At 32.1% G+C, this 144,179-nt stretch overlaps 2 protein-coding genes, 2 long non-coding RNA genes and 1 other non-coding gene across 10 annotated transcripts in view; 3 read left to right on the forward strand and 2 right to left on the reverse strand.

The window, feature by feature from the left end:
- The first annotated feature begins 24,221 nt into the window (after positions 1–24,221).
- RpL18A (ribosomal protein L18A) lies at positions 24,222–49,246 on the forward strand. Its single transcript, XM_076475045.1, has 5 exons — positions 24,222–24,344; positions 36,175–36,353; positions 39,219–39,348; positions 48,111–48,220; positions 49,077–49,246. Exons 2-5 carry the CDS (start codon positions 36,243–36,245, stop codon positions 49,167–49,169), a joined length of 444 nt encoding a protein of 147 aa, XP_076331160.1. The 5' UTR covers positions 24,222–24,344; positions 36,175–36,242; the 3' UTR covers positions 49,170–49,246.
- Positions 48,283–48,417, forward strand: LOC143241164 (small nucleolar RNA SNORA68). The gene has a single exon (XR_013022227.1). It is a non-coding gene; the product is annotated as a small nucleolar RNA SNORA68 (small nucleolar RNA).
- A 230-nt stretch (positions 49,247–49,476) lies between the features above and the next one.
- On the reverse strand, positions 49,477–114,229 carry LOC143236658 (lysine-specific demethylase 5A-like). 5 transcript variants are annotated; one of them, XM_076475043.1, is made up of 35 exons: positions 113,956–114,229; positions 108,456–108,533; positions 107,777–107,836; positions 106,799–106,861; positions 103,746–103,922; positions 101,359–101,511; positions 100,883–100,973; positions 94,641–94,717; positions 92,283–92,441; positions 89,627–89,746; positions 88,827–88,982; positions 88,328–88,420; positions 87,468–87,556; positions 86,437–86,599; positions 83,981–84,100; positions 82,631–82,825; positions 82,041–82,155; positions 79,553–79,619; positions 79,143–79,267; positions 78,401–78,551; positions 77,508–77,625; positions 76,461–76,607; positions 75,509–75,717; positions 74,455–74,593; positions 71,470–71,649; positions 69,940–70,092; positions 69,221–69,392; positions 65,682–65,917; positions 64,394–64,631; positions 63,645–63,757; positions 60,700–60,835; positions 58,641–58,867; positions 57,784–57,879; positions 56,740–57,223; positions 49,477–51,075 (listed from the first exon to the last, which is right to left on the reverse strand). In XM_076475043.1, the coding sequence occupies exons 1-35, from the start codon at positions 114,094–114,096 to the stop codon at positions 50,675–50,677; spliced, it is 5,442 nt and encodes a 1,813-aa protein (XP_076331158.1). In that variant the 5' UTR covers positions 114,097–114,229; the 3' UTR covers positions 49,477–50,674. The 5 variants fall into 5 exon arrangements, with proteins under 5 accessions (XP_076331158.1, XP_076331156.1, XP_076331159.1 ...); XM_076475041.1 differs by having other exon boundaries at positions 60,700–60,850; XM_076475044.1 differs by having other exon boundaries at positions 60,700–60,850; positions 76,479–76,607; positions 94,641–94,713; positions 100,879–100,973.
- Positions 114,230–126,971: 12,742 nt separating this feature from the next.
- On the forward strand, positions 126,972–127,706 carry LOC143238038 (uncharacterized). The gene is made up of 2 exons (XR_013020387.1): positions 126,972–127,114; positions 127,197–127,706. It is a non-coding gene; the product is annotated as an uncharacterized LOC143238038 (long non-coding RNA).
- LOC143238037 (uncharacterized) overlaps positions 127,682–144,179 on the reverse strand; it is a 17,611-nt gene continuing 1,113 nt past the window's right edge. For both annotated transcript variants that reach the window (XR_013020386.1, XR_013020385.1), the window contains exons 2-3: positions 138,980–139,121; positions 127,682–127,820 (exon numbers count right to left, since the gene is read on the reverse strand). This is a non-coding gene — a long non-coding RNA (uncharacterized LOC143238037). The remainder of the gene's footprint in view (positions 127,821–138,979; positions 139,122–144,179) is intronic.

Below are 144,179 nucleotides of genomic sequence, written 5' to 3' on the forward strand. Positions count from 1 at the left end.
ATGGAGCTGCTTGAACTCAGAAGACTTCGGCACCAGCTTAGTGACAGATAAAGTAAGCTCTCCCAAGTCCATTGTGTTGACAAGCAATGTTCATTTATCAAGATACTTAATTACGGTGAATATTAAACTGGTTCTGGTAGTTCAATGATCTGTTATCTATTCAAATCTTTCACTGAAAAGAAAATACTGGGCACACTGGTCCTCATAATATTGGCATTCCTTCATGAAGCATACAAAAAGATACCTAAGACGAAGTAAGCAACAAAGAATGGAAAACTACTAGTTAGTTGAAGAAAGAAATGGTCAGAAGGTCAATAACATGATTTTTAGTCAAATGACTAAAGTAAATGTAAGGTTAGATTAATTTCAATTGATCAGAAGTTGGGCCACATGTTTAGGTTGCAAAAACAGTCATAACTGCTCAGTTATATATTACTTTCACTAAAATTACTTTCAGAGGGAAGTGTTAAATATTACCTTGGTCAAGCAACATTTCTACGAGAATATTGTGTGCAGAAAATGTGCCCCTAAAACCCGTGAGCTTCTCAATCTCCCAGGCTTCATTGAATCTCTGCTCCACTAATATCTATAGCTATGTTGTCTTCTGTTATTTCTGCTATACAACATCCAACGAAGCCTACCTTTCAACCTAGCTGCATTCCTTTCACTACAGTCTACTTATCACTTCAAGAGAGCTTCAGTTTAATAGGAAAGGAAGTAGATCGAGATTCAAAATGCTGCTTCCATAGGGACCGTTGTTCCAATTAAAAGTTTAACACCATCTAGTTTTTTTTTATGAAAGTTACAACTTTTTATCACACAACACCTGTGTTCAAAAGCTTTGAGCACTGTTTTAATTTCATTATCATTGTTTTTAATATTCAGTAATTCTTCTCCGATTATACTATCACTGGAAAATTCTCTGTTATTGTGAATATCTCAGCATTAAACCCTTCACTAAAGCAAGTTTACAGGAAGTAGAACGGCTATTTACATTTCCCACTTCATAATGCATCTCAGTTTTATGGAAACAGACAATGGTACTGCTAACTTGAAGAGGTTGGCTGCAAACCATTGATAATACTATGAAGCGCCAATAAAACTGCAAAACTTTTGCTCGACCAGTCTCCAGCCACTGATATCTCAGCTGAATCTTAGTAATTCCATCTATACTTATTATATGACCAAGAAACTTCACTTTTTGGAGCAAGAAACACATTTTATTGGTTTCAGAGTGAAGCCTGCCTTTTGTTTTATCCATTGGAAAAACAGTCTTACATTCTAAACTGCAGACTCAAATTATGACCAAATACCAGATATCATTCATGTGTACCCGGAATATTATCTTTCATTCCAATCCCATTAGCCTCTAATCAGTAGTGAGCATATTACACATGCCAAGTAGCATAATGTAAAACTCATACAAGCCATTTCTTATGCTAGAAGCAGTTTTAGATTTCCTTACGTCATCCAGTTTGACTTGTCAATATCTAGATGTCAGATCTAGAGTATTGTAAGAACTTGTGAATGCATTTACATACAAATAAGTGAATTACTTATTTCTATTACAAATTACTATGAACAAATAAGTTCATAGTAAAGGAAATGCATCAATACAAGATGTCACATTTATCCATCAGAATTCAACATAGAATCTTCACATAGCTTCCTTCTTCCTGACAATCCCTAATAAAGACAACCAAACACTTTCCATAAACTGTATAATCCCGTTCTTCAAAATCCATTGTATCTCAATGATGGCTATGCCCATAGTCTTCCAGTAAAAGCAGGTTATTTGATCAGACATGTGTTGTCTGTACCTTAATGTTAGTAGGCTATTGTTGTTTCTACATAATTGATCCTTTGGCCCCACAAATACACTGGTATATTCAATTAACAAGTAACTGGATTGTTTGGTCTAGGTTATTTATATAACCACCAGCAATTGATGGTTGGACATGGTACATTAACTGTAACCCTAGTGTTATAGTTTACCTTGGTTACTTCCATGTTTCACTATGTGGATGCCTATTACAATGGTTGGATAGCCAAACACTCATAATTACAATACACTTCTGGGACTTCATTTCTTCTCAGGCAAACAACTTCCCGAGCTGACGCTACTTTTTTCTGGACAGGAAACAGTTTATTTAATTTGTGGGTTCTATAGTCATGTTACACATCACTGATGCATTAGACTTCATGTCCAGTAAAGCACAGGACACCATTTGTGTTTATGCAGGTACTGTGATTCATTCTATTACATATATCCGTAGAGTCCATCGTTCCTATGTTCAGTCTAGGCAACACTGGACAATTCTTCCACAAAATGCATGCTCACCAGTTGCACAGGCAAAACTGACTGATAATTTCTGCAGTACATCCATCTGGAATATGACAATGTCAACTAGAGATATGCCTATCATCTCTAGTATATCTATCACTATTCCCCAGAAAAAGTTGGTATCCACTGGTTGGAGCAGTGTTTTTACATAAAGGGCCTGACATACCACGAGATCTATCAATGTTGTGACCACTTTTGTATCAAGCAGAAACCTTACCTCTTGTACTTGTAACTGAAATGGTTGGGCTGCCCATGAACTCTTTCGGCACAGACTGTTTACCAAGATCTCCAACTCAGTGGTGAGGCCCAAGTTTAATAGAGTTTTAGCACCAGCATTTGTTACTTGCTGTTGGTTTTTGTTAACCTGCTAGTCATTGGTCTTGTCTACTCTGCTGCTTCACATAGTATGGGCATTGTTCTTTCTTCTACACCTGTTGAACCATCAATTAAAACCAATAACCTTTCTCTTTTGTTGTTTGGCAAGGTATTGTAATTCCCTCAAAAATAACTCAACATACCACAACCAAAATATATGCTTTATTTCTCTTGTCCAGATCATTGGCCTAGACTTTGACCAATAGAGGATGGGGATAGCTCTGTCTATTTGCTCTAAACGTGTATAGTTACATTGTAGGGAAAGGATGTATGGTGGCTGGTTAATAATTAGTATGGCTCTAGTTCAGCATCGCAGGTTAAGTCACAACATATAAAGCTGCATGCTTCATCCACTTAGTATCATGCAATCATGGAAAGAACTTCCTTAAAGGTGAAGACTTCTATGACACCTAAGTAATGTATCATTGTTTTGTCTGAAAGTCCTTCGTTAAACTAATCCACCAAAGTATCTTTTTAGTCTATAGAGGCCACTGCAAGGCATGCCTTACTAAGCAGACTGTACAGATGGATTGTTGGATTTTCCTGTGTGTAAAACTATTAGCACAGTTCATCCACAACTCTATCCCAGTCTTCCATTCACACCTCGCTTATTTGCCTTGTAGAATCTGGGATCGGTTGTTGAGCTACCAACACCTAAGACCAATCATTCTTTCTTAGGGAATCGTTTAGGTATTCTTTTATTGCACTTTTGAACATCAGAGATAAAATCTGCCTTGTTTCACTCACAGAGACCATAGCTGGTTCCCAAGATATTAATTGCTGGACCTCAAAACCCTTCTGTCTTTCAATGAGATATGCTTTGTTATTAAAAAGAAAGTTCCAGTAGCAACAGTGATTACATGCGAAAACAAAGAAGCTTTCTAGTCATTACAAATTAATGCTCTTGAGAGAGAAAGTGAATTTGGTGGTTTGGGTTGTTAATTAATACTATTTAACACGTGAATGAGATTTACCTAAAAACCTTTATAATGCAATTTCTACTTGAAAGTGGTATAAACTGTAAATACATTACCGTGAACATCTACAGCATTAAGTGCAATCAAAGTTTCATTTGGCTTATTTTGAATAGCTGTAAGATGTAAAACTGTATCTTTCAAATGCAGTGCAGAACGATATCTCACGGTTATTCAGTGAACTAGTAAAATGTAATAGCCTGGGACGTCAGAGTCTGAAGTTCTAAACATTCCTCAAAATAATTCTACCTGGTCCTTATCAGGTTTAAATGTTTCACTCCAGGAATACGTGTTTATTCCATTTTATCCAGTACAGATGTGAAATTTTTAAAGAAAGGCACAACTGCAGATATGTATGTGCAAATATGTGTAAAATTATACAGAAACCTTTTGAAAACAAAAGATTTTAGTCATCATTTTTGAAATGTATATAATCCTTATATTAGTCCAGATTTACACACAAATAACCTGACATGAGATTACATTTTACTACTGATTAAAAGATAAAGTGTTTTTCAACTGAGATAATAATATTCATCACACTTCGTTTGGATAGATTATTTTATTCATTCACATGTTCGAGGAACCTATCTCTTATTTCAGACGTCATAAGAATTTCCCATAATATTTTAAAATAGGCTAAAAATATCAAGATAGTTGGAGGTTCCATTTAGTAGATTGAAGCAAAGAAGAAACTCCGGCAAAATGAAAACATAAATTATGGTGTTAGGGTAAAAGTAAAGAAATGTACGTTTGATGACAAGGTAAAATAAAAACGTCGTAAAATTCTAATAGGCCTCATATTTTGGTTATTCTAGTCAACCCATAGACTCTCCTAAATTGTAAGAATCGAATAAACAACATAGTTTTTGGACCCTTGTGGATGTAGTGAAGTACTGTGTATACTGCATGTGCATTTATCGAGTCTGTGTTTTGTTGCTATAAATTGTATTAATCTGGTCAAGAACTTATAGATTCGAAACAAAGGTTTTTACACATCTCCTTTGAATTTATCAATTATAAGATAAATTGTTTAGTTTATTAAAACAACGGGTCTTCCTTTCTAACAAGGTAAATTAGACAGTGTTAAAGTAAAAAAAAACATAAGTTAAAAACGTTATACATTCCAGTAACTTCTTAATTTTTTGCGTATTTCTTTAATATTTTTACTAATAATTGATTTTGGAGATCCAAACTCCATTTAAGGTTTTTGTTATCATGGTTTACAAGACTATCCTAAGCCTAAATTCTTATATCTGTAGATCGAAGATGTAATACATGTTTCCACCAATTTAGTTAAAATGTAAAATATTTATACGTTTTTTCTTCGTATTTTACGTGTGATTTTGTGTGATTCGACATCATTCCATAATAATATAGTCGAAATATTCAGATATTTCCTTGTTTCTTTCACTTTTAATTTTACTTAGAATAAGGGTTGTGAGACTTCTAAACGTATATCTCTATTCACTAAGAGCGCAGATAGCCCTTGAGTTGCTTTGCGTAAAATTCATAAACAAACCATTCACTAAGTTTACCTTAAACAGTTAAGCTGCACACGTGTAGCTTAGTAGAGTGTAATGTTTTCTCTACAATTTAAGTGTCAGCGTTCGGAACTTTATTGATGAATACAAGTAAGGTTTTGGATTTCAGATGGGATATATTGAGGTATTAATTTGAGTTGTTACTTTAACTTAACAGTGGTGTTTCGTAACCGTTTTTCTTTTCACTTAGTTTACAAGAGAAACTACATACACAGACAAAAGTTCTTTGTTTATTAAAATCTTGATTAGTTTTTGTAAGTCACACATACACACACATTAACTACTTGTCCACTATCTATCTATCTATCTATATATACATATATTTTTTTTTGCAACTGAAAATTTATCATTAAAAATTTATGTGAACCTGTGTCCCATCTCTTTTTTCACGATCCATCCATTTCAACTTCAGGGAAAATACTTTTCAAACATTGAGATCTCCTGTTATTAGAGCACCTAGCTTCTCTATTCTGCTGACTATCCGAGAAAAACCACACGTGTAATCAATCCCATTTATTAAAACAATTCGTTAACCTAAATGAATACAGCATTTATTCAATATAAAATGCACTATATTAGCTTTAAGCTTAAATTAACTGTTTGTTTTTCGTAAACAGGATTTAAATATGAACGTTCAAATAATATGGGGAAACAAGTTATTTACACCCAATTTCCCTCTCAGAAAATAAGCACATTTATATATACGATCTCATTCGTCAAGACATGTAAGAAATTGGGCTAACATCTACTAAATCATATTTATCACATAACATTTCTTTTATTTATATATTTCGCACTAGATCTAATGATATTTAACATAAGTTCACTCTTGATCTAATGATATTCAACATGCGAGAAATTGGTTGAAATATTTACAATATATTACGACTTCTTCGTGTATGCCCGGCATCAAGGATAGGCAATATAGATGGCTATCAGTAGCACCAATTTCTCGGAAATTTCCAGCCTAATTAAATTTATGTCTAAGCCATCAGTTAAGCTATTGCCAAACCTGATTCATGACTCGTCTTTAATTGTATTTTAAAAATTACAGTACATAAAATGCCGATAAAAACCAAATAAAATGACCAATATTCGTGGTTTAGAAAGCAAAGTGGTTGTAGAATGTTCATAATTTCATTTCTATCGACATTATTTGATTAGTACGATCGTAATTGGTAGAAACCATTCGTCCTGAGTTTCAGTCATGATGGAAAACTACAGATTTATTACTTGTACATCACACTTGAACGCGTGTGGTAAGTACTTTAATTACTGTTCGGCGAATTGCATGAATGTTCTTTTATTTGATCATATATGTGGCGCTTAGTACTTTCCAAATATGTCAAATAGCATTTATATTGATGAGCCATGTATATATATGATGCTTGTAACGTCAGCACTTTGTCTTTAATCTTAAACTGGTTCTTCAGTTATTATTTAGATTTAAGTGCTGTTTTCTATTTAACCTGAGGATATTGAATCTTTAATATATCTTTCACAAGTTTTTTTCTAAGCGCAACCAATATATTTTTTTCGAATAGTTTTTACTAAAGTAATGTTATGTGTACCTCTTGTCTAGTACCACTGTAAGGGATCTATTAGATGATATAAACTTTTGCCTAATTTTTGGCATGGTTAGCCAATCTTAAATACCCTACTGGTTCTTACAGTGGAGGAATATAATGGTTAATGTTTCTCGAAGTGGTTAACTCATTACTGGATTAATGCATAGTTCATTTAGGGCCTTGGCCATACAGGGACCCCTCCGGCCACCCAAACAAAAACAAAATTATGGTTCGTTAAGGATTTTTGATGACGACGAAACATGTAGAGCGTATGACATTGTTCCAAGTCTCACAGTATTTTATCTTTATACAGTAAAATTATTGAAAAAATAATTTTTATTGTATTTTGAGACCAAGGTTAGTCTCATTTTAAATTTATTGTGAAGTATTTTGTTTGTTTGTTTCGGATTTCGCGCAAAGCTACACGAAGTGTATCTACACTAGCCTTTCCTAATTTAGCAGTGTAAGACTAGAGGGAAGGCAACTACGAGGTCTGTTAAAAAAATACGCAGACTGACGTCATAAAACAAAATGTACTTTATTTAGAAGTTACAGGTCTGAGACCCCTTCAAAGTACTCACCTCCCCAACGCACACACTTATCCCAACGGTGTTTCCACTTGTTGAAACAGTCCTGGTACGCTTCTTTTGTAATGTTCTCCAGCTCCTTCATCGCATTTGCCTTAATCTCGGGAATCGTCTTAAATCTTCTTCCTTTCAAGGGTCTTTTGAGTTTGGGGAACAAGAAAAAATCGCAAGGAGCAAGGTCAGGTGAGTAGAGGGGTGGGGAAGAACAATGATCGAGTGTTTGGCCAAAAACTCACGAGTTCTGAGGGCTGAATTTCGCAGCAACGCGGTGCATCTTCAATTTTTCGGTCAAAATCTCGTAACAAGATTCAACTGATATCCCACACTCTTCAGCAAGCTCCCTGACAGTCAGACGTCGATTTGCCCGCACCAGGATGTTGATTTTGTCGACGTGTGGGTCGTCAGTTGACGTGGAAGGACGTCCAGGACGCTCATCATCTTCAATGGACTGTCGACCATCCTTAAAATGTTCATGCCATTTGAAACATGCCGTACGCTTCATAGCAACATCACCGTAAGCCGTGTTAAGCATAGCAAAAGTTTCAGTCGCAGATTTTCCAAGTTTAACACAAAATTTCACAGCAAGTCGTTGCTCCTTCGGGTCATTCATTCTGAAATCCGCCAAACGAAAAAATCGCACTTCACTTAAAACCGCGTAGCTAATACACAAATGAAGATATCTGCAATCGGGAAATGGTGTCGTAATCAGCTGATCTGTGTGAATCTAGCTACACCAAGCGGATTCCCCTGGAGCCAACTGGAGCCGCGCAATTCAAACAGTTTGCGTATTTTTTTAACAGCCCTCGTAGTCATCACCACCCACTGCCAGCTCTTAGGGTTACTTGTTTACCAATGAATAGTGGGATTGACCGTAACTTTATAACGTCCCCATCCCTAAAAGGGTTAGTATGTGTGGTGTGACGGGGATTCAAACCCGCGACCCTCGAATTACCAGTCTAGTGCCTTAACCACCTGCGACGACTCTACGTCGTATAAAAGATAAATATGAAATGCTATTTTTATACATTTCTGATTCGAAATAAGAAGAAGAAATGTGAAAATCGTAGTAACTTGCACTTAAGTGTGATCTTAAAAGCTATTACCGATAGATTTTGTTTGTTTGTAGCTTCACTTTCAAGAGCAAATTTCTTGCAATGAGAGATTTCAAACAGTGTAGCTTCCACTGGTTTTAAAGATTGTACTGTCTTTGTGCGTTTGGATTGCTGAAGCGAGGAACATTTCATTTCTATACCAAACACCTGAACAAAGACATCGTTTCGAAACCTATTCACTCTATACACGTGAAGCCTGACAAACTTCCAAGCTAATTTCACCTTCAAATTGAAACGTGTCAGAAAGCTCACACCAATAGTGCAAGTGATTAAACCGAAGTCTATTTTTAAAGCGTGCAAAAACTAATAGTATATATATATACATATATATTGCTTAAAACCACCTTTAATGACAGATGTTTCTCAAATGTTCCCTCGTAATGATTAAATGTCTACTACACTTGACCCCAAACCCCCATTGGGTGTCTTGCAAAATCAGAGCAGAAGACCTTGATCGATATCATACTGAAACTCTGAAAATTCCAGCGCCTATAGGCTCGAGCCCTGAAGCTTTTAGTCACCTAGCGGTGCCTCCGCTTATTAATATTAAGCGGTAGTGCTTTTTTCTTTTGTCGTATTCTAAGCTGACAGTTTTCCCTTTTAAATCATCAAACAATATTCAATAATACGTCTACGATAACTGATAAAAATTGATTAACTATTGATAATTGTTAATTCCGTTCCTACACTGGATAACTATATGTAGAAATTGTTTATATAAAATAAATAAATGACAACACAAAGCTATAACCCCTTAGCCGATTTACCTCCATATGCGTTACCCTTGATCTAAAGATAAGTGCATTGAATTTTGTACTTAGAAAAATATAAAAAAAATGTTGTTTATTATTGTGTATGTGTTTTCTTGTAGCAAAGCCACATCGGACTATCTGCTGAGTCTACCGATGGGAATCGAGCCCCTGATCTTAGCGTTGTAAATCCGAAGACTTACCGCTGCATCAGCAGGGGACTGTTTATTACTACGCACAAAACTACACAAAGGGATATCTGTGCTCTGCCCACCAAGGGTATCGAAACGCAGTTTTAAGCAGTATAAGTTCTCATACGTACCACCAGGAGACTGAAAGACGTTGTCTTAACAAACTAAGATGACATCTTAATAACGATAGTTCTTCCGGGAGTGAATACTGCTCGTATATGCGTGATTTGAACTGGGAAATGTAAAACGTATCATGTCTGGTAGTGATTAAACTTATTTGTTATTGGTGTTTTCATCTGATTGTCATGACCTTATTATTATTTATGGTGTTTCTGGTGATTGTCGAGTTATAATCACTGATGAGAATAATTTGGCCCACCTTATAATGTTAATCTAAAATACATGTCCAGGTAGGTTAAGGCGTTCGACTCGTCACCTGAGGGTCGCGGGTTCGAATCCCCGTCACACCAAACATGTTCGCCCTTTCAGCCGTGGGGGCGTTATAATGTCACGATCAATCCCACTATTCGTTAGTAAAAGAGTAGCCCAAGAGTTAACGGTGGGAGGTGATGACTAGTTGCCTTACCTCTAGTCTTACACAGCTAAATTAGGGACGGCTAGCGCAAATAACCTTCGTGTAGCTTTGCGCGAAGTTGAAAAACAAAACATATCATCGTGTCTTTTTGTTTTCTGCTACTACTGCGCATGATTCAATTTCTGTTGATATTTACTTTCAGCGCATCCCAGTGGTACATTGGTAAGTCTGTGGACTTATACCACTATAAACCGGGTTTCGATACCCGTGGTGGGCAGAGCGCAGATTGCCCACTGTGTAGCTTTATGCTTAATACAAAACAATTGCTTTTAGTGTATTTCGTAGTTCGTCGTTGAACTGTTCTCAAGTAAAGTAAAGGTACAGGGTAGTTTATATGGAGACTTTTAATCAGAGTATAATGACACCACTTTTAAGACAACTATATCCTCACGGTGACCTTTAAATTAACCCACTTTAACTTAAAACGTGAAATCAATGGGTGATATTAAAATACGTCATTTCAAAATTCGTATTTTGAATCCTCATATGCGATCAACTCATAATATTTCTTATCGGACCTGTCCGCCCCTGAAGAAAATAGGTCCACCTTTCGAAAGCGCTCGGATTATATGGGTTTTATTTCATTTCTATCAAGACTTTCTAAACCTACGTGTTTTTCTAGCATCACAAATCTTATCAGACCTGTTCATAACTTTCTTTAGAGTCAGAGGAATGGGGCTGCTGAAGCCCTCACTTGAGCCCCAGAAGCAATTATCTGGTGGGGCTAATGGGATCATTCTGGTTGGTCTGTCAGTCTACTTAGTCTATTTCGTTTCGTTTTAATGAAAATTAGGCACAAGGGACAATAAGGATATTTTCCAGCTAAAAATAATTAGATTTCGAAACATTGCATTGAACATTTCCTAATTTATTGCAAATGGCACGGTCAGTTTTTCAGTGAGTTATCTGATTCTTTGAAATTATTACACCATGTATTCTGGGATGAAACTGATCCAGAGGCAGTAATATACAAACTGGGAAAATAACTAATATTATTTTAACCATGCGGCTTTGAGTTGAACAGCAGCTGACAATTCCAGGGATGTCACTGAAAGGCGGTGACCCCACATGTAGAGGCCGTCTGCCTCGCAGGAAGTAGAAGAGTTCGTTTACTGAGGTTACCAGCGGCCTTCTGGCTGTATATTGTCCTATTGATTCCCCATCTTTTGCCTTTCCTAGATGGCGTATAGACCTTTAAGCTCTTGGAAATACGATATTGTTGCACACGTTACATTGTTGCTGTCTTTGAACAGTGATGTTTCATATTTTTCGCCGACGTCAAATTATTAATTACGATATGTAATATTAAAAACAACCTATTAATATATTAAAAACAGAACATATTACGTTCATCATTAAGCTTTATAATAAAGCTTTAAAATATTTCACATCACTTACAAACTAAACATTTCGACATTTATTGCCGTAATTTTACAGATCTTTATATTGAAGAAAATTAACTGGCTTTTTCGAAAACAGGATGCTCTAATATCACGTTACTTCACACGATGGCACGTGTTTACCCTACACGGTTCAGCGAATTATGACTAAGAAGTCGAGAACGCGTTCAGCAAAGGATGGTCGTTACCTTCGAAACGTGCAATGGACGAACAGGATAAAGCTTCATAAAAAATACACGTGCGTCGTTCCACGGTTCGCGCTAAGATATTAGCAAGTTGTCAAAAGTGAGAGTGTGAAGTACTATTGTTTTATATTTACGCTTGTTGGCAGTAACAATGTTTTAAGATATATGATTTCAGTGACAATGTTTTAAGATATATGATTTCAGTAAGCAAAGCTATATTTAGCACGTGTATAAAGTATTGGATTATCTATTTCTGAGTTTTATTTATTCCGATTATTAAATATTAGAAACTGAATTTTTTTTTTAATTTACACAAGTTTTTATCGGTTGCACGTGGTGAAACGTTTACCTATTTTATGTTTCACAAGGTTTGCCTGACATCATCAGATGAGCTACTAGATACCTAATGATGCCAGGTAAGCTTCGTGAAACGTCGGGAATGAAATATAGTGTTTTTGTTACACGTTTTTTTTTTATATTTATCTCAGAATACTAATTCTCTTTTTATCCAAACCGCAGTGAAGGTAAATAATAATAATAATTTGAAGTTAAAATAATTATTAACATTCGTAGGTCATAAATCAAAATAACACCATATTTGTAAACGATTAATAATGGAAAGTTGACTATAAATAAAAAATTACAAGATACCAGATGTTCATTTTTTAGTTCTTGTTTAAAACTGATTAAGGCTTAGCTTCTGTAGTTAGCATAATTAGACTGTGAATCCGTTGGTTCTTGATTCGTGTCCTATTGCCACAAAGACACATACACAAGCATTATTCGTACTTTGGTAACGAGTAAATCTCGCTATTCAGTTAGACAAGGAGCAGTCAAGTCGGTTGGACTGCCTGTCAGACAAGGAGCAGCCCAGTCGGTTGGACTGCCTGTCAGACAAGGAGCAGCCAAGTCGGTTGGACTGCCTGTCAGACAAGGAGCAGCCCAAGTCGGTTGGATTGCCTGTCACACAAGGAGCAGCCAAGTTGGTCGGACTGCCTTCTCACGCTGGTGTCTAGCCTTGCAGTTGATAATGAAGCACGGCTACGAGCAAATAATTTGTGTGGGTATGTGTGTAGCTCTGCGCGATAATTCCGAATACGAAAATAAAATCCACGTTTACACGTTACCAGAGATTGAAAAGAAAAAAATTTGTAAAAAAAACCTGATCATTAAATGTTTTCTTTAGACGTAAACGTTCCTATACCTGGTAAAAATGTAACACAAAACTAAAGAAATATATTTAGAGCATCTTAATAAAGTGGCAGCTATTCATGAAACTTTTTTTTTTTAGAACGTTGTCTGTTAAGAACTAACTAGTGTGTTATTACACGTAAAAGGTACCGAAAATACTCGACGACTGTCTGTTTCAGACTTTTTCACAAAGTTACACAAGGGCTATTTACGCATAGCTGTTTTCAAATTTTGAACTGATAGGCTAGGTGTAAAACATGGTTAAACACACCGGCTTCCAACTTTTATTGATTGATTGAATATTATTCGATTCTTACATTTATAGCACACCCACAGCTCCAAGGTGTGAAACGTGTTTTGTGGCCATGATATACGAACCGTAAACCTTAAGTCGAAATCGAAGGAACTGGGTAAAAAAAAATACACTTTTTTTTTTTTAAATACACCAGTTTAAAACATAAATTAGTTATTCCCAGTGGCATAGCGATATGTCTGTGGACTTAGAACTCTAGAAACCAGGTTTCGATGGATAAAACACAGACAGCCCATTATGTAGCTTTGCGCTCAACTATAAACAAACATAAGTTAACCACGTATCGACGATTCATTTCTTCGTGAGTGCTGACTGACACAACGGATTCATCACGGCTCCTGTAGGTAACACTGTCTCATCATAGTTGTTTTTAACAAGACATTCTTGATTCTGACTCACAAGTTGTTGCCCTTTATGATGAAATCGTGTGCTACAAGTGGTCTTTTTTGGATTTGGGGTGGGGACAGAAGGGAGTCTAACGTTATTAAACACAAAACAAATAGGCTTCTTTTTGTCTTTAAGAAGTTCATGTTTATTCTTTTTAATTATTAGAAGAGCCGAAATTATCTCAGTATCTCTTTACACAGCTTCGCGGTGGTCTGACGTTGTGTCAAACTACCATTAAAGCCACCCCCTAAGTCTCGGCTCCTTAGAATTAAAGTTTAAATTGGTAGCTGAATACGAATCCCACATATATACTCATAGGCCTAATGGCTCGACATGGCAAGGTGGTTAAGGCACTCGTCTTGTAATCCAAGGGTCGCGGTTTCAAATCTCCGTCACACCAAACATACCCACCCTTTCAGCCGTGGTGGTGTTATAATGTGACGGTCAATCCCACTATTCGTTGGTAAAAGAGTAGCCCAAAAGTTGGCGGTGGATGGTGATGACTAGTTGCCTTCACTCTTAGACTGCTAAATTAGGGACGGCTAGCGCAGATAGCCCTCGTGTAGCTTTGCGCGAAATTCAAAACAAACCATAGGCCTAGTGGCCCTACTGCACCTAATCGTGTTAACCTCAGGTACTGATGTGTCATACACCCTAGTTTAACTGTAAAATACAATTAAATAAAAAAACAACGTAATTTTGTATTCGTACTGGAGTCTGGTATGCAATAACTCTGAAAAAAAAAACGTAACGAGAAATGTTAAAGTATTCTAGCACACTTTTAGTTTCACCCGTTAAACGCCTACAAAAAAAAGTGCGTCTCAGTATAAGCCTATTTCACCTGGACATCTGTGTATTTTGATCTAATACATTTCATCTCCGCTATTCCTCCAAACATCTTTGAAATCCAACTATCGTATTTATCCGCTGTTACTAGATTTTTCTCTCCTGATTGCCTTCTTGTGATTGATTTAAATAACAGGTATGTGACAACTATGACGCAATATACATGGAAAATATATGGTTTAAGAATTTACAGTTTGTTTTTTCTCTCAAATTCGAGATGTGGGAGTCCATGTGTCACTACAGTGCATGCTCTCTATCTAATTATTACAGACCTATCTGACAAGTATATTATAAATTTCAAGCTCTCTTATTCTTGCCAGAATGACAAGTAAATTCTGTATTTACTCGAGTGAAGTATCAGAGACACATTAATCCTAGTTATTGAATTTTCCAATATGTTGGACCAGCGTGTGTTTGGCTATGGTTTCAAGGGTGTGTAATATTTCCCAAACACAGGATTAATGCCGTTCAAGACAGAACATCTCTCGATTACATCTTGTTCATCTGGAAGTTGTGAACGTGATATTAATATTGTAGTTACTTTATGATGTCGACATATTCCACAGTTTGCACAGAAAACTACCTAAACGCTTTTGCATTTGTTCGGGTGTAGCACGCTTAACGATCACAACTTCGACAATGGTTCAATTTGTTTTATATTGTTTTTTGTCGTTGTTGGGTTTGTTTTTTTTTTCACTCAACTTGAAACTCAGTCAAGTTGCCAAAGACGGGGTTCTTTTTCCTTTATTGAATCTGCTGTTATTTGCGGGTTTTCGCATCTGATACTTGGCGGGAAATCGGTTTCACCGGAAAAAATACGCACTACGTAACTTTAACCGAAAGAAATATAATAAATGTTAAAATGATTTTTTTGCATATAGTTTATAAAGGAAACTGTTTTCACTTTTAAAAATACAGTGTCAAGAAAGAAATTCCAAATCGTAAGATTGTATACAAATAGTAAGTTTACCTTTGTCTAAGACCTTTCTAGTGCAGTATCCAATCTATATAAAAGCCAATGTGTGTCACGTCACGCTTGAGTTCTCGAAACAGCAAGAGTAATAAAAGCCAAAATGCATTCATTCAGATAGAATAGTTCGGTTACTCTCTGCCCATTACGATTCTAGTATGAGTATTTATCTATCTATCTCTCTGGTGTTTGGGTATATATATTTTATATACCCAGGAGGGTCAGGTACACCAGACCTCTTCCTCCGGCGTATGAGTATTGGTTTGGTTTCGTTTATTTTGAATTTCGCGCAGAGCTACACGAGAGCTGTCTGCGCTAGCCGTTCCTAATTTAACGGTGTAAGACTACAGGGAAGGCAGCTAGTCATCATCACCCATCGCCAACTCTTGGGCTACTCTTTTACCAACGAATAGTGGGATTGACCGTAACTTATAATGCCCCCACGGCTGAAAGGACGAGCATGTTTGGTGTGTGTGTTTCTTGAAACCTTGTAAGTGTAACAAACGTTTGTGTGGGATCACCTAGCGTAGAAACAATTAAATAAAATTTATCATGAAAGTAAAAATATCGATTCAATTTTAAACTTAAATCATTTCTAAATTAAGTTATTTTCTGTTACATCGTCAACGTTTTTGATAAAAAACAAACCCTTTTAATCAATAGAGAATATAATTTGAGAAAGCAATAAATATTTTCCAAGTTTTGTTGTCTATTTTGTACTTTCAGTTCATAGAGTAAGGTATTCGACTCGTATTCCAAGAGTCGCGGATTCGAATCTCCGTCACATCAAACATGCTCACCCTTTCAGCCGTGGGAGCGTAATACTGTGACGGTCAATCCCATTATTTGTTGGTAAAAGAGTAGAACAAGAGTTGACGGTGGGTGATGATAACTAGCTGCCTTCCTTCTAGACTTACACTGCTAAATTAGGGACGGCTAGTGCAGATAGCCCTCGTGTAGCTTTGCGCGAATTTCATAAACAAACAAACAAACAACAAAAAAGTTACACTTTTGTTGCTAAGCAACATGACATAAAAGACACTGCTGGCAAATAGTGTTACCAAAATGCGCTGGTTTTTCTATATAATAGAAGTTGTTAACCTAACTGATTTTTATCAATAATTATTATTCTAGGAATACGCCACGAATTCATTTCACGAATGATCTTAATTGTGATTGGCTTACAAAGGAATTTATCAACGTTTGATTGTCTCGGCTGCAAGTTTTTGCTTCTTTATTGGTCAAGATTGATTTCGCAAAATTTATTTATTTCAATTAGCTATGAAATGTGAGGTTAGGGTTCACTATAGGGTGACATCGGCAGAACTTGACCGCCATTAGTGACGGGCTGTACGGTGGTAACTATTAATGAGCACTAAAGCCACATATAATAATTGTTTGTTCAATAGCAGCGAAACTAGTGTGTGTTACAATAAAGACCAGTAGTTTTTGTTGTTGTTTCTTGTTTATTAACACTTAATAGTATGCAAATAATCTTATCTGTAACTAACGTAACAGTGATGACTTGTTAAGTGTTTGATATTTTTACACCATGCGTTATCTAGTAAGCTTGTCAGGGGATATTTTCATCTCTTCGTAATTGCCGTGGTGTTCGAACCGTGCAATTGCTTTCAATTGTACCTGGAGTTTTAATTAATTGTAATCACAGGCAGAAACAGCTGAAATGCTGATAAAATAATGCCACTTTGATTATAACAAGCTATAACCATACTTACGTGGTGTTGTAGTGTACGTGTTCTAATTTGATTTCAAACAATTTTGAGCCAGCCTCTTCATTTCTCAGTTCAACCAAAGCTATTCATGTTTAGTCAACAGTCTCTATGAATTTCTTGTTACTGTGATTTGGAAACTTACTCATTGGTTAGGTTCTTGTATCTAAGATTATGACAGTGTTTTTTTTTCGAAATAAGTGTCCAAAGCAATTCACAATTTAGTAAATGAAATGATTTGTTAAGTTCGACTCTGTTTATAAATAACAACAACAGCAACAATGAAAAGTTTGCAGGATATTTTATATAAAACAAATAATGTGCTGTATTTCACATTTTGTGGTATATTCAGCCAACTGTCTCAGAGTACACTATGTTTCATTTATCTCAGAATGACTGGTGCAGAGTCTATTTTCGACTACATGTATTTATGTATATCGGAAACTGTAATCAAACAACATATTTGCGTATGTAACCAGCTTGCTCTTTTGATGTCTGTTTGTATATACAAGCCTGAGAAAAATAAAATGTAACACAATGTGCCCAACAAGCGCTGCGCCACCGATTATAAAAAATGACCTCGTTGTAAATAGTTACTAGTTAAACTTGGCTTTAAAATTATTGTCATAGCAGTCATAAAATATTTCTCTTTTAATTATTATGCCCCCAAATGTAAGTCTTTAGACCGAGTAGAATAGCTTTGTGCGTTATTAGAAACAAATTAACAATTACGCTTTCGTATATTCCCAAATTTTGTGCTAAAAAAGGAATGGTTTCCTACAAGCTGAGTCGGCAGAATTTGCATCTTGATGAACAAATTACATGCATTACTGGTGACTTGTGACTGTATAATCCAATCATCTCGAAAAGAATCCACTCGTCTATAAAAAGACACACAATAAACATGTCACGCCTATAATTCTGGGTATACTGAAAATAATAATATCTATATAAGGAATTACATCTTGACTTTGTGCTTCTGATACAAAACTACGTTTCGAGGCTTAAGCTCAATGGAAGCAGCAAGTTCCAAGTGTGTGTACGTTTTGACGTGGTGAACCCGCAGCTTTAAAACCATGCTGAATGTTTACTTCTCAAATAAACAATGACATCATCGTTTCTTTGTTCGCTTGGTTTATTCTTATTTGATGATTAACTACTGTTTAAGTTTTTGTTGTTTTGTTTTAAATCGGTTTGGATTTAAACGTCCATGTTCTGAACATCACAAATTTGTCAACTTTTCCACGTGTTTGCGGAATTAGTGTTAATTAAAATACAGTTGTTGTAGGCGAAGATTATCGTTTTCTAACACTATATAGTTATTTAGCTGAATCAGGGTGTTTTTTTTTATAGCTCTTTGTAAAACAAATAAAAATACCTCTCCCCCGGCTTGGCCAGGTGGTTAAGGCACTCGACTCGTAATCCAAAGGTTGCTGGTTCAAATCCCCATAACACCAAACATGTTAATCCCTTCAGCCGTGGGGACATTATAAATTACGGTCAATCCCACTATTCGTTAGTAAGAGAGTAGCCCAAGAGTTGGTGGTGGGTGGTGATGATTAGATACCTTCCCTCTAGTCTTACACTGCAAAATTAAAAACAGATGGCCTTTGTGTGAGCTTTGCGCGAAATGCAAACCAAACCCCCACACTGGTTTAAGTCTGATATTCCTCGTGCTGTATAATCTACAGGAAATGTTAAATATGCCAAACATTACTACAAAGTTGTGTGAAGTTATTTATACTTTAACTATATTTACATAGTTCCTATCTATTGACTATTTTCAGGCCTAGTTTTATTACATTAAACTAAAGCCTGTATATATTGTTATGGAGTTCAAACTCTGTACCTAAAAAAACAACAAGTATTTTTTGATACAAGTGAAAAATAATTCACAAATTTTAATCTTTTTCTTTTCTGTTTAAAGTTATTTGTTCGTAACGAGTTTTCTCTTCTTGTTGTGTTTTTCACCCAAAGTGCTCGAACTTCAAAGTAAGAGTTGTAATAATTTTTAATAGTTCAGTTTATTTATATCAACTAAAAAACTACCATACGAAGTACAGTCATCAATGTTATGATTGGAAACAGCTTGGACGTGACATTATTTATTGTAGATGTCAGTTTTTACATTTGATTGTTCACATTGTTACTCAAGTAATGGTCCAATGAGCACCCCTGAAAGTTTTCTTCCCAATATTTATACACGTTATTTTATTGTCTTTTTTCCCCTGTATCTTTGACTTTCGCATGTACGTTACTTCTTAGTTTGTCTTCCAGTTATTTTTTAGTTCTACCTTCAATTTATTTTTAATCTTCGTCAGAAAAAGCTGGTACAACCCAAAGTTTCAGCTGACACCTAGGCCTTTTGAGGCGTATCTTTTCTTGGATTGAAACAGTGCACAGAGAATTTCTAAAAAAATGTTTCATCATGTGTATAAATAGTCTACAATAACCACATTAAAAAGAACAACAAACATATATAAAAGCACCAAAGATATTATTCGACATTAATTTGTTTGTCTTGGCTCATTAAACAGTAGCTCTAAGTCGACTGGTTATTGTGAATTATTTTGGGTGACTTTGATTCAGTTTCTAGGTGCAGCATCTTTTTGAAATTTATGGATAAGGTTGTCTAGTTAAAAATGAATGAAAATATATATATATATATATAGTTCCAGGCTGTGTTTCACATCAAATAATTTTTAGAAATGTGTATTATTGTTTAGCCAGAAGGATGTTAAACGCAACGTGAAGGGCGTGGTCTTAATAACTGGAATTGTCTCCATAGTTTAGGAAGCAATTTTTATGACCCATATATAAAAAAAACAAACGAGTTAGACTAGACGCAAGAGGGAGCTGTTGAGTTAGCGAGTTTGTTATTCAGTTAACAAGTGCGTGATTTGTCTGCTACTGTCAGTCAGTGCTCTCTTTCATAGATCAGTACAAGAAGTTTTGTCACTGCTGTGAGAATGGTCTTCGGTTTAAAATTCAGGATTAACAAGCAGCGGCCAAACAGATTTCAAATCTGGAAGACGGATTACAATTTAAAATGGTTAAATGTTGTCTCTGGAATATTTTTAAAAAATCAACATTATTACTTGTAACTTTCGAAATCGATGAATCTATATTTATGTGAAGGTTTCTTAACTATTTCTGTTTACTAGTTCCAGCTTTCGATTTTTTTAATTGGATGGAGGGATGATATATAATTCGATTACATACAAAATAAATCTAAAATTAGGTTAATGGATGGAAGTAACTTTGGAGTCAGCTTCAGGTAATATGGCTCCTTACTTCACCCCACCCTTTTAATTACCGGTCCTACTGTATGCAGTAAACACTTGGAATCAATCACTATCATTTATTTGGCACCTCATATAGAACTAAAACACAAATATTGTTTGTTTTTTTGCATTCCCTAACGATAGTTCGGAATTGCTGACCAACATGTCCTTTGCGTTTAACAAATAGTTTATTTATGATTTAACATTATCTTAACAAACATTATATTTTATTTTGTAATAGCTTACTAGTTTGAATATGATGATGAAATAGAATTGAGATAAGTGAAATATTACAATATACATAAACAAAAGTGAATACTGAATAGCTCCGGTGTAATCTTAAATCGATTACGAGATGGAGCCAGTAGCTAAATATTTGTACTTGAAAAAATATATATATCAGATCTCTTCTGTGAGCTGCTATGCCGCGGCTAAAAATCCAGTATGGGGTAATGATATAAGCTCATTATACAAATACTCCCGAGCTATATTTTTTAACTTTTCGTGAAACTAAGTGCTATTCTTAAAATTACAAATAACCTTTATCCCTATAAATAATTTAATTTGTTTTGTTTGTACGTATATTCAAGTAAAGTTACTCAAGAGTTACCTATTTTAGCCGTCCCTAATATTGAGCAAAAAAGACTAGAGGAAAAGCAACCAGCTAATAAAACACTTGGGATATTCTTGTTCGGCCAGATCGTAGGATCTTACAGTCACCATTATAACATATCCACTGTTACAAAGTGAAGAACGATATTTTTCTGTCTGTGTTAATGGTAAGAGTTAGGCCAAAGAGGTTTTGCAAGGTTAAGATAGGGGTCTGAGTTGGCCTTTCTAAAATTGTTATATCAATTCTTTGAAGGTGGTCATATTCGACAGGCAGCATTATTCTACTATAACACACATACCTTGGGTTGCTCGTTGAAAACCTCCATTACGGCTTTCGAAACACATCCATTAAACATTTATATATACGGGCATTTAGCTAGGCAGAATTTTAATCAAAGGTTCCATTATGAGGCATTTCACACGCCATGACAGCCCTTCGCAGTCAGCACAGCATATAGTTGGATTTTGCATCTGCTTTCCTACAAATCTTTGTAAGCCTATTAAGTTCAAATTGGTTTTCATTACTTCAACTAGACTTCACAAATAATTGTAAAGTTCCAATTTCAACGGGTTTAAGCTAAGCAGGTCGTTATTGAAACCCCTTTAGTGATAATATAAGATCTGCGAATTCCAGGCTTTCTAAAACACCAACACTCATGGATATAACTCTGCACAAACATTATAACTGATCGCATATAATAAATTAAGACCACAATGAACTTAAAGACAACTACGGACACTTTGTTTTTCATAATCCTTACAACTGATTGTTATACCACTCAAGTCCGATAACTCGACATGTATACAAGTACTGTGCTCGTTTCCTGTTTATTATTTTTATTTATTTGCCTAAAAACGTTCATGAACATGTAATTTCTCCTCTCTCAAATACACTCAATTCATTAAGTGTTGGTGTCCCCTGGCGTCTCAATGGTAAGTTTGAGAGCTTATAACGTTAGAATTCGTTGTTCAATATCCCCGCAGTGGACACAGCAAGTAGAATTTATTGTGTAGCTTTGTGCTGATATGACAAAAAACAACATTTGTCACTTTGGAACATAAACATTGACCCTTCTAATTTACAGCCCCTGTCTACTGTGTTAATGAGTTCTAGGGCATACTGTGTGAACAGTGTCACACGTTTAAAAAGTGTACCAGTACATTTATAAGAGCGGGTTATGTCCACTTGGTTCATATCGAAAATTTGAGTTATATGTGGTAAGGAACAAATCGGTTTGAGTCTTTGATACGAAAAAAGGAAAATAAGTTCAAATAATGTATTTATGTTTTAATATCTGAGATTATTTTTGAGTAATCAAGGCATGTTTCGAAGAGGTATATTTGAAGATAATATTCCACTGAATATAAGTTAGTAAAATGTTATGAAAAGATGTATATAAAAGTAGTCATTTTTTTAAATCTGGAAACGTGTTCGAAATATATTGTTAAAACTGATAAAATAATCAAATTTCCCTTGTAATACAAATGTTAACATAACTTTAATATTGTAGCTAAGTTTAAAAGTGAAATTTTGGTGCTCATATTGGCTACTAACAATGCCAACGATTGATATTTGATAGGTACAACCTTATTTTTAAGTACATAGTTTATTCTTTTAGCACTCCTAGTGTAGCAACGGTAAGCTTAAGGGCTTGTAACGCTTAAATTCTGGGTTTGATTACTGCGACAGGTACAGCACAGATAATCTAGTGTACACCTTTGTGCTTAACAACGGACTCATGATTTCAACTACATTTTATTTTTATTATAATTAAGTCCTAAGTATTTACAATAATATTCAATAGATGGCAGGGCAATCTTCAATTATGGGTACTAATATGTGGCATATACTAGAACTGCGTTTCATTACTTCGGTTCAAAAATTTACACTTTATGTTTCCTCTTGGAGCTAAACTAGAACTTTTCAAGTGTGTAATAAGAATGATACTTCGTCAGCGGTCTTTGGTTAGGCATACTGATTATTTACTGCAGCTTACAGTTTTTTATTCGAACTAAGATACAGTTTTTTATCAAAAGTTTAATGAACTTACAAGTATCGACACGATAATACTTACATAGATGAAATAGGACGCAACATAAAACAAATATTATGATTAATGAACTTAACAATCCCATATCGCACTCTTATTACGAACATAGCACAACGAATCAACATCCAATTAACATTAACAATTTTAAAACATTATGCAATAAGAACAAAATCAATAGAAAAAAAGTACTAGAAGCATTACTCATTACTGAACTAAAACCTAATTCAAATTAAACCACAAGTGTCACCATTTAGATTTTCTAAACTGAAACAAAATTATTCCGCAATATTTCACACAGTAGACGAAAGTTACTTGATGATGGCCACACCAGTGTTACAAACGTTGTAATAGAGTAAAAATAAATAAATAAACAATACACTCACAGACTATATCTATGGGCTTTTATTTAAGTTTGATTTTAACTTAAAACCTTTTCATCATACAGTTAAAACAAAACAAAGTCTTGATTATAATTGCTTAAGTAGTTACGAAATGTTATTTATATACACCTGCGCTTTGTCCACTGCAAGCAATCGAGCTTAAATTTTAGCATTGTAAATGTATTGAACTTACATACATAAAACGCGACTGTATAAGAAAATGATGACATATACAAAGATAACTCAGAAAGTCAAAGACATTTATTTATAATTGCTTAAGTAGTTACGAAATGTTATTTATATACACCTGCGCTTTGTCCACTGCAAGCAATCGAGCTTAAATTTTAGCATTGTAAATGTATTGAACTTACATACATAAAACGCGACTGTATAAGAAAATGATGACATATACAAAGATAACTCAGAAAGTCAAAGACATTTATTTTACATGTTAATATATATATGTATATTTTGCGAAATTTCGCTGCTTAACAAAACATAAGATAATAAAGAATATTCTCCTTGATACATTGTTGTATATGATTCAAATGATAATCGTCATATAAGTTTTTGCTCTTTAATATAACAACTAAATTTCATATTTTCAAATATTTAAAATGTGTATATAAATTATTTTAATAATAATATTAACATTAACTATGTTATAGAAAACTCTTAAATTGGCCATTTTTGACAACTTATATGGATAAAAAATAAATTTAGGTAGCAAGTGTCTTATATATTTATAAATGTACTTGTTATAATGCTATTTAAAATTCACGTTGAAAGTTGATTTTAAATATCGCTTAAATTTTTTTACTGAGGTAATTTACGTTTATTTGAAGACTTGGTAATATGTTGATCGCCCTCTTTTCCTTGCAGAAAAGTATTAATTATCACGTGATAAGGATTTCTTTCTCTTGATTCTAGCGGCCATCATGAAGGCGAGAGGGACGGTAAGAGCTTAAGTAGAAAAAATAGTTTAATCCATATTATCAACGTTATAATATAATTATTGCCATTTTATGATATTTAGTTTTATAAGTGAATTGTAAATGGATGGTCTTGTTATATAAAAGTTTTAAAATACTACGTATTTTTGTTTGCATGTTGTTACTTTGCAGATAGGGGCATGTCGTACCATGTGGCAGTACTAGGCCTAACCGTAATATGATGTGCATGTAACAATAGGTTAAGAAAATACGTAACTTTCCGAAGATGTATATATTGTAGATGTTTAATGCTAATAAGTGGATTAATACATACAATATTTGACACAAATACTGTAAATACGATTTTGAATTGAAATTATCATTTGTTCCACATTTTGTCATTATATTTTTATTTAAAACAGAAAACCTGCAACCCTAATAGTGTAGACTTAGTTCTTTATCATGCCATTTGTGTTGCTTTTTCAGGTTTTGTTAGTTTGCAATTGCATATTTCTTCACAGAGTTAAAACATATTTCGGTTAGAATATTTGGGTATTTTTTAAGTAATGAGGAAATACGCTGATGTGTTTTTGTAGTTAAAGTCAGTTTCATAATGAATACATACAAAAAATGAAGATCCTATCAGACACAAACTAAAACCAATACACACAAATCCAACAAAGACACATGAAACACAACTAAAGAAAATACTAGTAAAAATGAAAGAAACAAATAATTTCAAAATACTATTCCTACCTATGCAAAACTGACTTTTGCATACTACAAGTATACGGCATCCCTAAACCTCATAAACCAGATTGTCCATTACGACCAATAATGTCCACGTATGAATTGTTTAATTATAAATACATAGCATGGGCATTCTCCAAATATGTAACATCAGCCAGCTCATTCATCAAAGACTTTTAATTTCAAGTCAAGTCTTAATCAACTTAATCATAAAGCCTTAATGGCCATTTTTGATGTTATATCTCTCTTTACAGAAGTTCCAACCGCTGAAGCCTGCAAGATACCCTTAGAACTATATATCCGAGACCCTAACTCATCTATAGACATTCCCAGCAACCAATTAGTAACCCTCATAGAACTCACTACAATGAAGACAAACTTCACATTCAACAACCACAACTATATACAAACAAATGGCCTAAGCATGGGCAACCTGGTATCACCAGTTCTAGCCAATATTTTTGACACAAGTTGAAACACAAGCAATTAACACAGCATTACATCCATCACTATATTGTTACAGATATGTAGACAACACAATTGCAGGATTCACATTTACAGAACACGCTTAATTTTTTCAATTACATTAACTCTATACATCTCAACATGTGAACAAGAAAGCAATCAAATATCATTTCTTAACCTCAAAATTACAAGAACCAACACACAATTTAAAACAGAAATCCACCGAAAAATCAGCCATACTGGACTATACATTTTTTGGGACTCAGCACATGAAACAAAACAAAAACAACACACTAAGAAACTAAATAAACACAGCCATAAAACTATGCTCACCAGATAAAATTAACAATGAATTAGACAAAATAAAACAATACTTCATCAACATTAAGTTTCCTCCACAAACCGTAGAAAACATTATACACACACACCTAGACAAAAAGCAAAATCAACCAACAAAAGTAAATATATCCCACGAATTAAATCACAAAACCATATACTGCTGCATACCATATATTCCCGACATCAGCAGAAAAATAACCAACATTTGGCAAAAGCTATTAATAAAATGACATTCCAGTTAATACCAAATTTATTCAAAAACGAGGCACAAAAGTAAAATCTATACTATGTAAAAACTACACTGACAAACACCACACCAACATTATTTACAAAATACAATGTGATAACTGCCACGACTTCTATATTGGAGAAACAAGTAGAAAAATGGAAACCAGATTCAAAGAACATAAGTCACCTTTACACGTTTTCAAACACTGCAAATCAAATAAACACAACGTAACCATAGAAAACACTCAAATACTAAATAAAGAAACAAACATAAACAAATACAAAATTAAAGAAGCCTTACTTATACAACAACTCAAGCCCAAAATAAACCAATACAAAGGAACACCTTTATACCTATATTAATAAATATAATCCAGCATCTAAGCATTCTCTACGTTCCTATACTTAATTACACAACCCCCTTCAAACATGTGGTCAGCCATCAGTCAGTTACCTCTTTCTTTCTTTGTGAACCAGAATATTACTGAAGAAGGTCAAAACGTTGTTCGTTCCTCTACATACAAAATTTTCTCAACCCAGACGATCCATTATTAAATACATAAAAGTCAGTTTAAAAGTAATGTTTGCTTTGGAATTGTGGACTTTAAGATTATTAGTGTTATTACTGTATGCTTAATTCTAACTGCAAATATAAGCAGTGTTGAATGATCACTCACGTATACTAAATTATGTTCTAATTTGTTTAGCAAATTATTAAATTGGTTTGAATGTGGTAAAGTTTTGTAATTGAGTTCATATGATAATGTTCAGGCATGCATTATATAATTAATTGAAAAATTCACTAATTGTCTAACTTCAAATATGCATATTCTACATTCTAGTTTATTATAAGGAATAAAGTACTGATTTCATAAAAAAAATTAAACACTGTTTGTCCTTTAGATGTTAATTGTTTGATCTTTTCCAGTCAGTTTTCATTGGATGTGACAGTTTGTTTGAGGCCGTGTTTAAAACTGTTTGCTGTAACCTAACCAAATGTCTGAGATTGGATCTGACTGAGAGATTGTTTTAATGTTATTATCTGGGAAATTATTTTTGCCAATTTCTGTTGATGTTGTGACCCATGTAATAAAATTTGGTGACTTCATTTTTTTTTATTGCTTTATTATGGCTAGAATTTCTCTGAAATTTCCCTAGTTCTAGTCCATTGATGATGTGGGAAAAATCACCTGATTACCAATCTTACCTTCAATGGTGCTTGTCCTATTATGTGCCATCCCTGGGAACTTTTGTCCTAACCTAAAAAAGAACTTTGTAGGGTAGAATTTACTATTAATGTCAACTGAACACAGATTTTCAGTATGTCTTAAAAATGTTATGACAGATTGGGGAAAAGGATCAAACAAAATTATTTTGATTGGAAACTTATCCACAGGGAGAGAGATACTTGTAGATATACTTAGCAAATAGAATGAAAAAAACTTGTTAGCAGTAGTCAGTTGAGTGAATTCAGTCAAGGTCAATGTTGACCAGCAATGGGTGTTGTAAAGAAATATGAAAATTTTCTAATCTTCATAGATTAAATGTTAGTTGTAATTGTATTCATGGTTTAATGATTTCTGTTAAAAGTAACAATGGAACTAGTGATATTTCAGAAATGTTTTTGCCAACCAATTTGGAAAAAAAAATTACCTATCTACATTTTAAATAAATTCAGGGTCACAGTAAACAAAAAACAAAGTCTAGCCTGAGTGAGTAATAGTAATAGTCCTAATTGCCCATATTTTCTACTTTTAAACTTGTATTTTATTGTTGTATTATTGTAATCTTAAAATTACATATGATCTTGAGCTTCAGTAAGATTATCTTTTGTCATTTCCTTAACAGAAAATAAGTTAACAACCTTAATCTATTTTATAATGTAATTCCCATAAATCATTCTGCTGTTTCTTCTCTGAATCATTTCCATAAATTGATGGTCTGTTTCTCCAGGGTCCTGTTACTTCAAAGGCTTTATAGTCTGAAGTTGCAAGTTTTGTTTGGCTTTTTTTTAACCAGTTAAAATGATAAATTGGTTATTTGGTTAAACTTGTAAAATACTGACAGATACCTTCAGGATAGGACCTAAAAAGCTGAAATTTCTCTTGTATTGGGTATTTATCATTTTCTCAATGTTATTTTTTATGGGTTTATATTGTTAGCTGTAGACCCTGTATATCTATGCATTAAGATTGGATTTGGAGACCTTGCTCTTCTGAGATAATGGATGTTAAAGAAACTTATTTCTATAGTGCTGTGACAATGAATGTTGTATCCCTGACTCAAACATTTTGAAAGCTTACAGTTAAATTATATTGACACCAATCCAATGAGCTATACATTACAGTATTCATTCAAATATTTCTATTACTTGTATTTAAAATGAGAGCAAGCTGTTAGGGGCAGTTGGTCCCCTTAGTCCCTGCCAAAATGTACCCTTGACATTCTTCATTTGAGATTACATTATTCTGTCATGAACATTAATTTGGTTATTCATTCAGTATTGACTAATATTTTGAAAACCAAAGATACGCGACTATCTGGACTTTGGAATATTAAGTGGTCACCAAAATTACAATAACTTTTCAATAAGACCCAGTAATGTGTACAATACAACAAAGTGGGGCCTAACTAGTAATTATTATGGAGAGGTAATTACTGTTTATTTGTAACCAAGTACTAGCTTCCTTTGCTGGGTTTTCAACTACTTTTTGAAAACAGAGTCTAGGTCATGAATTTTGAAGTCCAGTTGAACATTCAGGTACTTGGATTACACTACTGAATGCTAATACATTTTTATGACATTTCAAACAAGGATATTTAGATGTGACATCTGTTTCCTGTTTTGTTTATCTGTGTGAGGTTTTAAGCAAAATTAAAAACGTTTATTGAATGAACTACTGAATTATTTTGGTTAGGCATGTGGGATCAAAATATGGATGTTTCTGGCACTTCAACACACTAAATATTTGGCTTCTGAAGGGAAATTTTGGGCATGTAACATGTTGGAACATCCACTAATGGAAATACTGCTTACTGTCTCAGTAGTTTCTCATTACTTCAGGCACATACACTAATTAGAGAATGACAACTATGCCTAACTTGGAATTTGGTTGCTTTTGAGGTTATCATTTTATACCTTTAATTGTTCATACAGAATGTTTTTTTTTTTTCCTTTCTAAAAACTGACTAAAAAGATCAGGTCTTGTAGTAACTAATCAGTTTTGGTTTGCTTTTACATCACTTATATTTGTCAAGAAGTTCATCTGAGGTTAAGTTTTAATATGAGAAAACAAAAGATGGCAGCATTCCCAGTAGCTTATCAATATGAGGTTATGTCTACTTCCACACACACAAAGTGAAATACCAATTCAACTATTAAGTCTAATCCTGTAACCCTAAATCAAACATAAATCAGAGAAAACAAATATAAACCAACTAGTTTTAACTAATCATTGTCAGATATTGCAATTTTCACATTTTCTCTTATTACGTCAAAGTTTCAAATTGTTGAGAACAAATATTTCTGAAGTAATTTACAAGATTATTATCAGTCTTTAGATCTGAGTTCAGTAAAACAAGTGTATTAATAAAGCTGTTTGTTTTGGTTAACATTGTTATAATAAGGAAACTAGAACTGTACACATAAGTGGTGCAACATAAAATTAAATTGGATTTACTTACTAGAAAATTGGATATTTTAACTTTAAAGAAATTAGTGCCTGGTTTTATACAATGTTACTTATTTTATCAATACGTTAAAATGTTAAGCATGATCTTATAAAAATCCAAATATTTTTACTCAGTCACAACATTTCTTTACAGAATATTGGATAATTGACATTGAACAGTTCTAGAACATTAAATTTGAGTGCTTAAAGTAATTAAGAATAGAAAGAATAGTAGAGTAATAACTTCATATCAGAATTTCATAGGCTTAGGAATTCAGTAAACTGTCAAGATGAAAATATAACCTTTCATTTTATCTATTCTGGAAATTAAGTGTACCCTTAGTTTTAAAGCTGTAGTGGTATTTTTGTAGCTAAACAAAATTAAAAATAAGGCTGTATATTATCATATGCCATGTTTAGTTATTGGTTTACAGACTAAAGAGCAAGTCATAATTTTGAAACCAAATTTAGTATTAAATTTAAGTCCTAAAATATGAACTTTTTAACACTCGTACGAAAAGTGGGGCCTAATAGGCCCCAGAGCAACTTGTAAGGTTATTAATATTAGGCTAATAATTTTGTATTTAAATGAAATTGCCATTAACTGACCCTATCCCTTTATATTTTAAGGAGCAATAATATTTTGACTTTTCAGACATTTGCGAAATAATATTTAAAAAAATTTTCTGAAACATCCACTAAGGGTATTTTGGGGCCTATTAGACCCCAGATCAAAAAACATAAAAATGACTATTTATTTCCTAAATAATTCTAGAACAGTCCTGGGCAACCGAAAAAAGCAAATTATAGTAAAAATATATTAATTTTACAACTTCTTTTCAAAAGATGGATATTTAGGATAATAACTCTACTCCAACAATAATTTTAGACGGTCCTGATTATTGCCTAGTTTGCCCACGCCTGTTCTAGAACATTCTAGAAACTTTACAGAAGTATTTAGAATAATCTAGAATATTCTTGAAGCTTCTAGAATATTCTAGAAGAATCCACAAATCCTATATATATATAGGAGCTGAAATCTTCAAACCATGTCAAAAATGATATCTCTTGATGAAGCTGTACATTTACTGACAAAACCATCCGACGATGAAAGTGAACATGATAATGTCGAAGACTACTATGAAAGTTGTGATGATGATCCTTCTGAAGCCGAAAATGATGAAGAAAGTAATCAAGATCTTACTACGATGCCAGTGAACGAACTTTTGTCCAAAGATAAGAATTTTAGTTATTCAACAACACCTTCAAGGATCAACAGGAGAACTGCAGCTCTCAATATATTCAATGGGAACCCAGGCATTACAAGGCAAGCTGCTCCAAGAGTCTCTACACCATTCGAAACATTCAAAATTTTCATTTCTGATAATATGATGGAACAGATCATTCACTCAACAAACACCGTCATGAAAGAACCAATTTTTGAAGAAGACCTCTGGAAATGGATCGCAGCTAATCTTTTCCTTGGAATAAGCAAATCCAAAAATGCATCGATAGACAAAATGTTTTCAACCGAATTCGGTTTGCCATTTTTGCGAAAACTGATTACACAAGACAAATTAAAAAAAATGTGCTCAAAATCAGATTTGACATCCACTCAAAGAAATAGAGAAATCAAAGATGCCGCCATCTCTGAGTCTGGAATTTTTCATTGAAAATTGCAAAACAGTTACAACCAAGCGAATACCTGACAGTGGATGAACAACTATGTAACTTCAAAGGAAGAGTTGGCTTCAGAACATACATTCCGACAAAGCCAGGCAAATACGGAATAAAGATTTGGTGCCTAACAGATGCAAAGACAATTTACCTCCTCAACGCTGAAATTTATACTGGAAAGGTTGGAAATACGACAGAAACAAATCAAGGAGAAAGAATAGTCAGAGAACTGAGTCAGACATTTCTTGGAAAAGGAAGGACAATAACGACAGATAATTTCTTCACAACAATGACACTTGCCAAGTACCTACGAACAAAAATAACAGGACTTGTTGGAACCATATGGAAATCAAGAACCTTTCTGCCTCCTGAAATAAATACAAAATCTAGAGAGTTATCACCAAAGTTTTTCTACCATGACAACATCACTCTTCTCAGGCACTCAGACAAACCAGGAAAATATGTGCTACTACTGAGTTCTCAGCATCAGTCTGGTGAAGTAGAAGAGAATGGAAAGCCCAAAATCGTCAATCTTTACAATGCAACGAAGGCAGGTGTTGACACTCTCGATCAACTGGTGAGATATTATACAACAAAGAGGCGATCAAAGCACTGGTCAGTCTGCATATTCTATAACATTCTAGATCTTGGTGTGTACAATGCTTTCGTTCTATACTCGACAAAACATCCAGAATTTCTTCATCAACATAAATCAAGAGCCACAAGAGAATTTATATGGCAATTGGTGCTTGAAATCAAAGAAATTTACTGCAAAAATAATGACAAAACAACCTCATGTGAACTGCCTGCAAAGAGGGCAAAAAGAGGACGATGCCATTTGTGTGGCAGATCAAAAGATAGACAGTCGAAAATTGTTTGCTCAAATTGTAAAAAAAATGTTTGTCAGAGCCATTCTAAAGTTGTTTGTAATGAATGTTGCTAAATCACTGTGTTTCTATTGGAAAAATATATGGGGCCTGATAGGCTCCAAAATCACTTTAGTGGATATAAATATTTTTTTTGTAGGAGTGTTAAGTAAATTTTGTTTTATTTTAGACTTCATTGTCATGTGGTTAAGAAGAAACTATAATGTTTGTGATGGATTTAGTCATTTGTTCATACCAGTATTTAAAATTACTTTCATTCTGATAACTTAGTGTATTCTTTGTTGTATTTAATGCATATTTCTGTATGTTTAATAAGATTAATAAGCTCCCTAGAAGACTGGATTAAATAATTGTAGTAAAGTTTTTTTTTATTTTCTGTTAAGTTTAATTATTCTTTAGTGGCAAAATTTTGAGAAATATCAGGTGCTAAGTTTGCACTATCCCTTAACTCAACAATTTGGGGAATATTTGTTGAGCTAGAAAAATGTGCATAAAATAAATGTACAGCCTGTCGCCTTCCTTCTGTTTATATGGTTGGAAGTGAACTCAGATTGTTACAGAATTAAGTATGCAGTTAAAGATTTGTTTATTTGTGCAGTGTTTTATGAATAATTAACCAGCAGAAATAAACAACTGATTTCCTGAATATTTAAGAGTTTACAAAGTTACATTTTAAAGTGTATTTTGAACATATCAGGAGTGTGTGAATTGGTAATTTGTTTACTAATGTGATTGTATAGCAATCATTCATTGAATAAAAATGTGAAAGAATTTGATTGAATTTGTCAAAGTTTTTGTAATAAATGTGCATTAGAACCTGAAGTATGGGGCTTTTGAATGACCAAACTTACACAAACAAGCAAGGGACTTGTCTCCCTTCTCTTTTATAGTATAAGCTACCAAGAAACGTTCCTCTTGTTTCATATTAAAAACCAGAATTCATTTAAATACTAGTTAGAGGCTTAACTTGTTTCTGTTTTCTTTCATAGTAAAAACTAATTTCTGCAACTATTAGCAAGATGTAGCTTGTGTGCTCTATAAAGTAGCAACAGACTTGGCATGTCCCCTTTTCTCTTCCAGTAAAAATTGATATATGAACTAGAAAAATAATTACCTACCCCTATTTTTCTTTCATAGTAGAATAAATGCAGCTGGGGTTTGCTTTTATTACTGTGCTGTTCACAGTAGCTGTATATGTAGAATGTTCATTTTGACTATCAGATGTGGTTAGTATCAACACCCATAAGTTAATATGGTTTAAAAAATACCCTAGTTTAAAATAGGCCAGCTATAATAAATTTTTTTAAAAGACTTTTAGCTTAACCTTTTTGCAATAGTCTCAGAATAATATACACAAGTTTGTCTACACATTTGCATTATAACATTTGATAAAGCATGTGTATTTTCACAAAATGTGGTAAACTTTTAGTGAAGATTACAATTTTTATACACAAAAAATCAGATTTTTTAATGAAATGTTTTTCAGAAGATTTTTGTGAAAGTAGCATGTCTGTTTCATTATTGTTTCAAGTGTGATGTGTCAAATGAATCTAAAGTACTAAAAGAACAGCCATTGAAGGTGGTATTAAGTAAAACTGATGCAGTTAATCTTTAATAACCAAATAGAATCTAGAAACCACTTAATACACAGAAATCAGATTTTTCATTGATATAACCACTATTTCTTGATGTGACTTTGAATCTATCATTGACAGGGCTGGTCAGTTTTTGACTATCATCTCTATTAATATCTCTGAAGATATTACAGCATTCCAGAGATAATTGTTTAATGTCAATTGCCATCCACCAGAATAAATTGCATGTTTCATGGTATTCCAAAGTTTCTCTGTGGAGTTAAAATATGGAGAGGAGGCTGGCCATTCTTTAAGCAAACTGTTTTTAAAGCCTAACTTGGAAAGATAACCCAGTGTACCATGAGCAGTATGAAATGATGCATTACTTGCTTAAAAATGGCCTTTATTAAAGAGTTGTCAAGGTTCTAAGTTGTGCTCCAGAAGTCATTTTTATACCAACGTGTATGTTAACTGAGCCCACAAGATCATTACCAATGGTGCCAACCCAAAACAATTTTTTTTTTCTCCTTGCTTATGTCTCATATCATAACTTTATCATTTTCGAGCCTTTTGCTTGTCCACACAACCTGGTGATCAGTAGTTGCATGACTCTAACCTGTGAACAAAACTTCATGAAAAATGTTTTTTTTAGATACTAGTGAGGCAGTAGAAATGAGAATTTATACTTGGGCTCCCAATGATGGTTGAATTGCAGGCTTAATATTTTGCAACATTCTGATGGACTCTACATCCTAATGATTTTGGAACATCTGGAGCTTCCTAGTTGCTTGCTTAATTCTGGAGAGTTGGCATCTTCAAATCACAGGAACTTTTCCTTCATCAGGTCTTGTCCACTTGGCATTGGAATCATTTAGGCACAACTGAATAATTCTGTGGTCTCAATCAGTTTCTTTTCATTTAGCAAGACTGTATACTATTTTTCTTTTTACCCACAGTTGGATAAGTATCTAAAACAAAGAAAACTTTAAATTTTTCTCTACTAGTCACAGGTCAAGCAAAGTCCATGTCATCGAGTTTGTTGACTTGCATTCAATATTTTAGTGAATTACTATTTTATGAATTTATATCAACAAATTTGGAATTAAATTGTAGATTATAAATCAAACTTTAATATTTTGAGTTAAATTCTTAATTCATATAGGTTTTGGTGAGTTGTATGTTAATGTATCACTGTTTAAAATTGATGTCAAAATACTAAGTTTATACTTTTGTACCAAGTAGGAACTCCATCTTTTATTTTGCTGAGACATGGCTCACGTACAGCAGCCCTGTTCACTTTCTATTTTTGAAAATGGTCTCTTATATAAACTTCAGTATATATGTGAATAACCAATCAACAGTGTAGAATGTCTCCAGAATGGTTTCTTCAGCCATTTTAATCTTTGAAAAACCTATCTCGTTCTTTTGGTCCAAGTGTTCTAGGAGGTAGGTTGTCTTTAGTATGCTCTAAGTTTCATATTTTTTAAAATCTAAATAATTCTGACTTACTAAGCTTAATAAATGAAAGACTAAACATTTGTATTTTTGTTATAATGTAGCATGAAAAAATTTATATTGTATTTTTTATGATGGTTACAAGGTTGTTTAATTGATAAACTCCACAGTTATAGTATTGAAAATAACAATATAGACTTACTGAAAACAAATGTTTGAAATGTATTTAGGATGTTATTAGATTACACAAATAAGGGATTTTTGGGATGAAAAGTAGTTTTTTAATCATAACATGAAATTTACACTGACTTGTCACAAAATACTTTTCACAAACAAATGTTTAGTCAAAATATTTCATTAAAAATCTTATGTTTTGTATAGAAAATACTTGTAATATGCACTGAAAGTCTACCAAATTTTGTGAATATACAGATGCTGTATCAAAAGTTGTGCAAATATTTAACCCATGCAAATGTGTGGACAAACTTGTGTATGTAATACCAAGCCTTTTGTGAAAGGGTTATTCAAATTTCCATGAATTTTCTCCCTTGAAATGGTTATTCTATAGAGAAACTTGCAAAAGATACAATTATAACTAATATATTTACAGATTTAAAAGAAAAATTGTCATTTTAAGTGTGAGCTCATTTTTGGTAATAATTTGTTAAACCTAAGTTCTAACCAATCACAAATTTAAATCTGAAAAAATCTAGCATTTACTTCAGCTACAATTCAAGGGTAAAATATTATTTATTCAATTAACCCAAGTATATACTCATAATTAAGTGTCAAGTTTTACTGTTCCTAGCTTAAAGAATACAAAATTATCGGGCGAGGATCCCATCAGAAAAGGATCAGAACCCACCACTCTACCGGATGAGAATTTTTGCACCTGACAAGGTTACAGCCAAGTCTCGATTTTGGTATTTCACTAGTAAGCTGAAAAAATTAAAGAAAATGAATGGAGAGATAGTTGCCATATCTGAGGTATTTTAACATTTATTATTATTATTATAATACCTTTGTACATTTAACATAAGGTTGCATTTTTACAAGGTTTTCAAATATGTATCGATGATCCCTGCAGAATTAGTGAAGTTGGTTTAATCATTTGTATCTTGTAACTTTTGCTAGTCCCCTCTGTTAATGTTTTAAACATATATTGATGCCATCCATTATATTGTTTCTTGGAATGTTCTGTGCAAAAACGTATCATTATAATGTATTTCTTTTCATTGGTGTTTTGTTTTTAAAAATCTTCAATGTTATGATATTACAGTTTGAGAAGTGTTGGTAAATTTTAGATTTGATATTAGAGGGCCTTGCTGAAAATATAGCATTCATCTCGATATACACACAGGCATTTGTTTAGCTCATAATCCATGCAAAACTGAGGTCTTTTTGACAAAATGGTACTTGTGGTTTGTTCATACCAGAAGGCAACAAACTACTGTACATAACATAATTACACTTTTTTCCTTCAAAGACACTATTGAAGATAAGTCAGAGATTGCATAAAATGAACTTAGGTGGAGAATGTAAAATTAATTTAGTAAAGCTATATTTTCATATAAGACAGTCTGTCATTTAAAAATGTGGAGGAAGGTTTGCAGCAGAGGGCATTTTATCATTATTTTCCTATAGATATCAAAAAAATAAATTGTTCTGTACTAGAATCTTCCAATGTACATCTGTATTTGTCTAAGAAATATTTGTTGCTAACAGAAGTAAAAACCCCAAAATGAAATAGTACATCTGTAAAAGACGTATATTGCACATTTAATAGAAATGAGTTGGGATTATATGTATGAACGTTCAGGGCTCAAAATTAATGCTAACAAAAAAGTAAATTTCTGATTTGGAGTTGTTTTTCCAGTAAAACATTGGAAGCTCTAGAAATTGGTAGTACACATTTCTAATGTAAGATTCATATATTATTACAGTTAAGTATCAATACACCCTTGATGCATGCATTTCAGTCATTTATTTTGAAAGATTCTGAGAACAGGATGTTACCATGAGTCTGATTAACAGGCTTGTTCCATTTTCCTGTACTGTATGGTTTTGGTTTTGTAATCTTCTTTCAAACTATGTGGAATACTGAGGATGATTGTTGGGAAATGAAAACAGTGAAAATACAGGTAGAAATTGAGTGGTTGCTCAAGCAATCAGCAATGGGCCAGCCAACTAGACTTGCACTATACAGTCCCTGCAGTATAATTTTGCCAGCAGTGCAGTGATAAATACTGTTTGAATGGTTGCTCATTCGAGGTAATAATGAAATAGAAGTTGTAAACTGCAGATGCTTTTACAAACATTCTTCTTAATTTGATTAAAACAGATATTAGACCACTTGGTTCCTAACATTTCGTGAGCTTCTTGGCATTGAAATCACAACTTTTAATAATTTCTTTCAGTACAAGGCAGCCATCAACAGTGGGGATACTCTAGACTTTGATCCAAATACTTGTAGCCTCGGTACATTAATTTCTGAAAATTAAAAATATAATTATAACAAGTACAATATAGATTTCTATTAACATTTCATATGTGAAATAATGAGTAAAATGTAATTGCACAGCAAAATGTTAGTAGTAGTCCCAAATTTGCTGTTGGGGGTTGTGTTGGATAACTAGCAACCATTTCCTAGTACCTTCTAAAGATTTGAGGCCTGACATTGAAAACATTGAAATAAAATTTGTAAACACATTATGCCACCTTATGTTGTTGAGATTCATACTAAGAGGGTTTAAATTAAGAATGTATGATCCTATTAATCCTTGGTGGTGGTAACAGTGATGAACTGACTAATAAAAGTCTTAGTTGATCTTGTCATTGTCATGAACAAAAGGTGCATGTTTGTAGAAGAAAGTGTAACATTTTGACAGTAATTTATAGCATTGCAAAACTATCTTCTGAAAAAGAAACTTGTATTTTAAATATATTGATTTCACTTGCCTTTCAGAAAGAAAGGAAACTGTTTAAATTTTATTGTTCAATGTCTTACATTTGCAGCACAAACAAGTTTGAAAATTGAATAAGCTGTACATGTTTGGAGAAATAAAATCCAGAATTTCTATATTTTTGATGTAATGTAACTGTCAACTTCTAGACCTTGGTGAATACAAAATTAAACAAAAAACATTGATTACACAAGGTATCTTTTTAAGTGTAAAGTAAGTCTGATGTTTAAATCTGGTGATGTCAGATGACAATAGTGTGAATTAATGTCCACTGTTTTCTGTATTTGTATTCAAAATAATATAAATGTAAATTGATTTCATAAGTTAAAGTACTAATTCTTCCCAACATATTAATAGAAGCAAATAGTAGATAATAAAGCCTGATCTCGTTCCAGTAGGCACATAAATTGTTCATTGGCTAATTTCTCCCTTTGGTTTATAGTAAGCATTATTTGTTCCCAGCTTGTATCTGACAACATTGTTTTATGTGTATGAAGTGTGAGCAGGTTTGGCCAATATTCTAATTCTATGTGGAAAAACTTATCACAAAATCTTCCCTATGTTCCTCGCTTCCATGACATTTTGTACTTTTGCTTGTTTGAAATATTTGGTAGTACTTAGAGGATCCAGGCAATGAATTTTATTAATCATTCTTCAGTGGTTTGACTTGTATCCACATCTCTTTCAACAAGAACAACTGTATGAAACATTACCTCAATAGTTTTGGCTTTAGCAACACTGAGAAATGAAAATTGTCAAAGGATAAAAAAGTGGAATTTATGTTCATCTCAATTCATTGTTATTAAAAGAAAAGTAATAAACATGTTTTCTTAGTTGCAAACTCTCATAATTAGATTTTAAATCAAAAGGTTTTAATATCTTTCAACAGGTTTATGACAAAACTCCAACAAAGGTCAAGAACTTTGGAATTTGGTTGCGCTATAACTCACGAAGTGGGATCCACAACATGTACCGGGAGTACAGAGACTTGACTGTTGCTAGTGCAGTCACCCAGTGCTGTAAGCATTTTGTTATAAAAACATTCTAGCATAAAAGACTTCTTGACAGACAAACAAAAGATTGTTAATGTGGTAAAATATCTGTTTAGTGTAATATTATTTTATTGTACAACAAGATATATTAGATCTGACATTTTAATTTATCAAAATTTTTTTCTTGTTGTGGCTCTTTTTGTATTGACTATCCTATATTAAACTTGAAATATAGTGAACATATTCTTCCGTTCCAAATTTGATTCTTGTGTCCTCTATTATTAAGTAACCTGTACCTTGGTCTCCCCACTGGTTTTAGATGCATTCTGCGTAATGCTAAAGGTGTAAAAGTTAAGGTTCCTTAAGGTGAATATATTTGATTAGTTGAAATATATTTTTTAAGATTTGATTTTTGTCATTTTTAAATTCAAAATTTAGTACCAATTTTTAAAGCTAATTCATTAGCTTCTAATACTTTTGAATTACCCAATACTGTTGAATTATAAAATTGTTACTACAAACACAAGGTAAATTATTTACTTCCAAAGGATTAGATAGATTCTTTAGTGAAATTTTCATAATTAAAAAGGAAAGGTGCAATAAGTTTTATATTTAAAAGTGACTGTAGGATGTAATAATTTTAAAGGAAAAATACTTTGAACACTAGGGTATGATAAATCTTTTTTTTTTTTTTTTCTAAAATCTACTACAGAATAAGATTTTTCTTTTGTGAGAAGTTATTTGGAAAATTTTTGCATTTTATTTAAATTTTATTAGATCAATTAAATCTTCAATGAATATTAAAATCCAAAGATAACACATACATTGAAAAACATCTAATTTTTGTATTCTTTAACTCATAACTTAGTTGTATGAATTTTATTAAATTATCAGATTTATCAAAATCAGTGTCTTGGTTTTACAAAACATTTCAAAATTGGGCTATTTACTATTGGTTTTACATTTCCTCTGTTTTTAGGCTTAAAAGTACAGGTTTGAATATGAAAGTTTTATACAGATATTTCACTTAACATTTCAGCATTTATATATAATATTCCTGATTTTAGTATGCAGGTATAAAGGGATCTCAAAATAATGTTCTCTCGATGTTAGTAACTTTGTTAAACATTATGTAAAAAAGTTCTGTTGTAGGTTAATCATAAGAGGTAAAGGTTTAGAAGCCTGTCTTGCTTATTTAAGTCCACATATACTACAAGTTAAAATTAATAATTAACTATCCATTTTATAAGGTGGTATATCTTGTCGTACACTTAAAACATCTATAGCAACCAGACAAGTTAAACTTCTAGAACTGTTGCAAGTAAACTTAAACAAATAGCTAGCTAGACTATTAGTCAGCAGGCAACAAAGAAGAAATTATAAGTGGAGAAGCAAAATAAGGATGAAATCAGTGCCTTTAAATCATTTTGCTTGATAGATGGGATATTTCTAACACTTTTTTGGGTTCTATTACCACAATTTGTAATCCATTATGATTATAGATGAGCAATCAGAAGTGGAAATGCATTAAATGATTATTGATAATTTATTGTCTAATAGGACTGATATTTCACTTATTAGAAATAATTGTAATTATTAATTGAGCTATGTATAATCTATTAAATATCAGGTATTTAAATTAAATGTAATAAAGCAGAAATTAATACTGGGAGCTCAGCTTTGATATTACTACTCCATAGGATTTCACTGTAATTTTTCAGATATATCTTTAATCCTTTCTACATTATACAAAGGCCGTGTCCTTGTGTTTGTTGAATTGTATTTAACATTTTTTTGGAAGCCTTATTTTATGTCAGTAGGTTTGGTATCAAGCTGAAGATTATATTTCATATTTTAGTATTATACATTACTCAGTTTAATTTTAAAAGTAAATATCACAAACACATTCAAGCATCAATTTTTGTGTTAAGTGGTATTCTTAATGCATTATTGATTCAAATTACCAATATTGGTAAGCTAGAATATAAAATAAGAACATTCTATCTTATATTTGTTGAGATATCACTCGTGTACTGACAATTTGCATTTATTTCCAAATTTTTTATGGTGCTTGAGATTTAAGGTTGTCAAAGTGACCTAAACCAGTTTGTGAAAATAAGTTTGTTTTTAAGAAACATTTGATAAAACTATTTAAACATTATATGGACTTTGCATGTGAAACTTAAGACTTTCTCATGTATTAAATTATTTTTAATCTTAAAATGAAAACATGAAAATTACTTTGCATGCTGGATTGGTAACATGTGAAAAGAAAAACACAATAAAACCATTATTTAAACCTTAAGACTTGATAATAAGAATAATATAAAAATGACTTTGTATGAAGGCATTGTAATGTTTACTGATAATTTGGCAAATTTTGTAAACATAAAATTAATTTAAGTTTTCATGCTATAACCATGTGCATAATGGTTTGAGATCCCAGAGATTGAGATCTTGCTTAAACAGTTAACATTCTCCAACACTGAGACAATTTTTAAGTTCAGGGTCCTGAAAAACACTTAATTTGATTTAGTTTTGTTTTCATACTTGTCCCCTCGGTGTGGTGGTGAGGGGACCTCCCAGGGAAGGTTCTGTTCTATCTGGTTACCTTCTCTGGGATCTAAACATCCACTCACGTGTTTGCCATGCGTGGCGACCCATGAAGGGGAGGAGAGGATCCTGGTGGTTGAGGGGTCCAACCCTAACACACCACTTTGGCCTCGAATTCCTGTAGACGGGCGGCCTTTGGGTGACTCCCTTGGGTCAATCGGCTGGTCCACTTGGGCTAGAGTCAACCAAGTACCAGTGTTGGAAGTTCTCAACGGGTGTTGTGGACATTGTACCTGATGCTGGTGTTTGGGTCACGAAACCCTAGCGTTGCTGCATTGTTCTTGCATGACTTTGTAGTGCGTCCCCTTGTAGGGCTCCATGGTGGGTGGGGTCAGTGGGTACCGAAATTTTTTCCTTTTCCTATGGATCCTCTAAAAAATTTAAATAAAATTGTAAAAAACAGTCAATGGGTAAGCGATCACGTCTTGAATACTCAGAACAGCAATCTTCAACATCAGTAACACACATACCTCATTTTCTTATATTACATTCTCTTCGAAAACCTTTAGGGCAAATGTCCCCTTTTTTTTTATTCAGAAGGGACTAGAGGGCTGGCTCTCAAGTCAGTAAAGAAACTTTGATCTGGAGACATTTTGGTTGAAACATCCACAACCCACCACAGTGAACTCCTCTTGAATTCAAAGGCAATTGGGGATATACCTATTGAGGTTACACCCCATGCTACCTTGAATTCTTCACGAGGAGTTATTGTTGAAAGGATTTGAAGAACGCTCCCCAGTCAGAGATTCTCAAGGAGCTGGTCTCTCCACTCGCAAAGATGGAGTTACATTGCCAACAAATACCCTTGTTTTAACATTTACTTCACCACGCACCTGCCACCATCAAGGCAGGTTATCTCATTTGCAGGGTTCGGCCATACATACCAAACCCTCTTCGATGTTTCCAATGTCAGAGATTCGGCCACTCAAAGACATCTTGTCGTGGTTCCCTGACATGTGCTCGTTGTGGAGGCAAGGACCACAGTGCCTATGACTATGACATGAACCCACATTGCGTAAACTGCAATGGTTCTCACCCTCTTACTTTCATTCTTGCCCAAAATGGTTGGAGGAAAAGAGGTGCAGCGTTTGAAAACGACACATAACATTAGTTATCCTGAGGCTCGAAATTGCTGTCCACAACTCCATCTCGGACCTATGCTGCTGCACTTCATTCCACAACTACAGTGGGAGTGCAGACAGATCTCTCTGTGCCTCCAAGAAAATCGTTTTCAAAACAAATGAAAGGCCTTTTGACCTCCGTGGTTAAAAAGGTTGATGAATCGACTTCTACACCCATCTCTGTTCCTCCCATACCTTCCAACAAACCTCAAGATCCACGTCCTTCAGTTTCAAATACAGGCATTTCTTCTGATACATCTTTTCTCCCACCACAAGAGACAAAACAATTATTCATTATGCCCCTCAGTCACTGGATTCCCTTCCAATAACAAAAACCTGCCCACCCGACCCAGAGCAGGATCCATGGAGGTTGATAGACCTCATCCGACTAAAGACAGTAAAGAAAAAAGACGTGGTCGTAAACCGAAGGGTTCTCCAGCCACTTCACCTACCCGTTCTTAAAAATGGCCACCTTGATACAATGGAACTGTCGAGGTTTACGTTCTAATCTGGATTATATCAAAACATTGATTGCTTCCTACCATCCTGTTTGTCTTTCTTTACAAGAAACATTTCTCAAATCTGCTGATACAGTCTCCAATCGGCAGTTTTCTCTGTACAGAAATGACAGGTTGTGTGATGGTCGAGTACATGGAGGGGTGGCACTGTTGGTTGATCAACACGTGCCCACCCTGTTTTTGTCACTCAACACACCCTTGGAGGCTGTAGCCATCCGTGTTTCCTTGGGTCATACCATCACTGTTTGTTCTCTGTACCTGTCCCCTGGAAAGACATATGATCAATCAGATCTTGATGCTCTCGTTGAACAGTTGCCATCTCCATTTCTAATCCTAGGGGATTTTAATGGACATCATCTCCTCTGGGGGAAGTGCTATTATTGATGGGAGGGGCTGATCTGTAGAGCAGATGCTCTCTGATCACAATCTTTCTCTTTTCAATACTGGTTCTTCCACTTACTTTCATGCACCTAGTCAGTCCTTTACTGCTATTGATCTCTCAGTTTGCTCCCCTTCATTATTCTCCCATTTTTCATGGAGGGTTGACAGTAATCCACTAGGCAGTGATCATTTTCCAATCCTTTTGAGAGAGACTGGACGTGGTCGATGCCACCCTATCTGCGTGCCCCCTGTGGAAGCTGGATCAGGCAGACTGGTCCATTTTCACTGCTCTCGCAGAACTAGATCCTGCCATCGTAAATCAGTCATCAATAGACGACTGTGTAGCAGCGGTAACTGACTGTATTACACATGCAGCTGCTCAGTGTATTCCTAAAACCTCGACATGTTTTCCACGATATCCTCGTCCGTGGTGGAATCCTGCTTGCCACTTAGCACGGAAGGCTCAAAAGCGTGCCTGGGATACTTTCAGAGATATCCCACACTTTCAAACCGGTTGCTTTCCAACGGGCCGTGCACATGCTAGGTGGGTAAGACGTCAAAGCCAGAAGGAATCTTGGATTAAGTTCACAACCAGCATATCTTCTACCACCAGTTCCAAGATCATATGGGACAGGATTCGAAAGGTTAATGGGCACTACAATTCTGTCCCTCTCTCGATCTTACTCTCTGATGGTCAGGAGGTGACTGATGTTCGGAACATCGCTAACACTCCAGGTGAAAGCTTTTGCCGGGTATCTAGCACTTCTGCTTGTTCCTCCACCTTTTTGGCCATCAAGACTCGAACAGAGTGTTCACCTCTGTCTTTTTGACTATAATTGTCTCTTTACACTGGTGGAACTAAAAATGGCCCTTCATCGGTCTGCCAGTACGTCTGTTGGACCTAATGATATTCATTATGACATGCTGGACCATCTATCTCCTGCTTCTCTTGATGTCCTTCTGATTGTTTTCAACCGGATCTGGCAGGAGAATGTTTTTCCTGATGCCTGGTGCCAGGCTATTATTTATCTTTCTCTAAGCCATGGAAAGATCCCAAGATTCCTTCAAACTACTGTCCAATTACTTTGACGAGCTGTCTCTGTAAGACATTAGAAAGGATGGTTAATGCTCGTCTTGTTTGGTTCCTCGAATCAAACAACCTCCTCTCGTCCACCCAGTGTGGGTTCCGTCGACAGCACTCCACCACAGACAACCTAATTCGTCTTGAAACATCAATCAAAGATGCCTTTCTCAAATGACAACATTTTGTATCAATATTCTTTGACATTGAGAAGGTTTATGATAAAACATGGAGGTATGGCTTTTGTGAGACATATGGGTTACGTGGCCATTTACCAATGTTAAAAAATTTTTAATGGACAGGAGATTCCAAGTTCGTGTGGGTTTGACACTTTCCCGTTCTTTTGCACAGGAACTTGGGGTCCCTGAAGGCTGTGTATTGAGTGTCACACTCTTCAGTATAAAGATAAATGCCATCACTGAACAACTCCCTCTCACTGTTGTGAATGGGCTGTATGTCGAGGACTTTCACATCTCATGTCAGTCGTCAAACATGAGATATATTGAGCGGCAACTACAAACCGCCCTCAATTGTGTATGGAAGTGGACTCTGACAAACGGCTTTAATTTCTCTCTCTCCAAAACTGTATGCATGCACTTTTGCCGTCGACGGGGTATTCATCCTGATCCTGAACTTCATATTGGTGAAGTTTTGCTGCCAGTGGTCCAGGAGACCAAGTTCTTGGGGCTTATCTTTGATCATAAACTGACCTTTATACCACACTTAAAGCAGCTTCGGGTCAAATGCACAAGAGCACTGAACATCCTCCGTGTTCTCTCTTCTACCAGTTGGGGCAGATCGCTGTTCAATGTTAAAGGTATATCGTGCTCTTATTAGATCGAACTCGATTATGGATCAATGGTCTATGGCTCTGCCAGACCCTCGCCTTAAAGATGCTGGACCCCATTCATCATCAAGGACTTTGACTCTGCACTGGAGGTTTCCGTACCTCTCCAGTTCAAAGCTTATAAGTTGAATCTCATGAACCTTCTCTACACCTTCGCCGTTTGCAACTATCTTTACAATATACTTCGAAACTTCATTCCTTACCAAAGCATCCCACCTGGAAATGTGTTTTCCTTCCTCGGTGGGCAGTACTTTTTCAGAACAGACGATCTGTCATTGCTCCGTTTGGCCTTCGCACCCGGGCGCAATTTGATGAATTGGGTCTATCCTTGGATAACATTGCAGATTCCACAGGTTGGCCCATCCCACCATGGCTTATTACAGCCCCCAAATGTGACCTTTTCTTTCAGTCACCTCATTCAGTTCCCATTTATAAAGGCAGATACCAGGGCATGTTGGTATTTGCTTCTGTGTTCACTGCTGGATATCTCTTGCCCTGGATCATATTGCAGCTGAGCAGTACTCCAACTTGTAGACTGAAGTTCTATAGCTGGAAAATATCCTGCTTGCAGCACCATCACAGTTTTCTGGATACCAGGCCCTGGAACGATGCCTATTCACTCCCTATGCCTATTCATACATGGACTATGGTGTTGTCTTCAAGGCTCGGCTCCGTGCCAGCTGGCAGTCCACTTGGAGTGAGCAACGCGACAACAAACTTTTTCAAATCAAACCCAAAATTGGACTTTGGCCATCTAGCTTCCGTAAAGTTCGGAAGGAGGAAGTTGTTCTCACTAGGCTACGCATTGGTCACAGTTTTTTAACTCATCATTTTCTTTTATCTGGAACTGATGCACCAATGTATAGTTTGTGTAACACTCAAATCACTATCAGCCACGTTTTACTTTCTTGCCATCGTTACAATTCTCAACGAGGGCAATATTTTAAACATTTTTCCCAAGGTCAGTCTGTAACATTGGACAGAGTTATTGGTGATGGTTACTCTGTCCACCTTGATAATGTTTTTAATTTTTAATGGCCATTAATTTTTTAATCTCATTTAAGTGTTGCATATTTATTCATTACACCTTTTAATTGTGGTTCCTTTTTTACAGTTTTAATCTCTCTCATTCAATTTGACATTGGACTATGGTCAGAACATTAAATAACTCGACACCAGGACTGGAAAGGCCAACTTCAGGTGACTAACGCTACTGTTTGAACTACTCGTTAGTCGTCCTGGCGAAGTTGTTATTATAATTTTGCTGCATATCATTTCACACTTTTACTACTTAACTTTTAGTACTGGCCATATTGACTCGTAACCCGAACCCGGACTGGAAAGACCAATCAGGTGACACGGTGGTTTTTTACCTGTTAGTCTTCCTGGCGGGTTATGATCATTACCATTCTGCTACAGGTAGTCCTTTACAACTTTGTTGACTGGATGTCAACATTGGTTTTGTTTTTACCTTCATTTACTTTTACAAATTTTACTCCATTTACTTTACTTTTACCTTTTTACTGGACATTTGGCTTCATTGTACTGCTATGTATCTTTTAAAACTTCTATTCTTTTATTTTGATACTGACACATAACCCGGAACCAGGACTGGAAAGACCAACTTCAGGTGACTGACAGTGGTTCTTGAACTTACCTGTTAGTCTTCCTGGCAGGTTATGATCATTACCATTATTGTAGAGAAAGTCCTTTACAACTTCTTATACTCTACCTTCTATCTTAACATTGTAGACTAGGTGTCAACATTGGTTTTATACTTTTTTGTTTTACCTTCATTTCCATTTATGTCTATTACATTTATTTTTATTTTTTTTTACATTTTTACCAAATGTCTGGTGCAGATAGCCTCGCTGCTTTGTGCCATAAAACACTAAATCAATCAATTTCATACTTGTGTGATGCACAAATCTATGAATTCTTTACAAATTTTGGCAGCTTTTGACTGTTTTCACAAATTTCTAACCTCTTGTCCTTTTAATTGGATAAAGGTAAATTGTTAAAATGTTTGTTTTTTATGCTACAGTATAGTATTCCCTAAGATTTGTTGTTTTCATTCTCCTATACTGACAAGTTTTGTTCAACGATGTTAATTTAAATTACAAATATTTTATTCTTACCAACACTTTTAATTCTGTACATCACAATCCACTTAAGACAGAACCACCTATGGTACACCAGGTGTTAATCATTTCCGTGTTTTGTAACAGACAGAGATATGGGAGCCAGACATCGGGCTCAAGCATGCACCATCCAGATTATCCGTGTTGAAGAACTCCCGGCTTCTAAGTGTAGGAGACCACACATGAAACAGTTTCATGTAAGTTTGAATATTCAGGCTTTCAAGTATTTGTGCATAAGTTTGTAACTGTACTGGTATTTCTTGCACTCTCCTGTAAACCCATCAGTTTAACTATAGCAGTTGGGTCAGAAATGTGTGCAAAAAGAGAAGACCAGCCTGTCGCCTTCCTTCCATTTCAACTGTATGGTTGGAAGTGAACTCAGATTGGTACAGATTAATGTAGTTTAAAGCATATGTTGCTCTGCTAATATTCTTAATAGTTTTGGCTGCTTAAAAGCATAAACTACTGTTGGAATGGGACTACTCATTAATTACAACTTACAGGTTGAAATTAGAAAATCTAGTGCCTTAAGTAGAGAAATTTAAGTGTAAACAGTAAGATTGGAGCAGGATTCAAAGTTCATTTTCGTAGTGCTGTATACTGGACAGATCCTTACCCGTACCATTACTTTAAACTTTTGTATTACAAGAAACACCATTTGCCATAGAGTTATAAAATGGGTTCTGTGAAAAATAATTTGCCTAACAATGTGCATTGTGGGTTTTAATCTGTTCATGCAAACAATTATAAACAAGGTTTATGTAATAAATATAAACAATTTTCATTTTAATCTCGAATCAAAAACTAAAGTATTCTCATTGTCTTTTGTGTAAAACTGAAATATACTTATATGTCCCTCTCATCTTGTAAGGGTTTATTTAATATTACATGTTGCACAAAGTTTTATATTCTTTAACCCCATATATATAACAGGGAAGGTGTTAAGAATACATACTTCTAATTTGTAAACTACTTGAGTAAAGGTTTTAAAGTAATTTGAGTAAACTTACTTTTTACACGTGGAAATTACTACAATTGATTTTCTTATTACAGGACAGCAAAATAAAATTTCCACTACCCTCAAGAATAAATCGGAAATTTCACAAACCTCGTTTCACAACTGTTCGACCAGATGTTAAGTTTTAAAAGTACATTCAGAATTATGCTGGAACTAGGATTGTAAACGATAGTTCAGACAAATAAATGTAATTTGTCACCCCACATTAAATGTTTGTCTTTGGAGGGGGTCATGTGAAGTCTTTAATATTCAAATCTAATTGTTGTGACAGTAAAGTAAATTTATTACCAGTTCATGTGGTTTTATAACCTCTCACCTAGTTCTCCAAGATTTTGACATGTAGGTTATTGTAATGGTGTTTATATCTTCTTCTGTAAAATAAAATGGTAACTAAAGTTGTAGAATGTGTGTAACAGCACAACAAAAAAACTACAGTAATCAAGAAAAACGTTTATTGTTTCAAAAACTGACACACACAAAAGGAACTAACCATTAATTCTGCATAATTTATATACCTACAATGAAAGGTAAGAAAACACTCAAAAACTATATTAAAATTTCTCTTCCCTAGTGGGTTTGTGCTCTTAAAACCTTGCAATAGAAACCAAAGGGGTAACCACAGTGATATGAAAATATACAAAATGCTAAACATAGAATTTAAAGAAACTGTACACTTCAAGCTAAAGTTCTATAAACTTTCAATCAGTGGAATTATTTTAAATTCTTTAAACTGATATGAAAATATTTATCCAGCTGTCAGCTCATAACCTTAAATTTAGAAATGAATATATAAAACGTTAAAAACTCCACATTCTGTAAATTTGGAACAGCAACACCCCCCCCCCATCTGGTGCTGTAGTGATTTGTGGGGATACCGTAAATTTAGATCCACATAGATAATCAGAATTTAACATTTGATAGTTTATGCCAAATGAAGAACAAATTCTATTTTGCTTTGCAAATCCCGTATTCATGGTTAACACTAAAAAGTAACAATTGTTGTTTAAAGAATCCAAACCAGATAAACTGTATTGTACCATAATTCCAGACATGTTAAATACTTCTTTCACTCTTTCTGCAACAGATGTGCAAATATATTTGATAATGGGGAGGAGGTCAGGTTTAAAACCTCCATCATAAGCCTTAACCCACAAACTAAAATCGAGAACCCTGGAAAGTTAAATACCCTTTCTGACAGATACACATCGTAAGTAATAAAATAAGTTGTACTAAATTATTCTTCACTTTAAGAGTTTTTGGAAGAATAAATATTAGTAGATGCAAATATCAGAAATCTTAGTTACAAAGTTACTCTTGTTTGTTTTAAACAAATGTAAACTATTACCATTCTAGTGTTTGATGACCAACTGTTTCCTGAAGACAAAAATAGCAAATTGTAGTAACAAATGACTAATCTAGAATCATTGCTTCAAACCACATCCTATGATGAGTGTTAAAACATTCATCATTCTACAAAATATACAAGACTTCATTATTGGGTCTGCTTCCCCCACGATGAATTCACAGACATACACGTGAAATAAAAACCACATTGGATGATCTGACAATCTATTTACCCCATCATTACATAAATCTAAACTCCAGTTTAGCCACAAACTAGTTATAGTGAAATCTACCCATCAACAACAGCAAATACAGATAGTGTCATTGATGAACATTCAAGACCAGGCTCAATAACATTGGATGCACTCCGAGGTGGAGACAGGACCCCATTTACTGTTAATTGTTTAGTATCCTCACTCACTATGGGACACGAACTACTGTTTGACTCTTCTACAATTTCCTCTTCAAAGGTCAGTAAGTCTGTAGACTGGCTGGCATAATCACTGTCTGAAACATCTGCTTTGATGATAGTGGGTGCCACTACCATTGCTTCTCTGGCAGACATCTCAACACAACCAGGGCAAATGTAATCCTCTGTTTCACTGACATCCTTCAACTCCAAACCCATACAGTACAAATGAAACCATTCCTCACAGCCTCCATCACATTGAACCCAATTAACTGCTTCTCCTGAAATGAGCATATGTGAATATAGTATTAAATAATTGCTTATGGAAAGAAAATTCCTCGTTATCAACACAGCAAGTTGTGCATAAACGTTACACTTTTATCACTTAATTTTCAAGGGTATTCATAACCTCTACTGTGTTGGAGCTGTTAACTAGCATGATGAATACTGCATCACAATTCACTTTTAAATTATCAACTACCATAGGTATTCATAGCTATTTACAGGTTCAATATTCTTTTATTTCTTGCAAACAAGATGCATCATGATTCTGCAATATCTATTTAATTTTCAACTAACAACGTATATGCATGTTTTTGTATAACATAAAACTCCATTTACAAGGGAAATAATTAGAAATCAACGTCCATAAACAGACTGAAGGAACTAGTATTGCTTAGAATATTAATCTTTACCACAAGTACTAACAAACTGCATAACCAGTTAATATTTTGGTTACTAAGCCTTACATTGTATGGACAACTCAAATGTTAGTTTTGTTCATAAATTTCAAACTAGTGTTTACCACTGTTTAAGTATATGACATCTAGATGAGTTATAATGAGTAAGTCATTTAATTTTCTTTTTAACATTGATAGAGTATGAAACAAACGCCAACTGAACATACTGTACTATAAACTGAGGCTTGTTGTGAGAAGGAAAACTTGTAAATTCTGAACATTATTATGCTAGTGTTTTTGAGATTTATATAGGAAAACATTTTGTTTTAGATCAAATCACCATTGAGCTTTCTGCTGTGTCCACCACGAGGAATCAAACCTTCAGTGTATTTTAAGTTCATACACTAGCTGTCGCACTAGGGGATACAAGAATGTTAGCATTTTAATTACTTGAAAAAAAAATTTTGGATAGATCTTAGCTCTTGAGGTTATGCTATTCTGATTTAGAGACTTGCATGCCATCATTCTTTTGAAACTCCCACCTAATTTGCACTACTGCAGCAGGATGTGGCATCCACCAATAACCATGCAAACATACACTGCCTTACATGAATGCTTCTTCTATAAGTGTATGCAAAAATCTTCATCATGCATGCCATTGTTCCGCTGAAACGCAGTTTTCAAACGGCCAACGATCACCCACGAGATTTGTGTAAATTCGAGGAGAAAATATGAGCGATTTGGGGGCTGGGTAGGTGGTTTGTGAGAAGAAATCGTATTTTTCAATGTTTATTGCAGAAAAAAAAAAAAAAATCTGACCGCCATCGTGGAGGCAGTCTCGTGGTCTGGTATCGTGTGCATACCAGACGATAAAATATTCTCTACGCTCCAAAGAAACAACAGCGATTGAAATGTTTAAAAGGAAAGATGTTCATTTTGATCCTGTAGACAAGAGAACGTGTAAGGGCATTAGATCAGCAGCTTCAAAGTATACCTCAAAGCTGAGGGAGAATCAGAAGAAAAGGGCAGAAAGGCTTGAGGCCTATGGTTCTGTGAAATCTGGCCCAGCCACCTTGGGTAAAGAAAAAAGTCCAGAAAGCTGCAGAGGCACAGAGAGCTGCCCATTCAGAGAAGGAGAGAAAAAAAGCTTGGAAGAGAGCACTGGAAACCCTTGTCTCGAAAAAGAGGAAAGTAGCCAAGATTGATTAAAGGAAATTAAGTGATTTGAAATTTGACTGTAATTTATGCAGCAGAGCAGAAGTTGATATCAGTGACTGAAAAACATTTTATTATTATCTGCAGCATACAGTGCCAGTGGTTTATTTTAAAGCATATCATTAATTTTATTTTGAAGCAATGTCAAAGCTTTCCTTGATTTGCTGTTTCAGTTTGTATTGTGAAAGAATGAAAAATATACTGATATTGAGGTACCAGTAATTTACTGACAAGATTGTATAGATGAACAAGTTTTACTGTAGGTAGTCATGTAGAGTAATTTTAAGTAATTTGAAATTTTAATGGAATACATGCAGCAGAGCAGTAGTTGTTGATGTCAGTGACTGAACAAAATTTAATTTCTGAGGCATATCACTGATATCAGTAGTTTAATATTGAACCATATGTGAAAGAATGGAAAATTCACTGACATTAAGGTACCAGTAGTATAATGACAAGATCGCATAGGTCAACAATTTGAACTGTAGGTAGTCATGATTAGTCAAAAGAGTAATTTTATGTGATTTGAAAATTGTATGGAATATATGCAGCAGAGAAGTAGTTATTGGGAATGACTAAAACATTTAATTGACAGCATACCAGTAGTTGATGATGTTATTGATGACAAAAAGGATAATAATGAAATGATTTGTATTTGAAATATTTACTGAGTTATTTTGGCTTTATTAACTCATATTACTAATATGAGGAGGAGAGGGGAGGAGGATGTACTATTTCCCCAAGTGAAGAACAGAGATAGGCAAGAAGCTTGAAGGTGTTGTATGGACAGGTGGAATTGTAGCATTACCATCCAACAGCTTGCACACAGTATGTGTAGTAAGTTTGGGACATATTCAAAATGTACATTATGCTAACCCCCTTGCCCATCAGTTTGGTTGAAGGATATAGATAAAAAGTATATATGTAAAGCTCCTCAACTGTTACACTAGTTCTGGAAGGTTGGAACGGCAGTAGACACAAAGGCACTTAAGAAAACATCACTTAACTATCAGATTTTGTGGACCCCATTCTAGCTAAGGGAGTAGGATTAATGAACTCTGCAAGAGTTGTTAAGGGAGAAAGAGAAAGTAGGTGAAATGCATCTGAAATCCACTGGCGATTGTGATATATCCAGCCACGTTTTAAGTGGTCCATACTACACTTCACAGTGCAGAGAAACTACAATTCAAATACAATTGGTGAAGATTCTCCATCGTCTGCCATCCCACTGCCTGGGAGCTGGTAAGTTGGTAAGGGCCACAAAGGGTGAGAATTTGTACAAGGGAAACCCATTATTCCTTCAGTTCAGAAAGATCTAGTACTGGAGATAATACAAAAGGTAACCACACAATCATATTTTTAAAAGCTAGCAAGGGCTATTCAAAAGTGGATAGAAGCTAGCTTTTTCCATAATAGTCCAGGGAATGGGTACAGTCTGAATCAGGCTGGAAAGAGTTGCATGTAAGTGCCATGAGTATAATCTTACATAACACCCCATCTTACAGTGGGCAATGATTGAACCAGGGCAGGATGGGCTGATGGCTTCCATGATCCTGACCGAGTGCAGAATTTGTGAGAAAACAGTAGCTGCTTTTTGGGATTCATTGCACTCATTACACGTGTATGGTAAACTGACACCAAATTGTGGAGATAATTTAATGTCAGATGCATGATTGTCCACATGTCAGTCCAGAAAAAAATAAAATAAAAATGGAGAAGCCAAAGAGTGGAGACGTGAGAGATCCTAAAAGCATCCATCATCAGAGGGGCAAATATATAAGAGGGATGAGCTAGTGGTTTCAATTCAAAATGGGGTAAGGAGAGAGGACCCAAGTAGAGGTTGTGTCCAATTATGAAAGGGCAGTGAGAAGAATGAGGATGAGTGTGTCAACATTCTGATAGGACAACAGATGGAAGAAAAGGAATGACTACTTTCCCCTGCCATGGAATGTGTGGTAAGGACACACGAATGTGTAGAACATCTACACATACACAATAAACTAGCTGAAAGCATCATCTACCACATGTACACTTTGGAGTAAGGAATTATGATTACACATGACGATACAATGAAATGGAAGTAAATATTAACTTCCAACTGCACATTTGGGATAAGCAGCTATTTCTAAACATTAACTTTTATGTATCAGGAAAAGATAAATTAATATGACATTCTAAGTGGGAATGTACTATGTGGTAAGGAATAATGAACAAAGACTAAGCACTATCTTCCATGTGATGAAGTGAGTAATAAGAATTAAAAACTAGAACTAAGCATTACCTTCCATGTGGAAATATTAAGTCATAAGCCAGAATAAAGTATTAATGATGATGCATTACAAGTGAAAAAGCAACTATCTATAAATATTAGTGCTATGTTTACATAGCAAGGAATAAGTACATATGACAACCTTCAGTTTAAGTGTACGTGACAGATAGATGAACTACGACTAAATACAATATACTAACAAATAATGACTAGTCTGAACAATATATTTTATGTGGGCATGTTACAGTGTAATAAATGATGTACAAACATAAAAGCCTTCTGAATTTACATGTTCATGAAGAACATACTATGTCTAAACAATAATATTGATGCAGGACCTTGTAAAGTAGGAAAGACCAGAAGAAAATTGAAACCCACAGTAAATGCCAGGTGTAGAAGTAACAGGAGAGAAGAAAAAAAAAAACAATGGGTAGATGTCATACACAAAGCTAGAAATCAAGAGATATTCAGTAGGTAGAGAAATACTGGGTGAAAAAGCCATTCCATTTCACCCTCCTCCACTTCAGCTTTAAAATCTATTAAGGGAAATGAGAGGGTCAAGATGGGATCATGGACTCCACCACAATGTGAAAAAATTTATGTTACTCTTTCCCTTACAGTATCTTTAATACATTATGGTCATCAAAATCTCAACAGACAAGAAATTCCTAAACAGTGGGTAACTGAATGATACTTGTAATCACGTCATTAAAAACCGACTTCCCATAAATCTGAATTCATACTAAAAGGTTGAAAAGACAGAAATATTTGCTTCAAGTCTCAGAAATCTACCCATCCAAGCACAATTCTGTAGATGAAAAGAACAATGGGTTTCACTAGTGAGGGAGAACTTATGCAAGGATGGATGTCACTCTGACTGGTAGAGGATTTTGCTGTACTATCACATATTTTAAGTGGAAGTCAAGACTGGTGGCAGAATAAAAAATATCTAATCTGTGCATGAGGATGCGTCACTGTGTCAAAATTTGTCATTCAATATATTGATTAACATTCAAAGATAAAATAAATGTGACAAGCGAGAAAACCCCAATATACATGGAACACTTACAAAAATATTCTACATTATAAAAGACTTCAGTTGAAGATGCTGGCATTTTTATCAATTATATTGCCGTACCATTAAACCATATTACCACCATGCATAAATATTATACAGTTCACTGGCCACACAAACAATATTCTTTAAACAATGGAACTTTCAAATATATCCTTTATAACAAAAAAAAAAATATTATTAGAGAAATTAACATTAACCATAGAATTATCCCACATCTACACACACTATTTTGAGCCAGCAGTTACAAATCTGTGATATGTAGATCTGTCAAGATTTATATTTTTAAAAAAATGCAGGTAGTCCATAAACAAAAAATGTTTAGGAATTAAAGAGTTTTTTAAATTATGTAAGAAGTTGCTAGTGAGTTCACTACTTTTTTGGTTACAAGATCCATAACACAACATCCAAGTCTCACACAAAAATCACAAACAAAAATACTAATTACTACAGGAGTTTCTCATGTATCTCACACAGAATATTAATGACATTTTGTTTTGGTACTAATGAGTATTGAAATGAGCAAAGACAAAACAACACACTAAGTTGCAACATTTGGATCCCACTTAAAGTGGGTATGTAAATACAAAGGTAATTTCTGGGTTAAGGACTTATATGAGTGCCAAAATGCAAACATGTGGCATGCATCTCCAAAAAGCAACAATCCATTTAATATTAAGAGAAAATGAGATTTATACCCTCTTACCTGTTGGCCGTAAACACTTAGTAGCTGAACAAAGGTCCTCCTCCTCTTCTGATTGAGAGTCCTTTTCCACAGCTCCATCTTCTGTTTTAACTGATTTTTCTAAAGCTAATTTCATTTGAAGACCTTCTTTTCTGAAGGGCTTTCTGCTTTGTTTTTTCTTCAATAATTTAGGTTTTGATTTTAGTGCTTTATTAGACTTGTCCTCACTTTTCTTTGTTGAGTTGGGCAATGATTCTCTCTTCTCCTTGGCTTCAATCTTCACTTTAAGTGGTTTCTTTGAGAAAGGCTTTATGTGCTTTGGGGGTCCAAGACCCTTGCTAATGCCACAGCTGCTCAACTTCCCCTTTTCACTGTTATTCATTGTTGTGGGTCCACTGGTTAGCGACTTGCCTTCTTTACTTACTTTAAGTCTCCTTTTCTTTGATTTAATATTCTCATTAGATGAGTTAGCTGAACTCTGTAGCTTTGGTTTAACTAGTTTAGCCTAAATACATGAAAAAAAGCAAATAAATATATATGTGTGTGAGAACACACACACATGGAAAATGTGTAAACATTTAAAAGAAAAGAAAATCAAAAACTGAACATAGTAATAATTATAAATAGACAAAATTATTTATTATCAATAAAGATAAACATAATAACACTTAATGTATTTACTTGGAAAAAATGCAAGAAAATACTATATTTTTCTTGCAAATACTGGACAGGTAATTTGTGTTACATGTTGCTAAATGTTTTAAAATGAACAATCTTTTGGAAAATAATGAGAGTTTCCATAGTTTTTTCTAGAAAAAGAAGAAAAGAAATAGTTTTGGTGTGTTTCAATGTGTTTGAGAGCTTCAAACAAATAAATTTTGTGATTACCCAAATTAAAGTTTAATAAAAACTACAAGGCACTCTATATGAACAAACATTACCAGAACTGATAAAAATATGGATCATACGTAGAAAAAAAGAAACTTTAATAATCACAAACATAGAAGTACCATTTGTTTAAATAATTTATAATTATGTTAAAGTAATGCAAAGAGAAATAGTTACCTTTGACTTTTCGATAGACTTTCCATCCTCCAATTTCCGCTTCTTAAGTTTTTTCTTATCTTTTTCAGGCTTTCCTAAAGTTTCTGCTTGTAAATTCTGTAATTCATAAGACTTCTGCATAAGTCCAACATATCTTGTACAAATCTAACTAATATGGTTTCTGAAACAACTAACACAAAAAATTAGCAGCAATTTCCTTTAAAGTATCTCACTGTGTTCAATGAAAATTTTTAAAAGTTTGGAGTTAATACCAAGAAATACTACAAAACTTGCATAAGGAGCACAAAATCTTTAGATTTAAAAATGTTCCTGGTAGAAATGAATTTTTCTTCTTGGCAAATGAGCACTTGGAAAGACAAAAAATATTGTCTGTAAGAACACCAATTATATCATTCTGACATTTTCAAGGGTAGAAAACTGTATAATATCTCTTAATAGAAAAGATAAAGCTGGTAGTATGTTTATATATTACTTTACATTGCATTCATATATCTTAAATTTATAGTGGGGAATATAAAGGGTAAAATAAACAACTCAGTTACCTTTTACCCTAAAAGTGAGAAATGTGTACAATAAATGAACTACAACATTTTTTCTTTCCAAAATTGTATGACAATCCCTTTTCCAATTCATGAGTGTAAAAGAATGTAGCAAAATTAAACAAACCGGGCCTACAAGTAATTTGAGGCAAGTGCAATCCCCATATGTTTTTTCAGCATTAGGTTGTTTATTAATAATAAATATGGATTTTCAAGACACCTATACACCCAATGTATTTGACAAAAGGAAAACAAGCAAAAGCTTTCATATGTGGTGTCAGTTTCTAAACTCATTAAGGTTTTATAATATGTAGATACCTCAACATCTGAAAAGAATCCTAGTCCCAGGGGATCACGTGCTGGTTTAGTTGCTTGTAATATCCTCCAAATATGTTGAGTTTCATCAAGAGATACCTCTAGCAGATCTCCTTCCATCATTAATTCCTCCAGCTGATATTTAGCATCCTCAGACAGTTCTAAGACAGGAACTTCTAACTGCCGAGGCACCAGTGGAGACTTTCTGGCATGCTTACGTGGTGTAAAACCTTAAATTAATAAATATAAACCTTTATTCAAAGCATCTTATTTTAATTATTTGAACAAGTAATTCAAAATAAACTGTAATTAATTATTTTCATGAAGATACTGGTCAATTAGTCTTTCTGAATACTACTAAAATGCCAAAGAAGAAAAAAAATGTGACATATGAAATAATGTTTTTTTTTTAAAGCGCGAAATGACGTTTGGTGGTTCGTTGTTTGGAAGGCAAAGTATTGGTCGCGGGTGTCAGGAGAAGCCGCACTATAGTCATCGGAAAAGCCACAACGTGGCGAGCCGACTCTTCAGTTAACATTGATGTTTGAACAGGGAGATGCAGGCTACAGTGAGTCTGGTGCTGTAGGGGGCTTAAAGAAAGAAAGTGAGGGGGAGAGACAGAGAGAAAAGATAATAATAGCAAAGTAAAATTAAAAGGAAATAAACAGATGAATAAATAAAATAAAAATAGATATTAAAAAATTGAAAAATAATAGTAATAATAATAAAATATGCTTGTTATGAAAACTAAATCATTAAATATTTTATCACTAAACAGTCTTGTGAATCTAATACAGGCATAAACCAACCAATCATAACAGTCTTTTCACAATCCACCAGAATACTATGAAGAATGATGACACCATACATACACTGACCTGAAGATGAAAGGAGGAAGACTTTCATAATGTCATCCTTTACAGTTGTGTTTCTACAACAGGTAGTTGCTGTCTACACAGCCAAATACCATCAAAAATATTATTTGTTTAAAAGCTCTGACTTTTATATAGATAGTCACAATTTCTCTACAATTCTTTCTAAACCACCATAAAGGAATAACTTGATTTCTCAACTGTCAAATTTTCAACCTGTTTACTAAACTAAGTTGAAATACTAAAATATATTGCAGGTTCATTTTTTTGGTCAATGCATATGTACAAGTTATTTTTACTTATTGTAAATTAATCTTGAACCTGACTTTTAAAGTACGTAATAACTTGTTATTGGTCAGCCAAATTAAAGAATTGATTAATTAAAAAATACCACCATATGCAACAGGTACTCTGGCTAACAGCTAGATAAGGTCTCCTGAAATAAGTTTCAGGTTTAGCCTTCCATAATTTTGCAGTTTTTTTTACTAAACTTTTTTGTATCAATTTGTGCGTTTTAATGGATTTGTAAATGGTGAAATGGGATATTTTGACTTGTTCAGTATTACTGATTTTTGTATTTTCAGTTAAATTAAGACTGATTTACCTGATATTATATTTAACATTGTTAAAGGACCAGTCAATATTTCTGTTTACATTTTATGTATATACTTTCTTATAAGTCTGTGTGGACCTCACAGAAAGTTCTCAAAAGTAAAATTATTCAAATGGGTAGAGACAGCAAAAAACATATACACATGTTATCATATGTTAAAGTAACTTACTTGTCTAAAACAATAAATTACACTTCTAAAACCATCCTTAGCTTCCCACATGGCAATGAAATTTCTATAATAGATTTGTGAATAGATTATACTTTGTGTTATTTTTACCAAATTGCCTATGTTTCACTGTATTTGCAGGTTTCACGTGCCAAACTTTTATGAAACTAATATATATAGAGATGTATTTTTATCATTATTAATTGTTTCTATAAAATTTCTATACATGCTGTTCTTTTTGCAATTAAGAAATAAATTTTTCTCACCTTATTATATATTTTGATATAGGTTTTTTTTCTGGAGCAGAAGAACCACGTTATTATATCTAACATTTCTAAGTTGTTGTTTTTCTTGGAAGTGAAACTCTTAATAGAAAGGAACTTTCAGTTGTTTCCTCAGAGTAATTCTTACCTGTGGATCCTTTAGAAACAGAGGAGTAAGCATGCTCTAAGTTATTATATGGTGAGGCACTTTCTTCTTGAAGTACTTCAGTTTGTTGGTCACATTCTGTGGCCACCTGGATCTCCATCGTGTCAATAAGTTCATTCTGAGACAAAAAACACTAGTCAACAAAATAAAAAATGTTATAAACAGTAATTAACTTGAGAATAAAACAAAGAACATTCCAGTAAAATAGTGAAATGAATTACAAAAAAACAAATAAATTAATAATAAAATTCTCATTTATGACAATGGATGTTTTAGGTCATCTTTGACAATACAGACACAACTAAACTTTCAAAATTTAGTCTGGAACTACAGTTATATTTCAATTCTAATAATTATTCACTTCAAATAGCTGAAATAGGCATCACACTTCAAATAATGGGATAAGAAGAGTTTAAGGATGGTGCTGTTTATAGGTGTAGCCAATTGCAAACTGTTTGGTAGCAACCACAACTTTGTTTAATGGCAGAGAGGAGAACAGATCAATGTGCAATGTCTACAGTGAAGCATTCTGTGGGACCAATACAAGTGTGAGCTGCATCTCAGCCACTGATACTGGAGACTAAAGAAAAAAACTGATGGCACTCTGACTGCTGATAGGTTAATATAATTTTCAAAAATGAGACCAGTTGATCAGGTATTCATTTTCCACCAAAAAAACAATTCTAAGCATACTGCAAATATTGTGAAACAACACCAGAATGAAAGAAAAAAAAAATCAAACAACCCCAACCCTGGCAGTATGGTCTTGTATGGAAACTGAGAAGGTTCAATAGCAACCAAACTGGGCTTTAATGAAATTTAAGATTTGAAACAATCATTATTTCACAATCATACACTATGAAATTTATGGTGGCATAAAAACAAGTACTGCTTTGTTTAAAGCAAAAACAAAATACAAGTTCATTGTATAAGTCTCACACTTCTGTATTTTCTGTAATAATACATGGTTCACTAATGATAAACTGACCATTCAAGTTGCAATTTTTCATTGTTTGTGACTACTGTGTTACCCACATAAATTCATTATTCTTTCCAATACTGTATTCATTTAGCTCAGTGTACTGAAGAAAAAAATGGGTAGCATACGTCATCATCATTTATGTAATACAGTAAAAACCCACCAGGATAGCCATGCAATATTATAAGAAAGTATATTACTTTCCAAGTTTTTTAATGCACTGTTCTATAAAAAATGTTTTATGTTGCTTGTTATATAACTGCAATCCCCTACCAAACCCTTGAGGTTATATAATGAGTAATAAATTAATGTTTGAACCTCTGGCTATTTCTCAAATGGTACATAGTTCAATTATACTTACAATAACTCTTGAGCTTTCTTAATATCTTCACAACAGTTAGTAAGATTTGTTAAATATTAGAAGAGTATTTTGTACACAAAGAATGAGATTATTTTAACTAAATAGTTCAATTAAAGATCTATTATTTTTGTACTGTAGTTTATTACGCCAGACTCTGAATATATCAAGTGTTATTATCAATATACTGTGTGGTGAAATGATTAAAATAATTTGGAAAATCTACTTAGCTTATATTCTTAATTGTAAGTTTTTATTTTTTCTCATAAAGTTTATTTTTGATGTTATATTTTCTTTCCATATTCTTTATCATTATTATTTGTCATGACAGATGTCAGATGCTAATTTTCTTAGCAATGATATTTTAGCCATTGTCAGAACACTGGGACATTTGCTTACTACTCCAAGCCTAGTAAACTGAGGCAGTTTGGCTTATATTTTAAAAACATAACTAACACAAACTTAATATAAAACTAAAACATGAATACAATTTAACTGTCTATCTGACTAACATATTTATAGGTGAGAAATAGTGCTAAAACATTGGCATTGACAGTGTGTGTTTTCTTATAGCAAAGCCACATCAGGCTATCTGCTGAGCCCACCGAGGGGAATCGAAACCCTGATTTTAGCATTGTAAATCCGGACACATACCGCTGTACTAGCGAGGGGCGGGCATTGACATTAGCAGCAATAATGCTAAGTGTTTGACAAGTTCTCCATGGAATTATTGAAAACAATTTTAAAGTAAGTGTTGGGAAATAGTGTTTCAAAATGTTGTCTTTCTATTGATTACAATTATCTAGTTGAACTAAGTATAACTGGCTGAGAAATTACAACTGTAAGTCTAGAGGATGTGGCATCTGATGAGAGTTCCAAGAAACTAACTTCTCTTGTAGAGAAATATATATATGCAAAAACAGCTCGTTTGGGTTGAGAAAATATTTTACATAGAAGAGCGAACAACGTTTCGACCTTCTTCTTCAGTCGATGACCGAAGAAGGTCGAAACATTGTTCGCTCTTCTATGTAAAATATTTTCTCAACCCAAACGAGCCATTTTTGCATATATATTTCTCTACAAGTGGGTTTTTTCGACATCACTGATTAACTTCTCTTGTGTTCCCAAAGGACTTAAAAGCAGAATGTGTAAAGAGACCAATTAACCAAGTTTATGATTATATATAGAAGTATAATATACAGAAATAATTGTAGAAGTTATAGAGATAAAGGATTAATATTTTGTAAATTTGTGTGCCAATTTTTCTTTAAGGTTTCTTTTAAAATAAAGGGATTAAAACTTGGATAAAACAACACTTTAAACTATAGTGTAAATTTTAATTGTAAATTTATTGATATGCATTGACAGTAAGACTGCTTGATCAAATTTTGAATCTAACGCACTAAATTCTTGTGACGTGTAGACCCGTAACGTGCATCACTAAAATCACAGTTTTCACTTTACATTCCAGTTGTTACTTCTATCCATGTAGAATTTCTTCATTAGGTTTCACATAGATAATTACAACCAGTATTAAGAAGTTACAGGTTCTGATGCTCTCAGAAAGTACACCTATGTTCACTGACTCACTTGATGAACCTCTTGTTCAGCTGCTACAGGCATAACCTCTTCCATGCTTGAAGAGAGCAAGACTCCTGGTGGTGATAAGACATGATCTTCAAGTTTAGCTTTTATTTCATTACCTAACACAAGGAGCATCAAAACACAGCTGTCACACATAGAAGGAAGTGCAGAGATCAGTTATATTTCTTTATTATTTAAAAAATCAAATACCACTCATAAACCAATATAAATCTGTGTTTGCACATATTGTGATATTTAATTGGTTAGTCACTGTGAATTATTACTCTTTACAAATACAACCTGAGACTTGCTTAAATTAATTTATTTTTTGGTTTTAAACTAATTTCATTCAACACTCATTCACCTTTTCTAATAACAAGAAAACAGTCTGATAATAAGTGAAATTAATTTTGAACAATATTTCAAAAGTATATTAATTTTAGGACAGCAAATGCTAAAAAAATGAAAGTAACATTACTAAATCATGTTATTTAAAAATTATAATGTTTATTTATGCTTTTAAGAACAAACAGTTATAATGCAACAAATTCTTTAACTCGTGAAATACACGACAAAAGCCCAATACATTAATTCAGTGAAGATGTATCTCATTTACTTGGGAAGTGGATTCTTTATTCACTAAGACTACTCATAATATAGACCCGAGGTAAAAAAAAAGGATTATACACAACTAACTATATTAGTTAAAAAAATGTCTAATACCTTAAAAAAATAGCATAACAACACTGTCATACCTAGATCACTAAGATGGTTGTTATGACTTAAACTGTGGATTCCACCAAATGCTGACTGAGCAACATTACTTAGATGAGAATGTAATTCAGGTTTATTTGCAGCTCGCATCAACTCTGAGTTAATTATCTTCTCTGTCTTCTCCCGAGCTGCCTGTTCTACCATTTTCTGAGACAAAATTGATAGTTTAGCCAGAGCTGCTGCCAACTCATCTGTGGCAAGAGCATGTCTAGCACGGTCCTAAAGTTAAAAACAAAACAGTAATATAATAATTTATTTTTCAACCTACTTCAGAATAATTTTAAATTAAATTTCTTATCAACCTTAATCATTTAAATCTAAAATCACACAATTTAACATTATTGTTAACTGGAAACTACAGTGCTTTCTATGTCCTATTTTACTCATTACTGCCAGTTTTATTATAGTAACAATGCACCAGTAAGAGATATGTAATGTATAATTGAGGATAATTTATTTTAAAACAAGATTTTATTTGTAGTATGCAGTTATTGAATACTTTTAACATTTAATACTTTACATGACATTACTTACAAAATTAAAATAATTCCTGTTCAGATTCTACACATAGTCTCTGAATACAACATCTGTTATTCAACAAAGTTACGTTTCTAGCTATCCAAAAAAAACAAAAAAAACTCATACAACTGCTAGTGTTAAAATACATTTAGTTATGAATTCAAAAATAAAAAACGTGGCTAACAAGTATACAAATATGTGTCTCAGTTAGAAACTTGTGTTTTAGGTTGAGAATATCTGTAACATAAGTAATTCGTAGGAAACTTAGAAGACCATACACATGTACAAAAAAATGTAAAATGGTTAATTTGGAGCAATAAAGTGTCACATAATACACAAAATGAAGTTTGAAAATTGATTTAAATATTTGTTTTTGAAATTGAGATATTAAAACGTACATTGAAATATCCATGATAACCTGTGCTTTGATTCAAAGTTTAAATGTAACATTGTAAAAGGTCCTGATCTGCACACTTGTAGACTGAAAGGATCAAGCTCATACACTGAGAATTAATATTTCAGTTGTAGTTAACCAACAATCATTACTTTAGATAACTTAATCAACCTTTCATTCAATAAGAAACCTCAATTCAAATTTAAATTATGAACCAAAAAACCAAATTTAGCAATTTTCTAAAATTATCAAATAAGACAATATATGTACTACATACAGTGTAATATTAGGAAAATAGAAACCTTCAGTAAAAACTAAAGAAATCTTCAAACAGAATATGTCAGAAGTTATCTCACCTGCCAAGACATTGCCCTTTCTGTGAGACACTGAAGAGCCTCTCCTTCAACAAGCCTAACTGGAAGCTTTTGCAGGGACATTAAAAGTGAGAGGATGGTTTCTAACCTTGGCCTTCGTGACCGGAAGCACATGGGACATAAAAACTTAAAGTCAAGTGCAACATGAATTGCTGCTACAGGTGAAAGATTATGCTGCTTTTTTGTATGTGCTGACTTGGGTAGAGGAACGCAAGTGGCTAATGAAGAAAAAAATGAAGCTGTTTCATATATATAAACAAGAGATAAACTTAGTGATGCTAGAAATCATTTGATTTTAATAGAAATTACTTAACATAATGCACAGTTTACCTACCAGAAGAATGTGGTTGAATGATGCAAAAACAAAAATTTACAGACCCTTCCAAAAGTATTCACCTCTCCTGCAAAGTTTCCACATTTTGTTGCCATCTGAGCTTGCAATCTTGAAATTTTCTATTGAGATGTTACATTTAGAATCTATACAATCTACTCCAAACACTGAGTAGGCTAAAACAAAGCTGATATTATACACGTCATATTCTCAGTAAAAAGTTGAATATTCACAATTGCATAAGTATTCAACCCTTTTGCTTCAGGCACAAAATATTAGTTTTAAAAAATTACAAAATTAGTGTAATGGACTCTGTCTGTTGTAAACAAAATGGTTTAATTTTAATTCAAAGTAAATGCATTTGTTTAAGCCAAAACTTACAAATCAGTCATGACAACCAAGGGGCTTTCCAAACAAGTCAGAGATAAAGTGGTAGAGAAATACATAAAGAGAGAGTTACAAGAAAATTACAAAGTCACTGATTATCCCTTGAGTACAGTGAAGTCCATCATTCAAAATGGAACATGCTTTATATCACCCAGTCGCTATCCAGATAATGCTGCCTTTCCAAACTAAATAGCTGGGTAAGTAAAGAAACTGACAAGAGATACCACTGTGAAGCCAACAGTAACTATGCAAAATCTGTAAAGTTCCATGTTTGATATAGAAGTGTTCATATATTGACAATATCCCCATCCCCAGTCAAAACTGGTCCATATGAGTGAGTGGAAAGAGAGAAACCATTACTGAAAAAGAACTATCTCAAATCTCATATGGAGATTGCAACAAAGCATGCACATGGTTTAGCAGATATCTGATAGATTTCGTGATCAGACATGTTAAATTGAGCTTTTTGGTCAAATCAAATTGTTACCTTGGTGCAAGCTCAATATAGTACACTACCTAGCCAACACCATTCCAACTGTCAAGTGTGGTGGTGGCAGCGTCATGTTATGGGGATACTTCTCATTAGCATGAACTGGCAAACTTGTCAGGATTAAGGGGAAAATGGATGGTGCAAAAGTATAAAGAAATCATATAGGAAAACCTGCTTGAGTCAGCCAAGAATCTAAAATTGGGTTGAAAATGCACATCTTAAAAGAACAATGATTGAAGCAAAAGGCCAAAGGAAAACTGGAATGTTTTCAAAAGAAGAAAGTGCATGTCCTAGAGGGGTCCAAACAAAATCCTAACTTGAATTCAACAGAAAAATTTATGACAAGACTTGAAGACTGCAGACTATGAAAGATCCTCAATGCACTTGTCAAAACTTGAACAATTTTGCCAGGAAGAATGAGGAAAAATTATGCCATCCTATTGTGCAAAGTTGGTAACTGCAGCCAAAGGAACTTCTACCAAAGTCTTAGGGGGTTGAATACTTGTGCAATCGGCAAATTCAAATTACATATTTTCTTCACATGTTTTGCTGACATTAAATCTCCTTCACACATAACAGTGTTAAGTTTGACCATTAGGGTTTTGAATAAAAAACTTTTTTTAACAAAAATTGTTTACATTATTTGTAGGAAGTGAATAATTTTGCAAGGCACCGTACATTATTTGATACAAACCATACTTTCAACTACCAAATCTTACAGAGGTAATCTGATGTGTCCACAAAAAGATTTAACATTTTAATAAAACAGTGCAAATTAAATATTTACATCCAATAAAAACAAGATACAGTGTGTGTTAACAAGTAAACATATTTCAACCACCTTCCAACAAAGTTACACCAGAAATGCAGACATTTGTCAAATATGATACTCACATTTTGTATTTCTAGTTTCTTACATATTATTTCTACCCCTGAAATTTAGTTCATATCTCTGTGCAAGATGCAGTTTTATATAAATATTTTATAAAGTTATAAAATGTCCATGAAGGGTGTTGTTTACACATTTTTTTGTTGTTACGTTTGGTGTTAATTTTGTAATAATTTTCTTAACTAATCAGTTCAGAGTACATACAATAAAGTAATGAAAACTACCAAACACTTTTTTTCAAAATTCTAATCCAATGCAGGAAAACTAAACGTTTTTGTTTACATTTTACTGGATTAATAATTTTAGTAAAAATTCTAAACTTAAGCATTACGGTTGCAAACAATTCTAAATTCTATAAATTTAACATTTAATCTAAATTATAAAAAAAATTCTGTTGCAATTTCAACTTAAAATATTTGCAGTTACATAAGACTATAACACAAAATCAAAAAGAAGTGTATGTTTTACGAGATATAAGCTCACATGGCTATTTAGTCAACTATGTAAGTAATACTCTCGTGAAAACATTTCCTTTTGCTATCTGAACTGCACCAGTCACAACTGTACAAGTGTGATGATGTGAAAAAGATAGCAAACACATATAATTAATAAAACAGAACTCCTAGAATTTCACCTAATCAAAACGTTTATTATGTGTACATCAGTATAATGTCAGTCCAGGTGTCTAGATTAATATCTCTACAAAATAGTTAGTCATTGTATTTCTACATGACAGTAAAACCATAGGGTACCTGTGATCAATTACTCAGTATGTTTGAAATATGAAGGGTACAGAGAAATGTAAAATCAAGTTAAATATTTGCCATTAATATTGGAGAACTATGAAAAATGTAATTTATGTCAACATGCTATCTTCATGGTAATTTTATGACTAAGTCAATTATTTTATATGGTATTGCTTCTCCAAGTAGCGTACTTCCAGTTATCAACAGAAAAACTTTATATTAATCCACACAAACTATATTGCTATCTCTGTTATTTTCCATCCAGTTTCTTATCTGAAAGCCTCTGATATCACCTAGAATTTCTCTTAAAATTTTAAATGGCCTTTGAAGTGTAAACTTGGAAACAGAAAACACTTGTACAATCAAAGAGCACTCTGAGACCAGGCATTTTCATATTACTATCCTACCATAGGAGTCAATCTCTATACAACTTTCAAAGGTGCACTTTAGTTTTATAAAAACAGGTCATACAAAACTGGTGTTATCAGCATAAAAAACAATTTTCTAACAATGGCTAATGACAACTGTATGTGCAGTGGTATTCACAAGTTTACAGAAAACATAATATATAACTTGTCAAAATAGTAAAATCTTTTTCCCTGTTAAAAACCTGAATATGGATCATCATTTTAGTTCTACATATTTAGAATGATTAGTAGACTAAAATTCAATGTTTACCATGAAACCAGTCTTTGCATAATTCACATTGAAGCATTTGGTTAGTCAGAGGTCGACGACATATACAGTAACGAGCATCAGCAGTGTCTTCTGTACGTTTTATTATATTTTTCTTTCGCAATTTTCCCATAGCCTCCATTTCTTTTTGTTCTGCTAACTTGAATGCTGCAACCTAAAAATAATAACTTGTTTCACTTAATTTTGAACCAAAAGTCAAGAGATTATTTGTTAATAGTGTCAAAATTTTATAATTAAGTTAAAAACTTAAATCATCAGTATTCATGATGAAAGACTGATGCTACAGGTTCAGGTAGATGATTAAAAATAAGCAGCAAACAGTCTGTATTTAGCTACTCATTTTGTACACATTGACTTGTATTGTTCTTGGAACAAACCTTAACATTTTCTAAACTAAAGAGAGGTCTTGGATAAGACAACAGTTTATTGTTTATTTGACATTTTTTCAAAGCTAATCCAAAGCCTATCAATATTACTATACTAATGTTTTGGTTAACTCCTTGTAAAGTTCCAGGTGTAGGTTAACATAAGACAATAAAAAAACTAAGTTGTACACTTCACTATGATCCCTTCTTACATAAAAATTCAATTAAAAACAAATTACATGTTACACATAAAGTTCATAATGAAAAATTTGATAAAACAAAACTCCAATTTATAAAGGTCTCATTTTTTTCACCATACAGTTTTTCATGACTTACAATTTCAGCTGGATCCCTGTCATTTTCCAGTAGTGTATTGAGAAAAGACAATTCTTGACTATCCTTATCAGGTTCCACACTCCCTTCCTTTGGTTTCTTTTTTTTATTCTTATTGAACAAGTATGTGCCCACATCTTTTCTGGGTGACAGTACCTTTAATACACACAAAAACTTGAATAAGAGGAAAAAAAGACTACCAAACAGTTACAAACAACAACAATAAACATCAATATTAACTGGTAAATGATTTCCTTGTTTTAAAAATCTATATACATGTTATTAAACTCATCTTCAAACAAGAATTATGATTAATTCCAAGAAAATTTTCTATTTAGTCAATAAAAATTTAAAAGAGGTAATTAACTAGAAAAAGTGAAAATGAATAAAAATACAAGGTCGATTCACTATATGTTAAAAAGAATCAATGCTGAAATAATATACATTTATATTCTCTTGTCTTAACTAGTTTAATCAGAATATCTGTATACAATTACTTTACACTGCCAACATAACACAGTAAATGAATTCATTTAGAATCATAAGAGATTTTATTCAACAATTTTTACTTCATTCATCTTACAAATCTGTATTTTACAAAAATATAACTAAAAGTATAATTCATATCTCAACACTGCCCAAAGATACTGTTAATATTTTTAATCAAATTGCAACAAAATTCAGACTAAGCTTGATTATCAAAAACAAAGTTCACTTTGACTTTTTTTTGAAAGAACCAAATTATGTAGTTTATTATGTAATTTTAAGACCTAATGAAAAATATTCCTTCAAACTAAGTAAATGTTTTTTTTTCCTCCCTCCCATAATATACTGCAATTAAGGACAAAAAACAAAATGTTTTTGAATCTTGATCAATGTCCAGAGAAAATGTGTCAGCTATCAGAGTCAAGTAAAGAAAAGTCGGGGACAAATAAGTCCATGGTATCATTATCATAACACATTGTCTTTAAAACATAAGGAAGAAAAATAAGTGTGTGCACTAAAGTAAATGGATAAGAAGAGAGAAGTTCTGTTAGAAATACTGGCAAGACCCATTTACATCAATGGAAACTAACACAGAAGCACTGAATTTAGAGACAAGTGATAAAATAACAGATGGAGAACCAGCAAAATTATTCTATAGACAATAGATGTAATCTAAATCATAAGACAGCACTGTTATCAACTACACAACATGTTGACAGCTTTATATCATGACAACATTATGTTCTTTAATTTTACATACAAGTGATATTTTTAAATATTAAATCTATTTCTCTAATTAATTAAATTTAATAACTACAAAAAATATGCAATAGGTCATTTTTTAGATATTCATTAAGGCATTTGATGAATAAAGTATTATATTAAATTACAGGCTTTGAATAAATCATTAAAGATGTATACAAAAACATACATCGAAAACTCAGTAAAACAAAGATGTTCATGCTTCTTCCATAAGAGAAGTCTAAATATTAAAAACCATAATGTATTTTTAAATGGATTAACTTTCTTGTCATTAAATATTCTTACCTCAAGAAGTGTAAACACAGAGTTTTTCTTCAAAAAAGTGCGAGCAGTCCTTTCCCGAAGTGCTTTGGCTGCAGCCACCTGAGACTCCAGTTGTGGCAGCAATTCTAAATGAACAGGGAGTGGTCGACTTCTTGTTATTAAATCTTCAAGTACCTCAACATATGGATATTGGTTTCTATTCTGAAACAACATTGCAGGAAAATAAATGTTAGCTTTTCAATCTTGCACACACATGGTAAAGGCTCTTAATTGTACACCAGTTACAAAATTAACTGTTTATGTTAACAAATACTAATTTCTTTACCTCTATTAAAATCTTCCAATGGAATATTTAACATAACTGAAGCAAACCTGAACAAATATTAAGTACTTACCTTTTTTATTAAAAATCTTTTGATGAAAAATATATTTCACACAGGCAAAGCAAATAATAATTTTTGGGTACTTTACCACCTTCATTAAAATCTGCTAATGGAAAATGTAGGTGAGGCAAGTATTAACAATTAACCAAGACAATAAATATGACTCTCTTTAGGTAGCCAAATGCCTTGTTATCTAATTATAGATGAGCATGAATGTATTAAGGAGATTCCCACTGTCCCTATCCACCATCTAGCAAAACCACAGCCTTTTACTCTTCTATTTAAAACAATTAATACTGCAGATTTTACTGTCACATGAACCACTTCTGGTTAAAATTCTGAAATTTAAGAGCTCTTACACAAGAAACAGTGAGTACAGAATGTCAGAACAGACAGTCTACATACATTTCCAGCTCTCTCTCGTTAGCTGGGGGAAAACTTCCAAGAATGTTTTTCCTGTATTAGGTATGTAGATATTTCATGATTATTGGCACAAAGCTACTAGGCTATCTGTGCCAAACAACATGTAGTACACTATAATGGTATATGGAAATGAAGGTCAAAATATGTAAAATTAAGGCCTGCCAGGAAGACTGAAGCATTAAGTTCAAACTTGCTGTGAGTCACCTGAAGCTGGCCTTTCCATTCCTGGGTTCAGGTCAAAATAAAATTATAATGTGTGAAAGAAATCATGCTAAAACAGTGTATAGTCCAATAAAAACCTTAACTTAAAAAGACAAATGGCTCTTAAAAATGTAAAGACGAGTGAGGCAGCCAGTATCACCTATGACATTGGCAAACCTACCTTAAAATATGTTTAAAATGACATCGTTGTTCTTGGTTGTAACGATGGCATGATAATAAAATATGTATGATTGTGACCTGAGTGCCACACATCGGTGCATCATTACCAGATAAAAGGAAGTGGTGAGTTAAAAAACTGTGACCAATGTGTAGCCTAGCCAAAACAACTTCCTCCCTTCGATCTTTACAGACACAAGATGGCCAAAGAGCTAAAGAAGGCCAGATTTGAAAAAGCTTATTATTTTGCTGCTCACTCCAGGTCGACTGCTATCTGGTGTATAGTCAGGTTTTGATAACTGGACCATAGTCCATGTATGGAACAGGGACTGTGGTGATAGAGCCAAAGCAGATGGACTTTGCCACTGTCAGCCAGCTCATTCCCACAAATACCAACATGACCTGGTATCCAAAAAAACTGGACAGAGATAAATAATAGAGATTTCCTGTGTTAGACAACATTATAATATTTATAAGTTTAAGGTCAGTCACCACACACTCTTGCAAAGTAAAAGTTTGAAGTTGAAATGTATGCTCATAACCAACAGAAAGAGCAGATTTTGCACTATTCACTTATAGCCTAAATAAACATCTTGTTTAGGGCTCTGTAGTATAAAATAGAAAAGACACTTAGCCCACTGTTTCCTCGAGGCATACATGGTGCATGGCAAGTGTCTGTTGTCAGTTTAGTTTACCAAACAGTTGGATTTTACATTTATATATCTTGATTAATTATGTATTATTGGTGTTTTAAAATACATGGTTGAAATATTTATGAATTTTATACAGTTAACTCGATATAGCTTGGCTTGTCAAAATGTCTGAGCAAAATGGAGTCATTTGCACGTGCAAGAGTAAATGTTTTGAATTTGTGCACAAGAGTCATGAGGGGACATGCTGACAATACTTTCCAACATTAAAAATGTTCAATGACTTTACACAAACAATGCAACTCCATTATACATATTGTTTTTAAAAACCTTCGAGCCTATGCTTACTAAACCTACATTTTCCTGATATTTCAGAATATAATATTTGCATCAGTCAATATTATGTTTATAAAAAGGGTAGATAATTAGTGGTTTTTCATAGAAACTGTACATCAGTATTTGAATAAAATGGCAAGAAAACTATGTGCAACAGATTTAATGTTACCCATTGAGGACACCATGAAGGTCTTTACAAATATAAAAAATCTAAATACTAAAAACAAACTTGATTGTTATCAAACAAGGTGTACTAAAATTAACCAATATAAATCTTAAAAAACTTATATTCTCCACAAATTTAAGACCTGGTAAAAGATGATAATTTTCAAGAACTTTGAAATTCTGGATATTTATGTAATAAAGGAGAACCCAAGAATTTCATAAAGCTGCTTTAACATTATCTTCAGTAATGTTTGGTGGTCCACATTGAATATAAGTTTTTACAATTCAAAAAATATTTAAAATGTGGTAAAAAATATACCAATTAACAATAAAGTTTAGTGATGTTAATGTGTATCATCAAATACTTAGCATAACTAAACATAATTAAATACATACACTGGTAACACTGGTATAACTCCTTGTATTTTATTGCTAGACCTTGTTGTCATCACATGCAAACAGAAGACAAAATGTTTCTTAAATCAACATTGCACATAAACAGTGCACCAGTAGAATGAATTTACCATATCTGACAACACCTGGAAGTATTTTCTAGGCAATTATTTACTTGAAAATATCAGGTTATAAGTAATAAATAAATCATAAAACTTAAAATGTATTTCACAAGTCCTATTGCAAAATACAAACAGTATTTATGTCTATAAGCATACCTGCACTCTTTCAACAGACGACACCCAATCTTTTGCTTTTTTAACAGCATCACGTAGTGTCAGGACATTAGGAAGGTAAACAGGTATGTTACATGCTTCATTAACCAGTACTTCTAGAACTTGTAATCCTTGTTGAGGTCTGAACATGAATCAGTGAGATGGTGTTTGTCATCTAACTTTTTCTTTTAATCCAAATACAACATCATGGTCACTCAATAATTGTTTTATAGGAAGTACCATTTTTATAGAAAATCTTAATGCCATTCTTAAAAACATCTTTTAAAGTAAAAAACACTGGAAGAATATTTATTGATTCAAATGACTAAAAATGCAAAGCTCTATTTACATCAACTACAAAGTTCCTATTTACGTTAACAACAAACTTCTATTTATGTTAACAACAAATATCTATTTACAAAACTATACTATTCACTATGGTATACATGTTCTTTTAATAAAAACAATGTTAACTGATGTTTTACAAGAGGTTTTTACTTGTTTTGTACACATATTCTACAATTCCTTTTAAACTGGCAGTTTCTAATGTATGAATATATTTTCTTGATAACAAAATAATAGAGAACATAAAAATGTCTAGGTTAATACTTACAGAAATTAACTGCATACTAACATTTAACTGTCCAACCCAAACTACCAAGGCAAAAGCTCACCTGAGCACTACTTTTAACTCATTCAATGAAAAGTTTGTTACTTAAATTGTATTTGTTTTTGTCAATAACAGTTGTTTCCACTTAATCTATCTATGTTTCAAAAATGTAGCCTTCTTCTCCTCTTGGCCATAAGCAACCCACTACCAGCTAGTTTCAATGTTTTTATTTTCCTGATTTTAGTCACTGAACATTTTATACTTATGGTAAGTTCCATGTTACTATACAGATCACAAAATACAGTCAAAAACACACTTACAAGAATCTTTAACTATTCTTTGCTTATTTGGATTGTGCCTATAAAATCAAACAATATCAATAAACTCAGTGTCACCTAAGGTTTGTACTTACAAACTAGTTTTTAAAAGTAACATTCAGAAACTTACTTAGTCTGTAAACAAAGCTTAGCCTTTTCTTCCCATCGCTCTCCAACAGTTAGCAATTCCTGAAGTTGTGCCATAGATTTTTCTATGCTTGGGTGAGAAGGAAGGTTCACTCCAGAGTCCAAGAGTTTTCTGAGTATGTCTAGTGTTACTTCCACTGGATTAGCTAGAGTGGACTTCATTTCTTCGAGCCAATGAGCTTGCAGGAGTTTCTAAAACACAACAATAAAATATACAAGCAACTTCACAACAGGGTTGAAGTTTTCTATATGGAATATAAGACTTTTATTTTAATACAATTAGTATAAGCATCATTAAGATTTTTTATACAGTAGACCTTATTCTTTAGTAAAAATATAAACACTCATATTTATTTTTTACCATTCTCTGAGAAACTATGAAGTGAGACTGTATTACACTTTTTTACAACAAAAGTAATGTTGCCTCACATTGTTCCTTAGGGCATCCTTTACATGAAAACCAAACGTGATTCTAGTTGCATACTACGTAAAATATGCATCAAGAATAAGTTAGTCTCATCTCAATGCAACAACAATTGGCTTCTTTAAATTGCACTCTGAACTGTATCTTTACACACACATCAACTGCCAGGCTATCAAAACCATTCATGAACTTCATTGCACAGTTTATTTTTAAATTTATTGCTTAATTACATATTATCCTTATTTCTTCTTAAAAAGAAAACCAAAGAACCATTTCTGAATTCTGTTGTACACTATAATATTTTAGAGTATTACTCCATCATTAAATTTGTAATTGGCAAGTATCAAAACCAAATAAGTTTGTACAGGTTTCTTTCACACATTCTTACAAAATTCCCTCATTAATAAAAGTTATTTTTTGTTTATATATATTATCTACATTACAGTCTTAAATTGGGCTATGTTTGTAATATTTAAATTTTTTTTTTCTACAAAAGTAAGCTTTTACTTACATGTTTAACCAAACGAACCTGAGGAAGGTCTATGTCTAATGCTAAACCATTGTCCAAAACTTTTTCTAGTTTGTTCACGTCTGGCATTTCTTGGTCCAAGAGCTCCTTGGCTTCCTTTTCAAAGAGTGTCACATGTTCTACCATATCCTGATTTTGAAAAACACAAACATAGCAGCTATTTTACGATTCTCAGAAATACATAAGAAGTTTTGAGGGTTAGTGACTTTCAATCAGTAAGCTATAATATACATACAGATTACCCTCAAGTCAGTAACTATCTTGATCTGCATTCATCCTTTTATACACAGAGAAACAGTGATTATAATATGCAAATTATGTGATAATATGACAGAGCTACCAGTGGATAGCATAGACAGTTTATAAACACAGACCACACCAGCAGCATGATGCAATTTTGTTTGGAGAGAAAGCTCAAAATAAGCCTCTTACAAAAACTGGGCTATAATAGTTATACACAGTTATATTCTATCATTGGCCAATCTAGAGTTTAACAGATGACATCTAAAACTATGACACTGAATACTCAGTTAAACTATCACTACAGTACTGTGTGTATGTGAGAAAAGAAATGGTATCTATAATAAAAACACTGTCAGTGTGAAAAAATGCAGAGCTGTTAAAAGATTCCAGCTATAAAAAATGGAATTATCATTCACACAAACTATGTCAGAAGAAAAAACATGTAATTTACAAGTACTTTTAATATTACAGCAGTTAGCATTATCATCATAGAAATGTGCAAAAATGTTTAAAGGGATACTGTTATTTTCATCAGCTAGAACCAAACACACAAGACAAGTGAAAAAAACACACGAGGCAAATGTTAAACTACACAGCTTTTATAATTGTGCATACTTCCACAATGTGAATCATGCTTACCCCATTTGTTTCTTCTAACTTGGCTTATGTCTGATTTTTTACTCCACATGGGAGAGCTCTTTTTAGAACTTGGCTGTTTTCACAGTTACAATGTTTTAGAGATAAATACACATATATAGACTACACACAGAACAACGAAAACTTCACCTTTATCATAACTCCTTCTTTAATTTCACATGGAAGTTTCTGTATCTGTTCATAAAATAACTGAATTTCATCTAGCGTAAGCTGAGACCCATACTTGCTGTCCACTGATTGTCTGTTTCTGAAAACAGAAAACACTGCTCAACTTCTGGTGAGAAAGTGACAACTAAATTCAAATTATAAAAATAACTTAAATAAACTTCTCATTTACCACATACTTTCTTTAAAAATTAACAAATTACAAAATATGTTATGAAACAATTACTTCACAATATACTATATACTTTGTAAATAAAAACTAATTTACAAAGAACTGTGAAACTTACAGGTCCCTCCATGATGACAAGAAACCCACTTGAAGTAAAAATGTATTCCTGAGATAGCTGGTATATGTATTAAAACGTTAGTTAAAATAAAGCACAGAACAATGTTTCAACCTACTTAGGTCAAAACATTATTCTGTACTTTACTGACCATTGCTGGACTCGTGTCTTAGGGTCAGTTGCTATCTCTCTTTGTTAATCTGAAGATGACCTAACAAGGTTGAAACATTATTCTGTATTTTATTTTAATTAAGTTTCAATACTTATACCAGCTGTCTTTAGAATACATATTTATAGGTCTTCATCAGTTATTTAGCTAAATACACATCTTTAGTGTTAGCTGATTCCAAATAAAATATGCTAAAACGAAAACAATAACCAATATCATTCTACTCACTTGATAAGTGAAGTGTCACATTTCTTCCAGTTGACAAATTGTTATTCACTTACTACAGCTAAGCATGTCAAAAATTTCTATTTTGATGAACATATCAGAAATAATAAATGTATTTCAAAATTTTTTATATTACACCATAACTCTGACACTCGACAAGTTTCTAGCTTCCAACTCACCTTGTTCTTACTTTTCTACTTAGAAGTTGCTGTGCAAGAGATGAAAATTTCTCAGCATCTTGAATGGCATCTTCTAATGCATCTAGCAGCTCCATCTTTGGGAATTTGTTGATTTCTGCTTCTTGTATCAGCTCCTTTAATCCCATAATACCTGTAACCCATCACAACAGACACATCACTAATAAAATATTTTGAGTATCCATTTTAATTTTCCCTCCTGAATCCTAATATTTTTACTGCAGCAATTTTAACTAATTAAATAATTTCACAGCTATATAAAAATCAAAACAAGAATTTCAAATAAAGCATAAATTTCAATTTGTATTAACAAGTACACTAGTTTTTCTTACCATAAAACCTGTGCATTTTGACATATGCTTAATATGAATAAAAAAAATAAAAATCAACATATGGCATTTACAAACTCAGCAAAATATCTGGTATAATGAATGCACATGTATGTACTTTAGAACTTAAAAACTAAACTATTTTTTAATGAATGCTTTGTGTCTAATATCACAAAATTCTACTAACAAATACATTTTTTTGATAAATCGACATCCAACAATTAAAACTTAATCCAATACATGTGATTGCCAAGTTTTCATGAACTTTTAACTTTAAAAAATAGAAAAATATTTTTGCTCACCTAAAACATAAACAAAAGTTGACAAAAGAAAACTAATCAACAAATCAAATACCATTTAAACATAATAGCTTAATTTAAAAACCACCACCTTACCTAGTTTTTCATCTTCAGGAGCCTCTAAAGCATTTTTCACTTTGACCGTCCAATTATCAAAAGCTTCTGCCCTCAGTTTCAAACGTTGCAGCATTACTGGTAGTTCATCAAGCGTGTAACGGTATCTAGTCAGAAAAGCACGTTACTGTTATCAGAAGAAAACAACTAATCTATGAACACATCATTTAAAAAACTAAATGAGGTTGTAAAATAATATCAGACCTTTGTTTCATTTTCATAAAGTACCCAAAGTAAATTTTTAACCCACAAGTAGCAGTCCATAATTAAGCAAAATATATTTTTTTTTAATTCTGAGAGGAAATAAACATGAGAAACAAAATTCCAAAGTGCAGTTCATAGATTTGTTTATAATATTAAAGGAGGTACTTTTAGGACAAACAGAATAATACCTTAAACAATGTTTGCTTGGTGGACAACAGCATAGTTTTTCCTTGTGATTGATACACACTAGTTTATCTGAAAACAGACAATACATTTTTCAATCAATTGGAAAACAAATATTGTACAGGTACATAGAAGTAAATTTCTTTATTTAAAGTATATATTATGTAAAATGGCAACTTTAAATTATGTTTAACCCTTTCGCAATGTATCAGGATTCAAAGGCCATGTCATCATGTTTGTTGACTTGCATTCAAATTGTAATTATAATTATAATTCAAACTTCAATATTACATACAAGTTAAGTTCTTAATTTAAAGGTAAATATTAAAAGCACACACCTAAATATAGATTTCGGAAAATCACATGGTATGTTGAATGCACCACTGTTTAAAATTAGGTGTCTGTGACGTCAAAATACTAAGTCTATAAATTTGTACAAATTAGAAATTCCAAATTGCTAATATTGACAAGCTAGAATATAAAGTAGGAACTCCATATATTTTTATTTCCCTGAGATGTGACTTATGTACTGAATAAAACACAGTGGTCTCTTTCAACTCTTACCATTTTTTGAAATGGTCCCTTATATACTCTTACTGCAGTATATGTCCCCAGAGCTGTTTTCTCAGCTATTTTAATCATTAAAAAATGCTACCATTCTTTAAGTCCAAGTTTTCAAAGAGGCATGTTGTGTCTTTAGTCTGCTCAAAGTTTCATATTTTTTAAAATCTAAATAAATGAGTTATTAAGCTTAATAAATTAAAGTGGAATTCTCTTGTATCAATGTAGTTATTTATGATTTTTTTGGTTTTTCAATTATATATATATAAAACCTAAAACAAATTTTGTATGATATCCTTCACATGCTAAATTTTAAAAGGCTTAGTAGCCTATGCTCAGCAACAACCAATGTCTTGGTGAAAAGAGATAACTATTTGCTTTGCTTCTTTGTATACTGTTCTTTGTTTTAAGAAAAATAAGTTTCATAACTTATTTTTAAATAGTGATAATCTATAAACATATATAATGTATAATAACTGAAATGTGACTGCATATTACAAAATACTAGTCCACTAAAACACAGCCAAGATGGGGATAACTAAAAATCAGTTTTATGTTACTGGATATGTAGCTTGAGTGCACATGCACCACATTAATGCAAGTTATGTAACATTATCTAGGAATGACTGGAATGTTAATATAATAAAAAATAATAAATGTATATGTTCACATTTAGCATTATGAGACTGAAGCTACTTAGATTAAACGTTTGTGTTACAATATGTAATTATTTTAGTACAGAAAAAGTATAACTTATTTTCTAATCTTCTTGGTCAAGTGGTTAAATTTTTTGGTTGAGGTTGGTTAAGTGACAAACTCGACATAGTTATAGTATAGCAAAGAACATAAAATATATTGTCTTACTGAAAAGAAATGTTTAAAATGCAGTTAGGAGGTTTTAGAAATTACACAAATAATAATTGAGATTTTAGGGACGAATAATAGTTTATAATCATAACATGAAATCACTTTATAATTAGACTAGTAACAAAACACTATATTCACAAACAAATGTTTCATAAATATATTTCATTAAAAAAATCTGATTTTTTGTACACAAAATATTTGTAAGCTTAACTAAAAATCTACCATATTTTGTGAAGATACACATGCTGTATCGAAAGTTATAGCACAAATACTTAACATGTGCAAATGTGTAGATGAACTTGTGTATATCACACCAAGCCTGTAGCAATAGGGTTAAAAAAGTTGCCTCTTAATTTTTCTTATCTTTTCTGTACACTATAACATATATTCAAATCTATTTTTTACAGTCTGAATAATGATTATGCACTGAGTCATATAAATAACAAAAACCATAAGGTATACAAGTAAATAATAAACACTACTAAAAATCCACTGCTGCAAGAAGTTTTTCGAAACATTCACTCCCATGTAAATCTTTTTATCATCATTTCAAGCTTTAAATGATGCTTTTATGCTTCCGGAAATATATAATAATTTTAAAAGTAAAAAAACTTACTGTATATATCTTGTAATTTATAAAAGCACAAGAAAAGCTTTTGTTTATATACGGAAATTAATAACAAGAATTTTTGAGTGAAAGTAGGGTATATTGGTATATATTATCCACATAATCCCTGCTATAGCTAGTGATAAAGTAACTGTTTTTTGTCTAACATCAGGGCTTTTCAGCCCAGCTGGTATACTGCAAAGTACTAGCAAAGACACCATTTATATTAAGTTGCTTGACAATAACTGTTAGTTTGAACTGAAGTAAGTTAGAAAAGTTCAATTTTTAACAGCTTTATTTAAGTCCCTGCACATGATAATTAGGGTAAGGAATTTTTATTGTTAGTTTTATACTAAGAGATTAAAAGCATATATTTATTTAAGAGTTTTTATTTCATACAACAAATCTTTAATAGCAGAATGTTCATACATTACAAATGATCACAATTTATAACTTACTAGTGTCACATGAACAAGTAACGGCAGAAAGGAAACATGTGGTTTTACAGTAATCGCACTGACGCTCATCGTCTGGCAACAGTTCAAATGCTTCACGTTCAGTTTCAGTCACACCCTGAAACAATATCATATTTTATAAAAGTCTACTGATACTGAAAAAATATATCTCTCACACACTTCTTTGATGAAACTTTAGCACCCTTATTTTCTTTAGTATAGTTATGGAACTTAAAACTAACTTTAGTTGGCAAAAGAAAATCAGGTTCATAAACAAAATAAGTAGCCTCAAAGAAAAAAGTAAAAAAAACAACTAAGTGTCAACAATATTACTATATTTTTAAATATAAATGCTAAAGATTAATATTGTGATTTGAACCACTTCTTTGGTTTTCATCAACAAAATAATAAAACGTATATCAGATTCCCATTGAAAAGTTTAAACACAATGGTTTAATTACTCTAATTAATCTTCAAAACTTTATTATTTTGAGTTATATGAGTTATAATATCTCTTATGCCTTTCAACCTTACAAACTGCAGTCCTTTGATTCAGTTTGCTATTTCACACACACAAAAAAAAAAACACCCACCCATTCGAGAAGGCATTTTCGAAGTTCCTTTTCGTCTTCCACCATCTTCTTCATATCCTGGAAAGTGACAGCAGCAATACTGATTTCTAACCTTTCTGGATCTGTTGCCATCTTACAAACTAGTTCATCATGAGAAAATACACAGAAACGACGGAGAAGACTGTAATGGGAGATACACAGACGTCCAATTGACAGCTGTAGAAGTTTAAAATAAGCAGCAGGTTTAAAAACAAGAGTAAAATATAATATTTCTATAGTTTTAATTATGCTCCATTCCACAACTCTTAACAGATTAATCTAAAAATCTCCCTAAAAATGACATTTAATCTTCAAAACTATAACTTTAATAATATAATGCAAGTATTATTTTTTTTTTGAAATTTTGAAACGAGTATAATAGGAAAGATATTTAAAAAGACTGTTTTCACCTATAAATCACATCTGTTACACGGTACTAAATAAACAAAAGTAGACAATCCATTGATTAGATATGACCCTAAAACCAGCTAAGTTCTACAAGAATTATGGCATAAAACTATAATATAAAAGTATAATATCCATTAGTGGACAACACTTTCATAAACGCCAGTGCTGAATAGTAACAAATTTATAATAATAATAATAAAAACTTGACCTATTACTGACAAATACTCATAGCAACCATTAACTTGTTTATGACATATGATCTATTATCTATAAATAATCACTGTACTTATAACAGCTACTTACAACTGAAATATAACTTTAGGAGTGATCATACTAGAAAAGACAACCTGATACTAAAAAACCCCTGCAGAAGTAATCACCAGTATAAAAATAAATTATCTGTTACAGCTGAATAAACTCTAGGAATAACCATTAATTTAAGAAAAAACATCCTGTTACAGAAAGAACTCCAGAAGTGATAGCCAATATAAAAATAAATTACCCTTACAGAAATATAATTTTTGAAGCAATAACTAACATAAAATTAAATTACCCATTACAAAAAGATAATCCCAGAAGCAACAACCAACATAATAATAAACCACCTGTTACAGAAGAATAACTGTAGGAGTTACAATCAATTTAACATGGAAGGAAGCCCAGTTGAGAGTGATCATGAAATACCATGGACAACAAAGAAGAAACAAGAGTACACTAATATTTTTGTGGATAACACCTCCAAAACATGTCTATAATACATCCTCACATCAGCCTCATATCACAGCAAGCTTTTATGATTAATCTAAAACAGCTCCCATTTATTGAATTGAATGATAAAAATCTATACAACATTTGCAGACTAAAAATACAATACAGGTAAAGCCTGCAGTTCAAAACAGATTTCTTATGACAAAATATATTTACCCAATCAGCAGGGCAAAAGTTCACAGCTTCTGCAAAATTGTAGCCTTGATTGAATCCAGCATGATAGGACCGTGGAAACGTAAGTACAAACTCTCCAGCTTGTTGATCCAGTCTATAAATCTGTGTTACAAAACCATGAAATAAAAACTTTTGAATATAAACAATGCCACCGACACATCATAATTTGTACATAAAGTTTAAAATTTATTCCAATAATTTACTAATAATTGACATCACAAAGATATAAACTTTAAATACTGTAAAGTATTCACTGAAATGAAAGACAGGTTTTATTATAATTTATAAAATTTTCATTCATTTTAATTATCAATTTCTTGTGATAATTATTCAAAGGTCAGTAGAGATTACTATAAAACAAGCTACTGTCTAACTGGGTTAGCATGTGTTTTGTTTTGTTTTTTAATTTTACTTCATTTAAAAAGGTTATAGAAATATATTTAATTCTAGAGACCAACAAAACCTCTATCAGTTATCAGGAAATTGCAACTGCTCTCAGGCAAGTAACCAGAATAAACAAAGACCACTCTCTAAACACAGGTTACCAAAGTTACATTAACCCTATCGACACAAGTCTCATGTCAAAGACCATGCATTTGTATTCATTGATTTACATAAAAATTTAAATGAACTACTATTTTATGAACGAATGTCAATAAGTTTGTAGTTTCTTAAAATTGGGTACTCAAATTATCTGTATTGATGAGTTAGAATATAAATTAAGAACCTCTAATATTTTCTATTTTCTGAGGTATTAATAAATTTATTGAATCAACCAAGGTGGCCCAATCCACCTCTTCAGTTATCCAAAATACCCACTTAAGTACAACTACGTCACTCAGTGATGTGTGTATAACCAATCAGAAGATCAGTGTCCCCTAATGTCTTTATCAGCCTTTTTCAAGTATCTGTGCAGCAAAATTATTTTTTTCATACTAGATTCCAAGCAGTAAGGTAAGACAGTCAGCTCGAAAATTTCACATTTTTTTAAGATCCAAATACAGCTTAGTTATTAAGATTGATAAATTATAGTGGAATTACGTGGTACTGATGTAAGTAATTTACCATTTTTTGTTATTTCAAAATGTATATATAATACCTAAAAAAAAATTATTTTGTTTCATGTCCCCCACATACAATAACTGACAAGGCTTTGAAATCTACAGCAAGCAGCAAACTTCTATAAAGTTTGTAACTATAAAAGGTAACTATTTGGTTTAAGAAAAATAATGGAAATTTAAAAACTTATTTGAAAATAGTAAATGTATATACATATACATTATAACCAAAATGGGACTTTATTTTGCAAAATACTGGTCTACTAGAACACAGCAAAGACAGGTCACTTTGTAAAGACTAAAGGTCAGTTTTCTATCATTGGATACGGTAACACAAGAGCATGTGCACCTTGTCATTGTAACTTCTGTAATGTTAGCCATGCACTGTTAGAAGATGGACATAATAAGCATACTATATATATATAGGGTATAGTTTTATGAGATTTAAGCTATTTATACTAGATATTGCTATCATTTTGGTTTCAAAATCAAAATTAATTACACTGCATGTTGGATGGTTAATATTAAAAAAATTCACATTTCTTATAAGAAAGCCTAGTAACATTTACCGACAATGTGCCAAATGTTAAAGATACACTTACTGATTTGAAAGTTATAACATAAAAACTAACACGCACAAAATGGTTATGAGTTTGGTTCGTGGGAGTGAGCTCCATGCTGAAAGAGTTAAACCTATGAAAAAAATCTAAGCAAGTAAAGTCTTAAAGCATTTATGGTATAGCCCTCATACACAGATCTCAGCTATGTATGAGTGTTGCCTTTGTTGTAATTTTTTTTAAATTTTAATAGTTAAGCTGAAGAAATATTTATGTCTGTTATTAAAGTTTCCAGTCAGCATCAAGAGACATGCAATGCATTAAGATTGTGTCTCTTGATGCTGTAATAACAGTTTTAGTTATGATGTAATTTTGTATCATAAAAAAAGAAAGTTCTTATCAGCACTACAGAAAAAAACAACAGTACATTAACATTTAAACACTGAGACTGAATTTCACAATATGTGGATACAAAATACACTTAAACAGCCTGCACAAGACTCTACTGTAAACATAATATGAAACTCATAAGGAGTGGGTACAAGATTTATCATAACCCAAACGTGATGCAACCCTTACTACGATCAGGTACTTTTATAACAGTCAGGTATGGCCTTTCAACATGGTTTCATACATCAAGTCTTCTTTCTATATTATTTCAAAGTTACTCACTGAGCAAAAATTAATTTTGCTTCAAATTAAGCAATGTCAAGTTGTTTTAAGAAGTAAAACACAACTAACACATAGTACCAATAAATGCAGAGAAATGAGGGAGGGAGTATATACAATGAAACATTATTGAAAAGAAACACTAATAACTTACAGGGACATCTGAAGCCATAAGAATATTTGGGTTCATGATTGTAACAAGCTGGTGTAGTAAATCTGGTTGGGTTTCAAAGAGTTCTGGAGCAGCAGATTTCATAGCATTCTCAAACTCTTCAGCCTTATCTCCAGGTACACCATACCAAGTCTTAGGTTCCCCCCTTTGTTTTCAAGAACAGATATGAATAAAATACAAGTTGAATAAAATATCTTTATCATTACACTCATATGTTTGCTAAATTAAAAAAGAATGATCTGACTAGTACAGGATCTTAAAATAATTATGTTCAAAGAAGCCAGTTTCAATACTGACACATTCGTTTTATTTTCTTCAATATTTTTTAAGGATTCATAGACTCAATAATTGAAAAGCTGGAACTTCAAAATGGAAATACATTTAAACTAACCTTTACAAGGTTTTGAAAATAAATCACTTATACAAACATTTCAGAATTTTATTTATGAGGTCTTCTTAATTTATCAAAACATATTTGAAAATGACATCATTAAAGAATTAACCACTCAGTTACTGGATGATATCAAGCCTACAGGCCCTTCCTGTTATATTATTTACAATGAAATAATCACTTACACATTAACAAAATTAGGGTGAATATTCTTAACCAATAACACAGTGGTAATGATGTTGATATAACACTGATTGCATACAGTAATTATGATACAACCATATAATGTGTAAATGTGATCCATAAATATTCATTACTGTTTTGACACTAGACACAATGTTAAACAGGAAGTCTTCTGCTTTCATCAAAATGTTTATTTGAGTTAAGCACAAAGCTAAACAATGGGCTATCTGTGCTGTGCCCACTACACATATCAAAAATCAGTTTCTAGCATTATAAGTCTGCAGACATACTATTGTGCCATTGAGAGAAAATTCATCAAAATAAAAAACTGACTACAACTGAAGGGGAATGTTTGAGTTGAACCACGAACACCATCACCCATATCAAACATGTTCAATGAAAGTAAACACAAATTCAGTCTACACTGTATATTCCTTACCAATGAAGATAGTTAATGGAATAGCTCCAATGGTCTTCATTGTGCCAGCAAAATGTAGCAAAGCACATCCCAACATAAACCCATGGAATCTGTATGACCAAGGATTACAACTAATTACTGCAAAATCTCAAGCACTCTTTAAAGATAAAAAGGTTAAAATATTTATTTATAAACTTAATAAAACCTCAAAACAAACGTTGTTTCAGAGAATTAATTTGTTGAAGACATATCAATCTGTTTTTATCCTTTCAACTTTGGCAGTGATGTACATTTTAAATTTTAATGTGTAAGTTGAGTGAACTTATCTACTTCTTGCCAAAGTAATGGTGAATAAGCACTTTACTAAAATGTATGCATCTCTCAAAACAAAGCAGCATTTTAGTAGTTAGAATTAGAAGTTCCTAAGTAATAAGGTGAAAAATTGAGAAGTACAACTAGAATAAACATTATTTTGACAATAAATATGACATCCAACAAAATATATACAAAAGTAATCTTTTATAATGAACACAACAACTATTACAGAATTACTGTAGCAGTGGAAGAACCATTGTAATGATCTACAACTCATTCCTAAATTATTATAATATTTTTAAGAACAGATATTTAACATGTTTTAGAAACAACTGTGATTTTAATAACCCTGGTATTTAACCTTAAATTCTGTAATTTTTATTTGATAATCAATGTCATAAAAGTAAACTTTTATCCCATCTCAACAAAATGAAGTAAATATTAATAATGTATACATTATGTATATAACATATTTCTAAACCTTAGCTTTTAAACACACCTATGACAAAATTTTTCATTTACCAGCTATAACATATGGTACTAACACGAATGAAGGGAATCTATACCTTCATTCCATTAATATCAGCATTAATGTGTTTCAAAATGGAGTTTTCCAAGACAGGAAGATTGTTGAGGTTCCAGCCTGAATTAATATATTCCTAGAAAAAATTTTCACAAGAAAATATAATCACCAGTAAAACAATAAAGGGAATTTGTAAAGGTTTACTTCATCACTTGTTTGATGAAAAATAAAATCTTGAAAAAGCATAATCTGTATTTTAATTCAAACAATCTGTTTAGGCTAGATTGTATTTGGTGAATAGCAACCATTTGTAACCTTGGGCTGGGATAAATCAAAAGACATTGATCAGGTTGCATTTAACCCACTAGATTAACAATGTAATATTTAAATATCAGTAATTATTATTTTTACTGAAAAATGAATAGTTTATAAGTAACATTCCAGGAATATAAATAAAGTCCACAATACAATGGTTTCTTGTGTTACAGCATCCCACTCATGGTGAAACTAGTAAAAACAATCTGAGAAATAAAAAAACTCACTTCCTCTCCAGGCACAGAACATTTGTTGGTTTTTGTGGGAAAGCCTGAACCATGTTCAAGGGTATGTATGTCTGCACCATATTCAACACACACATCTTCATTTACTGCTCTTACTAAACGCCAAAACTCCTTCTCAACTATTGAAGTAGGAACTAACTGTAAGAACCAACAACATAATTTATTTTTCCATGAAGTAATTTCTTTTGAGAGTATAGCACTTTTCAAATGAATTACATACATTTCAACAACCTAACACATTGTCACATTACCTACCACATCACTACAATTTTTGTTACTTTAATAAAAGTCTAAAACATGGCAAACATTATATTAGTCACATAAGTGGGTTTTAAATATTAAAAAATGTTTAATTTACTGAAGATTATTTTAGTTTTGCTTCTATGTTTTTACAAAAAAAAATCACAAGATGAAAAATTTCATGATCATATCTCCAAGAATTGTTTTCTTAGCTGTAACTATATAATTATAACTTTCCAGAATCAGCTGTTACTCATAAGTAGAAATGACTAACTTACATGTCCACATGTATACCTCTCAAATATTCACTCAACATCAGTTTGTATATTTATCCAAAATTTTATCACACTGGATTTCTTATTAATGATTAACATAAAACCTTATAATGCAACTCATATGTTGTAGTGAATTAGTCTGAATATTACATGTCATTATAACTTTGCATCAATTTCATCTTGAACACACCAATCAATTTTAGATTAATTCCTGGAAGACAAGTAAAAAAAATATTTAAAAAATTATACATAATACAACTTCCTTACATGAGATGGCATATTAAAGTAATCTGATTTGAACTGATCAGCCATTTCTCCAAATTCCTGAAGTGTATACTCTCTCTTTGCTTGCTCAAACCCAAACGCTTCATGGGGCTTCTGCACTACCTGATAAAACAATTGAAAAATGAAGCTTTTAACAGTTTGTATAAAAGCTTGGTCATTTTTACTGACTATATAACCATCATGTAATCATGAAACTACACACGTAGTAACTGTATCTTCACAAAATTGAACGAGCTTTTAGCGAACATTACAAGTCTTTTGTACAAAAAAAGAAGAGATTTTTTAATTTAGTATTTTTATTAAAGATATTTCTGTGAACTTACATAACCTTTATTGAGTCACTTCAAGTGCAAGGTGACTTTTACATTAAAAGTAAAAACAATTTCTCAATCTTACAATTTTAAAATTTAATTTAAATAGCCCTCTTACCTGAATACCAAGTTCCTTTCAGAAAAACTTTGTATTTTATCTGTTATTTTCTTTTAACACAAAGTGTAGTGAAATCAGCAGTATAGCAAAATAAATAGCTGAAAACATTTGAAATATCTCTAAACTACCCTACTTTCTTTCAATTATGATTGTACATTGTAACAGACTATTTATTCTTTTCAAAACATCACTCACTAATTTTATTTAAAGTTGCACTTTAAATACTCTCATAGTAAGGCAGAAGCTATTTTCACAGTACAATATTTTTGTAAACTAATAATCAAGTTACCAGCATGCTCATCCAATTACACAATCATGTTATCATGAACATTTTGTTTCACTCAAGTTTCCTTATCTAACAAGTTTCTAACATTCACATTTTAGTGACTTTTATATGAAATAAATAAAAAAATTAAATAATTTGAAATTTAATATTTATGCCTGGGATCTTATTTCTGCTTGGTACATAACACATAGAAATTATAATGTTCTAAAGTACTATAACTAATCTAGCTTCCTAACTAAGTTATAAGTGGGTTAAACTAATTATCAGCTGGCTGATCTCAGCAACAATAAAACCGTAGGTCTAATAACTCAAAAACTTCATCAGAACAAAGTAGTCTTATAGAAAATTTAGTAAGCTAAAATCTTATTTTTCTTTTGGTTAAAAATAATCCAACAGCATGTGTCACAAACAATTATTTGTATTTTTTGAACAGCAGGATGTGATGGGAAGTGGAGTCATGGTGTGAATTTGACATTCTTGTGTATATGTCAGTAAAATGAGAAGGTTATAAATTTGTTAGGTTGTCCAGATATAAATGTCATTTTTAAACTGTGAAGTTTAGGATAGTATAAACCAGTGTTGTAAAACACGCTTTAATCAAAGTAAGCCCCATTTGCTTTAACACACTTTTTGCCAAAATGTAATGACACTGTTTATGCCCCTACTGAAGAAATCAGTTTCTATGGTCAATGAGCTCCCTGAAAGCTTCTTCAGCAGCTGCCTGGTTTTGAAAGTTTTATTGTTCAAATAGATGTCAAAGTGCTTGAAAAATGAAAATCTGTAGGGGAAAAGGTTTGGGTAATAAGGTGGATGAGGCAGAACCTCAATTACTAATTTGTTTAATTTTTGGAGCATCATTCTTGACAGGTCTCATAATGCTGATTTTGTTGATCTTCAGTCAGCTCACGTGGAACCCACTTATCCAGCTTTTTCATCTTTCCGATTGCATTCAGGTGGTTGGTAATGCTTGATTTGCTTGTACCTAGCTTTTCTACAAGCTCACGTAAAGTTGTGCGAGGGTCTGTCTTAAATGCTTCCCTTAATACGTTTTCATCTAAGGGTGGGTTCCTTCCATGACCTTCGTTGTCTTCAACACTTTCATCTCTATGTTGAAACCTTTGGAACTAATGCTGAACTGTACGTTCAGTAACAGATCCACAGCCAAATGCCTGGTTGATGTTCCATGTAGTTTCCTCTCGTCCAAATTTGAAGTCATGGAGGAAAATCAGATGAAAGTCTTTCTTGTCCATGCTGCCTTGGGCATTGCGAAACTTACTCTGAGTAAAGTTGAAACATCAGACAATTAAGACACCTTGTATGCAGCAAACATTGGATTGAACTAACTAACTAACCAATGATAAGTTACTCAATATTCAGCTTCTAAATGTCATTGTTAGAATTCCAACATTTATTTCTGGATAACCTAATGCATATGGTTTAGAAGTATCAATATATGTGTAATTAGTGTCAAATTCAGAAGGTCACATAATGATACGAAGAAAATCTACAATGGACAATTTGGAGAGAAGTGTTACTTCATACAAATAAACAAAGATTGAGAAATCATTTAAATATTTCTTTTGAAATTATGAAAGTAAAATTTAGATAATATTAAAAGTTCAATTATAAACTACATTTTTATGCCAGGTTTATTAACTATCTAAGGGAATACAACTGTTTAATTTTTGAACACAACTTTGCACAACGTCATGACACGCACTCTGAACCAATCTGATATTACAGAGATAATATCCTCAAGTAACACAAAATATTTTCAACTGATCATAATTTTATAAATGAGATGATTTTCATAAAATTGAGATTTCTTGGATATTTTTCACTAAAACAGCAGTAATAAAGTGTGGGTCTATCGTGTACATATATGAAAAGTTAATCAGATATACATGTACTTTTTATATATACCTCTGCAACACACCGTGGACATCTCCAATCCCCTTTAGGTATTTCATGTAAAGGTGGAACAAGGCAAAAATTGTGGTAGCTGTCATCACATCCATCACAGAGCAACATATTGGCTTCATCATCTCCTCGTCCACACACAAGACATACAATGAGATCAATCTAGACAAACAACACAGGCACAACTCAAATCTTTACACAAGTAGAAAAAAAATGTTTTTTTTACAAAAAATATCCAAACATGAAGCAATCTCTGAGAGAGAAGTTTTCCTGTTTTCTTAATAACGACACAAGTTTCATCACCTGACTTTACTTTATACCAATTTCAAATAAAGTTCATTTTTAACATTGTCACCTCTAACAATCATTAAAATCTTTCTAATACAAACTTACAACATTAAACTGTGACTTTACAATATATATATAGAGCGTGAACAAAACCTTGTTTTAGATACATTTGTAAAAATTTACTATGATTTCAGGTATGAATTATTTTGATAAATATTTTTGTTCTGGGTAATTTTATACAACAAAATCCTTCTTATTTCAAGGAACAAATTTCATCACTGCTTATTAGCAATAAACTGTAAAGTAGCAGGGCTTATGACCTTAGATTTATCTTACTGTTTAAACAAATAAAATTGCTAATCAAAATGTAAGTTTATCACATAATTAAACAACAGATAATACAATTCTGACAGACTAATTTAGTTAAGAAAGTTTAAATAATTTCAGCACTTCTCTGTCAGTTTTCTCTTTCTCTCTGCATATGTGTAGTAAGAAAGAAAAAAAATTAAACTCTGTTTCATGAAAATCCCAGAAAACAGTCCCTATCGTCTTGAAATATCAAATATCACTATATAAACAAACCTATTCAATGTAAACTAAAGTTATATGAAATACTTTAGGTACATTACTCAGAGAAGGGTTACTAAAATGGAGTCCGAGATGGAGAGGTTATCTTATGAGGAGAGACTGAAATCTCTCAAACTATTTTCTCTTGAAAATCAAATTACAGTAAATATGATTGAGATCATTTTACATAATTAACAGTGAAAATAATGGGACTAGCAGACACAAATATAAAATTTGGCAGAGTAGAAGTCATCATCAGCTAAGGCAGTTTTGGTTTGCTAATAAGGTGGTTGACCTAAGGAATGGGTTGCCTTCAGATGGTATAAAGGTAGTAAATTTAAGTGAGTTTAAGAGAAAGCTTGATAACTGTATGAATGATAAGAAATGGCTTTAAGATACTTTTCAAAATTTATTCATTAATAATTCAGTTTAGGTTAGAGGATGGAATAGTCAAAACAATCCAATAAATCCTAAGCTGTCTCAAAACATTGCATTGAAATCAAATATCTTATTATACATTATACAAAAGTACAGTCAATAGACTTTCTGGTAGCATCAACTGTATTTGTACAGCCTGAGTTATTGCAAATAACTTACATTAAGAATTAACTTTAAATGGACAAATTTATTCCTATTCAATATTCCCCCAATTTCAACACTATTTAATATGCACAGATGAGTCTCTAACTCATGTGCATAAAACTTAACAGTAAGAACTATTTTAATTCCATAAGACTCATTAATAAGCATTCAATTTTTATAAAAGATATATGATTTGATTTCATATAATTTTAAAATTTCACCACAATGCTTCAATCAACAGACCTGTTTGAAAACTGAGAGCCAAGAATCATTACAAACTCAAAATGGTTTAGTAGTGATTATTATTATAAGTGGTATCAACATTTTAGTTTACAAATATTTTTTTATCCAGATAATAAATCTGTTTTTTGCTGATGATTATATCTTGTATTTTTGTAACAATATATAATTATACCCAAGTAACCACAAAAAGTTTAACATCCTGATTCTGTTTTCCAACTTCATTTTAATGCAAACATTAACAGATCTGCAAAACTAAATTCAGTTTACCATATTGCCCCAATTAATGACCCCCAGAATTTTTATCAAGATTACCAAGTGTGACAGCAATAGTAACCCAACACATAATCCACTTTTATTACCACAATTCTGATTTGAAAGAAAGGAAGGAAAAAACACACAGTTATTGGCACTAACATCAACAAATCACACGTAGACCATGCAAATACTATAATTAGTACCACCCCTTTGCAATCTGAAATTTCCCTGGTAGCTTTACCTAAAGACAATATGATACCTACAAATAACAATCATAATGTAAGTGCACCATGATCCATCCAAATACTCTCAACATAATTCTGCTACAAAAACTTGTTCTCTAAATTCAAACCACATTTTTCTAAACTCAACCATTACAGCAGTTGCAAAAACAACAGCAAAATAAGATATCTTGCAAGGACTTACTGGATTAATTTTTCCTTTTAATTTACCAAGTTTATATTGAGATGACTGGAACATTGAGGAAAAACCATGCTCTCTACCTATAAAAAAAATAAAAAATCATTTGTGCAGATGTCATTCCTTTGATGATAAAAAACACTGATATTTGGCCTACAATATGAAAAAAACAATAATGTTTATGTACTTAACCTTATGCAAACATGTTACAACTACATACACACTATATATATATATATATATATTAATAAAATGTTTCTTCAACCTTTGTTCAAGAACATTTCATTTTATCTGTGCAACTCATTATGATTAAATAACACACACTCAATCCTGTAATAAAATATATAAATTCCCAATGCTTTGCAAAACAAGTAATCCTTATCCTATTAAAAATACTTATTTTATTTCTGTATCATAGTTATCATTTCTGTAATATATTATCCACATAACAGTTAATGTATTTTTTTGCTATATACTTTAATGTTTAGCAGCAATTCAGTAAAGAGCTTTTGATTAAATATATAGTTGTTTAAAACTTGAACACTAGGAAGCTTTGGCATAAAAAATGGAACCAAAGTCAGATATGATTGAAATATTAAAATAGCAACATAACTAGTTTCTTACAAAATTTTACTTACACACCTTAAAGTAGGAATCCATAAAGTTTTTTTTGTTTTTTTTTTAATTTTGCACAAAGCTACTCGAGGGCTATCTGCACTAGCTGTCCCTAATTTAGTAGTGTAAGACTAGTCATCACCACCCACCACCAACTCTTGGGCTACTCTTTTACCAACGAATAGTGAGATTGACCGTCACATTATAATGCCCCCACGGCTGAAAGGGCAAGCATGTTTGGTGTGACTGGGATTCAAACCCGCATCCCTTGGGTTACAAGTTGAACGCCTTAACATGCTTGGCCATGCCGGGCCCCATAAGCAGTTCATCACAAGATATATCAAGATGGGTTGCAGTACAAGATAGAGTAAAAACAAACTTTTTTTATTTTAAAATTATTCATAATACTCCTAAAATAGTTATGAACAAACAAAACAAAAATAAAAGACTTTCTAGAGTGTGTCCCAAAACATCTCCTGTGAGAGTTAGGGAAGTTGATAACTACTGCCTTAACTCTCTCACTGACAAATTGACTGAATTGATCAACCTTGTAACCACTTTGTACTTGTTAGAGTTTACAACATTTAATATAGTATGTGTATCCTCAAATAATTTGGCAAACATTTAGTAAACATTACAAAAAATTAGATTTTTAATTAAATATTTTTACTAAAGATTTGCCTATGAATATATATACTTTTTTCACAATTCCAAGTGCAAAGTGATTAACATTAAAAACATTTTCACTTCTCAAAACTCTCAAATTTTATTTGCATAGTCTCTAAAACCTCCTAAATAAGTTTGGAAATAAAGTTTTCTTTCAGTAAAATTTTATATTCTATCCATTATTTTCTCTATCCTAACTCTACAAGGTTAGTCAATTTCACTGACCTTATAACCATAAAAAAATCTAAATTATTTTTTTTCTCCTTCTAGAATGACTTCAAATTGTAACATGAAATCACACTGGTTTATCCTAAATAGCTTTAAATTGGTAACAGTATACATCTAATTACACTTAAGTTTTATCATTTTATTGACCTTTGAAATGTGACTACAATTTGGGCCATTATAATTGGTAAATCACTTGGTGAATGCACAACTTACATTACACTATTTAATTACATCATGCACAAACTAATCTTGATCTGCTTACATTTGTACTTCAGGAGTTTATTATTATTTATTTTACCTAATCTCAAAAACAAAAAAAATACACATTAAAAATAAGAAATAAAGGTTTTACCTAGGTCTTTTATTTTGCTCTCAACTGTTGATGACATCTAACCCTACTTTTTAATACTAATAACATGCAAAATGCAGACAATGTCCCATAACTATCATAATTTTTCTGGCTTTCTAACTGTACAACAATAGTCATTAAAACTTTGACTAAGCTAATCAATATGTTTCCTGTAAAAATAAAGCTTGAAGAAAAAGAAAAACTAGCAGTTCTCTGTAAAAGAAATAACATATCATTTGATAGAATAGAACTTTCATTTGCTGTTAAATATAAGTAATATAGTATTGAAAATTTCTGAACAAGAGGATGTAACAGGTGGGTATACTAATTGGGGTCTGATTTGCTATTTGATGATTCTTTAACCAAACAAAACTGAAGGTCTCCAAAATTATGCTTTGCTTAAACAATGATGTCATTATAATTTTGTACTTTATTTAGTATACATTCTTGGGAAGGTGGAAAATAAATTGTAGAAGAGAGGATGCCTAAAGAGAAACTGTCACAATTCTTATATTAGGGGAATTCGGGATTTGTTTTAATACTGCCTTATAAAATTAAGAATTATATACTTATATACCGTTAAAATATGGATTATTACCTACATTTTAAGCCATACTTATTGGTATATACCACAAACAGAAAGCATTTAAATTTTGAATGCAATTCACTAAAAACCTTGTTACATGCACAGAAAAAGATGCCCATGTAGAGGGTTAAAGCATATTGCAGACACAATTAGATTTACAAACAATTTTTATACTAATGTCCATGGAAATAGTAAAGGTATGTCTCAAGAAATATGTTTTAAAGTTAATGTATACATCCATTAAAATTAACCTGGTAAGTTCAACAAAACATTTATGATTATAACACTGTAAATGTACAATTATCTTTCTGTATCTTTTTTCTTTTAAATAAATATATGCATACTTCATGCATGTTAAGCAATAAGTTTATAACAATTTAGTAGCTGTGTGATGAAACTACTTTATGCCAGTTTATATAATCACATATTATAGCCTGATCTTTTCTTCACAAGGAAGAATTAGACATCCTTCCACTACTTCAGTATTTGTAATATTAGGTCCAACAGTTATGCTTAATGCTTAAAAAATTGCATACCATGTACAATCAAAGAAGCATATCACATATACAACATACACAGAACAAATAACATGGTTTACAGTAACATTTCTGACAACTCAGTTTCACGTAGACTATGTAATGAAATATCTAATAAAAATAAGGAAGAAAAAATCCCACATGTTGTTGATGACAGAAACATACAAGACTGAACATCAGAAAATAAATTTTGGTAGAGGAAAAAAATACACCAGAGATCAATTAAAATCATTTATCAAAGAATGCATTCAATGTTATCCTGAATGCCACGTAATTTTAAATTATGTTAAAACAATTCTTACATACCACAAAACTATTTTAAAACTAATCTCTCTTAAGAAATTTCAGTAAAGAGTGAGTGCTAATTTTTGCAAATAGCTAAAACTTATTAAACAACTGAAAGTTAGATATTTCTATGAAATTGTAGACCACACAAGTTGAACAGCCTTTGTTATATTTCAAATAAGTTATACAATTTAACTAATATGTGAGAAACAAATCTCACTTTTCAAAGCCAAAACCTCAGAAATACGTGAAGCCTACTTGATTATAATGATAATGAAACAGACATTAGATTTTCATAAGACCATTTCTTATTACTTGCATAATTGTGACACATCTTTCAAAATTATTGACATGATTACTTGAAGTTTATCCCACTATCTGATGACTTGTATCTAAGTTTGTGACAATTATGAACTCATGTCAAAATAACAATAAAATTTAAGTAAAATTGAGCCTTCCCAATTGTTGACATATTACTTTCAATAATTATATATATATTTCCCTCTTCTATTTTTCTATTTGAGTAATTATCATGTTTATTTTTATTCTATGAATACTTTTAACTTTATTCAACTTTTCTTCCTTACTGCTTTGCTAAAGTTTCAAAAGAGAAGTAAAAGTAATTAACCTTTCAACCAAAATAAAAGTATAAACTAATTATAGCCAAAACCTAAAAACTTACCACAACACTTGCAAACAAAACACATTTAAAATTTTGTTATAGTGGCTGCTAGCTTAAAATTTAAACATGCTATGAATTCCACACAATGTATCTCTATAACAGTTTTAATGAACCAGAAACATAAAACAAACAGTGGAACCACAACTCTGCTATAATGGAAGCATTTAATACATATGGCTTTCCAATAAATCTCAATTATCATGTATGCTTAAACCCTGAATGTACCAGATATATCTCCATAAAATATGGCAACATTATAAATATTTTATGCACAAAAACCAGTTTTTTTAATAGTATCTTCATTAGAGATTAAGTTTGAGTTAAATATGATTTTCATGCTAAAAATAGGAATACTTGATGTTACAGTTTTCACATTCATTTGCATTACCTCTGGATTCTCCTAAACGAATATCAAAAGTCGTTTTACAGTAAAACTTTTCTATCTGGTTACATCATGAAATTAAACCCCTCATGCATGCATTCTTAGAGAAATGATCATTTTTTATTCAGTTTTACTTGTTTAACCAACAATTTTCAAATTTTTACATTTTAGTTACTTTTGTACAAAAACTAAAAAAAACATGAAATTTATAATTTACTTTTACATTCAGCTGCATGGTTTAGTAAGCTATTTTTTGTGGTTGTCTGAAAATAACTGATGTATCTTGGAAAAAAAATATATCTAGCACTAGAATAGAATATCTGTAAACTACTACAATGTGTTTGGCTGCTTAACTTCCATATAAATAAGTTTAAAAAAATTAATGCTGGGAGAAGGGTCTTCAGTCAAGGCATGCTCTCCTTGCATACCATTATTATTATTTAGACCATCAATATAAAACACAGTTGTCTAATTTATGTATTTAGCACATGTCCATTCTGTAGGTTAGAAACATATTGAACAGCAATGCCAAAGAAAATTACAGACATCCGTAAAAACAACGTAAATGGATGGACTGTGTCATGTGGGTTAAACAAATGTAGTGATTTCACAGTAATGCACGTGGTTGAAACTTTACATTCTAGTTTGTCAGTATTTATAGCATGTGTTTTTATTAACTGGTTGAACAATCTGAAGCCCTTGTAAGGAAAGGGAAATAATGTAAGTTAAAACTAAGATTAGTCTGAATTATAAACAAAATCTTGCTTCCACATTTAGTAATATACAAAGATGATAAAGCATTTTAATTACAATTTTAGTATGACGTACTTGGACAGTACAATAAAAAGTGGTAACATTTCCTTTTAATTCCTTCAATAAGATTGTTACTTACGAGTTTGTTTTTAATCTATTAGCAACTCACTCATCTCATCATGACAGTCCTATTTATTTATCAACATCGGACTTTGTGACAACAAGGTCTTTATTATCTCTTAGTTGTCTCAAAGCTTCAAATTCATCTTTTGTCTTAAATGTCTAAACTGAGTAAGATGCAGTCTGAAACAATTTTCTATTTTGGCTGAGACTCAGAGTTACACTTCCTACTTAACAATACTGTTTTATGGTTGTTTAAACCATGTATTCATTTTTCACCAGTTATGATCATTTCATATTTAAAATTATTTAGCTGCACCTTCTTAGAATAAATGGTTAAAAAGGAATCTTTGTCACTTTATGTCACTAGTTTTGGAGTACCATGAAAAAGGATTAGGTTCTTCTGCAAACTGCTTATTTACTGGGAAAAAAAAAATCACTTGGAAATTGGAAACCAGAAGCTTTAACTAGCAGTAGTTCCTTTCATAATAAATCACAGCTTGAGTTACACCTCCTTATTTTAGTTGCTTTATGTTTTAGACATTTCACACATTTACAAGATCCAATAACCAGAATTCAACAAAATCTAATATAGATATTTTAATTTTGATGTTAAAAATTTTGTTTAATTTCTCTAAGTTTGTTTTGAATTTCGCACAAAGCTACACAAGGGCTATCTGCACTATCCGTCCTAATCTAGCAGTGTAAGACCAGAGGGAAGGCAGCTAGTCCTCACCACCCACTGCCAACTCTTGGGTTACTCTTTTACTCACAAATAGTGGGACTGACCATCACATTACAATGTCCCCACAAATAAAAGGGTGAGTATGCTCAGTGTGATGGGGGTTTGAACCCACAACCCTCAGATTACGAGTCGAGTACTTTAACCACCTTCTTCTAAGTTAATATCTGGTTATTATTCCACAATATCAAATGTGGGCTTACCACATCACAAAAGTAAAACTTTGCATCCCTTGTGAAAAAAAACAAGCATATTAGAACTCTAAAATATATCTCTTGAACATCATTAAGTTCCAACAACCTACCTTTAATTATATTGTAGCCTGGCATCTTTGGTCCTGCACCATAGAACTGCAACTTTCGTAACTCGTTATTTGCAGAATAGGATGTATCACCCTAAAAGAACAGTTTCTTTAATACTTCCTGTTTTTAACACAACCTTATACCATCAAAACAAACTTTCAGTTTTGTTCTTCAGATTTCAGTCTACTACCAACATAACTCAATAAAGACATTTTTCATTTTCAAGGGAAAAACAATAATATCTATGTCTAGTTTCATATTTGTTGGAATAATTAAAGCTACATACTCATGCAAACTTAATGTATCAACTTAAATCAGTATCATCTAATTTCTTCATTTATGTATCCAATGTGTTTTTCTCACATAAAAGGGGGGAAAAAAAACCCTTCAAGCTTGTATCATGATGCATTAACTTTTTCTCCACTGGTTCTGTCTATCAGATGAAACATGGTATTAATTTACGTAATAAGTCCCTTACTGCATTTTCTGAACAGGACGCTGTTCCTTTCGCATGCCGTTTAGATCGTCGAGCAACTTGTTCAGGAGGAGGTTTAATTGCCTGTCGTGATGGAATACCATGAGGAATGTAATCTGCATCTTTTTTGTCTTTCTCTTCCAGATCTTTCAAATTCTGTCAATGAAAAAGTTGAAAAGTATAAGTTCAGGTAACTAGTGCACACACACACACACACTTAAAGGTAAAGTTTATATATACACACACAACTAAACCCTAGCATTTGCAGTAAATGTGTAATAATGGTATGCCGAGTGGGCACATGAATCTCAAGTTACATTTTGTCTCAAATTATTTTAGTTAGCACTCAAAACAATGAAATACAAAAACAACATTTCAAACTTTCAATAACTGAAGGAATTATAACTGTTTAGGTTAAAGATAGCAAAGAGTACTAAATAGTTAAATACTTATATTTATACACTTCTAAAAAATGAACCTATCTGGCATCAGAGATGAATTCTCACAACTTTGTCTTTAACAAGCCAAGGATGATAAGATGCATACAGTACAAAAAATAAATTCTTAAAAGAATGATTTATTTTTTCATTAATCTCGAACTGCAATGTAACAAACAAAACTACAGTCAGAATTTCTAATTGTTTTAAGTTGTACTTCTACTGACTAGACTTAGCACTTCCAAATAAGTTTGTAAAATCCATTCTACAGAATTCCACTGTACAATTCTAGTTTTTCCATAATTTTAAACAATTAAAAAAACATTTATTATTCTTCAGGTTTCTTTTATCCTAGCTTTTAAGATAACAAAGTATGTTTAAAAATATTATGTAGTAATCACTGATGTGTGAAGCTAACAAACATCGTGGAAGATTTGTTCAGTCTTGGATGTATTATACCTACAAATGGTTTATGATTTTAAATCAACTGGGGCATCAGGAACATCTAGAAAGAGAGCTGCAACAAGTAACATACCAACTATAGTAAACAAAGTATGATATCTTTAAGCATATAAGATACCTTTAGCATTAAATTAATGAGCAGTATAACCAATGAGAACATGCTCCAACATAGTGAAGTAAATCTTTAATTTGACATAAAAACATTATGAAAAGTATGAAATTTTATTGCTTCCTTCTATATTGATATACAGTCTTAAAGGATTTGAGCTATTGGGCTGTTGCATATGAAATATCAGATTTTTAAAGTAAAATATGAAACAAGTACATCTTTTCGTTGTTTAATTTACTTAATCAAAATAAGCTCCTTTACATTCAGTACACTTCTACCAATGAGTTGTCAGTTTATACATGTCATCTTTAAAGAACTGTATGTCATTTGTTGCAATGAAGTTTTTAAAGGCACTTTCAATTGACCTTTGGTTTGCAATCTTTTTCCTTTAAAAAATGTCCAAATGTTTAAAAAGTGATAATCTGTAGGAGAAAAATCTGGTGAATCTGATGGATGAAGTAAAGTTTTTATACTGAAGTTCATATAATATTTGGACAGTAACAAGTAGGGCATTAGGTTGAGCATTGTCATGTAGTAAGTAGTAAGGGTTCACAGCAGTTGACTGTTGTTGGGTTTTCATGACAACTTCTGATGTATAATATCAAGTTCACAACAATATTTCTCTGCTGTGATTGTTTTTTTGGGTTTAAAAATGAATACTGGATCACACCTGCTGACAACCACTAAACACTAACCATAAGCTTCTCAGGATAAAAAGCTGATTTTGACATATGTTTGGTACTTCTTCACAGCCAAGCCACTGTCTGAATCATCACCAATTGTCATAAAGAATCCATTTTTTATCACAGGTGACAATTCTATGGAGAAATGAGTTACTTCTGTTGTGAGAAGGAAGGAGGAACAAATTTCAACTCATCTTGTTTGATGCTTTACAGTAAATTCATGAGGTACTCATTTATCAAGCTTCTTCACCTTACCAATTCCTTTAAGATGTCAGGAAAGTGTTGAATAATAAACATTAAGCTGGTCGACAAGTTCTCTTGCAGTCTGGCAGGTATATGGTTGTCCGAGGGTAGCCTTTTGAAGGCTTGTGTCACCAGAGCAAAATCTCCTATACCAATTCTGTGACATCACTAAATGCATGATTGATATTACAAGCTGCTACTGCTTCACTGTAACCAAAATTGAACTTGCACAAGAAAATTACATGAATAAGTATTATTCACGATGAAAGAAATTAACATAAACATGAATTAGTTCTGAAATAAGAAAAATAAAGTTAGTTGAAATGAACCAGACAATATACTATATTATTCTGACAAATTTATAATATTGATTCATTTTCAGCCATTAAAAATCGAATTTCAGATTTGCACATGAAAATACATTTCATATGCAACAGCCTGATACATCAAACTTACTACATTTTCCAAACTTGCTCCACTTCTGAAAATGTCATAGGGGTAAAGAATTCGCTCATAATGTTGCCGTAAGAGAGAACCAATACTCTTTCCTGGTGGGTACCCCATGCGAGAAGCCACTTTGGACCACTTTCTCTCCTTTGTTACAACATCCATTCCACCTTCTTGCTGAACAATCTGAAACATAAATCACAAAAAGTTCACAGCAAAATCTGTTTTATTTCCTAACACTTTCTTTTAGTTGCAACTTTAGTTTTAGTATTGTACAACATTACCCAAAATGATCATGTATGAAACTGTTATTAAAGCAAAAAAAAAAAAATGAATAAATACAATTATGGTAATATTCTTGAACAAAAACAAAGTTTAGACTATAGCATATTTAAAATTCAGTTAATACTCACAAAGAAATGTTTTTTTTTTTTTAGATTTCCATCACTGTAAATACATGAATCCTTACAAGTATACCTATGTGTATCAGTAAGATTATGAGAAAAAAACAAAAAAATATTGACCTCCTCTAATTATCTGCACTTAAGTTTCATTAAATCTTGTTGGTTAATTACAGTTATAAATACTGTTTTAGATTACCAAGAAATTAATTCTGTATTGTTAGCCTATGTATAAAAATTTTGAAGTGATCAAAATCTCCTGAGTTTGCTATATCTTGTGGATCATTAATAGGATTATGGTTGAAACTATTGTTAAATTTGAGAGAACAAAATGACAATATATTTTACTTATTGCAGATTTTGTTTTTTTCAGGTAATGACTTACAACATTACACAGAAGGTTAAAAATATGCTTGCTGAACATTTATACAGAAGGTTGAGTAATTTATATTAAAATAATTTTGAATATGCAACCTAGCAAGTCTCAAGACAACTATGACAAGTATCAGAAATATACCTGACATTGTCTGGTGTTACCCAGGTTGTGTGCTGCCATCAAAATTTGTTCATTTTTGTGAAAGATATGTAACAGCCCTTTTTGGTGCAAAACATTCATATACTTAGGTCATAAAGATGTGTTCATATTAGATATTCAGAATTTTTACAATGTTCTTAATGGAACTGGAAACAATGTAATATGGATCAACTTGAGGTAACAGGATCATCCACAAAGAAACCTGCAATAAGTCATAACAATTTGTGAAAAGTAAAACATTTTGTAGTAGCGAGAATTCACAAACACAAAGATCAGTTCTTTCTCAGGCAAAAATACACTATGTAGTCAAGAGAATCTCCATCTGGGAAAGCAAGACAAGTTGTTTCTGTAACACATCCATTCAACCATTGCATAACTCAGTGGATGTAACATCTATGAAATTCTGTGTGATCAGAGTATTGAAGTGAATGATGAGAAACCACTGTTTTCATGCAATAGAAACATTACAAAAATCATGCCAAAAGTAGTATACTTTGGCTACAACAGCCTTATGGTGGGGCTTTATGCAATTGTACTTACCCTGCAGAGCTACTGTGCAGATGTACGGTTCTCAGGTGGAGTATGAACAGATGTTATAAAAGAGACTTTAACAACACTATAACGTATTTATCCTTTGTATACTTTGGATTAATGTGGTTCTATAAAATAAGCATCAGTAAATTATAATTTAATTTTTACTTCTTATCAATTACAATTGCTTACCTTGTATCAGTAGTCATTATTAATATTTATAAATTAATTATTAATAACAAAACCAGCAGAAGTATTTTTAAAGCCAAAAAGCATGCATTCATAAAGAAAATAAGCTAAAGAAACAAAGTTCATGATGTATTACAACAAAGCACACATAAATAAAGAAAGGGTTACCAATCTGTAATAATTCAATGGGTGTATTAACCCTTTCACAATGGCTCACTGGTCAAAGGCCATGTCATCACATTTGTTGACTTATGAATTTATGTTAACAAGCTTGAAATCAAAGTGTAGTAGATTATAATTCAAACTTTAATATTATAGAGAAGTTAATTTCTTAATTAAAAAATAAATATTAAAAAAAACACCTGAATATAGATTTTAGTGAGTCACATGGTATGTTGAATGCAGCACTATTTAAAATTAGATGTTTATTATGTCAAAATACTAAGTCTATAGTGTCATACAAATTAGGAATTCAAATTACCAATATTGACAAACTATAATATAAGAACCTCATATGTTTATTTTACTGAGGTATGGCATATGTACTGAATCAAACAAAGCAGTCCTGTTTGCTTCTATTTTTAAAAAAACGATCCCTTATATAAACTTACTTCAACACGTGACATGTGAATAACCAGTCAACAGCTTAGAATATTCCCCTATTCATTTTCTCAGCCATTTTAATCTATCAAAAGCTACCACATTCTTTCAAACCAAGATTTCAAGAAGGCAGGTAGGTTATGTCTTTAGTCCACTTGAAGTTTCATATTTTTGTAGACCTAAATACAGCTTAGTTACTAAGCTTAAAAATTATAATTAAATACTATTGAATCAATATAGCTATTTATAATTTTTTGGTTATTCAGCTGGTTATTCCTAATTTTTTATGATGGTAACAAAGTTGGTCAAGTGACAGACCTCACATCATTGTAGCATATAACATAAAATTTAAAGTTTTACTAAAAACAAACATCTGAAATGTATTTAGGAATATTTTAGAGATTACACAAATAATAATTGAGATTTTGGGGATGATTAATAGTTTTTAATCATAACATGAAATCACTTCACACTCAGACTAGTAACAAAACAGATTCTATTTTCACAAACAAATTTTTAGTAAAAATATTTTTTGTACACAAAATATTTGTAAGCTATACATGCTGTATTAAAAGTTATAATGAAAATGCTTAACATGTACAAATGTGTAGACAAACTCATGTACATTATTCTGAGCCTCACACAAAAGTGTAAATGATGTACTCTACACAATTTTCTTGGTTTCTTCCTGACCACTCATTCCACTGTAGACATAGACCAGAATTATACATGCATGTGCAACAGAAAGAATTAGGAGTTATTTGAAAAATCCTTACATAATACAATAAACTGCATAACCTACTTACCTTATGGATCAAATACAGATCCAAGAGCTTCCTTTCTGCAGTTGGAATCTTCAGTGAAGAGCCCTACAAATACATTACTCTTGAATTAGCAAGAAAGTACACACTTTTTGTGAAGCTTGAGACACAAAGAGAGTCACTGTCATAACAGTTTTAGAGGCCGATTTTGATTAATTATTGTATATTTAGTATTAAAAGTGAAAACATAATTTTGGCTGTTGCATGTACTATTCAAACATGGCTTATCACAGTAAGTTGTTTGATTTACTTATTTCTCCATATGCACACATATTTTTAATTTCTTTCAACCTGTAGTGTAAAATGTAAATACATAAACCATTTAATGTCTTCTTTCTAAATTTCTGTATGTATCAACAACTTCTTGCTTAAAAGTGTAGGTTTTTACACTTTTAAGTTCGTAAATAAAGAATTTCTTGTATTTTTCAACTTACACCTTACAAACCATTTTAGTCTTCACAAAGATATAACCATAAACTTCCTTGCTGTATAGTCAATGTTACAGTGTTTGTTTTCCAAACCATGAATGAAATTTTTCATTAAATTACGTATTACTTAATATCAACTGTGACAAGAAGGTTTACTATTTTTGACATAAGAAATCTAACGACAATTATTTTTTACTGATGAACCAATTTATCGAGCAATAATGCACTAAAGCCAGATATCCCAGTTTCATGTAATATTAATTACAATGATTTTTAATGAAAAGTTAGTTTAATTAAATATCTCAGTTTTCCATAACGATTATTTACACTTCTTTCAAATGGATTCTGACTGCTCATATGTATAACACTCTTTACTATACAGGTGAAAAAGTTTCAAAGGTCAAGTGCAAGGTTAATGCACAATAAAGTCTGAAAATGTTGTCTTTTTTCTGACTTATAATCAATTACTGTTTATTTTTATCTGCAGTAGAATTTTGTATTTTATACACAACCATTATTAGTTTCCCAATCTTACCTGCAACTCCCAGAACTTTGCAATCTGATCCAGAAAGTTTAATTTAATCCTAGTGGTTGCCTATAAAGTAACAGTAAAACGCATTAGTTTTCCTTATTTCATTACTAGTTTAAATACATTTATTTTCCAAATGTTTCCTTGAACCAATGAAGGTTTACTCTGTTTATTAAACTTCACACATTATAATATTAGTACTTGAAAATGTAAAATGATGTAAGCTTTGTTTGTACATTATAAACACTGCAATGTAACTTTAAACAAGCTTAGTAGCAATATGTTGAAAAATTAATTTTAGTTAATAAAATAATCAACACTTTTCAAAATTATCAATTTATTAAATGATATAATATCAATAAAAGATTAATATCAAATACACATTTAAATTAACATGTGCAAATAAAAAGTATAAAATGTATTCTGTACAAAAATCATAAAAATAGGGTTACTATAAAAAGCCATTTTAATTAAGGAAATTATTTTTGTAATTGTGCATTCATCAGTGTCTTAAACACACAGTAAACCTCAAATGCAAAGTTAGAGCTAATGCTCTATCAAGTGGTGTAAAAAATATGAAACTAGTTATATTTCTAACACAATTCTAGAAATAAACTGAACAAGGATTATTCTTTAATGCATAAAAAGTAAAAAAAATGTCATAATGGAAAAAAAAGGTTCTTACCTCAAGTTCATTTAGTCTCTGAACACGTGGAGTAAACTTGAAATTTTCAACATCTACTGCAAATGGTGGTTGCCAATCCTGAAAACATTAATAATTACATACATACACATTTGTTTCATACTAAATATCAGGTCACCTGGAGCAATATTTACTCGACAATGGTGACAATTCATTCCAAACCCTGATATAAGCAAATTGTTACTTTAATATCACCTTCTGATCATAGAAGGCTACCTTAATCAACACCACATATGAACTCAGTAATGAGAAGAGCTAACCAAATATACTTTTCTTAATTTTTTTACATACAGGGATTTGAAAATATTATTTCATTAGTTTCATACCTTTGTTGTTAACCTGGTTGTTATAAAAATTGTTTGTTTTTGTGTTATAAGAAAAACATCCCATTACTGTTTTACAGGGATTAGCTCCAAAAATATTTTCAATATTCAAAACTAGGTACTTCTCTAAAGTGAGTGTTGGTTTAGATGATGCTATGGATGTTCTAGAAATTGCATTTCAAACCTTTAGATATAATTTTTCTAAAACATTGCACAGTTGCAACTAATTCACTAAGCCTTGCTAGTCTGTCTTGTCAGGAAATGTATAGATTAGTCAACAATGAGACTACATGAAAAACTTTTAAACTATCCTGTGATTTCCTTGTCTATTGACTCTGCCCTAAATATGTATTTTTCAGTTAACATTAACATATTTTTTGCTTCCTAATATCAAATTAGGTAATAATGTTAGCAAAACTTTTCCTAGTGTTCTGACACATTAAACATACAAATAACACTGAATATCACAGCACTTTTACGAAAGTTAGGAAATTAACTTGATTATCTATGACTATCAATTAGTGTTACATAAATCAATCAAATCAAAATTTACAATTAAAATGATTAATGTTAAAAAAATCAGTGCTTCTGGTTATTACTGTTTTCAGTTATTCTAGCTATTCAATTAAAATACTGCAGTTGTTTTTTTGTTTTGTAAGAACACAAAGCTACAAAACACGTTTATGCTCTTCTCATCATGGATACCAAAACCTGAAGTTGTTGTTATTTTTTCTTTTACAACAAGTTTGATCAGCTTTGGTGATTTCAGTGTCTCAGGTTTAATTCCTACTATCACCAAATTTGTTTGCCATGCCAGTGTGGAGGTAATATATTTGTTTATTCATTACGATATAGCTACTAAGCCTGTCTCCTATGACAATACCCACTCCTAACTCTTGGGTTTTTTTTTAAAGTTTTTTTCCTGATATCGAAAACCATGCACCATAGTTTAAAGAATACAGTACAACTGATTAACCAAAGGTAATTAATGAGAAAATGCAACTAATTTCCCAACTCTAATTAACAGTGAAGTAAATAATGATGTGTTATAATACCATACCAATAAACAATGATACTGAGCAAAATTACACTAACACACACACAAATTCACTGATTAATCCATAACTTAATTATTCTTGATAAAAAACAATGGTAAAAATAGTCACAAAGATGGAACAGTTTTGCTGAAATGGTTTAAGTCAAGAACGCTAAGATTATAACATTGTCTTTGAATCCTGTTATAATCAACTTTTATAATTTTATTAAAGTTAAGAGCTACAAATAAAATTGTCCTGCAGTATAATGTTTATTACTAAATCAAAGCTATCAAATAACTACCTTAACCTTAGAAAGTAGATCCCATTAGTACACCATGGATTTATATCTTCCTGTACAATAATGATATTTATTATGAATTCATTATTTGTCCTTGATATCTCAAGTTTCCCATAACACGTTTTGGAAAATCATTAATTTGATCTTGTTTCAAATTACCTTTATCCCTTTGTTGGTTTCAAAGTAGGTAATACCTGTTATCACTTCAAAAACACATTACTTAACCCTAACCAGACTGAAAGGGTGACACTGTGCCAGCTGTTTATTATGTTCTCACATGTAAAATTCATGAAATTTGGTAAATACTTTCTAGATGTGTAGTTTGTTTTAAATATATATATGAAATTTTTTCTTATTTCTATGATATTTTTAGGTTGTGAATTTTTATAAATTTTTTAAACACTGTTTCATCTTTTTTTTTCTGTTGTGTGCCTAATATAAATTTATCCCAGAGCTATTTTTATATAAAACTGTAACTGATCATATCTTGCATTTTCTAATAACAATATTCTCATCTGTTCATACAAGTTCTTACAAAGTGATTATTAAACTAACACCTAAAGCTAAAACTAAGCAAATTTGTAAACATATTATGAAGCAGAAAGTTACGTATGTCCAATCAGATATAATATGTTCTATTTTATGTTTATTTTTACCTATTGAAGTAGTCATTTGGTAACAGCACAAAAAATGCAAGAACAATAAAAGCACTAACACAAGCATAACTTTTGCTCTAATAAAATTTATACACATACAGATGTAAAAATGGTATGACAAAAGCAATCAGAAATTAGGTAGTTAGGTATGCAGCTCACAAATACAGAAGTGTGTGAGTGTGCAATCATTTCAAAAGAAACAGTTGACAATTTGAATGTTACAAGTGCTTGACAGCCAAGTTAGATAGAGCCACTTTTTTTAATTTTATGCAATATTATTGTTTAAAAGAAAAAAAGGTTGTCAGAACAATTTCTGTGAAAAATATTCAGTAATAGAAATCAAATATATCAAACTTTTATGCTTACTTGAAAGAAATATCAAATTATGCATTATTGAAATTATATAACTGCTATATTTAATCTCTTATAAAGGTTTTAGATTGTCTCAGAAACCATACAATTGATTTGCATATTACACTTTAATACTAGCTTCAAAATAAAGTATTTGGTTTATACCTTTCCAACATATACACTACTGTAATAGCAGTAAGTTAAGCAGTTCAATTAGACAAACACCACAAAGAAGAAAAAACTCTTTCTCACAAAACCTCTATGGCATAATTAGAACAATTTATTGCACAAATTCTTAGCTTAAATGCTTTACAGTTACAGCCTACAGTTATCTAAACTTATTCTTCAAACACAATTACAATAACTGTGGAAGTACAGTATGACCCTGAATTACACTGTAAAACCATTAAACTAACAAGTGGTTTCAACTGTTGGATTACCCCAAGTCCCCTGCTGTTCAAATGGCTCTTAGAATAGCTTGATACACATTCATTTCTCTGTGATTTCCCCCCCCTCTTTAAAACTATCTTAAAGTTAAACAAATATGCCTCAAAAAACCAGAAGAATATAACATAGAAAATAAATTATAGATGGATGTAAAACTAACACAAGATTCTCACAACATTCTATGTTATTCCAGATGTTGTGCATCCTGTGTTTACAAATGAACTAGATATCATGTTAATAGTTTCAACTAATAGAAAATATGGTGGATGGAAATCAACTAAAAATATATGATTTTACTACAGCACAATGAAAAACAAGTGTAATGTTCTAAAACAATGTTTCTCAGCTATATTTTAAAATTTATTTATAAGTAATTTAATAGCATGCCAAAAACAATTTAATTATAAAAATGAGAAAGCTTACACTAAAGTAACTGATGAAGGCAAAAATAACATTACATTTGCTTTGTACTTTTAATTCATCAAACAAATAATTTTGACCAGATATGTATAACTGTTGTGGCACCTGAATGTACAATTGAGCAGGCCTACTGTATAATTACTGAAATGCTTCTATGCCTTCATTATCAACTTTCGCTTACACCTACACAATAAACACAGACATTTATAAACACAAGCATACACTAGATACACCACAGATTTGTCAGAAGTAATACTTTTTGTAAAGATTGCAAACTACATCTTAAGACATAACTGTGACTAGATACAGATTCAGTGAGAAAATATTTCTATATGCAATACAAGAAGAGTTTAACACATGAACTTATAACTTATCATATTAAATTACTTTTTATGTATCAGAAAATTATATGAGCTTCACTTTTAAAAGTGGTATCAAAACTATTAGTTTTATAGTTTTTGTATGTTACTTAGTAGCATCTGTTAGTAAAACATACAGAAATTAACTATTTCAGAATCACATATGTTTGAAAATTAGGTTGTGTGTTGCATTTATAACACAAAAAATGAAAATTCAATATAAATTATTATCCCCCTAAATCCAAGCAGTGGGAGACTTGTAGAGAATACTCAAACCTGCTGCATGGAGGCAAACTGTAACCCTAAAACTTTTACACTAGGATACTGTACTTAAAAAGCGTTGTTAAAACATGAAGAATTATTAGAAAGAAAATAAGTCTTTTTAAACAATTTTCCTTTTAAATTGGAAGTGCTATTTGAAAAGTCAATATAGTGAATAATTAACTTTTTCAAACAAAATCTGTTATCCAAATTGGATTACAAACTGAACTGTGTATGTAACAAAATGGAATTTAAACATATATATATATCTGAAAGTGGCCTAATTATGTTATGTGATACAATCTCTCTAATGCAATTTGCTTAAATAAAGTATTAGTCCTTTAAATAACACTAAAATTCAACTTAATAAAAAAAATTTAAAACTGCAGTATTCAGCTATTTTGAAATTACCAGTGAACTAAAATACTGTGATTACATGGACAATAAATAGAATCCTATTAAGTATTTCAGAAACTCTATTTTATAAAATTTAGTTTAATTGAACTAAGAAATAAATATATTAAGTTTTGAAACAGTACAAGCAAATCTGTTTGTGTCTATACTGCCTACCTGCACATTCATAATGTTTGATGACAAATCTGCAATCTTTGATCACAGAAGATTTTAATTTTTAAACTCTAACTTTCAAGTTGTATTAAAAACAAACTTTTTAACAAAATCCTTGAAACAAACAATAAAGATACCTTCAGTAGTAGTACTAAGGGTTTATAGGATAGTAGTTAGTAATAACGTTAACAATCCAGAGAAAGCATAACCGTTGAACAATTTATAAATGTTACTGTAAATTGTCAATGTAACACATAACATTACAAGATATATAAATTAAAATATTATACGTATAAAAACTTAGTTTTAGAAGCAGGAAACTATCAAAAAATGTTCAATATCAAAAACAGGCATTTCATATCTACAAAACTTAATAAAGACCTTTAGGTTGGTGTAAAATTAGTTATGACAATGATAATAACTACTAGTTATAATCTATGAGTCAAACTGGGGGATTTAAATCCCAAAGTCAACAATAGCGTCGCCATTTTGCTCTCAACTTCACGAAGCCTGATATTTTTGTTCTAAAATTTCGTGTGTGACAGTAAAAAGATCGATAAGTAGGAGGCCAGTTCTACTGGAAATATTCAGTTAGTTTCATACTTTGGAGAAAGGTATAATAGTTAGTTTAACTCTAGTTTATCCAATAAAAGAATCCACAAGAGTTAACAAGCAAAATTGGGAACCGAACAATGTACGTGACGTTAGCAGTGCAGCTGAACCTATTTTCTAGCACTTAGTTTAAAGAGAAAGAAATACTGACCGGTGGGGGCTTTATTTTGCAGACGCCTGCTCTTTCAGCGATGGGCCTGATTTTCGCTATAAAAGCAAGGGGATCCTTAAATTCTTCAACTGTAGGCTCAAAAACCGGGGCTTCTGGTGGAGGTTTGAAATCCCACTCCATAATTATTTTTCAGAAAACAGCAACAATGATTACGCTAACTAAACATAGTTTCCACGTTCCCACAACACAAATCTTCCCCCGAAACAACACCTCGGTTCCACACGAGACTCACACAGTCACAACCTTAATCACACTTACTAATTGACGCACTAAATCTTCGATGTATTACTCCATGTAGAAACATAATTCTCAAATATGAAAAATTTAATCACAGTTTACAATAAATAAAAACACTAAAAACGATATTCAGAATAGTAAAATACCTTCTTAAAAGAAAGTCGAATAATATGACTAAAAATATCAATATTAGTGAGGCGGATGGATACAAACTCGAATATAAATTCAGTAGGTCGTTCAGCTGTGAGGGTGATAGACCTTATTAGATAATGTTTCATCGTGAGCGAAAAGTTAAATCTTCACAATAAGGCACAGCCTTCGCTGTTCTCTGTAATTTAAAGGGTATTTCTGTGGTTCGTGTTTCATTATCATGACTTATAATGGTGGAAATTATGATTTTTCATGAAGTATTCATATGTTGAAGAGCTGTATAACAATATTAAAATATGAAAGTGATTACAGTGTGGAAGCATTGCTTCTAATAGCATTGGGTTATGCACACATATATCTTTAGTTTTACTTAAAATTCTGTGTCAAAATATTTGTAGTCGGATCTAATAAGTTTTGCTGAATTAACGATAACTTTAAACTGCACATTTCAGCTAATCATAGCATGGACTTTACTGCATAATGTGAATTAATATGTTATATATTGTGAAGTGTATTTTTAACGTTTCAAGTTATGTATTAACCAGAGAATGCATGACGTGAAAACAGACATAGCACACCAAGAAAGTTCTGAACATTAAGTGAAGGATTTAGTAAATTCAAAATCTATCAAGAACGGGAGTAGTTTGTAAATATGAGGATCAATGAATCAGTTTGTTTTGTTCTTACTTGGCATATACCAGCCAGTCAAAGAAGATTTGATTTCAGTTAAATAATTGGATCGATGTTAGTTATCGCGTGCATTCACGCAGTTACTTGATCCGATTAGCATGGGTTAGGGCGCTCGACTCGTAATCTGAGGATCGCAGGTTTGAATCCTCCTTACATCGAACACGTTTGCCCTTTTAGCCGTGGGGGGCGTTATAATGTTATGGTCAGTTCCACTATTCGTTGGTAAAAGAGTAGCCCAAGAGTTGACGGAAGGTAGTAATGACTAGCTGCCTTCCTTCTACTCTTAGACTATTAAATTAGGGACGACTAACGCAGATAGCCTTCATGTAGCTTGGTGCGAAAATTCAAAAACAAGCAAGTACAAGTACAGAACCGTGTTAAAGCACTAAAATATTTTATCACTATTTCCACTTTATGGGACTACTTTTTCCATGCCGTTGCAGAATGCAAATTTCAACACTGTGGTTATGCTTCACTGATACATTTTGAAAACTGAATAAGTTTGTTTTGTTTGTTTGTTTGGGAATTTCGCACAAAGCTACTCGAGGGCTATCTGTGCTAGCCGTCCCTAATTTAGCAGTGTAAGACTAGAGGGAAGGCAACTAGTCATCACCACCCACCGCCAACTCTTGGGCTACTCTTTTACCAACGAATAGTGGGATTGACCGTCACGTTATACACCCCCCACGGCTGGGAGGGCGAGCATGTTTAGCGCGACGCGGGCGCGAACCCGCGACCCTCGGATTACGAGTCGCACGCCTTACGCGCTAGGCCATGCCGGGCCCCAACTGAATAAGCAAGGGTAAGAATAGTTATCATTCTTTAGAATTCCCACATAATTGACCGAAGGCTTGTCATAAGAGTTCTTTCTGCTTGAATTAATGCACTGATCAAATTTAGGGCCTGAAATAAATGTCGTGGTACACACCATGTAGTTTCTTAACTATACAGAAATAAACTAGCATATGGTACCGGTATATGGTGGAATAAATCAACTAATAGGACTCCACATATAAAACTTGATTAAAAACAGTGTTTAACACTATAATGAAGTTTTGGTGTCATGCCAGGGTACAAAAAACACAGATAATTGTCAGTAGAACAGAAAGTTCGCATAAAAGTTTTACGTAATGCTGGTTGAACTCGTCAATAAATGCTGTAAAATTCAAATCCTCTCTAAACACTGTCAAGTACACCACATATCATGAGACCAAGACAGGTAAGTTTGAAAACAGGAAAGGAAGAGGCAGAACACCTACACTCAATGATACTAATGTTAAGTATCTACGTTTATGAAGCCTTAGGTACAGAAGGAAGACTGCCACTGATCTCACGTATGTGACATAAACAACCATGTACCAAATGATACAAAAGTGTTCAGATCTACAGTATCAAGAAGACTCAACGAGAATGGAATATATGGTCATGTAGCAGTTAAAAAACCTTTACTTCGATTTCCAAATATTGTCAAGAGACTTAAATTTGCTTTGAAAATGACAAACCTGGGTTAGTGAAGAATGGAGAAGGATATTATGGATGAATGAGTTCAAGTTTGAAATATTTGTTTCAACTGTAGGTTGTACGTTCGGCGGAAGAAAGGTGAAAGATACTTACTTCAATGCATAGTACCTACCATGAAGCATGGGAGATGCATTTTGGTGGTTTGGAAGAGTTTCTCTGCTGAGACAATAAGAGATAATTTCAAAATAAATGGAATAATGGACTAGTGCAAGTAGTATCAGATACTGATCCATCATGGTATGCCCAGTGGTTTGTGTATAATTAGTAAAGGATTCTAATACCAAGAAAATAATGACCCCAAACACTCATCGAACCCATACAGAAATTATTTTGCCAAGAAAAAAAGATGCTAGAGTGGTTGAATTGATGCAACAACTCCCACAGAACCCTGAACTCAACCAAATTGAACAGATCTGGGATTCGATAGATCAAAAACTTAACAAAGTTACTTCTCAAAAAACTTTATAGGAATGTATTAGAAACATTGTTGAAAGGCTATTCGCAGTTTTTAAATCAAAAGTGGGAAAAACAAAATATTAATTGTTTGTTGAACTCAAGCACTTCCACTGAGTTTCTGTTGTACTAAGTATGAAGATTAATAAGATGTTTTGTCTCACCTGTGAATTAGCTTCTATTGTTCTTTGAAAGTAGCCTGAAATCTAATTTTGTCCTGACGTTTTTGCACAGTACTATAAATTTATTTTTACGTTAGTCGTAGCATTACTAGCAAAACATTTGATCTGAGTGTCATCCGTGGGTGGTGTGGGGGTGTGGCAAGTGTTTAAGGCTAGGCGAATGAAACCTGATTTTGTCGTAAAGCACCTTTATGCTATATTTTCATTTAATTATACAAAGCAGAGGTTTTGCTTTTCTTTGCATACAGGCGCTTTGATTTGTTTGTTTGTTTGTTTGTTTTGAAATTCTCGCAAAGCTACACGAGGGCTATCTGCGCTAGCCGTCCCTAATTTAGCAGTGTAAGACGTGAAGAAAGGCAGCTACTCATCACCGCTCACCGCTAACTCTTGGGCTTCTCTTTTTATCAACGAATATTGGGATTGATCGGACATTATAACGCCCCCACGGCTGGAAGGGTGAGCATGTTTGGTGTGTCAAAGATTCGAACCATAACCCTCGGATTATGAGTGAAGTGCCTTAACCAATGGGCCATGCCGGGTCCCAGACGCTTTCAAGTAATAATTTGAGTATTAATTAATATACATATATATATTCGTTACTTTATTAGAGTTTTTACGTTTATACTAAAAACGGCTTCTGCTATGGTTTTGCCTTGTTTAGGAGTTAGTTGTTGCCTAAGTTAAGATCTTTTTTAACGTCAAAAAAGAATGAGAAAGGGAGCCGACGAGAAAGTGTGCCTTAGGGCCTGTGCTAATTTTCTATGTTCTTGGTTATCCATAAACCTAGGCCTTCAAATTGCTACAGTTTGCAAATAAAGAAAGTTCGTACAAACATTAATGAAGAAAGAAACTAGTTTATCATTGTTACACCGTCTGGACTTGGCACGATTTCACCAAATTAAAAAGAACTTGTCCAACAAAGAACATTACAACATTTTTTTAATTTTTTGTTTGATAAGTTAAATGTAGAGAAAAGAAAGTTAACTCATTCGTATCTTCTACCACTATGTTCAGGCGGATAAATAAAACTTCTAAATCTATAGGTATTGTTGTTTTGAATTCAGCACAAAGCTACACAATGGGCTATCTGTGCTCTGCCCACCACGGGTATCGAAACCCGGTTTTTAGTGTTGTAAGTCCGCAGACATACCGCTGAGCCACTGGACGGGCCTAAATCTATATGAAAAATAAAGTAATCCAGTAACTCTTGCATTTAAAATAATACACCACTAATCCGTAAATTAATATAGCTACATGAACCAATATAAAAGGCATATATTGTAAAAATAATGACAACTATTGTTATTATCTTGAAGGCTTCCGAGTTTGGACAGTTTGATTTACCATATGATGTAAAACAGACCCATACGCAGAAGGTTTGAAAAGGGGTTTCTAATTTGTGATACTAAAATCCAACTCATTCTGTGTGAAGCACAATCCACCTGCTTATGCTGAAGGGTTCAGGGGCCATGCTTCCTGGATAATTTGTAAAACAATAGGTGCTATGAGATTAAATCTGGAAACAGCTTTGCATGAACGGTAGCTTAAACAACTGCATGACTGTTCATATATAATCCATAAACATCCAATAAAAAATCAACAAATCATCATTCTGTTGTGACATTGCATGGGGACCTATATTTAAATTAACATAAATATGTATGTTTTATTGTAGTAAAGTACTGCACTATCTATATGCAGATATATATTAACTGTTAACTGTTATTTATAATTTAAACAACTGTGTAACAATATTAAATCAGCTGTTTCAATCATTGCTATATTATGTGTACGTGTATGTACTACTGAAATGACATGTTAACGTGTTTCATTCTTCTGTGATGCTTTTCCATAAATAACTTATACAGTATCAGTGTTGACAGAAGTGTCATAATAATAATGTATTAAAGCTATAGCATTTAGTCTTTCTTCGACGTGTGTACACTTCAGGTAACACAGGCCTCTGATGGTTTTATTGTCTTAAAAATGTACGCATTATACAGTAATATCCATTTTTCTCCTTTACGTACAAATTTTTCACAAAATGTAAAATGTATTTTTTACATAAATGAATTATTTTCAATGAAATCGGGTAACATTTTCTTTGGCTTAAAATGTTGAAAATCTCTGGCTACAGATTTCTCTATACTAATCGCCACTTGAGGGCTGTTTTGATCGTTGTAGAACCCAAACATAATAATAAAATATATCCATTGTGCTAAACGAAATATTAACTTGATCTAAGTAAGAGTTTAATTTTTTTTTCCGATTTGTAGAAAATCCTTAGTGTTAGGATAAAAATGAACATTATTTTCGAAATATGCGTTGTTGAATTATGGAATATCTGTTATCAAAACCAAAACAATTTTTATGAGGCTAAAATTCAGAGGCCTGTGTAATTATTTAATTGACGGAAAGCAGATGCCGAACATTCATATGAACAAAAATTTTGTGGCAATAGAAAAGGTTTGAGATTGGGTAAAAAAAACAACTTTATTATAAATGTACGACGTTTCGATAACTTCCTCGGGTATTTAGGGTGAAAACATTTTGTCGAAACGTTTATAATATATTTTTTAAATTATTAGTCAAGCTGTCTCAAAATTTTTACTTTGTGGGTTCCTCGTTATCAACATTAGAGGAAGTATTTTTTACATCGGAAAAACCCCTAGTGGCACAAAGGCATATTCGCAGGCTTTCAACACTAGAAACTAGGTTTCGATACTTGTGGTGGATAGAGCACAGATATTCCATCGTGTTTGTTTGTGCTTAATTACAAATATCACAAAATTATGGGTTTCGGTTGAACCCCTCTCTTGGTACGTATGTATAAAAGTATCCTAAGGAGGTATATTCATTTATACTTAATCTATATAATTTTAACGAATTTATTCTGTGTTCTCAATTGTTCGTATATCCCCGTCACACCAAACATGCTCGCCCTTTTAGCTGTGGGGGCGTTATAAAGTGACGGCTAACGCAAGTAGCCCTCGTGTAGCTTTGTGCGTAATTTAAAAACAAACAATCCTTCATTAGACAGTTAACGATTCTTTATTCTTACTGAGCTGAAGTTCCCCAGTGGCTCTACAGAGCTACTACGCTACAACTCGAGTTTCGATACCCGTGGTGGCAGAACACAATATCCCATTCTGTATCTTTGCGCTTAACAAGAATCGAGCTTAGCTATATCAGAACTCCAAAGTAAGATAAAGTTTTGCTTACAAAACTTATTCAGACCAAACTATTTTGCATTTAAACACGCAAACACTTCCCAATTCTTATGACGCATTTTAGAATGTGTTTGTTTGTTTTTGAGCTTCGCACAAAGCTACTCGAGGGCTATCTGTGCTAGCCGTCCCTAATTTAGCAGTGTAAGACTAGAGGGAAGGCAGCTAGTCATTACCACCCACCGCCCACTCTTGGTTTACTCTTTTACCAACGAATAGTAGGATTGGCCGTAACATTATGATTCCCCCACGGCTGAAAGGGCGAGTATGTTTGGCGCGACGGGGATGCGAACCCGCGACCCTCAGATTACGAGTCGCACGCCTGAACACGCTTGGCCATGCCGGGCCATTTAATTGAGTTTTGAATCTTATATAGAATACGCTTACGAACGATTGGTTTGAATTTGTCGCAAAGCTACACGAAAGCTGTATACGCTAGCCGTCCCTAATTTAGCAGTGTAAGACTAGAGGGAAGGCAGCTAGTCATCACCACCCACCACCAACTCTTGGGCTACTCTTTTACCAACGAATAGTGGGATTGACCGTCACATTACAACACCCCAAAGGCTGAAAGGTTTAGCATGTTTGGTGTGACGGGAATTCGAACCCGTGACCCTGAGATTACGAGTCGAGTGCCTTAACCACCTGGCCATGAAGGAAGGAAATGTGAATCCAGAACCTAGACGATTAGAAAACTATTTTGATGAAGGTTATCAAAGTTTTGCTTTCATGTATTTATACTTCTATAAACACACGAACTCTTCTCCTCAATTGATTCTGTCGTTATTCATTTCTGACAACTTTTACTGCCCAATTTTCGATGTGACTCATGAAAATATGTTGATGGATCAATGGCTTTCAAAGAGGAATATAATTTTTAGCTGTAAAGTTGTATTACTGAATTCACACCCAAAGCTCTTGTTTTCTTAATACCTAAATATCTTCTTGGACTATTTAAAAAAAAGAATACATACACACTGTCTAATCACCGAAAAATACTGAGTGTACGGGCCCAAAAAAGTAGATCCAAGGTTCAACCTCAACAGGAGTCAGATCAGGTGCTTCTTTGGTAATTGATATAAGCCACCACTACAGAATTGCTGGAACGTATAATGACCAGATGAGTCCTCACAAGATGAAGAAAATAATCCAAAGCATGATGTATGGCAAGAAGCTCCAGATTAACAGACCTGAAGCTTCTTGACAGTTCAGTCACTTCACCCCTTTGAAACAAAGTGTCTGTGAGAATTTGCAAATGCTAAAGAGGAACGCCCACTTATATGTGAGCACTGTCCAACCACAAATGCAGAGGAGAAAGGGATATAGGAACCTTCAATGGACCCCATGCAATATTCCATTTGTCATGCAGATTCCACGAAGGATACCACATATCTGCTTATCTCAAGGGGATAAAGGCAATATAACCTTGTTATGCTATAGAGGGATCAGTAAGGACATAGAAAACTGAAAGATCCATCAAATGGAGTCAAAGAGGAGAAGGTTGAGCATGACTGAGATGGGTGTTGAAAAAGGCATCCAAGTGTATAAAATAGGGTAGGTAAGGAATGACTTCTCTGACTTATAAGTCAACTCATTCCAGGTGTCTCTAGGAGCAGCAGATGAGTGTAATGGGAAGACTCTCATTGGAAATTAAATGATGGAAGCATAATCCCAAACACATATATGTTTAAAAAAAGCCTTGACTACTCAATAAAAGACACATGAAGCCAAAGCAAGGCTAAAGAGCAGGGCAAGAAATTGATAAAATACCCCATGATTAACAAACAAAAGATAATTTCTCAACACAGATATATTGGAATTTGCTGATACGTGTTCATGATGTTTACCTTAGTCATCCATAAACCTGAAGAAAAAGATCAACTGAAATGAGAATAGATACCACAGTAAATTGAGGCAGAACCAATAACTGATTGAAGCAGGGCAAATCAATCACAAGCTGCTATTCCCCAGTTTTTTGGGTACCACAAACAGCCTGGAATTAGAACCTGGAGAAGAATGATTTATAGGCTTGAAGGGTTGTTGGAAAGGAATATTTTGTACCTACTTGGACAGATATTGACTGGTGATAGGATTCTGAGGCATTGGAAAGGATATGAGTTCTAAGACAATGGAGGAGGAACAAGGAAGTGGATGAGAAGTCCCTTGGATAAGAACCAATTAACCCACAGATCTTGACAAATCTCACCATAAGGGAGCAAGACTGGAACCCACTGGGCAGTCACCAATACTGATGGTGATGTGTCAATCTGCATCAAATAATATAATAAGAGGAGGAAAATCTTGAAAGTAGGAAGTGGTAAGGATCATTAGGGGAAACAATACTAGAGGGTTGTTTAAGCTCTGAATGATTAACCAAAGATGAAAGAGATGATTGCTGTCTAACCAATTCAATACAGGATTCCATAGTCTCAAGAATATTTCTGAAAATAAGCTACTGGAAAAAGGGGTCATATATAAGTCCCAGAGATAAGTAGGTGGTAAACAAACTGAGACAACAATCCCCAGAATATCCCAACAACAGAGAAACCACATATGTAAGGAAAAAGCTGAAAATGAAACATATGCCAATATGGAAGTAATCATGGAAAGGCTAACCCATAAAAACCCCTCTGGATCTTGGTAGAACACCTAAAAAAAGGGGGTGGATAGTAGACAAATACCACAGGAGAGCTGATAAGATAAGACAAAAGACGGAAAGAAAGGGCATGGGATAAGCAAACAGGAAAATCAGGAACCACCTCCTACATGGGCAAAATCAATTCCAACTGTTGAAAATCAAGAAACGGAAATTTAGCCTGATGACAGGCTTATGCAACTTGATACGGAGCTCATGGGAGGGTGAGGCTTGCTAGGATCCTCAACCATCTCAGAGACAAGACACTCTGCATGAGCCCTAATATCACGGAAGGTGAGAACACAAAATACTGAGAGGAGGAGGTATTATGTAACAAAGAAGGAATATAATTATAAGAAATTGTGGAAATAGATAAAACAGAATACAACTAAGAAATAATGTCTTAAAAAGCTGTATTAGGCCTAGCTGATTCTGCAGTAGCAGCACAGGAATACATGGCAAAGCCAAGTGGAGGAGAAAGACTCTCACATTCCACATTGACCCAAACAGGTTCAACATGGTAAGAAGGAATATGGGCAATATCAGGAAAAGCAGGTTGTCTTATATAATGGTCAATTTCATAGCAGATAAGAAGTGGTAATTCTATAGCCAAATTACTCCTATGTGCAGCTTGTGTAAGTGTACTGGTAGATGGTATTAACTTTGAAGAGATAACTTGGACTTTGGAATTAATTGTTAACATTGAATGATCAAACACAACAGTGAGAAAATTAAAAAAAACTTAAACTGGGAAAATTAAGTTATCTTGAAGTTTGTGAACTTTTTTAAAATTAAAAAGATCAATTGCACTCTGGAATTAATTTAAAAAACTGCACTAAGCTTGAAGCAAAACACAATTAAAGAGCACAATAAAAATGTCTTGACACAAATGCTATCAATGAGAAGTAATAGTTTAGCAGAATTGAAGAGTGGGAATCATACACATCAGGATGGTGTCACACTCCTATTGGTGGAGGGTTGTTGTATGATTATTTTCATGCAAGATGCAATTGAACCATATTGATCTTAGGGTGCTTAGGAGCTCAAAGCTTGTGGCATGCAAAGAGATGTTTGCATATAGAGGGCAGAAATGAACAAAAACAGGTATTTATATAAGCAGAGGTAATATAAAGTATTGAAAATGCTGTTTTACTGTAACTTTATATCTTCACCTATGATTATGTGACTCCCTGATTTGCATATCAAAACAGTTTTAATAAAACAAACTAAACTCTCTGTAACAAAGCATAAAAATATATATATTAATACAAAACCACAGATTATTCATGTGTACAATAAACTATTTTTAAACAAAGAATTTTGTGAAACTTATTTTCTGTAATTTGAATAGTAAAACATTAAGATTTCATTTCATAGTTTGAAGTGGGCTGCATTTATGAAGATTTCCTATCACCAGTTATGGTTATTAAAAATATTTCAGAAAACAAAATTTAATTAATAACACAACTATAATTTCTAATTAAGTTAATGCAAGAAATAATCAGAATCAGATATACTATTTATTGAAACTTTGTAAATATTACAAAACAGTTACATTAATTGTAATCCAAATTATCTAACTGTATACATTAATATTACACATTTTAAATATTTTTGATTTTATTTCATAACACTTTTATTTTATACATCAAAGAAATGCAAAGAAACTAACAATCAGTTACACAATTTATTCAAACTATAAAAAGAAAAAATTCCATTCATTCTTCTTTGTATTATTTGTAAAATTATATTAACAATCATATCTAATAATAAAAACATATAGTGTATATTCACAGAAATAAACTTAGTTTTTTACTTTTTTAAAATGTAACTTAGATGGATGATGGGTTTCTTTGAAATACATTTTATTATATTTATGTCAAACCTGAATAAACTTTATTTAACCTACTATACAGAGTACTGCATCTATAGTTATGAAGGTGTTTGCAAATAAGTTTCAGAGTAGAATACTGGCAAGGAAAGCAGCTTGTAAAAATGTAATATTTTTTATGTGGCTTAAACAAGCTTTAAATGTTGTTAGAAATAACACAGATATAGATGAATTTCATAATTTTTATAGTTATTCTGCACTAACTTTTATTTAAACTGAATATTTAGTGTGTTCATAAAAGCTACTTCCCTAATGTAACTTGTTAATATTTTTGGTTAAGGTAATTTCCCTTTTATGATACAGGCTACAATATAAAGTATTGCTTTGTCTCCAGCAACTTAAAAAACCATATATGTTAGTGAATAATTTTCAATATCAACATAAAGAGGGCAAGCAGTTTTTGTTTAACAAGTAATTTCACACTTTTATATTGTTTTCATTGCACCATATTCAACACATATATTCACTGGCTAAAAAAGTTTGATTTCTTTACATTTAACTACAGGCAACAACCTATTTTTAATCTGATTCCATGTTTTAAGATCATAACAAATATCTCTCTTTTTAACAATTGTTTAAACTGGATAATTTGTATCTAGAAGTAAAACAAAATGCCATCTTTACTTCTGAGTTATAATACTTTGCAATAAAGTTATTGGTAGATAATTACATGGTTCAAATACCAAAATATTCCTACTGATTTTTTGTCTAAATCTCTCATGATCATGTATGTTAAAAATCATGTTTGCCGTCAAATATGTTATATGCTTACAGAACTCTTCTAATTGAATAATAGTTAATTAGTGACCATAGAAAGAAAAAACAAATAAAAGAAGACAAAATAACAACTCTGTAAATGTTTTCTCATATTATTAAGTTCATACTATAGTTTTACTGTGCCTTTCTTCAGCTGTTTTTTATGGCAAATTTAAAAATGGTGAACCCATCATATCTTTTAGAAATTCGTTTGACTCTATATTTTAATAATTTCAGCATCTGGGGTTTTCAAATATTTGTAACTTTGCAAATATATCTTTATCTGTAGCATCTATTGTTTTTGCTATTGTCCAGAGTTACGACTGTATGCATAAGAAATTTCAGGTTTCAATTAGAATCACTAATAAAAATGCTATATATACACATACAACAGATTTATTTAATGTTTTAGTTGCTGCTGAATGTAACACTTAAATTAAAAAGAATCATGAAACAAATCTATACTGCTAGTACACATTTGTAGACTTAAATGCACAAGTAGTTCACGATAATATAATTCTATGACAGGTGTTTGTATACCACCTTTCTGTTCAGTAGCTGAATAATACTAAAAGCTTCACAATTTTTATTTTTCATTTTGATTACAATGCTTTTAGTTATACATATATATTAATCAATATATTTTGTTAACAATATGGACCATTGTTAATTGCTATACGATATCCACTTCAATCCCTGTTCTGATAACTTCCTGTTCTCCAAATGGACCATTGTTAATTACTATAAGATATCCACTTCAATCCCTGTTCTGATACGTTCCTGTTCTCCATGTGGACCATTGTTATATTTTCAACAACAACATCATTATTGCAATGATAATTATAGATTCCTAACTCGGAGGCCAAATCATTTGTTAAAATAAAGATAATAAACTGTCCTCCATGTGGACCATTATTAATTACTATACAATATCCACTTCAATCCCTGTTCTGATACATTCCTGTTCTCCACATGGACCATTGTTAATTATTATATGATATCCACTTCAATCCCTGTTCTGATACGTTCCTGTTCTCCATGTGGACCATTGTTAATTACTATATGATATCCACTTCAATCCCTGTTCTAATAACTTCCTGTTCTCCATGTGGACCATTGTTAATTATTATATGATATCCACTTTAATCCCTGTTCTGATAAGTTCCTGTTCTCCATGTGGACCATTGTTAATTACCATTGTTAATTACTATACAATATATATGATATCCACGATATCCACTTTAATCCCTGTTCTGATAAGTTCCTGTTCTCCATGTGGACCATTGTTAATTACTATATGATATCCACTTCAATCCCTGTTCTGATAAGTTCCTGTCCTCCATGTGGACCATTGTTAATTACTATACGATATCCACTTCAATTCCTGTTCTGATAAGTTCCTGTCCTCCATATGGACCATTGTTAATTACTATACGATATCCACTATACGATATCCACTTCAATTCCTGTTCTGATAGCTTCCTGTTCTCCACATGGACCATTGTTAATTACTATACGATATCCACTTCAATCCCTGTTCTGATAACTTCCTGTCCTCCATATGGACCATTGTTAATTACTATACGATATCCACTTCAATCCCTGTTCTGATAAGTTCCTGTTCTCCATGTGGACCATTGTTAATTACTATATGATATCCACTTCAATCCCTGTTCTGATAAGTTCCTGTTCTCCATGTGGACCATTGCTAATTACTATATGATATCCACTTCAATCCCTGTTCTGATAAGTTCCTGTTCTCCATGTGGACCATTGTTAATTACTATATGATATCCACTTCAATCCCTGTTCTGATAAGTTCCTGTTCTCCATGTGGACCATTGTTAATTACTATATGATATCCACTTCAATCCCTGTTCTGATAAGTTCCTGTTCTCCATGTGGACCATTGCTAATTACTATATGATATCCACTTCAATCCCTGTTATGATAAGTTCCTGTTCTCCATGTGGACCATTGTTAATTACTATATGATATCCACTTCAATCCCTGTTCTGATAAGTTTCCTGTTCTCCATCTGGATCATTGTTAATTACAACATGGTATCCACCATTCAATCCCTGTTCCTTGGCTGCTACTTTCTGGAAAATAAATAACAAATGTACTGTAAGATAAAAGAAATTCACAAATGAGACATCTGCAATATTTATAAGTAATTAATAGAACAATCCTTTATTAATAAACAAGTGACTTAAGAAAAAATAATGAAATATACTAAGTTCACAATAAATCTACTAACAAAGCTAATCTTCACATCTATTGATTAATAATCAATCTTTAATTTCTAAAAATTTACAAACAAATTAATTTCAAAGAAAACAAAACTAGTTATCCCACATGAAACAATAGAAGCACTTTTGAAAAAGCAGCTTATAGAATAATAAGACACCATATGCTGTATTTATCAGTAATCTACCACAAGTACTCAAAACATTAATAAGACCACATATTTCCATGAATATTAAATAAATATAGCTACATCAAGTGAAGCATAACCACAGGTAGTTGCACTATAACAAACTGTGCTTAAGATTTATTTTCTTAAATATGCAATCTAATTTCATAACAGAATAAAGAGACATGGTTTGTTTGTTTATCAGTTATGTAATATAATAGTGAAAATTAGTGAAGAGTTACAACAGAAATGGATGAAATTTGTAAGTGTACACAAATACACATACACAGGGATCATGTAACCAGGCAAAGTGCTTTTTAACTTTGACAACAAGTTTCCAACTTCAATTTATATTCTCTCCTCACTTTATCCTAATTCACCTTCATTTTTCAGCTCAATCTGTTACCCACCCTGCTCAAAGTAACAAACAGTATCCTTATCCACTTGTTTTTGAAATTGTCAACTCTAAAAATAATAATGAGAAACTGTAGTGGTAATATTTCATTTACTTGGATAGTTAGAATGATCAAAAATGGTAATAACCAGTAACCCTAATTTCAGTGAGTGGATTACTTTCACGAGTCATAATACCAATTGATTAAATTGCAATAAGCTTGATTTAATAAAAATAACGAGAAACCAAAATGATAATAGGGTGCATGGGTATTGTCAGAAATTTAGTATTTTTATATAATGTGATACTGTAGCCATATTGCAGTATTCTGTACACAATCTTTGCTTAACAAGGTCATTTTGCTTACTTGCTAGTCACCTAGGCAACACTCAGCTTGGGTTGCAACATTGTGTACTTTTGACAGATTTCATGATGTATGCCATAAACCTATGTACAGCTTGATCTAATCAGAGAGCACCTTTAATGGAGAATAGTTTTATAATCCATACTTAGAGTGTCAGGGTATAAATGATTGTAGTGTTAACTGTGTTTCACAATGATATGTTGATAGCTTGGCCTCCCTGTTATGTCAGGCAAGTTGAAACTGCTACTATTATCCACATATTTAGACAGCTTGGAAAACTTAATTATGGCTAATATACGAATCATCTAAACATTTGGAGCCACAAACAAATAATTGCATCCCAAAACAAAGTTACTTCAAATTTACCTCAAATGTTATTCACATTCACTTTTCAATCTATGATGTTCTTGACAAGATAAACAGAACTTGTCACAGTACAAGTGTATCAAAATAAAGCAACATAGACTGCAGGATACAAGGTTGCAAGATGAAACAGAACTTGTCACAGCACAAGTGTATCAAAATAAAGCAACATACACTGCAGGATACAAGGTTGCAAGATGAAACAGAACTTGTCACAGTACAAGTGTATCAAAATAAAGCAACATACACTGCAGGATACAAGGTTGCAAGATGAAACAGAACTTGTCACAGCACAAGTGTATCAAAATAAAGCAACATACACTGCAGGATACAAGATGAAACAGAACTTGTCACAGCACAAGTGTATCAAAATAAAGCAACATAGACTGCAGGATACAAGGTTGCAAGATGAAACAGAACTTGTCACAGTACAAGTGTATCAAAATAAAGCAACATACACTGCAGGATACAAGGTTGCAAGATGAAACAGAACTTGTGTTTGAATTGGCAAAATTAAACATAACTAGATAATAAAATGTGACTGACATTGTTAACAGTGGACACTTATAGTTTTCACTTCAATGTTATAGTTATTGATTGTCATCTTTACACTAGAAATCAGATAATTCTTGAAAATGTTCTGGAAAAATTCTGAAATTATACCTGACATTTTTCTGATGAAAGTGTGGGAACATGAAAACTTTAAGATCACAAGGTATCCCATCCAGAATTAGTTAAAAACAAAATGTAGCATTATATGCTTATCACTCCAATACAAACCTCAATGTATTTATAAAACTGTGCACCACTAAGTGGCAACATATCAATTATTTTGATACTGGACAAATTGGATAGCCAAAAACAGTAATAATTAATTTTAGTTAGATTATTACTTTTGTTGGTCATGACACTAATTAAGTAAGTGGAACCAGTCTGAATTATTTTAAAATAATAATAGCAATATTTTGATTACATAGATATTTGGGACAACTGAACACAGTAATAATAAAAACAAATTTCAATTATGTGTTTAATTTAATGGCATTAATAAATTTAATCACAACTTTTTATTAGGTGGTTATTTTATGAAAGACTGATCAATCTGAATGATTATATCATTTAATTGTGATGGCAACTTATAATCATATAAAATTTTGGAACTTTTCTATGGGTTTTAGGATATTAAAGTACATAAGAATCACACAGATTTAAAGAAAAATATTTTTAATTGAAAATTACAAAGTTCAGAAAGTACATACCTTACCAATGTCCACATATTTTTCTTTCTTATTACTATTAAAGTGTACATACAGATTTCTTTTACTGAACCATTCTACAATATTATTGTAGATAAATCCAGATAAAGCTCATGGGTATTGGATATTTACCTTGAATGTTAAGCCTACATAAACAGTATTAGAAAAAAACTACAGAAAAGATGAGGAAAATTAAGTGGTGAATGCTATAAACATGCAACCTTTCTGTTACATGAAAATTGTAGTTTTGTGTTGATAGCTTACATTGTGACTGGTTGTCAAATAACTGACTAGAAAGGGCAACATCAACATAAAGCTTATAAAAATCCAGGAGTTATACAATGTCCTGCAGTAATAGTGTGAATGTTGTTATGTTCCTGGGACTGAAATGTCAAGTGTGTAAAAATCAGCTTTGATTGGTCAAAAATATTCCATACAAATAGTTATGCATGACTATGTTTCAGATCTTGTCAACAAAGTTGAAATAAATACAAAAATGAAATAAGCAAAGTTGGAGATGTGCACTCTTAACAGACTTATCCAAGTTCAAATTGTTTGGCAACAATGAGAGTTTGTCTACAGGGAGAGATAACAATAAGTACTACTACAGCACATAGTCTACAAAGGGATCTACACAGATATGATCATTACCACAGTTTTAATGATTCACTGAAACATAGTTTCTTGTTAAATGATTTATATCTATCCATGATTTTGTTCAACAAATAATAATAATTTAATAAGTTGTGTGTTCCAAAATATTACCTTAAACTTAGGTATTTGCTCCTAAAATGTTTTGTGACAGTATTTTATACTTTATTACCTTAAAAATGTTACTTATATTAACAAGCACCTATTACAAATAAATAAAAGTTAAAACAGTAATGATGACAAAATCTGTTTAGACTGCACACTATAGTGTAAATATCTTTTTAGACCTCACTCTATAGTAGCACGAGAGAATGTATCACAGTCACTGTACAACATCTACAATGAAGCATAGAGACTGAATATCAAACAATAATATTAATAATCTACCCAAAACGTTTTGCTTGCTGATGGATCAATCACGTCATTTCCTCATGAACCTTATTCCACAAGCAAGGATTAATCTTCTAGCAAATGTGGTGAAATGTTGTTATATTAACAATAAAATAGTTTAGGTAACATTCATAACCACGAGTTGGCTCAAATAAGATCCTGATATGAAAATTCTTGAGGCTACTTCAGCTTATGTTAATAGGTTATCAGATGATTTTGATGAAATGTGGCACCACAGAATGTTTGTAACAATATTCCATAGTGATACATTGATAAACTGTTTGGCACAGCATGAAAACAGGGTGTAACAATGCTTATGGCAAAATTCTCACATACAAAATATCAGTGTATTGTATTACTTAATTAGTTGTCTAAGTACCATTACATTTTGTTTTCATCTTCTACATATGTATTGTTTCCATTAATGTGTATGTGTGTATATATAATTACAAATATTATTATAAAATCTCTTGAAAAAATATTGACCACTATTATATTACAGCTTATCCACCTAGATGGTTTGTAAAATGGAAATTATATATATTTAAAAAAATAAAAATTATCCCATGTAACTTTAAAAAAATACCATACAGATTTATCATTTAATCAGCTAAAAATTAAAATTAAAGAACTGCAAGAAAAATATGTTATAGTTTCTATTGATAAAGCTAACTGTAATACTGGTATAATTTGCAAAAAAATTCTATGCATTAATTATGATAAAAGAAATTAATAATACACAAACTTTTAAACTTGTCATCCAATCTAAAGATACAGTAATTAATAACTTTGTTAAAGCTTATCATAATCTTTCTTCTAAACATAATTCTTGAGTAGATTTGCTGTTTCTTTATGCTATTCCAAAATTACATAAATCTCCAATTAAATTTAAATTTCCAAGTCAATAAAAACAATCACCAAACAACCAGCTATATTATTAAATAACTCACTTAATATTTTACTTGAAAAATAGAAAATGCAAGTTTTAACAACAAAAGACATATGTTTTGGATAATAAAAAATAACCAACCTATTTTAGAATGTCTAAGAAAGTGTAAGCAGGTAAATAGTATTCAAATATTTGATTTTACAGCATTATATACCACAACACCATTAAAAGATTTAATCTTTTTTTTTTAAATACATTAATATAATAATATTGTTATCCTTTTATAGAACTGGAAAAAGGAAAACATGGTTCCAAAAACATAAGATATATTAAGTTTTTGTATTTATAATAATTTTATACTTTTCAATAAACAGGCTTTTAAACAAATGATAGAAGTTCAAATGGGAGAACTATTCAACTTGTGTAGCAAATATCTATCTATATTGCCATGAAAATATACTTATTGAAAACTATGTAAATCCAGAAATTTTTACTTTATCTTGCAGATATATTGATGATTTAATTAGCATAAATAATTCTGAAGTATATAATGTTATTGACACTATTTATCCAACAGAATTAGAAATTGAAAATACTTCAATTTCTTATACAGATACACATTATTTCAATTTACAAGTTAAAGTAATTGATAAAAAGGATATCAATATAAATATTTTCTATAAAAGAAAGGATTTTGACTTTCCAATTTCTGATTTACCCTTCTTACCTAGTAATGTGCCATACCAATCTATTATAAACATTATAACTTCGTATTTATTCAGATATTGTAAAATTTGTAATAAATTACAATATTTTATTAATAACTTTGATATATGAAAATTAATAGTTAATGGATTTAATAAAGAAATTTTAGATTAAATTATTCTGTAATAAATACAAAACTGTATTAAATAAATACAAAGAAACTATAATCAGAAAAATTCTACTAAAATTACTTTTAGTTAAAAATAAGATTATCTAAGAACTTGGCACCACTTTATGCATATGTACACCTTGAACCACATTTTAAAAGCACAACAGTCACACCAAACTATCACTTCATTGATGTAGTGTTAATTAGTGCCTCTATCATAATGGGGGCAGGAATGCTAACTTTAAGAGGTAAGTTTTATCTTACTTACCCCCAAATGGTAGTACCTTACTTTCATTTTTTATTTTTCATCCTTTTATGTTTATCTTTTTCTTATTTTAACTTGGGAGAGCAGTCACTTACCCACAACTGTCTGCAGGTAGTGAAGGGTGATATAGATATGGGACATTGTGGGCTTGAGCACCCAGATCTTGCACTCTTAATTTCTAATTTTCTTATGTAAGACTAGCGAATTGGAGGTTGAGACTGATAGATGATGTATCTCCACCACAATGTGAGTCCTATTTCTGTAGTTACCTCCAAAACCTGAGATACATTTTATAATCTCATGTTGTAGCTTGTACCCTAGGATCCCTTTTTAAATATATGCAATGTATTTTGTTTCATGCTAATGTGTTTTGTTTATGGCTTAACAATTTATATATATATATATATATATATATATATACACACACACAAACAATATTGTGGTACATTAAATATATAAATTTTTACTTTCTATTTTAATTTATCAGTTATTTCTGGGTGTATACAGTGTTTACATAACACAAGTCAAGAAAGTTGTTTAGTAAATTTCACCCTAACTGCCTGTGTTCCTTTAGAGATAAAATCTGCTCTGTTCATAAAATATATTGTTCTAATGGTGCAAGTTGTGCAATAATATAGACAGCTTTGTCCTCCAATGAAAGATCAGGTGGTATATCCAGGTGAAACTGAATAATTTAAGACAATGGAATATGTTCATTTAAAATAGAAGATTTTATCAAGGCTACAGTTACAAAATTATGATGTACCTTTGAAATATTAGGTGTGAATTAAATTGGTCTATAAAAGAATTTCCTATATTTTGTATATAAAGGTAACAAAAAATACATAAAACATTAAGATTTAACAAAGGTCAGTATTCAACAAAGCAACTTTGGACTATATTCTGGACACTATAGTTTACCAAACCCAAGATAAAATAATCTTATTATTGCAATATTGGAAACCTATCTGTTCCTAATGAAGTTCTTTCCTGCAAATAACATCCTTTTTGTAACATACAAAGTGATAAATAGGAAGTATAATATAAAAGCACAGCAAACTTGGTAACTAACAGTTATCCCTAACATGGAAAAACAACTAAATCAACTCATTAAGAAGTCAAGTTAAATAACAGTATGTTTAGGAAACTGAAGTTATATCTACTAAACTCATAGTGCATGGTGCTTGTTTCTTACTGTAATGTTGACCTAATTTGGTTCATGTGAGTAAAATAAAAACAGATAAAGCATTTTTCAACTCTGAAGAAAATGAAAAAAAGTCATACAGGTCACAAAAAATAGTACATGTCATCAATTTGTAAATACAAGTACTTTTAGTTGTTTATCAAAATTAAATGAAATCAATTTGTTAGTACTTTTCACACTCTGAAATGAAAATAAAAGTGAATCCAAATAAAAAAAAGTCCAGAAAAAAAAGGGCATAATGAACCACCAAGTTCCTTGCATCAGAAATTTGTTAGCTTTACATTAAAATGTGCAACAGAGAGTTAGAAAACTTAAAAATATCCTTACTTTATTTCACATATAAGTATTACTTTAATACATAAAACAAGTCAATTATTTTAAAAAATACTTCAAATAAAACAGTCTTCAGATTCTAATATAAATAAATGACTGAATTTTCCATAAAACATATTTCCTTTGATGTTTGATATTTTTTATGTATTTGTCTTTTAGCATATGAATACACTTAAAGCGACAAGGAGGATGACTGAACCTGTGGGATAGTTTTCAGGGAAAGGATAATTATATGTTTGAAGGGTTTTAAATGAGCTACACTCAAGCAGGTTAGGTAGTACCATATTTGGGAAAAATTTAAGTATTTTCTTTAATAACAGTTTAAAATAAACTTTCATAGGGCAATGAATAGTCTGTGGATATAAGAAGATAAAAGCATAGTAAGTTAAAAGTAATAGTTTTAAAGATAAGTCTGTCAGATGTAAAGATAAATACAGCAAGAGGTAGTAATTTCTATTTTATTATAAGTTATAATTTTGTTTATTGTTTATGTACTTCTTTACATTGTTTGATTAAGTTATGTTAACAAGAAGTAACAAATGGAAACGATGTTTGTGATTAGTTATGTAACACTAATATTAAGTAATTATATAGCTATGTGAAATGTAATCTTATTGTCTGGCAAAATAAATAAAAAGTTGAAGTTAAACTGATGATGACAAAAGAGAAGAGAGTTATTAGGTTAGAGATATCTAAGACTGATAAATAACATATCTGACTTTTTAAAATATATTATTGCAAATACCTGTTTGATTTTATATTTGTGATTTAACATAATTTTTTGGAAAACTCTTACAAGTTGAGATTTCCTTTTTCTAATTCTTTATATCATTATTTTGTGATTTTCATATTGCCAACTTTGTTTTTTTTATTTTTTTTTGGAGTGTTGGTGTTTGTATTTGGAGATTCAGTTATTTTTAATAAAATCTCAATTTTCTTATACCTGGCATAATATTATTATTTGAAATGTTAGTATAATAGAGGATAAGTTTAGTTTCTATTATTCTAATGCTATGAATATGAGGAACAAAATGGAGAAGTTCAAAGCTCTGGTTGAAATGGATATACTGAGAATTATTGAAACTTAGATTTGGAAAACATCAATTGTAGAAATTATTCTAAAATTGTTATAGGTTATTTAACAATAATGAATACAGAACATAAAATATTGCTTACTTATTACAAGCTACAAACTAATGTTATGTAGGGTAATATTGTTTTAATAAATAAAAGTTGACAATCAGTATCGGAGAGTATGCCAGCAATCTCTATATAAGAATGACATGTATACCCATGTTAAAGCAATACAAAAAGCATCTGAAGTTTCTATAGATCATTAGAAGCTAGATATGAAGAACTATCATAGTTGCTCTATCTCTGCTGTATATGTCACTTTTCAACAATCCAAAGTGTTCCAAAATCAAAAATCATCAAACAGCCTCAACTAAAGTTTCTTATTTTCATTCATCATCATTTTTCTTCACCAGGCCTACCATCTTCCTAGTTATTGCAATAACTATAATTTTATCATCATCTGATAGAGCAAAAGTTTTCACCATCTTTGACAACCTATTTTATTATTATTCAATGCAAAACTTATAAAGCTTTAGAATGAACTCTATAACCTAGTAACTCATGTACGCAATCTTATAAAAAAAAAGTAAACAAACAAGTATGAGGAAAACATTTATCACTAAATAAAAAAAAAAAACTATGTAGAGCTGGCTATTGAACTTGAAAAAGAGAAACTAACAAGACAGAGATGAATATAGACATATCACTTAATCTAGATAATTATCACATAGCAGAGTAAGGTGTCTCAACTTTATATGAATAATAAAATCCTACATTAGTGGCTTCCACAATGGTGAATCAAATAATTAGAATTTCCATTTGTAAAATGATATTCTATTGTAAGATAGTCATAAAAGTAGTATTCTAAAGTTAACTAAAGGAAAGATATAATGATGAAAGCTGAGATTCTATTCAAACACCAAAATTTCTATGAATAAAGTGGAGAAGCCAGTAATGTAGGAATTTTATTCTTCACATAAAGTCCAAAAGGCTTAGTCTGCTATGTGATTATCAGAGGGATGAACTGATACATCTACTTCCATCCATACCTTCTTTGGTTCCTTCTTTCAAGTTCAGTAGTCATCCCTATATAACCTTTGCATTCAGCAATGATGTTTTTCTCCTAATTATTTTATATTTGCTAAAAAAAAACAACAAAAACAAGTTGATTGCTGAATAAATTTCTTATTAACTTTGTCAGAAATCAATAGAAAAGTACTAATAATAGTCTAACAATGTGTAGTAATGTTATCAATCTATTAGCACATAGAAAACTCCTGATTAATTAGAACTGACTCCAGCTAGATAGGAACCATTGGAAAAAGGAAAATAAACGTCTAGCAATCATTATATGCCTTTTGAAAACTACTTAGTGCAGTCAGCTTTAAGTTGACTGGTTTCTCAGCATATACCTTAGTTTTTACAGCTTCTTTCAACTTTTATTGTAAAATATACGTGTAATCATTTTAATGGGTTCTTTCTAAACTTAACTCCATATCAACAGCTTATTGGTTAAAGGCTTATTTTATTTTTATAAAGTATTTAATTATTTTGTAAATTTTTCACAATGATGAAGGAATTAGAAAAAAATTCAAAAACTTCCATAATTATTTATTTTTGTTTTATCATGATTTTAATATTTCTTATAATACTTGAATTTCAATCTTATGAATCATTTTAATAATTGCAAATTGATCATTTAGTACCACCACAGGTTTTCTCATCAAACAGTTAAAAGTTATTATTTTCTTTTTTCTAAGGTTGAAGTGAATTTTTTTGCACTGAATTACATATTTCTCTCACATTGAACAGTATTAATTGTATTTTCAGCATATTGCAGGTTTCATACTATCAGAAAGGTAGCTTGAAAGTATGAATAAAAAACACACTAGCTGGAAATAAGAATACTAATCTCATGTGAGAATCGATGATTAGTTGAATGTAATTGAATAATTAACCTGATGATTAATGGATTTATAAATTCTGTTAATTGCTTTATACAATAGAGGATATTAACCTTTGGAAGGAGGGCTACTAGAATAATTCCAGGAATGGAAGATTCATCTTACAGGGATATCTTGGATATTTTATTTACTCTCAAGTAAACAAGGGTGATATGTGATCTTGTTGAAGGTTACCAGATTACCTAGTGTATTGACAGAATAAAGTTCTCTGACTTCTTTACGTTATATTGTGAAGATAACAGAACAATGAGACATGCATTTAAGACTTGAAAAGAAAAAACAGATTTCAGTCAAGTAAGCTTTGTTTTTCTAACAGGGTAATTGACTTTTGAAATCAGTGCCACCTGCATTAGTGAAAGCCAGAACTTTAAAGGACTTTAAGTCTGAAATTAATGATTTTCTAGAAATGACAGCTATATGTGAAAGGACAGCACTGAAGAACCACATGTTCCCTTACTATTCATATGTAATATTATTAGTTCAATTAAGATCAGTCAATATGCTGTCATCTTAGGCAGTTACAATCACTCATAAGATTATTTTATATTTGTACAGCCTTATTTTCAAATCAATACAGGCACACTGCATAAAATGGATTTTAAAGCATATTACATGAAACTAAATTGTATCTTATGCACAGAAGGAAATGTGAATCAATTTAGACTTACAACATACAATTAAAGCATAAAAGTAAAAAACTCAGTAACATGGTCAACAAAACTTGAAAATTGAACACTACAACAACAGTTTTACAGGGATGGAGTGTTGAACTGTTTCTGCTGACACTATACAAATACATCATTACCACAACAGCACTTACATACCTTTTCATCAACATCTTCAGCCATGGCCAAACGGGCTTCTTTGAAACAACTATAATGTGAACAGAAGCTTCTGGATTAATATCATGGAAGGCCACATGCTAATAGATATAAACATTGCAGCTGACAAACTTGCCATTAGAATCTACATGGGGAGAATGTAAAATATCATAAGTAAACCACAAGTTGCAAAGTATCACCTAAAGATTTCTGATGAAAACTTAAAAAAACATAAACCATTGTTCATACACAAATTCATGAGGTTAGATATCTTCAGCTTCCATTTCAATAAATATAGTACAGACACACATACTTGTATATGTACACATGCATGCAATTTGTAAAACACAAAACATACATGCTATTGTAAAAAAAAAAGAAAAAAAAAAAAAGCATAACAATAGCAAAGATATTTGAGAGTTATCCATCCACCCACATTGGTGAGACAAATAACCACCCAAATATAATGAAACCACAGTCATTATCTACACATACACACAAACAAGATGTTTTTGTACAGATTAAACAAACATTATACAACATATCCTCAACAAATTGCTGTGTTTTGTAACTATTACAAAGAAGTAATTCTACTAAAAAGAAAATCTGGGTCTGAGTTGACAAAGCTTATATCAGAACATCCATATTACCATTAATGTTTGCTATGTTATTTCACTCTATGAGCACATCATATACTGGCAGGTTTCCTATTAATTTATTATAATGTTAGTATTTGAATCAAGTGAATTCAAATTCAGTTTAATTCTTTCTTTGTGTTACTATTTTTCAATCTAGGATAAACCTAGTAATCTATTTCTCCACTTTCTCCAGAATGTTTAAGATAATATTTAAGAAGATGAATATGTGCAAAGTTCTCTAAATAATACCAAATCAAAACAGTACACAAAGTTACAACAATCTTCTAAATATAAATATAATTGTTTTTATTAAAACATACCAAAATTTTTTTTTTTTCAAAAGCTTAGCCAAAGACCAAATGTATTTTTCATTAATCACATTTAAGTCATTTGTATTCTAAACAGCATCAATGTTTCTATCAATCACAAGTTATTTCAAAATTTTGAAACAGACTTGCATTAAGTTACAAAGCTCTATAGTTTTGAATTATATTTCTTTCATGGACAGTGCCATGTTTAGCTATCCACTGCATACTGCATATGCAAATAATTCATAATTTTTGACATAAGCAAGAAAATATATTAAATATATGTAAAAAAATATATATGCACAGCAGAAAATTCTCTGACAACATGGATCTTTATAATATGTTTATTTCAAAAGCATTCCTTGATTTTGGCTTCCATACACTCCTCCTTTGCCTGGAGCCACAGGGTAATTTTTGCAGAAGGACCACAAGGCTACTAAATATGACATGCATGTAGGTTGGTAATATGGAACACAACCTATAGGAGTTGTATATAATTTATGAAGTGATGATGAGATTTATTTGGTAAAATTCCTTACAAGTGACTAAGCCTACATTTTGGCACTTAATGTTACTAAGTAGCTAAGTAGAAGTAATCAATTTTTTGGTGAACAAATACAATAATGTATTACCTTAAGAATTCATACAGCTACTCACCTTAGAAAGATGCAAGAATACTTCATGCTTTTGTATCATCTTGTTTATCTCATAATCTTTTGACGTTCAGAAGTGATTTCAACTAAGTTTTTTTCCTCCCTTACTAATCTGTTAACTTTTTTTGAGGAGATTACACATTATCTCATGATGGAAAAGTGCTTATTTAGAGTCCTTAGATTTTTAAGAAGTGTTTAAAATACCACACAAAATATTAGATAAGAAAATCACACAGGTAAGGATTATGGAAGAACTAGTAATTTACATAACATTATAGGACAACAAAGGACTTTATGGTCCATCTGTTCACTAAATTAAACATTGAAAACCTCAAAATCAACCATTATCATTCAAATATTTATCAAGTTTCCCTTAAACACCATTAACGTAACTGCATCTACACACATCTAGAAATCACCCATCCTGTTGGAAAAAATAAAGTTGTCTTAACTAAAGATGACTCCTATTCTGCTAAATTTAAACTTGTGTCCTTACCATTAAATATGAAAAAAAAAAGATGGTACATCCACATTATCACTTACCTAAATGGTATTAAAATCCTCAATCAGATTTTCTCTAAGTCTTCTCTTTTTTTTGAAAAGAAAAACAAGTTCAGAAATCATAACCTATCCTCATATGACCTTTCCATTCCTGGTGTCATTATAGTAACCTTTCTTTAAACCCTGTCTGACGATTCAATGTTGTTTCTAAGATAAGGACTGAAGAGCAAATGCAGTACTCCAAAAATGGCCTAACCAATGACTTATATAGACATTGTAGCCTTTTTTAACTATAGGATGGTTGGATTTATGAAAGAGCAAATGGTTGTTATTACACACATTTAATCAGACTAGATTTATTACTAGTAGAGTACCTCAGAGGTTAGTGTTTGGAGTCATACATACATGTCACAACCATAAATAATCAGATCAACACTAAAATTTATATAGAGGCAAGTCACTTATGTTTAAACATGAAGACTGAACTCTTTTAGTATAGAAATTAAGGAACACTGATGATGAATTTTAAGATTTAAGTGATGCAATACAAGGACGTAAACAGAAATGTTGAAAACACTATGAGAGTTGAACTTGGAACAACACTGTTTAAGTGACTACAAATGGTTTGAAAACTAGGATGAGACTTTCAATCCTCACAATTCAAGCACCCTCGCATTCATTCATAGAACAAAGAAATGATGTTTCTCTAACTTTAGCCAAGACTGCTAAATGACCACTTCATTCTAGTAGGAAAGTTGGGTTAGCAACAAATAAAAATTGCTTTCCACTAATTTTCAGTTCAACAACATACAAAAGTTGCATGCCTTACAGAGAAATATTACAATCTGGAAGCACAGGTTTACAACTTCACAATGGTTCAAACCAAACACTGTTACAGAAAATTAAAATCTGGAAATACTGCATAAATTTTGAACACTTCTTAAATAAAGTTACAGAAAAGCTAACAGTTATTATAGCCATGGTTACCACACTGTAAGCTCATACTTAATGATAAATACAGCAACATTCTTGTTGAAATACTTTCCATACTTAAGAGAGAAATATAACAATTACTTCAGTGAAAAAAAAACTTCTAAACCTAGATAATGTACCATACAAAATATAAATACACAAAAATAAGATTGTAAACTGAAATATTTTGAATAACTTAGTTTGCAGAATTTACTATCAGTATTATATCAAGTACACCACTTTAAACTACTACATATAATTTAATAGTAAGATCCATTTCTATACAAAATTAATATAATACACAGATTAAATTACAAAAGAAATGTAAAGAACAATGAAAAAGTTATTCATTCTTTTCCACATTTTTTCACACTAAGTATTACTGAAAAACGTTTGGAAGTCATTTTGTCAGGTTACCAAATGATCAACACTGTGCAATAAGCCTATTTGCTAAAAATTACCCGAATGCTATACTGCATTTAAATCATGAAACAAGCCATAAATTAAATTTATTTTATCTGTAATTTGTGAAGCAATAGTTTTCACACAACAAATATAAGCTCAGTGTATTTGTTTCATGTAATAAAGTTCAATCCTTAGAATAAATATACCAGAGGTACTTTTAAGTTGTTGCTTTTTTGTTTTTACAGAAATTATGTAGATTAAAGAAAAGTAAACACACACACTCTCACAAATATATGTATACATTTATTGAGAGAACTTTATGAAATGAATGTTTATTTGTTTTGGTGCAAAGTCACAATGGGCTATCTGATATGTTCACCATGAGGAGCTGAATTCCAGATTTTAATAACACTGTATGTCCAAAGACCTACAGTGTCCCACCAGTGGACATGAAGTGAATATGAAGCATAGATTATATTTAGAAAAACAGTGATATAAGCTATAGTTTTCAAAATAAACTGTGTACAGTTCTAACAAACAATACGATTATTTGAATAATTAAGATTTATTTTAGAAAGTAGTTACTTGGGTTTAGAAAAAAGTAAGGTATTAGCCAAAATCTGACAAGCTTAAGAAAAGAAAAATATCTAAAAGTTAATACATTCAGAACTGATGAAAACAAAAACTGACAGTTTAACTTTTCAGGTTAGGGAAGCCAGACTATATAATTTGTATCAAACAGATTTTAAATTTAATATCTGGATGTCAGAAGGGAGAAGGGAAGAAAACAATCCTCAAGTTTTTGCTAGAAGGGAATTTATTAATTAAATATGACAGATGTTCTCCACATCATGAACTGCACAGGAAAATTAGTACTAGAATTTTTCTAAATCAGATGTTAATGTCCAACCACAATGTTAAATATTAAATTAAGTGAAAATTTTTTTTTTCATAGTACACACTGAAATTAAAGAAATAGAAAACCACCAATTGTAAAATGAACAGCTAGCATAAAATATCAATGAAGCTTTAAATGAAAAGGCTGTAGTGTTATTTTAAAAATTCAGAGTTTCTACTTCTTCTAAGAGTTAAATGTTTTAATTTTTTTTAGTAGGATGTAATTATTGAATAAAGAAAAATATTACTTGAGAAGAAAAAGTAAATTGTATAATAAAATTATACACAAGTAGAGGTGAGCATAAAATTCACGAGCAGTATCTATTAACAGCATTTACATCAACTGAATCTACAATGGGCACAGAAGGCAAAGCACAAAAACCTTGAGAGCATAAATAAGTATTCAACAATTATTTCTTCGGAATGATAATTCGTCATTTCATTTTTTTTTCTGAATGTAATATAATAAAATAGTAGCAAATGTCTTGGTTGCATACTTCACCTTACAGTTTTTAAATGCTTTATTAAGTACTTGAAAGGGCAATTTAAATTACATACACACAAATAAAACAGTATTTTAAATTACAACTGTAGAAGAAATGTTTATAAAATACTAAAATACAGTATTCATTGGAAATGAATATTCGCAATTCAAGTATTTATTTGTAAGTGTAACAACTGAAATGGCTCTTTAAATTTAAGTTTGATAATGCTACAATAGCAAGTTAATTGAAGAGCTGTTTCATGTGTTTGAATGAACTTTTTATTTCAAAATATCTCCCATGATTCTGCAGGTTTTAATGTAAAATAATATTTCCTGCTTTGCATA

The sequence above is a fragment of the Tachypleus tridentatus genome, chromosome 13 (assembly GCF_004210375.1).
Source record: "Tachypleus tridentatus isolate NWPU-2018 chromosome 13, ASM421037v1, whole genome shotgun sequence".
Lineage (NCBI taxonomy): Eukaryota > Metazoa > Arthropoda > Merostomata > Xiphosura > Limulidae > Tachypleus > Tachypleus tridentatus.

Bases quoted from the DNA above. Each gene is read 5' to 3' on its own strand.
- RpL18A (XM_076475045.1), top strand. From the start codon at position 36,243: ATGAGAATTTTTGCACCTGACAAGGTTACAGCCAAGTCTCGATTTTGG. The intron at 36,354-39,218 runs GTATTTTAACAT...ATCTTTCAACAG, and splicing joins AGATAGTTGCCATATCTGAG to GTTTATGACAAAACTCCAAC. The intron at 48,221-49,076 runs GTAAGTTTGAAT...TTCTTATTACAG, and splicing joins CACACATGAAACAGTTTCAT to GACAGCAAAATAAAATTTCC.
- LOC143236658 (XM_076475041.1), bottom strand. From the start codon at position 114,096: ATGGAGTGGGATTTCAAACCTCCACCAGAAGCCCCGGTTTTTGAGCCT. The intron at 100,974-101,358 runs GTAAGGGACTTA...CTGTTCTTTTAG, and splicing joins CGTCCTGTTCAGAAAATGCA to GGTGATACATCCTATTCTGC. The intron at 57,224-57,783 runs GTAACTATTTCT...TCATGTATTTAG, and splicing joins AGTCTATCGAAAAGTCAAAG to GCTAAACTAGTTAAACCAAA.